The sequence below is a fragment of the Emydura macquarii genome, unplaced genomic scaffold (genome assembly GCF_026122565.2).
Source record: "Emydura macquarii macquarii isolate MOO-44397 ecotype Brisbane River unplaced genomic scaffold, CSIRO-AGI_Emac_v2 contig_1483, whole genome shotgun sequence".
Lineage (NCBI taxonomy): Eukaryota > Metazoa > Chordata > Testudines > Chelidae > Emydura > Emydura macquarii.
In genome coordinates, this window is record NW_027131620.1 from 11,841,883 (window position 1) to 11,952,596 (window position 110,714).

Sequence of the window (110,714 nt, forward strand, 5' to 3'; positions counted from 1 at the left end):
AGAATGTTCACAGGTCAAAATTATAGGAGGTCTTTGTTAATAAAAATGTCATTATAGGCAGTCATCATAGTAAAATGGTATCTCCCATACACATTCCAGCCATCTTTTTCACCCACTTCTATTTCTCACTGTATTTCTTGTTGTTTTCATAGCTTCTATGCTTTTGGAGGCAAGGACTGTATCTTCGTGAGCGTTTGTACAGCACCTACCATAGTGCAGCCTTCAGGCTTTGTGACTTTTGGGCATTATGGTATTCTAATATTAAACATCATAATAAAATGGATTCCCGAAAATAAAATTGTAGATAAATTGGGAGAAAATGGGTTAAATTCAAAAGACCATGCTTCCTTTTGAGTATTGTAAAAGGTAACAGTTTTCCTGGAATACACATGTAAGAGTGTTTCTGTGAAAAGGTTTTAATTTTACTTAACTAGAGACAGAGACACAGATGCCATGGTGATAAGGACTTTAGAAATTCCACAGGCATACAGAAAGAGAATCAAAACCATTTATCACACTTTTGGAATATGGGTAAACTGGGACTCAGATCTAAAACTACCCTGCTTTTGGTTTTGCAGAACCTAAACAGGACCAACAAATTTCTGCAAAGCCAGAATTACCCCTTCTATCTTGCCGATGTTGCACACACACAGACACAAACTGTGAACTTTGTGGGGTCGGTTGGCCAGGATCTGAACCTACCCTGGATTTGGATTTGGATTTGCAAAAACAACATCATCTCTAGTGCCAAAGGGAAGAGGCTCTTTATGTAAGTAATAAGTTTCAGAGAGACTAGCCTGGCTTCTGGCATTGTAAGCAGATTGATTGCTATTTCCCCTATGTGACTTTAGTTCTTCCAGTTTTAAAATTCAAAATCATCATACTACAGTTCTTTGAGTAAAAAAAAAATTGATTTTATAGATGCCACCATCTGACATTTCACTGATAGATCCCAGTAAAAAATGCTAATGCTTATTATAGGGAAATCTCACGTTCCTGCTGTTTCCAAGGGACTCAGGCATGTATGGGCTTATTGATAATCACTGCCTGAGGATGCAGGAATGGCTTCTAGACCCTAAACATTTTAGAATTGACTCTGTCTGGAGTTCAAGCTACACATATCCATCATCTGGAATAAATAAACCAGTTTTTGCCCTTTGCTCTTGCTCATTGACTTATTAGCAAAATGTATTAGCTATTTAACAGTCTGTAAGACTACACGCAGCTCTCTCATTTATAAAACATCAGAACAATCCATCTACAGGACTCCAATTCCCCATTTAATGTCCATAAACTGGCTACCCAGTCAGTGCAATATAAAACACACAAAACACAATTATTGCTTGAAAAGTTCTGTCCAAATTAAAATTCTAATATCATATCTGCAAATGTAGCATTTAAAGGAATACTGTCAAGTACAGTAGCTAAGACACAAAATATGACCTCTGCCACAAAATTATTTGGAACTCATGGAATAAATAGTTTGGAATTTACCATTCTGAGTCTCTACATTCATCATAAATCCTAAAGAATGGCAATTCTTAGGGGGGAGACCAAAACAACCCAGTTTCCCTTTGCTTACTCATTAGTGGCTGTTGCTTAACACTATTTTCTGAGCTGACTGCCCTGCTGATGCTGGCATTCACATGGTAAAGCACAACATTAGTGGGTAAAGAAGTTTTATTTTTAAACACCACAGAGTTGGAAATAAACATGGAAAAATTAAAGAAATGTGACTGTATCCTTTTAAAAGTCAGTCAGGTTTCAAGGAGACTTAGCACACAGGAAAAATAGATCCAGTCCTCTGGCCATCATTTCTAAAAGTGGTCAAGGATTAGTCTTAACAATATGTTAGCAACTAAAGGATAAGAGTTACAACAAACAAGAACCATGAGATTGCTGACATAGTTAACATCAACAAACACAATGCGGAAACAAACTAAGTGGCATCACAGTACCCCACATCATAGGACAAATTCATATATTTGCAACAGATATCTATCATATAAAAACATTCAGTAACATTTAGGGGCTGATTTCTTTCCCCTCCAGGTGTAAAATATTAAATAAACATTGTGATAACTGGTTTGGCATTTTTTTAAAATATCTACAGAACACATTTCTTTCTTGCCAAGTTAAAAATAATTGAATAATTGTTTTCAAGGACTTTTAAATCCAAGCTGAATTTTTCAGTATTTCCACCTTTGTTTGCTTGCAGTCATCATTACTATCCATTGGGCCAGGCTGTCACAAGACAGAGAGCATTTTCAGATCCTTTACAGTCTTTTATCAGTGCTCTGATCTGTAAGTGGGGAAAGTGTCTGTTCGATGAAGCTTCAGGGGGGTTGTAACATCTTCACCAAATCAGATGTAAGAAAAACAAGCATAGTTTTACTTCACAACATCATTTTATTACAGAAAGCGCTAAAGAATGAGACATGCATCAGAGCCACTTTAGTTACTTAAGGGAAAAATTGTCACTGTACAATCTTCTGCACTGCCCTAGGAGCTGACTAAGAAGGGAATGTAGAGAGTCACATTTCCCTTCTGGGCTCCTTTCTTTCTGCAGGTGGGAAGCAATCTGCTACTGGTCTGTACATATACATATGGGTAGACTGCTTCCCCTGCCATGCTGATTGAACTCTACTACATAATGTGCTGGGGAGAGGAGCTAAGGCTCAATCCAGTTTCCACCCTCTTGTGCCCCATGGAAGGTTGCTCTCCCTTCCTCGCTGTGACCCACAAGGTGGGCAGCCCATTCAGGACACACAAGGGCTTCTTTGTCGCCTCACTCTCCTGTGTGAGTGTGTAGGGCAAGCAGTCATTTTGCCCTAAATTAAATAAAAATATAAGTAGGGCCGAATTCAGCTGTATGCACTCATGCTGAGTGGTATCTTACTTCAACGGCCATCCCAGTATGATCAATGGGACCACTTGCTAGAGGTGGTTGGGAAATGGAAATTTCAAAATTAGCCAGTCAGTTTCCATTCCAAATCAGAACGGAAAGTCACAACAGGCAAACATTTCATAAAACAATAGCATGCAAAAAGTTTTGATTCAACAATTCAAAATGGGATCAGGTGATTTTGTTTCAAAATGTCAATTCAAAATGAAAATTTTCATATAGTTTAGAAAATTCAAAAACTTGTCGAAATATTTGGAAAATTCCTATGAAACTACATTTTCGGGGGGGGGGGGGGGGGGGGGGGGGGGGAGTCTTGAATGCAAAAAGTTTCAACCTTCTCCACTTTTCACTTAGTAAGATACTACTCAATGTGTGTAAGGTTATTGCAATCAGGCCCATACTAGGACAAAGTTTATTTTATACTATTTCCTTTCCTCTTCATTAACTTGGTGCGTTCTAAGATTTTGGTGAACTAAACTGATTACATACATTACAGGTACTGCATGAAAAGCAGTTCCAAATACTGAGTGATACAACAACTGTTTACTAATTGGAACACCATTCTCTGTGTGACTAATTCCAGGAAGTCCCAGGATTTATCAGAGAATTTCGATCCATTAGCCAGTCCTAGCTCTGGATTTTTTCAAGGATCCTTCTATTTAGCTTATTAAAAACTAAGCCATTTTTCTAGTATAAAAGTAACAGTTTGTACCAATACTGTTTCCCTATTTATCATGTCAAACAAAATGGCGTTGAATTATTATTTTAATAAGAGACTTTATCATAAGGCACAGTAAGACCACTATGCTGATTGTGTGTCAATTTTGCAAATAGTCTTTTCTCATTGTGTCACAGGCTGTCACCAGCAGGTCATCTTCACGTGCCCTAATTTATGGAGCAAATTTAAACAGGCATTTAAGCAAAATGTTGCTTTTACTCTTCATCCCTTTTGCAAAACATTTGCTGCTTTTACGTTCTGTCTGCGCCCCCTAGCGTTCAAATCTTCTTCCAAAACAGTAAGGAAAAATCTGCTTAATTTTGTTTATGAGTTGGTGATAACAGAGGCCCGGGAACAAGTATGGAACATGGACTATATCAAGGCTTGGCAGAATTGGAATTTGTTTTCAATAAATTTGATAGATAATATCAGTGTTTATTTTAAAATATTTTTATTCGATGTTTGAACACTGGGGGTTGACAAGTGACACCTGCACCTTGATATCAGAGCTGCAGTGTGCTGCCTAGACTGCCCCTAACCAGTTCTGTGCAACACACATTTACAACCTTGTTTTACTCTACAGTCATTTAGCTTCAAGTGCTATTATCTCAAAGTGTGTCCAGATGCTCCCTTCTTCACAGGGCTCAACTGCAATCAGGAGCAGGAAGGCTTTGACCTCTCCAATTATTTCTGTTTCTGGGCCAAATTGTTGCCAAACTTCCCATGCGTAAACTTTACAAGGTTGCCAGTAGCCTGTCCCTGTGCATCACCCTGGATGGGCACCAGGCACAATTGCTGTGCCTGAGCTGTCTGAATGGCGTGAAAGTTCCCTACTGGTGCTCTCTGCAGCGCAACCACCCCAAGATTACAAGATTAGCCTATTGTTCGACACACTAAACCAGTGATACGCTGACCTCAGTGGTGCAGGAGCTAAATTAGCGATCAACATTAACCAAAAGAGCACAGTCGTGTGAATTGTTTCATTTGCTATAGGGCTATGTATTCATATTTAAACAGTATAGCAGGGGAAATATTGAGTTTTTATCTATATTATTCTCACCGCAAAATGACTGACCCAGTATTATTATTTTATCAACTACAGTTGGTTAATAGCACAGTAAAAGCACCCTGCTTGGTTAATAACTTAGACTGGCTAATAATTAAAATCAACGATGCTTTAATATCACGTGCTGCAAAGAGCCACAAGAGACACCTTAAAGAGCCACTTGCGGCTCTGGAGGCTCAGTCTGAGTATCACTGCACTAACGCCTCCTCAGGGTTATGTGAAGCAGGTGTTTTCTCCCTGAAAGTCAGGGAGCTCAGGGAAACGTTTTACCTGCATGTTGTATGGCAGTGGTGCCTCCTACTGGGACAGCACAACTCTACCCTACTAAGGGCTGTGCCTGGATGACAGAGTCTAGGCCTCTCTCCATTGCCTCTCCAGTATTGACATCTAGCAAAGATATTTTGATCCCACTTCATGAACTAAATGAAAGAAACTGTTCAAGTTTTATTCCATGGTGCTCTAGAGAGAAAATCAGGCCGGGGGGTTGTGACAGTTTTTGGTTCTTGCCATCCGATAACCCACTATTGCCTTGTTCCTGTTAAATATTTGGTTAATCCAGTCTGTTTCTCAGAACTCCTCTGCTGACCACTCAGAACAGATCCCCTACCCTTAATAGCCTTAATAGCCTTGATTCATAATCAAATACTGTACCAACCCTCAAACAGCCTATCAGCGTCATTCTAGTAGATTTTAAATAATAAACTGAACAATGTAAAATGTAGATGGGAAAAGGTTTCAATTTTAAACTACGGATAGGTGCACAAACTAGAAGGTACTGATTATGGGCCGGATCCTGAAAGGTGCTGAGCACCCACAACTCCCACTGAAGCCAATGGCAACAAACAAGACAGTTCAGACATGTCCTGGAACTTAACGGATGGAGCTACACCATGGATATATTTGGACCAAAGGATCTACAATGTATTGGAGATGTTCCAGTATAGTATCCTGGAATCAGCTCGTACACTGTAAGAGGGGGATTCTCAAAATGCTCTGGACTGGCATATCTCTGCTCCTATTGATTTCAATGGGAAGTTTACCAGTAGAGTTAGGTCAACACTGATCATTTTTGAAGATCACATCCCAAACAGTAAGTGTGGGACCATGTCTTCCTCCGTGTTTGTACAGTGTCTAAGGCACACTCGCCACTCAACTTTTCTACCTGATAAATTAGAGCATTGAACTGGCCACCAGGATAAAGAATCTTACTAACCACTAGATGTCTCCCAGTTATCATGATAGAGGCACTAATGGGCTGTATAGAGCTTCCGAATTACTGATTCCACAGAGAATCTGACTTTACTGAAAACTGCCCAGGCTGTCATGAAAAATCTCGCAGAATAGTGTTATCCCTTAGGCTGGCAACAGGAAACATATTTGAAATAAGATAGCCAAAGGAACTGCAGTTCCTCAGAGTATGGGATTACAAGGAAGCAGATACCCTGCTGCTGAATACTAGATGAATTATTCACAGCAAGGCCACTGTGAGCTTTACTAAGCCTCATTTCCCTGTTTCTTATTGGAGGGACTGGAGTAGCAAAGTCAAAAGGGTTGGTCAAGGAGAAGGGGCATGGCTGTTAATGGAGCGATAGCATGATTGAACGGTGTGGATTTAAAAAAAAAAAACCCAAGCAAATCATTTAAAATCATTTTGATCATTTCAAATCACTTGATCTTTTCAAATAATTTTTATAAGAATTTGAATTTGCTGTAATCAACTGATCTTCCTGTTAGTGAAGTGTTCCACTGGACCATAAGCATGTGCAAATTTAAATTTTTCAAAGGCTTGTAAATTGGCCAAATTTGGGCAAATTTTCACAGGGACAGCAAACACCACAGCTCTGACACAAAGACCGCCTGCTGACAAATTCAAGTCCCTTCTCCAAAGCGCGGAGGTGCTAGAGAAAGAGTCGCTAGAATTTTATGACATGGGCAAAGCATTGCATTTTGTGCAGCTTTGTTCTTGGCAATGGCTAAAGCATTTTGGCTGAAGTTTTCCAAAATAATTCAGCCTTAGGCAGACACATGACATAGTAAATTTCAGCCTGAGTGGTTAAAGTATGGCAAATTATAAGCAACTAATAACAGGATCTTATAATGGGAAGTGCTGGGCAACCATAAATAGGTGTTGCTACCACCCCTGCCCATAACACCACCACAATAATTGTTTCCAGCACAACAGGTGCTCAAACCACTCTTTGGGCCTGTGTGTGGCAGTTTGATCCTCCCTGCACCATCTCTTCCTTACCTTGTAGGTCATAGAGCTGTCCCGTACTGTGTTGCCGTGTAATGTGCTGCCAGTAGGCACTCCGAGGCAAGGGTACTATGGTGCTGAGGGAGACGGCTCGCTCACTCATTTTCATTTGAAGCTGTAAGAAAGCAAAGTGACCTGAGGAGAGCACTACAGCGGTGTTTCTAATAACCAGAGCTTGTTAACTGCTCAGGAAATATTTGCACACAAAAATAACCTGTTGGAGTGCTGGGTGAAAATGCCAAACACTCGGGTCCAAAACACACAGGTTTATTAATTCAAATGTTTATTGGAACCAGAAGCACGCCTTGTGATTACAAGTAAGAAATGACAGACACACTGAAAAAGAAAAGGGCCTATTACCTTGTCCTGGGGTGTAGACGGGTCATGATGTACCTCTCTTATGAAGCTCTGACTACCCCTTACGCTCTATCACATTTTATACACCTCCAAATTACATATTTCATTAGTTCTCTTCCAGTCACCACTAAGTATTATGAATATTCTGTGTCTGGTGCAACCTATACAATATGCATGTGTAAACTTCTCTTGGCATGACTTGTGCTGTCTTTGCTATTTTCATGTTATTATTTCTCTTTTCTAATTGGTTTATTAGCACTGATCAGGCATTGATAAGGCATGATTGACCAGGCCACTTTTACGCTTTACCTGATATTAGGGACTCGTTTTTCTCCCATTAGCTTTTGGCAGCACATTATGGTTATTCATTATCCTCCAATTTAAGTACATCCTACGGTGAAAACATCACCATTGTCCCACACCGAAGCAGCTGTAACCAAGTTTACTTAATAACAAGGTCTCTAAGACAACACTCATATCAAAACTAGACTGAAGCCAGCCAAATTAGTACAAATATCATCCAAATTTATTCATTTAAAAATGACCCTTATGTCAATTCCCAGTAGGAGCTTCTAATGGAATAATAGCTTTCTCCCACTACCCCAGCTCTCGCCAAAAGTGGTATAGTTTTATATTTTGCACTGGTAGCAGTGACACAGGAAATTAGGAGCCAGATTCCACACAGCAAGGTTAGAAGAGGGGTGTGCAAAGACAGCTTGAAGCTCATGTTTCTGCTTCCCTGGTCCTGGGCCAGCACTAGCTCCTCTAAAGGCTGCTCTAGGCCCCAGATGGTTGAAACAGAAACAGAAGATCAGTGGAACACGTGGAATTCACTGTCCATTCCCCTTTGTCAGCAACAAAACCTCTTTGCCATCAGAGAATCTCTCTACACTGGAGGTCAGCCTCCCTTCGACAAATGCAGTCATAACCAACCCTCAGAATCTGACTGTAGGTCTTCTTCAGCCAAAATGGGGTAAGAAAAGGGAAACTGTTCTTGTTCTTTGTGCATAGGGTTTTTTTTTCTTATCATTGTTATTATTCTCTGTCTCCTCTCTCATCTTGCAGGGGCAAACATCTTTCTCTGACATGCTGTACTGAGGATGACACAGAAGTTCATTGACTCCTCAACACAATAGACCAAATTCATCCCTTGTGCACCTTCATTGAGTGAAATATCTGGGCTTTTCTACACTTACAGCGCAGCACCGGTGCAGAAGTGCTGCTATAACACTTAGTGAAGATTCCCCATGCACCGATGGGATGGGAGGTATTCCACCTCTTCAAGAGGTGGTAGATATGATGGTGGGAGAAGCCCTCCCATCAACACAGAGTGGTCTACACCGGAAGGTTGGTCAGTAGAACTGCAGATTTTCCACACTCCTGATTCACATAGTTATACTGACATATGTTTGTAGTGTAGGCTGGGGCTCAGTACACCAGATGATCAGATTTCGACAGTGAGGAGGGCCACAGAAATACCTAGATAGGGAGTTAGCATGAACTGGGTTCATTCAAACTCCACTGGCCTGAGGAGAAAGTTTGATAAGATCATGGTGATTAAATGCTGCACATTACACAGAAGCATGTTAAGCAGAACGACTGTGGGTGTTAATACTATTTTGAGGCAGGTTGTGTGGAGTGGCTAATCCAGTTCTCAGCAGAGAAGCCTTTCCAGTGACCTAACAGAATTCAAAAATGGGCAGAGGTCTGACAGAGATAAACTGTTCTAATTAGCAACAGAGTCAAATCAGCACACAATCTAAAAATTAGAATGTGAAGCCTAAACTATGGATGCGAGCAGGGCTATGGGTACAGCATTTCACACAAAGACTTAGAACATCTGGCATGGACTAAGCTGCCAACTAAGTCCACTGAAGCAGGAGTTTAAGAGACAGGCAGTTTCATGAAAGAAGGACCCTGTGGCATTGCAGAGGCAGTGCTGGGCTAAAACAGAAGGGATCACGCTAAATGTATTACCCAGGTATAGAGTTATGTGAATCTTTCAAAAACAATTCATTTGGTTTAGGGTTTCATTATGAACCTGACCTTGGTTCACCAAGATAAACTCAGGACAAGTTTTGGGTGGATATAGTCTGAGTTACTGATGACCTCTATATACGTTATAGTTTTCATCCCAAGCCAGGTGAATGTGGCAGGTTTGGGCTCCATTGTACTTTAATTAGGGGATTCATTCAAGCCTCAGCCTCAAAATGAAATAAGATTTGCTTAACATCTTGCAAAAAGACACTGCTGCACTTTGCATGGATCTATTCAGGTAGCCTTTCCTGCCCACTTGTTCTGTATGGCTACTACCACCAATGTATTAATACCATTCATCGATAGTTAAGGATTTTCAAGTTGTGTTGGTATAGTTGCAGGACGGCATTATTTATAACTTCCCACACATTCATCTCAACAGACAAACACGTAGGACTGAAAAAAACCAAGAGTTATGGTAGTATTATTTTGCCACAGCCTACAGATTTTTATGGTTTGTTCCCCTGGAAACATGAGCGCTAACAAACTACTGTAATTTCAAATTGTTAGTCAACTCATTAAAGCCCTCTGCGATACAATACTTTTTCTATGATATGGGCAGTTTCTAAAAGGAGAGATATCAAATTTAAAATGCCATAATTTGTTGACTCTCCTCAAATTGTGCACCGACTAATTGCACCTGCAAGAAGTGGTTATGTAGCCATTTTGCATATGCAAATAAACAATGAATGCACAAATCACTGAGCCGCCTTTTACTCTCACTCTATAGATAAGGAAACTGAGACACAGAGAACAAGTGACTTAGCTCAGGTCAGAAAAGAAGCATGTGTAGCAGAAAGGGAAGAGAAACAGATCCTGTTCCTTAACCAATAGACAATCTCTTCCCCTCAATTTGCTCCAAACCTGAACCAAACCATTTAAAAATAATGCTGTTTGTATTTGTGTTTGTATTTTGTTGTGTGTGAGACTAAAAGTGGAAATATGGAGATATTGAGTAGTAGACTATTCTTGGGAGATTTTCAATCCAGCCCAACCTGACATCTTGTTATAATGTTATTTCCATTCTGATTTTCAGGCCAAGAAAGTTTTGGATGGTCAGAACACGTTCTAAACTTCTAGATGCTTATATGAACCCCATTGAAACTCTCTCAGCTTTCCCAGTTTCTAGTATAAATAGATCAAACAATTTCTGGTGCCTTTCAATTAACAGATGAGCACCAAATTCACAAAGCTTAACAACTTGTGAAACTCAAAAACATGAAATAAAATTTGCACAGGAAAATGACAACCAAAACTACTAAATATCTTACCACTTGATAGTCAGCAACACAACACAAAGATTCTCTCCCTCATGTAGACCTAAACTCTGTCAAACCCCTTCATCTGCAAAAGTCTTAGCATATAGACATACCTTGCAGCTTGCTCTGAAGGTCAACAGACCCCACATATTTCAGATCAGGGTAGAAAGCCATTCCCAGAGCTTAGGGACCTTCAAGGAGGATGTCCTACCTCCTGACCCTTTTTTCAGCATCAGTGTCTCCTCTGTTTTAGTGCAGCATCAGGAAAGACGTGGAGTCTTCAATGGGGAAGTCCCAAGCCATTTAGGATTTAGGACTTCCTGGGAGATTGTCTGTCTCCTGGTACCATATTGCTGAAAATGAGATCAGCAAATGTACTTGAGCTAAAACTATCCCATGGAAAAACCCAACCTCAGGCCTCTTCCCTCATATGTAACTCCCTCAACTATATTCCCTAATTCTTTATTTTAAAGTACAAGCATTGTCAATTACACTATGCTTAGAGATACTTAAAAATGCATGAGACCTGTGCTATACCTGGTAAAGATATTCTGAATTTTGACTTTTTGATGCAATTCTTCATCCATTCAATTTTAAATAAACGTGTTTCCTCCAGCCAGCAGTAAGCTACACATCTCCAACTTCAACTCTGTGGCACTGCCAAAGGTTTTCTCCAGAAAGTCAGACTAAGGGATCTAAAAGCCAAAGTTTAAAAAAAATAAATAAATCTGGAGCATGTAAGCTCTGAGGGGAAGTGAGAGTCTTTCTGTTCTGTGTTTCTGCAGAGCCTAACACAATAGGGTCCTGCTCTATGATAGGGGCTCCTGGGTGCTACAGTAACACAAATAATAATATTTTTATAAGCATGTGAGATGCCAACATATATAATAGTCTAGGCCTGGATCATCCCCTTTCTCTTAAAATCTCCGTTTGTTATATTGGGAGCAAAAAGCATAGCAATATATCCATGCTATGCTGTGTTCTTGCAGAATATGGGGTATATGTTTTATTTTCCTATTTTTTTAAATCTATATCTAGAAACGGAGAAAAATAACCTTTTACAAAATTAGTGTATTTCATAGCGAAGAAGGAAGGGTCAAGCAAGCACACAGAAGAGGCAGAGATAAGGGGTGGCTGTCTTAGAGGAGAAGGAGTAAAGGTTTGAAACACAAAGTGGCTGAGGTAATATTTTTTATTGGACCAACTTCTGTTGGAGACACCAGCTTTTAAGCTTACACAGAGCTCTTCTTGAGGTTAGGTTTGAAGTTGTTTAGAGGAAGCCATTCATCCGCAACCTCCTCTTGGTATGGTGTGGACATTGTGGTTGGGATCTGAAAGAAAAAGCAAACATCAAGTCAGCTACTGATCTTTAAAACACCCACATCTAAGTTACGAATACTGAATCCCTCTAAACAATACATACTTCCACCTACATGGTATTTATTAAAAATACAATCACTTCAATAAAATATCAGCCAGAACTGCAGTGTTAGCATACATTTCAGCACCATGGAAACAAACAATCAGGGATCTATTCCAGAAAATGTAAAACCAGAACACTGTGATTTTGACATTTCCCCAACTGCACAAAATCTTTTAGCAGTCTGAATTCCATTTAACAGTGCGTCTTTAAGTTAGGTTGGGTGAGAAGGGAGTTTGAGTGACAGTACAATGTTCCTGAGGGAAGCGGAGTTAATAATGGGACAGCCTTGGAGGATGGGAAGTAGGCTTGGAGGAGGAAGATTTAATGAAGAGAAAGCAAGAGGCTTGAAGGAAAGCCTGCTGTCAGTTTTGACCCAAAAAGAAGGGGAAAAGGCCCGGAGAGATAAGGAGAAGCAATTCTATGTCCCGAACACACAGACTGTGTCAACACAGCTCAGATTTCATGCAAACACTGTCTTGACCATGAATGATTTGATTCCTGTAATTAATTCAATGGTATCTCTGCAGTAACAGAAGAAGCCGGAATGACATGGTAATGGGCTATTTTTATTCCACATAAGCACTGAGTGCTGAGAAGTGGTCTGAAAGCTGGAGGAAATTAAATGCTAGTGTGCACATGCACAATGGTTATGAGTTGGCCAGGAGCAGAGAAGTGTGAATCCGTCTTGCATTAACATGATGAGTTAATGATTTGGCAACTAAAGAACGTCAAACCCAAAACATACCGTGCAAGGACTATTGCTTAGATATTTCCACTCATGTTATTGGTTAAAGGCTATTGTGGCCCATGCAGTCACATCCCATCCAAAGGATACTGCCATTCTCCCTGTTGGGACACCATCTTTGCAGAGAATACACTGTAGCACTTGTGACTGCTTGCTTGTGACCTCTGCACTAGAACAAAAATACTGCATGCTCATGCATCTCTTCTATCAAGACAAACATTTATGCTCAGCCCTACTTAGATGCACTTTTTTGTGGTGGATTCTTTATTTTTCTTATACCTTAATTATGGTGAAATCTCCTCTTCAGGGCAATGAAAAGGACTGGAATTTTTCTGACCTTTGTAAAAGATGACTGCATAATGGTGTGTGGAGGCACTCTCGCAAAGTCTGATATTTCACTGGCTGTTAGGATGGATGACCAAAGTATCATGATCTTTAGCAGTATTTTTGCGGTATACTAAGGTTCATTGGCAACCTGGATGTTGTAGTCTGTTGATAATGTTCTTCTGCTTGCATATACATAACAGGAAAAGCAATTCAGAGGGACTCGGGGTCAGTGAGCCATGAAGTGTACCATTTCACCATCAGAGGCGAGCCAACTGTATTATCGCACAAGCATTGCATTTTGTGAAACAATGCAGTTTGATGGGATGTTATTGTGTGATGTTTTAGTCAGCCGTGGAATTCTGTGCCATGTTAGTGACTCCATTTCTACATTCAAAGACAAGTAAAAACACCATGATGAAAAGCAGGTTAATATTTTAGCTCATATTTCATTACATTAATTAAACAGTAGAGATGTAATATATAGTGTTTTACCTGGCTCTGCCTGAAATTTTTCCAGATGAATGTCTCCATGAATTCTTCTCCTAAACAAGGAAAGCATCCTTGAGCCCTTCTTCAGTAGGGATGCACTGGTTTAACTGAGAACAAAACTTGGACTAATACCTGCAATGCTTTTCCAATATTATCTGTATCCACTCTTATCTGGCCCATTGCAAATAAAACATGATTTCCACAGGGGTTTGCAATGCTTTTTAGATGTTTCTTGTGGAATTCAGACAAAAGGCCAAATCATGGCTCTTACTTTGGCCCCTTGTGCCACTCCTGCAAAATATGTGTAAAGCGACCCCAGCTGTGCACTTGAGAATTCCCCTGGCACAGAGCATTGTATTAGAGGCCTATGCAGAGGACAATTACCAGGATGTAACCTAGTCCTGGGGACTGGCTCCCAGCAGTCCAGCAGTTTGAGGGAGCCGCCTTTGCCCCCTGTCTTGGGTCCTACATTAAGCACAGCTCAGCCAGGACTAAAGGTTTGGGTCAAAAGTATTTCCTTAAAACACTCACCCTCGACTCTCTGGCAAATTACAATTGCATGTATTCTCTCAAAAACCTATGCAATTTAGGTAAAACATTTGATTATAGTATATGATCTGTTCACTTAGTCTAGTGAGTATACATTTCAGAGATTTATCAAACACTCTAATCATAAAGTACCTGCATATGCATAGATAAATCTTAGTCCTGGGATTATAATACTGAGATGATTACAGTCATCATATTCTTTAAGGCTTTTTTCTGCCTGATGAAGTAGGTTCATGTAATCAATACAAAACAGCTTAAAACAATCATTGCTTAGGTGAGGCAGTTACCTAATCTATTGCAAGAGATATGCAAATACTGTAGAACAGGAAACAATTCTATTTTAACAATTTCAGACAGACAGTGATATGTTAATGCTCTTCTTTAACATTTCTGATGGGTTTACTTATATTGTCCATTTTTTACCCTTGCATCGTCCTTTCTATAGTGATTAGCAAGGTACACTCCTCCTCTCTAGTCCCAAAGATAGGAAGTACCATTTCTGGCACTAATTTCCACTTCTAATGATCACAAGTGCACATGGAAATTACCGTAATTAGCAATTTGTCATTCAATGCTCCGGTTGCACTTGTATTATCATATGCATCAGATGTACACAACTCTGCACCTTGCTTGTCTGAAAATCTGCCCCAGAGTATCCAGGCTGCCCTTTGAATTGGCCAATAAGATCATTCTAGGCACTATTGCTTTCAGTTGCCAGAAGCAGGGAGCTTATTCTCATTAGGTCTTGATCTTCCATCATGAGAAGTAATGAGGTCCCTTCGTAAACTACCTGGACTGAGCCCTGGCATAAACGACAACAGTCGAGAACTAGAATTCTGTCGGTCAGTTATTATGACAGCTAGATCATCTTTCATGGTTTTTGAAAAACGTGTTTATGCTCTAAATAAATATTACATTTGTACTGGATGAGTGGGTGTCGGCCAGATATGCAGCATGCTAGCAAATAATCAGAAAGAGCAAAATTCACCCAAGCAGCGGGTCAGCACTGTTTCTTCTCTTTCCAAAAAGGACACACCTTTTAATTCACTTTGCTGACAAGAAAATTGAACCCTCTGGTGTGTGTGTGTGTGTTACAAGACTGCTTTGCTCTAATGGTGCACAGGAGCTATAAAATTGCCATATCCTATGCCACTCCCATCTGAGACTTGACACGTGTCAGGCCACAGATCATGTGGTCAGAGCAATTTATCTGAAATGATCCCTTGACCGCTCTAAATTGCAGTGAGGGCTAGCATGATTCCTTTGCAAGTGCCAGAATTGGGAGAGCATGTGGGTGGCTTAATGTCACCTTTGCCAACCACTAATCTTGTGCTAAGCACAGCCGAGCCAGGTTGGAGTATCTGAGCCAATGATTAGATATGGACCATAGAGATGAGTGAATAGTGGACAAAATTTTCTGTAAATATTTGAATTTGAAAATGAATTTTTATATATATATATTCTACCCTTCCAGATACACATTCTATAAATAAAGATTAGAATTTCAGAAAGTAGTTGAAAATGTTTTGAGTTCAGCAAAAGAGGTGAAATTCAACAAATAGATTATCGGTTATGAATTATTCACTCAGATCTAAGAAGACTGAGTCTTGAACTTTAATCTGAACATCCCTGAACTCTAGGTCCTGAACCTAGATCCAGAGCCAGACTTCCGAGTTGAACACCACCGAAAACCCCAAATTTGAATTTCAGGTTGGTGTCTGTATCCCGAGGTAGATGAGCTAATCTTTATATGCTGCTACTAAATTACATGGCTTTAAATTAAAAAACAAAGTAAATGGTTATCCTCAGATTAGCATTCTAGGATTGAAAGCATTTGTTTTAAAGGTTATAGTTGGACCTGGTTTTAGTAAAATGGTGTTTAGATCTGTGGCAGCTGCTCCCCACTGATATTTATGGCAACTGTATCTCTGGGAAGTGTTTTGATGCTTTGAGCTGATGCTTTTACAGTGCAGTTGAGTATTTTAAGAATCAATTGAAGTGACTCTTCAAATACAATATTGCACAATAAATAAGGCTGCCACATTTCTGTAAAAACAGCAAATATGAAGTGCCCCGTAAATGCTTTTCACTTCAATAGAAAGAAGTTACCATAACTTCAGACTGTCTTTGAAAATAGTTCTGACTGCTTACAGAAGACAACACTAGTAGCTAGTCCCTGCTTCCAAGGTATGTATGACTCATGCCAGGCTATTTTTAATCTATTTAGTTGAGAGGCTTTTTTATGTCAGTAAAATAGCTGCTAATTTAGGATACATTCAATAATTATCACCATTTTATTCCCCCTTTGATAAAAGACTGACATTGCTGCTGAAGACTTGAAAATAACCCACTGTTTCAACCACCAGAAAGTCATCAACACACCTCTAAGAAATATATCAGTAGAGGGTACTGCGTTGAGAGCAAGAATTACATAAAACGTAATTTGCCACCAATTTGGCACCTCAGGTCAATGCATTTGTGGAGGCAGAAAAGCAAAGTGTGTCCCCCTACCCAAACATAGCCTAATTGAAGGCTGCATTGGAAAGTGCTAAAATCCAAATGCCTGCACTTGGGATTCAATTTCAATTTCATCCAGCCCTGACTCACTGACACAATATATTACTTAGACCAAGAGTTTAGAAGGATTCTGAAAAGGATTAGACATTAATATGAACAACAACAGCATTCGTGTTTACATTAGGAAGGATAAGTATTTATAAGGGTACAATCCCTCATGTTTTAGGGTGTAAACCAATCACTGTCTGTCTGGAATGAGAAGGAAATTTCCTGTATGGTCAGGTTATCCCACAGTTGTCTATTAAGGGGATTTTATACCTTCTGAAATATCAGTTACTGGCTAGGGTGGTAGTCTGGGACTCAGGATACTAGTGTTCAGTTTCCTGTTCTGCCACAGACTTCCTACATTATCTTGGGCAGGGTACTTAGGGCATGTCTTCACTACCACGCTAAATCGGTGCCGCTGCCATCGATTTAGCAGGTCTGGTGAAGAGATTCTGTCGATAGGCGAGTGCTCTTCTGTCAATGGCTGTAATCCATCTCAATGAGAGGCAGAAGCTATGGCAACGGGACATAGCATAGTGTGGACAACGCTGCAAGTTGATCTCAGGTACATCGACTTAAGTTACATTACCTATGCAACTTAACTAGCATAACTGAGATTGACTTTCAGCGTTCCAGGTCTAAGTGTCTCTGCACCTCAATTTCCCAGCTGCAAAACGGAGATAGGGAAATATAATTTCTCTCTCAAGGGTGTTGTGAGGATAAATACCCTCAAGACTGTGAGGTGTTTGGATGCTACAATGGTGGGAGCCATGCAAGTACTTCAGACAGAACACTGTAGGAGACAGGACAATAGACAAGATATACCACTGGTCTGATCCAGTGTGCCAGTTACTGGATCTCTATATACCTACTTTCTCTAGCTTTGTGAATGTCAGAAAACAAGTCTGAAGACATGATTAAAGCATTTACAGCCCTAGGAAGCAGAGATCCTTTGAGACTCCAGGCTAATATTTGTTTCTCTCTAACAAATCAAGCCCTTTAGTTTTAAACATATGACACTTTCTAAATTATTCTTGAAGGGTAGACATCAATTATTAAATGGAAAACCGTGAGTCAGCCACAATATTTTGCAATTAAATTGATGAGAAACACTTCCAAGTAAACTACTCAAGTTGCTGATTAATTCTGAGAAGCTAATGAGAATGGAAAACATGTGCCTACAGGACCCAGCCATCTTTCCTGTAACAATTTACACCTATTGATGATTTTACAAATAAGGAAACCAAGGACTATAATGCAGAAACTTCTCTCATATACTTTCAGTTACATTAAAAAATAATCATAATTATATACTGCTTTAGTAAGCCCAAGTGCTAAATTCAGTCAGAACTGAACACATTAACATGTTAACTAATAAGAGAAGAAAATCATCATGCACTCAAATGATTTAATATCTGTAAATCAAAAGTTCAGACCATGCTCAAGAAAGTGCTCTATGGATTGTTGCTTATTACTGCTGAATGTTAGATGACAAGCACAACTAACAGCCATACCACTGAATTTTTCACACTCTGTAATAAGCGCTCATGTTGTTCTGCTATGGCCAAAGCAGCTGAGTGAACCTTCTGATAGATCGCCTCCCCATCTCTTGTCTGAAAGATGAATAGTCCTTCCCCAGTGTCACACATCCTGCCAAAATGAGAACAGAAATGATCCAGATGTGAGGTTTTCATTTGTTCAGGGTGATTTGTAAAGCATATTTTTGGCAGTACTGCTGTAAAAAAAAATGTGATATCAAAGCAAAAAGTAATAAAAATAACAAATGATTGTTTGCAATACAGCACACAGATTTTGATTCAACTTCATAAGCATATATACAAACCACTAGAACAGGATATGAGGATTATTCGTCATTATCAATATCATATGGACCAGATTCTGCAACCTGAATTTATGGAGTAGCATTTACTTACTCACATAATTGCTTCTGTAAATATTACAGAATCAGGTCCTTGGTGTATTTCAGTCTCAAACTATGTATGATGTAAAAGTGTAATATAAAATTATGGCCGGGGCTTTACTTAGGGGTTGAATCTGCTTGTCCTTGTAGCTCTGGTTCTTGACTGCCGGAATTCAATCCTATGATTCTAACCTGTATCACTACTCTTTTATTTTCTAGAAGTGGATCCAGACTAGAACTATGGATGTCACCAACTCCTAAAACTTGAAAGGATCTGGATTCAGCTGTGAGACTCAGGCTCCTGTCTAGAATCAACATTACTGAACTGAATTAAATTACTATGTATCTATTTAGATTTATTAAAGATTGTGTTAGAAATAGGGAAGAGTCTCTTAGAGGAAGCTATATGCCTGCTTCCTATCAAAAGAGTTACTAAGGAGAGAAAATGTTACCCCCACATGCACTGGTGGATGTGAATTTTATTTAACTGAGGAGACCAATATATAAGGTTGCTGAGAAAGTAGGTAATTAGGCTTATATTGATTTGCAACATTAGGAGAGCACAAAATTTCCTCTGGGACCTGTGTGAAGCCACCATATCATTTCTCTTCGCATTTTTGCTCTTTCAGGTCTACAGTGAAACATCCATCTCGGCATAAAACATAAGGCTCTAATAGGAACTAAAATAGCATTTTAACACTAATGCCAGGGCTTTAAAACAAAATTCCACTCTTGCATCTGCATGGCAGATTCTGACTCCATTATTCAGCTCTCCCTAATTGCACAGAATTCCAGTAAAGTTTTGAGAGCAGAGTTTGCCTTCAACTTAAACATGTGTACATATAGATAGTAGATCCATTAGCAGCTCCTAATTGCATCTTAATGTCATTATGGCTAAGGAAGGTGCTATCAGCTTAATAACAAATATATCCTCTTTATCAGGGTCTGTATTCTGCACTAATAGGGGAGATGGAATTTTATACTTTAATATGTCTATTCCATTTCTAATTTCTATGTTTTATTATGCTACTTCTCTTTTAACCTTACAATTTTCCTTACTTAGCTAAGTTGCTGTATCAGTGCCACTTACAAATCACTAAACAATTTAGTTTGGTAAAAAAAAGTCTATGAGTTAGTCTCAAAAGAACTCGAGCTCAGTAAAACGTAGGTGATAGGTATAATTCCTCTAAAACACAGAGAACTGCAACTAAATTCCTTATGAATCCATTCATCAAAAACATGGCAAACTAGATTACACATGCCTTTGCCATTCGTTTTAGTGCGCTCTAGGGAATGACTTGACATTCAAATGCTCTGAATTTTAAGCTTCACTTCTTCTTGGGATACAATCACTTAGAACTCTTAATTCTTCATTGTGCCCAAGGGTCAATCTTTGTGTTGTACAAATTACTGGCAGAGTATGGTATTTTTTCCCTTTCTTTGAAATCTGTCCAGCCAATACTCTGGGATCATGTACAACTTTTATGAAAAATAAACTACACAGTAAAAAGCAGAATCAGTGTGCAAAATGTGTGCTCTTTAAGCTGCAACTTAAAACTATCCATATCAAAAGGATGAACTAAGAGCTTTTTCCCCACAAGGTATGGAACACCATCTGTAAGTTCTGAACAATCTCTACTGTCAATCACTTAATATGAGATGGGGAAGCTCATTAGTACCATCTAGGAGTGGTCCCCCTGCCCTCCCCTCTATGAAAATAGCTTACAGTAGTGTAGCAAAACGCACTCACCTCCCTGCTTCAAACGTAAACCAAGTTGGGTCTCGTCCATACCGTCGGAGGGCACTTAATGGCCAAGAGATGAGTTTTACTCTGGGATTCTGGATATCCCAAAGACAGATATGCTCAAATGTTATCTGCAAGGTACATTCCCCATGCATATCTAAATTAGGGGATGGCATCAAATACACATTGAATCTCTCTGGGAGAAAAACAAAAGGTTAGTCTAAAATCTCTGTAAGTTACATGTTGAAGACATTATAGGATTTTCCTATTTTTCCTTTATTTATAATTACTAAGACTTATATCCACTTTTAGCAATTACTTCAACAATAAGAACCTTTTAAAACAACAATTGAGATTTGAAGTTCTTTGGGGCAAGGGCCTATTTTATTACACATCTCTAACGGCCTAATAGAGTCATGGATTGCAAGGTTAAACAGGACCATTGGGATCATCTTGTCTGATCTCTTGTGTGATACAGGCCATAGAATTTCCCCAAAATAATTCCTAGAACAGATCTTTTAGAAAAAAATCCCATCTTGATTTAAAAATAGTCAGTGATGGAAAATCCACCATGAGCCTTGGTAAGTTATTCCAGTGATTAATTACTGTCACCATTTAAAAAAGTACGTTTTATCTCCAGTGTGAATTTGTCTAGCTTCAGTTTCCAAACACCAAGGGAGAAAGGTCAAGGTTCAACCATATGGGGCTGAGATGGCCGGAGACCATTGAGAAGCCACATAGGGGAATTTAACAGTTCTCAGGATGCTGCAAAAGTAAACTCTCCAGTGGCCTGTTCTGCAGGAGTCTGGAAGGGAGGTGAGGTCTGGTGAGGCCTGAGGAATGACTAGGACATCGCTAATGGATCCAAACCTACACAGATTTACCAACAACATCTCATACAGAAGATTGCTGTATGCTACCTATGGCCTTCAGTAGGAGCTGTGAAACTCTCCAGTGCCATGGTTCCAGGCTTGGATTGCACAGAAGATTCAGCCTTCTCTGTTCAGTACTGATTCCCAGGCAAAGCCTGTTTACTCAGGCTTTACATACAGGACATGTGTGTTATTGTGAAGAACTATAGCAATGAAGTTCTTGTCTAATAATTATGGATGTATATAAAAAAAAGAGTGTCACAGGAATAGTTTAACTTCAGTGCAAGTTTGTGCATTTAAATAAGTCTCTAGTCTGTGTTAACGATTGCTTAAGATTTTATATGAACTCAATTTTGCAAAGAGGATTCCCTCAGTCTACTTCTCACAGACATGGAATTATCTAAAGCCACTTAGCAACTTGTCAAACTGGTTGCTTCTCATTCATCACCATTTTTTTTCTTAGACTTGGTACACATATTTTGGATTGAATGGGTAACAATCAGAATCAACAGAGGAAAGTAGCAAGTAGATCTGAAAATTAATGTATTCTTTAATTTCAAGCAGGGATATTAGAGGTATCTTAGAAGTTTAAATCTGATTCTCCACTCTGTTACATTAGTTCTGGGATGGTATAACTCTGTTTAAACCAGTGGAATTGCACCAAAACAATGGAATGGAACAAAGAGTCAGATTTTTAACTCTGAAATCTGGTTTTAAAACACCTGGGAGAAATGCTGCTAAAGGAATTCTGGATTTTCTTCAGGTGAAAAGCCAACCTAAGCTTGCAAAATTAACTCCTTTAGTTCAATGGATGGTTAAAAATTGAGCTAATATGCATTCTCAGTTACATTTTCAATGCAAGTCCCTGTGCTCAGCATGCAACAGAAATGGAATAAGGACAAATCATAAATTCTAAGATGTTAACCATGCATGGGTGTCTGAGAATGACTGTTTGGCTAGTAATGAAAGCCACTTTTGGATACAGATATGAGGGAAAATAAGCTAATAATTAGGGCTGCTTGAAACTTTTTTTCTCAAAACTGTTGATTAAAGGAAAATTGGATTTTCAGCGTAATAACAGTTTTTTACAAAAAGTCTGTTTTCCGAGGAAAAAATTTTGACTTTTCAACACAAAAGCAATTTTCCAAAAACTGAAAGGTTTTCAGCCAAGAAATAACCCAAAACTTTAAAATCATGATTGGAATGTCTCTTAGATTCAGAGACTTTAAGGTAAGACGGGGCCATGATAATCAACTAATCTGACCTCTTGCACATTGCAGGCCACCCAACCTCACCCACCCACTCCTGTAATAGGACCATGACATGTCCCTCAGTTACTGAAGTCCTCAAATCATGATTTAAAGACTTCAAGTTACAGAGAATCCACCATTTACTCTTGTTCAAATCAGCTAGTGATCCGATCCAAACTGCAGAGAAAGGCAATAAAAACTCCCATTTTCTGCCATTCTGACATGAGGAAAAATTCTTTCCTGACCGCAAATATGGTGATCAATTGGACTCTGAGCATGTGGGTGAGAAACACGAGCCAGACACTTGGAAAAGAATTCTCTGCAATAATTCAGAGCCACCCCCATCTAGTGACCGATCTCTGGCCATCAGAGATATTTGTTAATACCAGTCACAGATGGGCCATATGCCATTGTAGGCAGTCTCATAATACCATCCTCTCTAAAAATTTATCAAGCTCACAGCTCCACTTGGAAGCATGTTCCAGAACTTCGTGATCGCTAGAAATGTTCATCTTATTTCAAGCCTAAACTTATTGATGGCCAGTTAATACCCACTTATTCTTGTGCCACCATTGGCCCTTAACTTAAATAACTCCTCTTCCTCCTGTTTATCCCTCTGATGCATTTATGAAGAGCAATCATATCTCACCTCAGCCTTCCTTTTATTAGGTTAAACAAACCAAGCTTCTTAAATCTCCTGTCATAAAGTAGGTTTCTCCATTCCTCTGATCATCCTAGTAGCCCTTCTCTGCACCTGTTCCAGTTTCAATCCACGTTTCTTAAAAATGGGAGACCAGAAATGCACACAGTATTGCAGATCAGGTCTCACCAGTGCCTTGTATAATGGTAATAGCACTTCCCTATCTCTGCTAGAAATACATCGTCTAATGAATCCTAGGATTGCATTAGCCTTTTTCAGAGCCACATCACATTGGTGGCCCATAGTCTATGATCATGGGAGATGTAGTCTGGCTGCCAAACTTGGAAGTTCAGGGGAAAAAAAATCAAAATTTTCCCAGGGGTGAGGTGGAAAGGAAAAGAGGAGAAATTCCAGCCCGGGCTTCTCAAAGAGGAGTGTATTTAGGTGTATGCATGTGAGCTTACAAAAGATATTCAACAATTGTAACCCTGAATTTTGCATGAAGTTAATAAAACTGTGTGCACTAATTAAATAATTGAAAGCCCATTTGTGCATACAATTAGCTGATTTCCATATGCAAGTGAAGTAATTGAAATCCGATTATGTATGCAATTATCATTTATTATATGTATTGCAATAGTGCCTAGGAGGCACAGTCATGGACTGGGACCTTATTTGGCTAGGTACTTTCCAAATGCAGAACCAAAACATATTCCCTGCCCCATAGGGTTTACAATGCACCTAATTTATCTGAAAATCTAACTTGAATGTTTCTAAAATCCTGAGTCAGAGTGCCAGTTTAGGAGAACAGGTTAATGCTGATAACAATCAAGAATAGTGTTTTGTTTGGGGTTTGTTTGTTTTGATAGCAGGTAGTAAAAGCTTCTGTATATTTCTGGTTTCTATGTGCACAGTCCAAACATTTCAGTAACTGAGCCATGCACGCAGGTAGGAATTATGCTCTAAAACTTTCTAAACACTAAAAAGTTCAATATTTAAATACATACCATTCTGCTCTCTTTCGACACCAGAGGCCAACAAGTCAGGTTCTCCCAGACTTATGTCATTAATTCGAGTTCCTAGACATTCCATCTGCAGCACTTTGCACCACTCATCTGCCTCGAGTTCTGTATAAATGCACAGAAAATCGGCATGTAGGTACAATATGTTTGTAACTTCACAATTAACATTCCTGTGTTTTCTAATGTACTGTGCCAGTTTACCCACCTGATTCACAAGCAAAGGTTTTGGACGTGTCATCATTAAAATAAATGCCTATAGCATGTTTCTTTGTGCTTTTTGGCAGTCTTAATATATTCTTCACGTTATTGAGTTCTGTGACCTGAAAAAGAGCAATTTGGAGTTCTAATTAGGATCCTGGAATTAGGACTATTGAAGGGAGAAGGAGAGAAGAGAAAAGCATTAAGTCAAGCTGCAAAAAAACCCAAAAGAAAAAAGCCCATTCGCACACTGAAGGAAAAGCCATCTTGACATGAATCAGGCTCTCAAATAGATTCTGAATGATAAAGTAGCCACAATGACACTTCCACTGCGTCATATTTTATCTGTGTGCAAGCTCCAGTGAAACCCAATAAAAACAGGATTTAAACCACAAGGATGGTGGAATCATGTCTTCAGGAAGCATCATTCAGGCCCGTGCAGGAAACACATATACGAAGAATATGGGAAAGAGAAAAAAGGTAGCAACAGGGCTAAGAGAAAAGGTTTCACTTGATCCATTCACTGAGAGGGTGAACCGGATTCTGTTATGACTTGGTCTGTGGAACAGTAAACATTAAAGCGGATGACATTTTCTATCTAAAACTATTTCTGATGGAAAATTAGTTTTTCAAAGGAAATGTCTGTTTTCCTTGTAAGCCTGTGATAGCAGGGGTTGAACACAATGACCCAGAAGCTCCCAGCCAGCCCAGTGTCTTACGTTCTTTGAAAATTTTTGATTTTTTGGTCAAAAATCCCAAAACCTAAAAACTGAAAATTTAAATCCAACCCCACTTGCCCTCCCCCCCAAAATTGATTTTAAATAATTTTTAATCCAGGGATTTCCAGGATTTGGTTGACAAAAGCTGAAAACATTTTGATTTTCTGGTTTTCATTTTTTCAATGAACAGTTGATTTTTTTTCCTGAGGAAACATCTCCCATTTTCTGTCTAGCTCTAGTAAACAGCTTCAGCAGGCAAAGGTGATTTTTAACATTGCTACATAAAGAACCCAATTTTCCAGCCTGGTCTAGGACTTTGCTCTAAGATTTTCACAAATAGGAGCCTAAAATTAGGCTCAGTCGTAAGCTGTTGGTTGCTTTGCACTATTAACACTCAGGCAAGTAGCTAACTATGGAATTAGGAGACTACATTTTTGGCTTCTGTTTTGGAAAATCTTGGCCTTACATCTCAAATTTTTCATTGCAAAAGTAGCCATCTGAACATGCACTTCAGCCACTCCTTCCATTGGTGCATTTTTTTTGGCGCAATTTCATCAGCAAGAGGAAGGACGATGCTACTAGACCTGTTTGCTCAAAAGACAGCTTACACCATCGTCCAGGTTTTACTAGTCCTGCGAATATACTGGAAAGGTCCTGTAACACTGAGCAATATTATATCCCAGTGGAAAAATGCATTTGTTTTGACCATTGTGGGCTGGCTATCTACAGTACTGAAAGACTAAAGGCATTACAATCTATTTATAACGAAGTGAGAGACAAATATCCTAATAAGCCTTAGGCTCCCACTGATCCTCTCTGACCCAGTTCCTTCTCAAAGCAGTTCTGTTGCATGTTCCCTTCTGGTGAGAGATTGAGAGAACAGACCTAGAGGAGGAAAATCCTTGTAAAGCTAACCTCTCTTGAAGGAGAATGGGGCAAAGGAGCAAACAAAGTGATGGATGCATTGTGAGCAGCCTCCAAGATAAAAAAAGCGATGCATCCTGTGTGAACTCTCATGTCACTGAGAAGCAGCAGAAAAAAAGTCAGGAGAAGGCTATCCCACAAACACTAAACTGACCGCTAAATCTCACCTCTAGGTGGCTGAATTCAGAACTCAGACTTCCTTGCCTATGAATTTTAGATTCAATCTTAACATTGCTTTAAACAGGATAACCTAATTGTGCTTAATTTGCATGATCTCTTCCTACTTTTACCACCTGCTACCAAAAAACAAAAACAAAAAAACACTATTCTTGATTGTTATCAGCATTAACCTGTTCTAAACTGGCACTCTGACTCAGGATTTTAGAAACATTCAAATTAGTTTTTCAGACAAATTAGATACATTGTAAGCCCTATAGGGCAGGGAATACGTTTTGGTTCTGCATTTGGAAGGTACCTAGCCAAATAAGGTCCCAGTCCATGATTGTAGCTCCTAGGCACTATCGCAATACATATAATAAATGATAATTGCATACATAATTTGATCTCAGTTACTTCACTGGCATATGGAAATCAGCTAAATGTATGCACAAATGGGCTTTCAATTATTTAATTAGTGCACACAATTTTATTAACTTCATGCAAAATTCAGGGTTACAATTGTTGAATATCTTTTGTAAGCTCACATGCATACACCTAAATACACTCCTCTTTGAGAAGCCCAGGCTTGAATTTCTCCTCCTTTCCCTTCCACCTCACCCCTGGGAAAATTTTGATTTTTTCCCTGAACTTCCAAGTTTCACAGCCAGACTATATGTTAGAAAGTTTATTTTGACAGCTTAAGTGGGACTCAGATGGACCTTCTGCTGGTTTTACATCAGGTGAATTTCACCCTTTAGACAAATCTTGGAAATATTGAAATAAGTAGGAACTTTGCCATAGATTTAAATGAGACTATGACTCATCAGATATTATACTGAAGAAAAACCTATAGTTATAACTGAAGTTAAATTGTAAAGAAAAATGTAGAAAGATTGTCACCATAGTAAAATTAATCAAGAGCTATCAAACTTTAGTGCAAACTGCATTGAAAACTTAGTTCTTGTGTGGTGGCATTTCACACAGTGTGGTCTTTCTGAAATCCTTTACTTGTAGCTATGAACATTTTCGGATGAAATTTAGTTTTGTAAAACTGAGCAGGCTGCAGTCAAACCATTACCCTGTGTGGTGTGATAGATGAGTAATCCACGATTTTGACCCCGGGTCCTGATCCAAGTATCTGTGCTAATGTGCACATGATTCCTTCTCTTCCCAACTGGCTTCAATTCAAGACCCTCTATGGCGCAAGACAACATAAACACCATGAGAGGAATAACTTGAAGAAACCAAGCAATATGGATGTCATTTGGACCGTGAATTACACGAGTGATTTGATGTAAAGTAGTAACCAGCAACATCCCTGTACTGACCAACTCTTTAATTCTCTACTTCCACATTCTACAGCTGCACTTGTGTATCTAAGGGGGAAACTATTTAAAGATCTCTTGATAACTGAGCCGCTGTGTCCCTCAACAAACCATTTCATCATCATCCCCACGTGTCCAGGCAGTCTTCCTTCTGCTTACATGGTAGATGGTGCAAATGGCCTTGCACATACATGCTGAATCCATGTTGAAAAGTGACAGACTACTAACATCTTTTTGTATTGTGCTTTTGGCAAGAATGGCTGATGAGGGAATCTGAAAATACCTGGAAATATTTGTGATTGACTTTTTCCTGGCTTCTTTGAGTATGACTCATGTCACAATCTTACCTGGTGTTTATTATCATTATTACTACTATTCTTTTTTCTGCATCTTACTAGTTCTCCTTGACTCAGAGTCTTTCACAATTTTCATATGCATGATTTGTCCTGTACTCACATTAATTAATTAGTCCTCAACAGCTCTGTGAGATAATGAAAATTACTGTACCTATTCCCATTTTTAGAAATAGAAAAATGGGAACACAAAAAAATTAAGGCCAACATTTTCAAAAGTGGCCTCTAATTCTGGATGTTCACCAGTTTCAGGATAACTGCATGTGTGACCACCTCCATGGTCTGCTCAAAGAATGCCCTCTTAGGTCTCTAACCATCACCTCTCCCTGGAGAGGGACCCATGTTCTACTCCCTCCTGACCAGGGCTTTATGCTTGCAGCCTCCTTGTACTCCCTGAACTGTGATTCTCCTCAGCAAGTCTGACCAAGAATCAAGGCCCCACGCTTTGCTTTCTCTCCAAGGGCCATGACCCACATATTCCAGTGATTACAAGTCATCACGGATTCTAGTGAGTACTGCCAAGACCTGCTGTTAGGGGCATCCAAGCTTCTGTGTTTTACAGGGTGGCCACTGATGCAGCCTCAGAACACTGGACATTGCAGTACTTCTGGAGTGGCATGGAGCACCATGCATGCAAAGTCACGCCAGAGGAGGCGGAACAGCACACACTGCAAAATGGCCTCCAACACAGTGATATCAGACAAAACTATGTCCGGTACCAGACAGGAACTGTCTGGCTTAAAATCAGATGAACGGCTTACCTAGTGCTCTGGATCTCCTGTGGTGCATTACACTTCTAGAGCTGCAGCGCTGGTTCCTCCCTTTGCCTCTCTGACATGTTTCTGGGAACTGACTCTCAGCGTGCTACCCACTCAGTCTCCTGCCCTAGCCCTAGGACCAGCATTGACTCCCGAGATACCCCGGTTAATTAAACACACCCCTTTCCCTTAACTCCACCCAAAAGATATCAAGGTCCTAGTTTGCAGTTTAACTATCTCAGGGGTATAATGTAGTTGTCGAGCAGTCAGCGCACACACAATCCAAAACCTTTATGCTCCTTTATATGCAATCACATAAAAAACAGGAGAGTACAGATCGTACAGAACAACAAACATGTGAAACCAATGGCCCTCGCTTTCTAGCTCACAAGTCTCTTGTGAGCCCTTGGAGAGCCATCTGGGTCCAGGAAGGCAAGCAGACAAGGTAATCCCTCCTCACATAGGTTGTTGTATACTAACTTGTCTTGCTCACTCCTGGAGCCTCTCATCAGCTTGTGACCTGGTGCTCTCCTAATCCATGCTACCTCTCCTGTCTCACCCCCTGCCTCTGTGTGTTTCTTTATTTAAACCCTTCCTGGTCAGCTGGCCTCTTTTGTTCTACTGCTGGTAAGTTTCCACTGTTAAGTAACATTGTTAACGTTAAGTATTTCCCATTGTATCTGCCTGCTGTATACATGCTACAGGACTTGTATTATGAAAAACTGCTGTATTATGAATCTCTGTATGTATGTGGGTTCACAGTAGCATACAACTTCACAGAATCAGAATTCATCAGTTGTACAGACGTAGCCCCACTTTGTCACAGAATCGGACACACATCTCTTTCAAAACCGTGTACATTTATGTAAGGACAAAAAACATACCAAGAATATATAGTACAAGAAAGGTCCAAACACGTACTAAACATACCAAAGTCATCCAATATCCACATGGGGGAGTCTGGCAAATCAAAGTCCTTCCAGTCCTTCAGCAGGGTTTGGACAAAAGGTTGTGTCCATTTGTTTAATCAAAATGAAGGCATCTTTGACAGGTTAAACTTCAGTCTTTTAGACCAAAAGGTCTTTCTTTGTCTCCCTGGGCCTCTAGTGCATATCTAAACCAGTACATGCAAACAACCCCATGGGATGGTACTTCTTAGGAGTGGTTTACAGTCTCGAGACTGCATTAATTACCCCCATTGTTTCTAGTTCCCGGAGGAACTGTGGTAATCCTTGCTCCTGGAGTAGGATACAATCCCTAGTACACAATGATCCATGTAACATTCATAAAGTTAATACGATAGTCTCCAAAAATACTGCATGTGATTGTAAAATCTGACACGGCTTCTGGTTGTAAACGTCCTGCTTAAACAGTGGGTGAAATCCACTGATTTGCTATTGCCGTTGACTTCAGTGGGGTCAGGATTTCAACCCCAGGGCCTAATGTTTTAAAAATGCTGCCAGTCTTCAGCTACTGAAGTTATAGGAATTTGGCTTTTTTTGAAAATCAGGCCTATGTGTCCAAAATTTGTCGTTTAAAAACAAGGGACTCAAAATTAAGTCCAAATTTTTAAAAATACATTCACTCCCAAATTGCACAGCACACTGTCCAGTGCATATGCATAGACCGAGGATTTGTGTGCATGCGCTCACTATACTCTGCTTTGAGGCCCACTGAGTTAGATTTAATATTCCTGAGTCTGTTTTTATTTTATATTTTATTCCTTCACACAGCCTTGTGAGGGACTGGGACAGAGAACTTCTTCCTATAAAACAAACCCCAAAATCCTCCAAAGTCCCATTCATGCATATGAATAGCAGTACAGAACAACATGAACTGTTTTAATTGCTTCAAAATGTCCTTCTGGTGCTGAACCATATATTTGTAGATGGGTATTAAAAGAGCCAGTATTCTAATGGAAAATTAGGAGGAGTACATTTGCATCTGGAACTCTATCCCAGCCGCCATGTATGGGTGCAAAAAAATTATATGTATGCTTACTGGCACCTGCCTTTGCAGTCACAAACAACTGCTAACAATCCTAACTCCAGTGGGCAGAAACCATTTTTAAAGGGCTAAATGTATCACACCTTTCTTAAAGGAGAAATTATCAACCTCTGCATGTGCAAAACTGCACACACCCAAAGATACGAGCGTGTTAGGGTTTGATATCTGATAAAAATATTATTTACATTTCATAAGGCTTCCAATTCTGGCTTGTAAAAGAATTATGGCTAAAATTACCTATTGAATTTTGAGATTTACTAGTAATATCTCACTAACTATATTCCCCCCAGCACTAGTGCCTTATCTCACATGTTCATTTGAGCTATGCTTGAGATCCATAATCCCTGCCTACCAGCTTTTTACTATTTGTCATTTCACAGTAAGGAATGGCACACATACATACCACAATACACCTGATAAAACTTGACATGCCAATAAAGATGCCAAAAATGCCCTGCCAATTTTTTTTAAAGTCTCAGACCAGACATTTTATTCATAATAAGTAATAGTATTCATTAAAATAAATGTTTAACAGCCAGTGATTAGCAGAGTGGTCATACTTTAAATGTCTCATTTGCTACCGATATAGTTTTGCATTAGTGAGCTTGGAAAACAATTACAAATTACACAATTCAATTTTCCAAATGGATTATTTTATAACTAGACAGAAAGACTGCTTAAATTACTTCTGCTGTTTTGGGGGAAGATTAATACAACCGGATTAAAAATCAGATCCCCTTGAGGAATCGGTATATTCCTGTCAGCATTATGCAATTAATTGGCATAGTACTGGAATATTAAGACCGTTTCTGGCACATTGCAAAGTCAAAAGCCATTTAGAGAAACAAGAATTTGAATTCCAACATTCCCCTCCCCCGTTCTTTGCACATTGTAATTTGGGGTGATGATTTATTTATATTTACCAAATGAAAACTAGACAGCTACCTAAAAGGCAATTTTCTGCCCAGCTTTTGTAGTTTGTATCCTAATTATTTTTTCTCCCTTGTGGGACTGAATGAATTAAGTGGCTGATTCGCTTTGTGTATGCAAATTTGCAGTGCACTTCTTAAGCTTCAGATAACTTTGTTCTCATATAAATCTCCAATCTATATCCTTGTCCTGAATAAATCACATCCATAGAGCCCTTTAACCTTTATAAGTTGTAAAAATAATAGAAGATCCCAAAATTAAACTGATATTATTTATAGGCCAATATTTTACAAAAGGTATTTATTTCAAAAAGATATTTTGTTCTTTTACCTTAATGAAGCATTGATTTTATCTATTAAGTACAGGACTCTTCCATGGAACCCAGATAGGTAATGGAAGTATTGAGCCTTCCCCTATGCACTCAAAAAAGGGATAGCTAAAATCTGACCTAATAATTAGTAGATAGCATGTACACATCTACTGAAATTATTATACCTTGCCCATCACCATGGAATCTCAGCACCTATCTTATAGAGGATGCTAATGCAACACATGTATACATAATACACAAAGAAAGTCCACATACCATTAATCTTTAGAGTTAAGCCAAAAGAGTAACCTATTTTTCCTATCTTTAATGCTCCTTTGCTGTAGGTATTTTAAGCCACATGCCGGGCTGGCAAACTTTCAGTCCTGTCTTGTCATCAAAATTTTGCACACAGCTGATTGTCTTCAGAAGCTGACAAACACCCCTAACTCTGCACATGAAAAACCAGCATCTGCATAATTTACATATTCAAAAATGGACATGCAAAACTGGAAGGCAACATATTGCTGTGAAAAGCTTTTATGGAAGACCCTCCAATTTTTCAGACAACTTTTAGGCCTAACTCTGTGCTGACCTACACGCGATGCACCACCACTGAAATCCTGACTAGGAATATTTACATGGGGGACTTATGCATGTTTAAAAAAAAGAAAGAAAAAGAAATCTAAAGAGCCTTTTAAAAGTAATTTGAAAATGCTGTGAAGATTTTCAGTTTTTCAGGGTTTGCCATTAGCCATAGCCTCACGCTACATGTTTTTCCTTGATCATGGGGGAACGTTATTCATTTTAAAACATCTAGTTCCCCACCAAAAATTCATATTTTTCAGGATATTCGTTAACCAAAATAAACATAGCATTATATATATATAGAGAGAGAGAGAGCGAGAGAGAGAGAGAGAGAGAGAGAGGCCTTATTCATGCAAGATAGGTGTGCATAATCACTGTGATTGCATATGTAAATGCCCCTGGTTGTCTGGTTGTGCATTTGCACTGATTAGGGAAGTCAGTCTTGAAGCTGAAATTCATGCTGGCTTCTGTACTGTCATTCTGAAATTAATCACGAGTTACGTCAATAAGTCGTACATGGTCTCCATTTATTTGTATTTGATTTACCAGCATATTTTTCACATTTAAGGAAGTGGCCTGATGCATACTTAAAAAAATAAGAGTCCAGATCTGTGTTGCATCAGAGACACAGCACAGAAGTACACAACACAGAAGTAAAAAGCACAGAGAGAGAGTGGGAGGAAAGGTGGTTTTACACCACCAAGTTTGCAAGCTGGCCAAAACAGCATTGCGCATAAATTAGAGCATCCCCCAGGATGCCTATGGGCTGCATTGCATCTCAGTATCCAAGTAGCACTATGGGTAGGCCTCCTCCCACCCTCATTCCAAACCCTGCCTTGAATCTTATGCTGGGGCTTAGTGTAAGGGAGCTCATATCATCCCTATGCCACTTCTACATTAGAGGATATCACCCAGCCCTCTGTAGTTCCTTTACAGCCCCTTTACACCACTGGAGTGGTGTATAGAGGCCAGAGTCGACCCCAAAATTCCAATCTGGTTTAAGCCTGGGTGAACAATTCAAAAAAAACAAAAGAAACATCTGAACTGACTGCTCAGATATGCGAAACAGAATACAAATATCTTCGATCCATGGTCAGCAATCTTTATGACACCATTCTAGAGCCCACAGACCACAACCCCAAGTGGTGGCAGAGTAAAGCAACCAGCCAAGAAGAACTCAAGAGTTCTCCACCCATAGAAATTCAGACTCCAACCCCAGATCCGGGACTACTGCTATCACAATGCCATGACAGCAAATGCTCATGCTCAACACCTGCAGTTAAATCTATCACAAAAAAGTCTCAGAAGAAAAGATTGAATACTTCAGTGAAGAGGCACGTGTTACTGAAACACTGGCAGCTTTCACCATTTTTCTTTTCTCCCGCTTTCATGTTTTTGTGATGGCAAAACCCTTTTCTTGTAGAATGATAAGGTGAGCAGAGGCACCTGCTGTTGATAGATTTGATGCTGCCTTCATTAAGATTTGAGAGTCATTTTTCAGGGCCCAGGAGGGAGGTTAATAACCCATATTTCTTAAACATCATTAATCCAAAAGTAGGTTTTCCTCTTACATGATCATTTGTTGAGCTGGAACTCATTCTTCTTTGGATTCATTAGCACAATCTCTTGTCATGACGACACTGGGCATGCTAAAGGGATGGGGCTGCTTTCTCGTTTGTTGTAACATTGCTGCCTTTGCCATAGCTATGCAAAAGCAACCTTCTTCCCCACAGTTATTTAATAAGAATATTAGCAGAAAAGAACACAAAGCTATTACTGTACACTTGGACTCATTCCTGCTGACCAGTTTGACTGTATATCCTTAAAGGCAGAATGCCACAATTCCATGTTGTTATCATACATCAAACCAACAGAGCATGAAGATGATGCTTTAGTACAATACATCACCAAACCCATGTTACTCTAATGATATATGCAGGGGTCCTCCAGGGGGTACATCAGCTCAGCTCAATGCTACATAAAAAGAACTACCGAAGTCAGTACAAACTCTAATCTCATATAGAGAATGACTTGTTTATACAGCTCTGTATGCCATACACTGAAATGTAAGTAAAATATTAATAGTCCAATCGATTTATTTTACAATTATATGGTAAAAATGAGAAAGTAAGCAATTTTTCAATAATAGTGTTCTGTGACTCTTTTGTATTTTTATCTCTAATTTTTATAAGCAAGTAGTTTTTGAGAGGTGAAACTTGGGACTGTGCAAGACAAATCAGACCCCTGAAAGAGGTACAGTAGTCTGGGAAGGTTGAGAACTGCTGCTATGAAATATACTCATATTGTAAAAGTGGCAATTGAATGCATGTTACTCAATATTCATATCAATAATTTGAAAACCTCAGTAGAAAGAGTTAAAGGTAGATCCCACAACCAGTCAGGTCCAAATGACCATTCAAGCTACTCTGTTGGTTAGGCAATCTTTTTTACTTGGATGGAGACAAGCACAGAATTCAGCTCCAGTGTATATTGATTATGGTCACACGTGACTGAGGAATTCCTTTGTATTGTAGAGTATCTGGATTAAATGAGGTAGAACTGGTGGAAAATTTTCAGATTTCTGGTGAAAACAGTAAAAAAAAAAAAAAATGGTGATACATTTTTGCTGTTTTGACCAACTTATAGAGTGGTTGAAATTTTTTCAAAATTTGGCCAAAAAGTTTTCAATCACCTGTAAGATATAGGTAAACATAGACCATAGACTTTAAGGTCATAAGGGATCATTATGATCATCTAGTGTGATCCCCTGCACAATGCAGGCCACAGAACCTCACCCACAGATTCCTGTAATAGACCCCTAACCTATGACTGAGTTCTTGAAGTCCTCAAATCATGCTTTAAATACTTCAAAGTACAGAGAATCCACCAGCAAGTGACCCATGCCCCATGCTCCAGAGGAAGGCCATTAGTCTGTGCTGGACATTGTGCAATTGAAGCTTCATGCAAACATAGGGTAGTGATTTGAGGACTAGGGATTTTCCAGGTAAAAGTAGATGGGTTGTGTGGGATATTGCAACAGAATTTGCTGGGAGTAAAAGGCAAAATAAAGGAACTGCTATTATTTTGGCTACAGGCTGGACATACTGGGGCTAGATCCTCAGCTGATGCAAATCAGTGGCATAGCTCCACTGCCGATAATGGAATTATGTCAGTTTACACAATTTACACTAGTTAAGGATTTGGCTTATTTGCTGGGGCTTTGGGAAGTAGAACTGCCCACTTGCAACTTTATCACTGACTTTGCCATCTCTACAAGACAAATAGTAGAGCTGAGTGGGAAACAGTTTTTCTATCCCATGAAATTTTTTGAGATACCAAAGAATTTCCCATCCTGAGTTCAGACAAAAAGTTTAAAAAATTTGAAAATTTTCACAGAAAAAGAAATTTGACTGGGTCAATCAAAACATTTTGTTTTAGTAATTTTGAGATGTTTCATTTTCATGGCAATGATTAATTAATTAATTACTATTACTGTAACTAGCTTAGATTTCAAAAGAAAAGTAATTTCAACCTGGCAAACTGGAATTTGTTGTTTGAAAAATGTTAAAAAAAAAAAAAACATTGGCAATTCTGATACTTTTTTCCTCCAATTTTAACGTGGTTTTACATTGAAAAAATTATCAAAACTGATCCTTTCCCACCAAGAGTTTTGGTCTTCTGGAAAATTGGTACTTTCCAACAAAAATTTTTGTCAATTTAATAAACAGGACTTGTGGACATTTTTAAAATTAATAACTTATGCTATAGCTAGAAAACACCCTGTATCTCCATTTCCAATTTCTCTGCCAATGAAATGTTTGAATACTGCTACTACAGCAAAAGGGGGAAACACTACACAGGCAAATGACAGCTCATCCTAGTACATAATTAAATTTAAACAATGCTGTCTGATAAGCATTGCTTATTTTTCATTTTTGGGTGTGAACAGAAGAATGATAAATGTGAGGAAGCAGTAATTATAATGATGACACTCACTGTTCAGTGAGGAGTGTGGAGAGAATACACTTTCAGATTCATTGTTGGAATATTTAATGAAATCACTAATTAAAATAAGATTGACTCTAGACTCCAAATGGTTTCTGATGAAAATGTATTTACTGCAGCAGAAACATTCCGGATATAGAACATTATTATTGTGACTAATTGGCTCAGGAGTAGTGGGCTCTGAAGTTTGAAAAGTTTTGATAGGAATAACCTGGATTTTCCATAGCAGAATCTCATTGGAAAAGCATGGCTTGTGCACAGTAGAGTTGCTTAAATTCTCATGGATTGGCCAGGACTAGAAGTGGGACTATTAGCCTGCCACAGCATGAGTTGGCCCTTTAAGAGGGTTGAGGTCTCAGCGGAACCTGTATCAGATTTGGTCTGGTGGTGGTCTCCCCAGGTGGAAGCAGTGAGTGAAGTCACCTGACAAAGCATCAGATGACTAGGAATTGGGCTCTCTGGAGGAATAAAAGGACATTCCTGGCTGCTTGGCTTGTGGGTGAGAATCCACTGGCTTATATAGCTATATTGGAATATACCATTTAACTTGAGTGGTGCGACACATTTGGGGTTGAACTCAAAATGCAGCACCAACAACAGTACAAAATGTTTGTGATTACCTAAAAAGAGCAAGAAACGTTTGCAAAAATCTTCACTGGAAAGTGCATGTACACAGAGGTTTGAAAGGATGATTGCTGATCGAGGAATGTGGGTCAAACTCAAACCTAGACAGATTTTAAGTGTGTTCAGTGTCTGAGTCTAACCTTTCACTCAACTTCAAAAAATACTATAAAATGTAGTTCTAGATAGAACTAATGTCTCTTTCAGAAGTATATGTTGCACATACATTTTTTAGTTTTAAAATTACATGAATATGTTTTATTTCCTTCAAAACTTTTTGTTTTGGCAGGAAAAAAAATTGCTGGGTTTGGTTTTAGGGATTTTTTAAAACCAAAACATTTCTAAACAACCCAAAATATTTTCTATTAACACTTTGCTATTTTTATTCAAAAACTTTTTTTTAACAAAATCTTTTAACCCAGTCTAGTGTTTCATTTTCTGCCTGCAATTATTTCTAGATATGATTTTCTTAAGTACTCAGAATTGGCTGAATACTGCTCCTATTGAAATCAATGGGAGTTTTACCATTTATGTGACTGGAAACAGAGTTCAACCAATACTGAGAGTATTGTATATGCCACCCTGGCTGTCTGAGCTTCTGATTACTTCCATAAATCAATTACCTGATATTAGACCATATCTTGCAATTTGATTTATATGGCTGGATCCCTAGGCCTTCATAAAATCCCTCTGAAGTTAGTGGAAGCCCTGTGGTATAGAGGTCCACTTGTGCAGATCCAGTTGCAGGAACTGACTTCTGGACTGCATATGTAACAAACTTGCCAATGCAAAGATGGCCATCCTCTTAAAGAGAAGAAAATTTGGCCTTAAATATTTCAGTTCTTCTTGGATCTCAAATCCACTCTTAAATACAAATTCTTCCAGACAGTGGTGCGTGTACTGCTGATGTTCTACATTAATATTAGAAGAGATTAAATTTGCATCAGTAATTGTCAGAACTACACCATCATAGATGCTACACATCACACAGAGCTGAAATTTATCAACTCTAAAAATATACACTGTGCAATCACCACAGAGATCAAATGGAAAAAAATTATTCACTTTTCATTGCTTTTTTAAATTGCTTCATATAAATTTGAATGAACTTCTTTTTCTGGGCACAGCATACTACAAATAGCCCCAGGGTTTTATGACCAATCCCTTATAAATTATGTAGAGCATAGATACAGATGGAGACAAATAGGAGAGAATTCAGATCCAGTATTCCCTCATGATTTCCTCCTATATGCCTCACAAACTGGGTAAGAATGGACCAGTCTCAGAAGCTCATCTGCACTCACAGGCACCTAGGAGGTTATGCACGTAATTCCTAATTTTCTAATGTATTAAGCTTTTGCTAGCAAAGATTATAAATTAGAAAGTATTATTTTCAACTCCATGCCCAAGGGAATTACTCATGTAAATTCTCAGATGAACTGAGCTGAGCAGAGGGCCCTAGAGACAAGTGATTAGAAAAATTAAGAAAGTTCATTGGTCTGAAAGGCATCTAGCAAGGACTTTCATATTAACATTGAGCCAAATTCTCTAACTTCAGTGGAGTTACACTAAGGATGAATGTGTCCCTTTATGTTTCCAAGTGTTTGCTCAAATAGCCAACGTCTTCCCTGCTAATGCAGAACATTACAAATTTAGTTGAAACTTGTGTCTAAAAAACCTGGCATTAGGGCCCTTAAAGACATGGTTATGGCAACTATGATTTAGACGAACCTTTCCAAGGCAAGCACTCTGGACCTGATTCTTGTTTACATTAAGGCCATTTTACATGGATTTAGCAGTGCAGATGGGTCTTAAAGTAGGTGTAAATATTAACTTACTCCCATTTACATCATTTGACAGTGTAAAGGGACCTTCAGGTGGTGTTAGTGTAAATGAGACTCAGGCCCTCTCTTTTTATACATGTCTGAACTGTAATTGGCCCACTATTCTTGCCATGCTAATAATAAACTATGGCGTTCATTAATAAAGATATTTAATCACATGTTTTCAATTATGAAGACTTTCAAGAATTTTTTTCCAACTTTTCAACCAGCTTTAAGGCTTGTAAATGCAACAGACCAAAAAGCGAGCCTACTATTTTGAGCATCTTGCTTATATAAATAGTAGATGAGTTGTCAAAATATTCAGGTTATAAAAACTGTAAATTTCACTGGAGAGTTTGTCTTTGAAGTAGCAACAAAGCTAAGAATTCTTGGCCTCTAAGAATCTGTGAGAACAGTGTAGAATTATGAACTCAATGGAAACTTGGGTAAATTTACATACGGCCAAATCTTACCTTGTGATAGCACCTAAAGTAGGCAGCACGCTCATCTGAAAATTTTTCCAGTCGTTTTGGCCCTTTGCTTGAAGCTTTCTTGAATACTAACCAGCATCTCTGATAAATCTGGAAGCACAAAAGAGTAAACTTGGCATCTCTAGTGACTTGAATATCATGGACATTTCCATAACATGTTTTCTTTTTGATGCTTTCGGTTGTAAATTATTCACTAGTCACAAACTAGTTGCTTACAATAAAAATACAACATTGTATCCACAACGGATCTTAGATAGACTTACTGAAATCAGAAGAAAGAAAATGAGTGTTTTAAAGACAGATACAGGGGGGAAAATCATCACTGGCCTAATTTCAGAATACAATGGCATGAAGAAAAAGTTTCTGAACAAAATACTTGTCTGATCATTTTTCTTAATGCTAGCCACTAGAGGGAAAAGATGCAAATCATGGACTTGCTAGTGCAAGATAATTTCTGATCCCAAGGGATCAATACTAAAGAGAGAACAGCTGAATGATTTTTATTTAGACATTTTGCATTATTGTAATGGGAAAAATTAAAATAGACATAGGATTCAGTCTTGCTACACGCACTTCAGATAGTGACTTGATAAAATCTTGATCAGAGTAGACAGGGAAAGATCTGTACTGGCCTAACAAGGACAGGAGATGACACTGTGTGTTTCTGAAGGGACTGGAAAAGTTACTGGGTAATACAAAGGCAAAATCATTCCTTTGTCCTGGAATCTAGGACCAAAGCTTGGTCCCAATGAAGTCAATGAGAATTTTAGCAAGATTTAATCATTAATCATTCCCATATGCTCACTGTATTCATCTGAACCTCAGGTTTTTTTTGGAAGGAGCTTCTCTTCTGCTTAACGGAACACCAGAGAAGTTGAAGGAGTATTTCAAAAAGCCCCCATAAATCCAGCTTCGACCCACCTGCCTCTCTAACTACTACTCTATTTCCCTTACTCTGTTCACCTCCAAATTCAATTGTGCCACTTACTTATTACCAATACTTGTACTATGGTAGCATCTGGGGGCCAACCAATATTGCTACACTTTCAGAAAGGTGTGCTTATACTGGAAAGAGTCCACAGAAGAGCAACAAAGTGATAAAAGGTTTAGAAAACTTGACCTATGAGAAAAGGTAAAAAACTGGACATGTTTACTCTTGAGAAAAGAAGATAAGGAATGTTGACATTAAAGAATCATTATGTTTTCCATAACTAAGACCCTCACCCCTTTCTAGTAGATTAAGCATAGCACAGAACAACATATACTTACTTATAACATTGAAATAGAAAATGAATAATTGTTAATGGCAAGATTAAGAACTTTCATAGCTACATTTTTAATGAAGTACCACTCAGGCCATGGTTTTGGTAAGCATAAACATGGTTTTGGCAATTCTTTTACATAGAATTGCTAATCTTCTTAAAATGTTATTGCTGACAGAATAAAGATAATATGTTTTTTTTGAAGTTGTAAGTGAAATGATACAGAAACGTGCAATGACAAATAAAAAGACCCTTTTTTCTGGGACAACCCAGGGCATGGTGACACAAAAACAACATGATCCAGAAGATGCAAACCCAGCAGGAAAAATAGGAAGATGGGTAACTGAAGGTTGCATGTGCACAATGTATGGTTTAATTAAAATCCAAAGGGTTAATGTGCTAAAAGCCAACTGAGTAAAGATGAAATAATCTGTAATATAGAAATATATAAAAGACCGAAGTGAGCATGAGTCCAAACTGGAGAAACACCAGACCAGAAACCGAAGAATGAGACTGAAGGACCAGGGCAATGCATCAGAAGAGACGATGATTATTATGAAAGGTGAAAGAACTTCCTGGTGCCTCCGGAATGTGGTAATTTGGGCCCATTTATCAATTCTGTCTTGGCTGTTATTATTTCTCTGGAATAAATGTATGTCCAGACATTTTCAGTGAGAATAATTCCATCTAAAATTGTACAAATAAAGGCAAAAATCGATTAAACCTAAATTGGGTGGATTTGTGACTCAGGTTCTCAACTTTTACCCTCAGCAGCTGTTATAAAGAGGACTATGATCAATTGTTCTTTAAGTCCACTGAAGATTGAGGAAGTAGTAATGAACTTAACTGTAGCAAGAGAGATTTAGTTAGATATTAGGAAAACCTTTCTAACTATAAGGGTAGTTAAATTCTGGAATAGGATTCCCAGGGAGGCTGTGGTGGAATCCTCATCACTGGTGGTTTTTAAAAACAGGTCAGACAACCCCATGTCAGGGATGGCCTAGGTTTACTTGGTCCTTGGTACTAGGTTCCTGACCTGACAGCCTTTTGAGATCCCTTCCAGCTCCACATTTCTATGATTCTAAAGCACTGTGGCCCCATTGTATGAAGTACTGTACAAACACAGACCAGTAAATAATCCCTGTCCCAAAGAGTTTATAATCTAAAGAGACAAGATGGACAAAGAGTACGAAAGGGGATATAACACTAGCAGAGTGGAAAATGTGGTGGGCTGAAAGCATCATTTTAGCGCTATAGGCAGGTGCATGATCAATTTTTTTTATCAAATTGACAGACCTTATGAGTTTGTATTGTTCTGACTGAACAGAACGAGATCGTACATTTCTGGGGTGCAAGGCTAGGATCAGGGATATTGGGTGTCACCCAATATGTAATTCACGTGTGGCTGGGCATAGCACTTTGGTATGTGTCTGGGAGTAACTTGCATGCTAGAGGCTGGGGTAAGTGGTAGTGTGGCAGCTCACACAGCAAAGCAGGGCATGACTGCAGAATTAAGGGGGCACAATGATCCAACAGTCCAGATTGTACCCTGGGGGATATCACAATAGTGTATCTGATTATGGAAACTCCCAAACAATACTAGAGCATGTGAATCAGATTTAAGCATTAAAAATAGTGCATTGAGAAAATAAGCATGTTTTAGAAATCTTTTGGGTTCATTAATTCTTACTCAGTTCTTAACTTCCACTATATAAATTAGGCAGATATGTAATGGATCATCAGGAAAATGAAAACATTTAAAGGCAACCATCACATTCTCATGATGATTCCAAGCAAATAGCCTGAGGCTATGTCTACACTGCCGGAGGCACTGGCCATGCAGGATCGATTTTGCAGGTTCGACTGAGCAGCAGTAAAGACTCATTCAGTCAAACCCGGAAATCGACTCTGTAAATCCACCTCAGCAAGAAGCGTAGCGCTGCGTCGACGGAAGGGCATTTCCTGTCTGCGCAGCGCAGTGAAGATGCCGTGGTAAGTAGATGTTAGGAAGTTGATGGGAGATACGCAAGTTACTGTACGTAGTTTGCGTATCTCCTGTCAACTGCCTCCGAAATCCACGGCCAGTGTAGACCAGGCCACAGAGAAAATGGTCTTGTGCTTAAGGTGCTGGTATGAGAATCAGGATATTTCGGGTTTCTTGTCAACTCTGCCACAAGTCTCCCATGTGATCTGGGTCAAATCATCCAGCCTATGTATACTTTAGTTTCTTCATCTGTAAAACTAAATGATAAAACACTCCTATCTCGCGGAAGTGTTTTGAGGATAAATTTGTTAGTATTCATGAGGTGATCAGACAGTAAGGTGATGAGCACCACTACATCTTTAAATGAAATATCTGTGTGTATTAGTTACGCACTAGTAACAAAATGATCCATTTACTGTACAATTATACAAACTCCAAAACTATAGCAAAGTACTTCTAAGCAGTCTTCAGAGCCTATCAGGCTTCACCCTAAGTCTAACTAAGGGCAGGTCTACACTGCTGCCAAAATTCGGCGGCAGTCGACTCTGTGTAGCTTATGTAACTCCTGTCAACTTCATAACTTCCCTTTAGCGTGCCATCTCCACTGCACTGCGCTGACGGGAAATGTGTTTATTTGATCGACTTCTGGATCGATTGAGCATATCTACACTGCCGCTCAATCGAACCAGAAAAATTGATCTGATGGTGGCAAATTTGCCGCTGTCAGTGTATACATAGCCTAAGAAAACAAAGGATACAGCTCAAACTCAATAAGAATTAACAGGCCAAATCACCACTGTTATTAGCAAGCCAGACTTGCTTAACATCAATGGTGCCCATATTCACAAGCAGAGAATCTGACCCATGGATCAGATCTTGCTTTTGACTTTTATGCTTATACAGCAGGATGTTGATTGCAAAGAACAATAGTAGGAAAAAGCCTAGAGTTATTATTTTATCACTCTTACCAGAGTATCATGGACTTTACTAGTATTTTTCAAAGCAAACACAAGAATAGTTACTTACTGCCTACGTGTGATGTCACATTGCAATGAGAACACTCAAGCAGAAAGCTGCACAAAGTAAAAGAGTCTCAGACGTTGATTATACTTCACACCTGGGAATGTTTGAGAACGTTTCTGAATGAGAGCAGGAGGTTAGTAAGTAACATTCGATAGTACTTACTTTGAAATACTATCTTGACAGTTTATGGGACACATACTAAGCAAGTCATTAAGCTGTCAATTTACTTAGGATAACCTTCCAAATACCAAACTAAGCAGGTATCTTTATGGTACTTTATAAATGTTAGGAGGAAATATAGAAGTACTACTGAAGATAATGTCTTCTAGTTTCCTTTGATCTAAATTTGGATGAAAGACTAGTGATTGAATACACACACTAATACAATTTAAAGCCTGAATTCATGGTAGTAAAATGTTGAATGGCTTAGTTTAGAAAAATTCATAAATGGATCCATATGTATTTTATAGAAAACTAATGTCTACACAGATTAAACCCAACAAAATATAAATGCAGTTAATGAAGACAAAGACTAGAGGTCATGTTATGAAACTAAGAACATACAGAAAACTCAGAACTACTTCATGAAGAGGATTAGGATTTAGATTATAAACCCTTTGAAGCAGGGACTGTCCTTTTTACTCTTTATGCAGTGTCTAGCAAAACAGGGTCCTGGTCCCTGGCTGGGATCCTAGGCACTACAGTAATACAAATAATTAGAAAACATTGCTGGAGAACATCACCAAATCAAATAATTTTATATTTATTTAAAAAACAAGGGGCATGCAAGGTCTCCCCACTTATGCACTCTGCCTGAGTGAATTATCTTCCACATCTCTGATGGAAACACTAATTTAAGGCCTGATCCAGAGCCCACTGAAGGCAATGAGAACTTTTCCACGGATTTTAATGGGCTTTGGATCAGGCCTTTGGAAACCAATCAGTAGTGTTCATTCTGGCTAATTCCCATGGAAAATCAATGAGAATTTGGCTGGAATAAAGAGTTCAGAATAAGGCCTTTCATTGGATTGAAACAAATTGGCTTTGGCTGTGGGGAGAGGAATATCACATAATCTGGATTTACATAAAGAAAACACAGTACATACTTAGAGCCAGTTATTTTGAAAGTTGTGTGTGAGTGTCACTGATTAATATGCATTTCCCATTGGATGTTCACACACACATACCTCTCTCATTTGTCATATCCATGTGTAAACCCACAAACCCTCTGCCTCTTCTAGAGAGGCCATAGTCTGCCTATGCGCCTGCTCCAAGACTAATAGACATAACTATGCAGTTCTATTGCATTAAGGGCCTTGTGCAGACTGGAGGCCACATTAAGAATAGCAATCAAAAGCAGCATTACCAGCTTCCCTTACCAGCTCAGACAACAGTATGTCTACAGAGATTTCATTAAAAAAGTGTCACCAGCTATCCCCATCGTACAATTTGGATGTTACCAGAAATTTCTGTTAAATAATTATTTATACCTCTGCACTGTTGTTGTAAACCAAATAATGTTAAAGGAAAGCAGATAACCTGTGTCACGTAATGACTTAAAAAATAGTGTGGCTGAGTTTATAAAGGTGCCCAAGGGAGTTAGGCATCTAACTCCCATTGTAAATATTGGGCATGGGGTGCCTACCTCCCTTAGGCTCCTATGAAAATCTCAGTCTATGACTAATTCAGCAAGCATTTGCCTGACTAGTTGAAGTAGAAGATTAACCTCATTAAGTTCAGTGAAGTTACTCATATGCTTAATTTTAAGTACATACTTAAGTACTTTGCTTAATCAGGGCCTATGTCCCACACCAGATACAAAGGTTGGCTTATGAGAAGTAGCCTCAGATTCTCAGTTTTACTCCCAACAGTGACTATTTTGTTGACTAATTGTATTTATTTCCCCTACTTTTCAATCTTCCACCACAAGTTGTCCTACTTTCCATTTTATCCTTTTTCATTCTGATTATTGCTCTATTCTGCTAATGACTTTTATGGTCTCCTCCCCCACCCCCCATGAAGAGCAGTTTGGCACATTTACAACCTATTGAGAATTCTCTCAGATTTTCCGGTATATTGGCAATTCAGAAACATATTCTGTTGAACACTAGAGTTACTAGAGTTTGTGAATTGCATTGTTCAAGGATTTCTAAAGAGTGACCAAGATGAAAACCCTCTATTTAATCTAGCAGAAATAAGTCCTACTTCAAGACTTAAAAAAAAATTAAAAAAAAAAAAAAAAAAGACAAAAAAACCCCTTCTTCATTTACCTGGCTCAGCAATTAGGACATGCGTTACAACTGTTTTTTTCTGAGTGTCTTTTTTATTTGTTATGGGGAAGATTTTCATAGGAACAGTGAGGAGTAAAGTACCTGACTCCTGTTTCTGTGTCAGAAAAATTTCCTCCTATTTGTATTATCATGGCAACCTAGTGGCTCTGGCCAACAATAGGCCCCTTTGTGCCTTGCTATAGAATACAAGAGAGAGACCCTGCCACGAAAAGCTTAGTCTATTTTAACCATATAAACCCTACAATTTGAGGCAATATTCTCCTCAAACCCTTCTCCCATTGAGAGAAGAGGCTGGAGAATCACACTGGCCCCCACGTAGGGAAAAAATAGTTAGAGATTTTTATTATATGCCATTTGAGTATTGATCCCGATTTTTTGCCTCACTTACAAAGGAAACTACCATTTCAATTCAGAAACTTTATAGCTCAATAAATTGGAAAATAAAAGTCCCATCATCCCTCTTTTATGAAAGTATTAAGGTCTTGATGAGAACCATTATACTGGGCTAGTGATGTTACCTTTGTATATAAAATTGATTAGTGGTCTGGTCTTAGCCGGTTACAATAAAATAGAGAGAGAGACACAAGGTAGTCAAACTTCATTGCCTTTATTACTAAAAGTTGTCTTTTTATCTGAGAATAGTGCATAACAAAGAGAAGCAATCCTTATGGAACCAAAGCTTGCAGCTGAAGACAGTCTCATCCCAGTCCTGCCCAGTTCAATCAATAACTCAAACTTACATTCTTTTATAGATAGACTGTCGACAGATCTATAACTTCCTTTTTTTACATTCATGACCATTATGCATATTTGCTTTTGTCGGGTACATGGAAATTTCCAAGTACATTTTGCAATATATAAATTTTCCATACTAATGCAGTTAGTACATCTTAAAGCTAGAACACTTGTTTTGATAAACAGGATATTATGCATTAAGCAGTTAAACTTTCCACTCTTAAAAAAGTTTACACAACGTTATTATTACAAATTATTCTTCAATCTTGGAAGAGGTTTGATTCACTTGACAGTAGGGCTTTATGTAGCAAGAGGCCCTTTGAGCTAACGGTCAATAGTAGATAGAGCTGAGCACAGAGTATGGAGTACGAATCTGTTTCAGATTCCAACCCTGGTCCTACATTCTGGCTTTAAGGTTTTACTATAAATACTGTCAAGTGTGATTTCATCCTCAAAGTTTATGTTTCCTATGCTGACTAGAATGATTACAGCTGCACCTTTCAGATTGTTTGGTATATACCTATGTGTCTTCCCTATTCTAGGTGCACTTGCCTTACCCAGCTCTACTTCCATTAAACAATTCTATGACCTGATACTTAGGGTTTTTTCAGTGAAATAAGTTGAAGGGCCTGCTATTACAACAGAAGATGGTCTTTATTAGGTATCTTTCCATCCAATAAAACATGTAATTCCTACCTAAAGTATTTGAGATGGAGAAAGTAAATTAATTTTAAAATGTCCAGCTATACTAACAAGAATACATACATGGAAAGAACATGGATTGAATTAATAGGAAGATTCACATGGATACTGTTTGTCAATGGAAGTGGTTACATGATTTGTAGTTCTACTAAATAGGATGGGCTTCCCTATAAAACTTTACCTCCCTCCTATAGTCTTTTGACTCTGATATTCAGCAATTTACAAAAGACATCAGGAGGATAACTCCAAGTAGACAAAATATATTGTTCCTATAGAGCTTGGTATATCCTCTGTGACATGAGGAGTGTTTAGGTCCACATGGCACTATAATCTCCCATCCAAAAGCAGTAGGTATTTTCATATTTTGCACTGACACTTGCTGACTTCACTCTTGCTACCAGAACACTTAATATGGGTTCTAAACTCATGGGAATGAATTAGTAGATTGTAGCAATTCTGGCAGGTGACACCAACATTTGATCATCAAAGGACATGGTAGAGGAAAATGTAAGTAATATTTACTTGGCACAAGACAAGACATGTTTGCTCTCTGGAAATCCTCAATATGCAGCAAAGTACAAAGTTATGAGAAATGTGGCTAGATCAAAAGATTTGGAAGACAAATAATTTAGAAAGATGATGTTTTGGGAATTCAAGTACCACAGCAACAAGTAAGTTACAAATACCATGACAGACAGATCAATAAATCCATGCTCACCACTTCACCTTCTCTGCATCCAAATAAACAGGAAGAAGGAAAAGAAATGAGGACAAGGAAAACTAACAGTGTTCTGATGGCTCCCTAAGTGCAGATTCAGAGAAATAATTAACCTAATGCGTAAATTAAAATGGAACAACAGTAATACTTCTATATTGATTCAGACACATGGCAGCTACTACAGCAAAAAGCTTTACACAGCTAAGAAGAAATCTTGAAGTCAAATGGCAGGAATTAGTTACGGGTGAAAAGATACAAACAACGCCTAAACAGATACCACTGGGACTTCTGAGGCACCTGGAATTCCTCCCAGCTCAATGTTTGACTAGACTAGCCAACTACCAAGAACCAGAGAAAAAAACAGGTGACACTGAAGAGGTCAGTCAAAAAGGAATTTGACGAGATAGTAGCAAAATCACTAGAGACTTCATGAGCAGAGCTCTGAAGAAGAATTAGAGCAGGACAAACAAAGGAAAAAAATTAAAGTCAGTCAGTTATTTACTGGATATATTGAATGTTTTAATCCTTCTTTGGTATTGTTGCATTATTTTCATGAAGGATATGAATCAAACAAACTCAAAGATAGCATATGCATTAGAACAGTCAGTTCATCCAGATTAAAGCTATTTTTAAAAACATCATCATATGATTCTTAATGTCAGCAAGTAAATGCTACATATTGTCAGGTTTATGGGTATGATCCAGTAAAATGCTAAGCTGTCTGTCCTCAACCTAACAAAGCACTTCAGCAAATTGCAATTACAGATAGAGACCCAGGCCTCAATCACACTTATAAACCCTATCATGTGTTCTACAAGATGCAGTTCACACCTTCATGGTCATACATGGAAAACCAGATTAGCCTATTACAATACTGCGGTCAATGACAAGCAGAGCTGGGTGGGAAACTGGTTTCCTGTTCTACAAAAATCTTTGCTATGGCTTGGTCTACACTTACCCCAGCGATTCAGCGGCAGTCGACAGGAGTTACACAAACTATGCAGAAAACTTGCGTAACTCCCGTTAACTGCTGTGCTTCTCTTCTGTGCACCGTCTTCACTGCACTGCGCCGATGGGACAGTTCCTGTAGACACAGCGCTACGCCATTTGCAGAGGTGGATTAATAGCGTCGACTTCTGGATCGACTGAGCGGGTCGTCACTGACTGCTCGGTCGATCCAGATAAATCGATCTGGTGGCGACATTGCCGCTGTCAATGTAGACATAGCCTAATTTGATTTTTTTTCCTCAGTTTGAATTGGCATTAACAAGAGACCTTTGAAATTTTTCAAGGCCTCCGGGATCCATCCATGCCAGAATAGCCAATAACCCAGCGGTTAGGCCATTCAAGTGAGATGTTGGAAACCCAAGTTCAAGTACTCACTCTACTTAACTCAGAACAAGGACTTGAACTTGGATTTCCCTCATCCCAGGTGAGTACCCTAACCACCTGGCTATTCGGGGAAAACGGGAAGGGAGAAGGAAGTCTCTCTCCCTCCCTCCCAAATTTCAGCCTGGACCTGAAAAAGCCTTCCTAATGAAAATCTGCTTAAACATATGAGCTTTAATTCAGCTCTTTCCAATGCAAAGCCATTTTTTCACACACACACACACACACACACACACACACACACACACACACACACACACACTTCCCAGCCAGTTTTTGTGACAGGACTTGATCAAATGAGCAGACTTGATCGAGGAAAGTGCAAATTTTAAAATAGATAATTTAAATGTTTTCTTTGGGGTATCATTGCCACAGGCTAAGAACTAACAAAAATAGCTGTTGCAGGGCAGTTAGCTATATACATAACTAGATTAACAGGTTAATTTGCAGTTAGCAAGGTTCTATCACTTCACTAACCCAGTAGTAATATTGTTAATCAGTACTTTGCTGGAATTTATACTTCTTAAACTAGGAATAATAAATAACATGGTCACATGGAGTGATAGTGAGTGAGCAACTGGCTGGATCCCTTAATTGTTTATTTACAGACTAACACTTCTGTGTTTTGTTGCATAATATAATCTGCAGCCCATTCTGTGATTGGTTAATCCAGGCCAGGATTCAAACAGGCCTTGTTCCCCAGTCTGTGAGCTGAGAGTGTCAATTTTCTAGCATCCCTATCTCCATAGCAGACTCAGTATAAAAACCTTTTGTTTGCTACACTAGAGTCTGGCACAAGAGAAACTACATACAAAAGCATTCTTAACACTCCTACATTGGTGTGTATTAATATGTATCTAAATAGCCAAAGTTTTAATTTCTATTAACATGCTGTGAAAATGTTGGCTCCCGCTAGCACTAATTCATTAATGTAGAGAGCCACCAAACAGAATGGGACTGCCATGTTGTGACCCTAAGAGCATCCCAATGCCAGAAAGAAGGGGCTCCCTGATATCAGGTAATGAGTTTCAGCTGGCCTGACCAGCTCAGTGTACCTCAATTCATTAATGTCAGTCTGTATCTAATAGATGTCATGTAAGGCATCATTAGAAAACCAACAACACACTGATTATTAATATGCTTGTGGGGTGTATGTACAATACTGTACAAAGGACTGTACAAATATGAAAGAAATATGGGACTAAAATGTGTTTGAACCAGACAAGTCTGGGGAATGGATAAACAGGTGTTTTCCAGACAAAACAAAGACTAATGCCTCCATTCAGGTGTAATCACAGACAACTGGCAATCACAGTCAAGTGGCCATTCATTGGCATATCGGAGGCTACAGGAACAAATCAATTTGCATTGTAAAAAGCACAAATTGGGAAGAAACCAGTATGGAACCTTCTCCATCAGACCCCATGGCTATTTTCCTCAGAGTAGCGGCACTGGACTTAGAGAAGAATACATTTCAAAAGTTCACTGGACTATAAAAACTTGGAGTTCTTTGTCCATCTTTATCTTTCACCTAAGAACGAAGGAACTGAGAACTTTGGACTGTGACAGAGATTCTGATCAAGGAGGTGGTAAGCCATTTTGTTAGAAGAAAGTGTGATAAGAATCTTACCTTGAACCAAGAACCTAGTTTTGTTATGTCTTAGTCCCTAGAAATCATTTTTAAACTTATATTTGCTTGTCACGATCTCGGACTTTGTCCACTATACTTGAACTCACATAAAATCCTCTCTTTTTGTTAATAAACTTGTTTTACTTTCAATCTAAAGCAACCCAGTGCTGTGTTTGAACTGAAGTGATTGTTAACTCCAGTTAACACAACAAACTGCTGTGTTTGTCTCTTTAAAGAAGCAACAGACCTCATTACTTCCCTATGTGTTCCAGAAAAAGGCTGGTAGATATTTCAAGGTAAATGGTTTGGGGGAAACTCAGGACTAAGGGTTTATTGGAGTCACTTGGCAAGTAGAAACCAAGACCAGAGTGTGGCTGTGGTGTATAAAACAGGCTGCTGGAGTCAGAGTTGCTTAACCAGGGCTGCTTGTTATACCGACACTCAGTCATGCTTGTATGCTGGCTGGGAGCATCCAGACAGGGAGCTGAAGCAACAGAGTATTCTAAGGCACTCAGGGTTACAAGACAAGTGATGACACAATCTTTCACTGCTCTGGGATGCACCCCAAGAAAAAGTTACACGTGTATGTAAGACTCACCACTTATGCCCAATAAGAGTGCCAGGACAGCCTGGTTCCTCTTCCCATAGATAGAGAGGGGACGTGTGTTTTCCAACACACTCCCATAGCCTATGTGTGAGAGGATGGAGGAGACAATGTATTTGTCTCTTTATGTAACTTAGTGCTCAAAGACAATCAACATAATAGACTATGTATCCTATGTATGTCTCCTTAGGAGATAGATACGTTGTCTTTACAACTCTCACACTGTTGTCATGTTGGACTTTTGGACCATACGAGTAAAACAATGTAGTCTTACTACAGAATTGAGTAAGATGTGCAGAAAGGTGATCTCTCCCTCTTTAGTATCACTGCACCCTAATGTAATCTCATTGACCTTGTAGACCCTAAAATAAAGGTGCTAAATAGAACATTATATAGCTATTACCCTTTACATGTGTTTTCCAGCACCTGTTACTACTGAAAGGCAAAACAATTGCACTTTGTACATAGATTGTCAAGTCTAGGCTGCTTCTTAAAACATATTTTCAAAGTTCTTGGTTGCCTTTATTTCCATTTTATCAAAAGGTAAGAATTCATCAGTTCAGTGAGACCAAACACTGAAACAAGTGGACACCGAATTAATTCCTCTCTTATGTTACTCATGTTATTGATGATAGCTACTCTACCAACTCCTTAAATCACTTTGTATATGGAGAATTAGTACAAAGGAATATGCTCTAACTGGCAGATATTACGCAAAATTCAAAACATTCCATTTAAAAAAAGTCAGTATCTACCTGTCTTAACTCTGGAAAAGATAATTGGCATAAAAGGGTAAATCCTGCCTCCTACCATCATTTGTGGGTATGCAGTGCAACTGCAGATTCTCACAGGATAAATTAATTCAAATTAACTAAAGGCATGACTTGAAAGTGGATTTAGTTAAACCACATTAAACCTCTTTCTGGATGCTTTCATTAAAAATTACAGTGGCCTTAATTCAGTTTAGCTTAATTCACATTGGAAGTAAGGCCCTTTTAATTCTGAATAAAGGTGTCTACACAGAGATTTAATTCATTTTAATTAATCCACTTTAAATATTAATCCAGATTAATTTTTGAGAGAGTTCATAGGAATACAAGCCCTAAGAAAAACGTGCCCCCTGCCATGCACAAACATTACAAATGTTACTGAGTCCATGGTCTGGAGTCACAGTTGTGAAGCAATTCCATTGCTGCTTCATGACTGTAGGGACGAGAATATTATCTGCTCCCCAATCTCTGATATCCCGCTGCATTCAGGCTGTGTGCAGAGAATGTGATTTGATCCTATGAACACTAACATACTCAGTTCATGCAAAAACTCCCGGCATCCAAAACCATTTGCAAAGCCATCTGTGTAACCCAAATAGAATACAAAGGAAAATGGAAAATGCTAATTTTACTGGGTTCCAATGTAGAGTTTGCTTGAGTATATTCCATCAAACAATACAGCTGCGGAATTTGTTTTTTGGATTCAAATTCAGATAGGAATGCCACACAAACAGATGGTTACAAAGAACCTACTGTGGAATTGCTTCTTGGAGACATTAAATAAGTCGTCACTTTCAGTCAACTGTAGTAAAACTGAGTATGGAAGCCTTTTTATACTTCTACAGTTTAAACCTGCACACAATTCCTGGTTCCACCACAGGTGTACTGGATGAGCTTGGGTAAGTTACTTCCTTCTCTGTGCCTCAGTTTCACCATCTGTAAAATGAGGATAATTATACTTACCTCCTTTGTAAAGTGCTTTGAGACCTACTGATGAAAAGCACTGTAAGAGCTAGTTATGTTAGTGGAAGTGCAGAACCTAAATGTTTTGTAGCTGCTTCAAATTACACACACACACACACACACACACACACATACACACACATACACACACATGGAAGATCCAGCTGCCAACTACAGAGTCAAATCAAAACATGGATAGAGAGAGATGGTAGGTTGGAAATGCCACTGGCCATTCTAATTTATGAACTGGAATCCAACAAAGTGACCCAGATTGAGGTTTTTTTTAGTAGTTATTTCATAAACAGTATACTGATAGACATTTCCAAAATGGCCTCAATCAGACTTCTAACATGGAAAGTCCATGGGCACTTTTGCCATTGATTTCAGTTGGTGTAAATTTGTGGAACTCCATAGGCTAGTTCCTCACCTACCCTGATTTACACTATCTGACAATCTGTCTCCATGTGTTTCTCCCCATTAATGTTTTTCACCATAAAATCCCAAACACAAAAGAATTACAACACCTCTAATTAGACAGGTTGCTCAAATTATTTATGGCAGTGGCTACATTGCATTTTTTTAAACTAGAAGGACAAGTAATTTTATTCTGATCAAAAGCTATGAATTTCTCTTTTGAATATACAGTAGATAGAATTCCAGTTAATGCTGGTGCTTTGATTTTTATTTTTGTCTTTTAGTGCTCATTCACATAGCAGTGATACCTCTTCCCTTAAAGCATTCTGAGCATCTTTTAATGTGTAACAAATTGTGATAGGAGAACTGGTGGAGCTGTCACCATGGAATGCTGATAATGTCAAATATGAAGATTGGTTCATAGGTAACGTAAGACTCAGCTATTTTAGAGGAAATGTCCCCTAGATTGAGAATGTAACATGGTCTCCTTTTAGCTCGCAGTCATTCTCTTTTTTACATTACAAACTGCTACGAATATTTTTTGTTCATCACTGCACTTTTGCATAAATAGATGAATTACATGCAGGTAGATATTGGAGGAATTTATTCTTTCATTGCTGGGCACAAGAGCCATAGATTTGTTATTTTAAAGATATGTATATAGTTTGTGAAGTATTATGTGGTCCTTTATGGTGAAAAACACTATATAGAAGGTAAAATACAATTATTACTAAGCAGAAAAGTAGCAGGTATTAAACAGCTGCAAACAAATTTCAATTGCGATTTGCGTTGTTTAGTATGACACTATTATTGCCCTCCCATTGGAAGAAAAAATATACTGTTATTGCATAATAAAAAAAAGACTGTTATAGACCTAACAAACAATGCCTGCAAATGCAGATTGGTTCATTGATTTGGCAAACAAAGTGTTGACACTGTACTTTATTTATAAAATGTAACTGCACTTGGCAGTACAAAGGACTTTATTTTCCTATAATACCTATAATGCTACTGTGTGAGGAGCATAAATGATATATTACATTATTCATAGTGATCAGGCTGTAATGACCATATAAATCAAAGTTGTTTTACATCAGACAATGTACATTTCTCCTCCTTTCCTTGGTAAACAAATGTATATAGAGAGAAATAAAACTCATGAGATGCTCACTGAATATGCATCTTCAGAACAAAACCATTAGGATAAATTAGTCTAATCTGATGTTTGCTCATAAAGAAAGAAGAACAATCCCACATAGATGTAATTCTCTGTAGATTTCAGCTAGCATAAATGAAAATTACTCAGTACTACACGATTTCCAGAGGGAATCTAAGGCCCGATCTTTCAACAGACATGTCAGTAAGAATTCAGATCAATAAAGCAGAAATGTACGTCTCCAATAGACTATAAATGGAAGTATTTAGAATTGTACCGTTAGATATCTCTGCATTGTCTTCTTTGATCACATTGAGAGTCCTGTAGCACCTTAAAGATTAACAAATTTCTGCAGGCATAAGCTTTCGTGGGCTGCAACCCACTTCATCAGATGGGGAAATTTTCATCATTTTTGTATTCAGCATTTTATATTCTCTCTCCCCAACCTCCTGGAAAAGGTGGAAAAATTGAAAATGAGAATTTTTCCCTTTACTTTCTCTCTCCCATACCTTTTTTCCAGTAGAAATTAGGGGAAGCAGTACAAATAAGACTGTGGGATTTGTCTTAACAAAATGAAATAAAAATTGTAAGTGACATTATTTAAAGAAAAAATCATATCAAAATGACTTCATTTTGATGGGGGAGGGGTTGGAACCCATTTTAAAATTTTTCACTAAAACCAAAAATGATGCATGTGTTTTTTAAGGGGGAAAAACCATTTTTTTAAAATCAACTCTATTTAGCACCCTTCATCAAAAGAACCCAAAAAGATATGATCAAAACTCCAAATTTCCATTTTCAGGAAATTGTTTGTTCCAAACTGGAATATCAAAAACAATTTTCTAAATTTCTACTGAAATGGAAATCCTGGAATTTCAGTTTTAGAATTTCAAAGTTTTGTTTTGAATTTTATTTGATATTTTTATATCTTTATTATTTTACATTACTTCATGAAATTAATAGTAGACCTTTTTATGACATGTCAATCCCATATTTTAAAAAAATAGGCTATAAAATATAATATAACTAAGGGAAGCTGCTACTTCAGATGTTGCAATTAATACTAACTAGCAGCTGCCATTAGTGATTTTAAAAACAGAACATTTCAGCTGTTATGTCAGAATGACATGTCAGTAGTAGTAGAGCAATATTAGAAATGTAAGGCTGGAAGAGATCTCAAGAGGGCATCAGATCCAGCCCCCTACAAAGACCAAGTAAACCTGGACCATCCCTGAAAGTGTTTGTCCAACATAGTCTTAAAATCCCTCCAGTGATGGGGATTCCACAGACTCCCTTGGAAGTCTCTTCCAATACTTAACTATCCTTAGAGTTAGAAAAGTTTTCCAAATATCTAACATAAATCTCCCTTGCTGTAGATTAAGCCCATTATTTCTTGTCCTACCTTCAGTGGACACAGAAAACAATTGATCCATGTCTTCTTTATAACAGATAAACATATTCTCTTAACATATTTGAAGACTTACCAGGTGTCCCCTCAGTCTTCTTTCCTCAAGACAAATCATGCCCAGTTTTTTAAACCTGGAGGTGAGATTCTCTAAACCTTTAATCATTTGTGTTGCTCTTTTCTGAATACTTTCCAATTTGTCCACATCTTTCCTAATACGTGGGGCCCAGAACTGGACACCAGTCTCCAACTGATGCCTAACTATTGCCTCCTAGAGCTGGACAATAACAGCCTATGCCTTACACACGACACTCCTGTTAAATACACCCCAGAATTATATTAACCTTTTTTGCAGCTGCATCACATTGTTAACTCATTCAATTTGTGATCCACTATACCCCCAGATCCTTTAGAACTACCACTTAGCCAATTATTCCCCATTTCCTAGTTGTTCATTTGATTTTTCCTTCCTATGTGTAGTACTTCGCACTTGTCTTCACTGAATTTCATCTTGTTGATCTCAGATCAATTCTCTGATTTGTCAACATTGTTTTGAATTCTAACCCTGTCTTTCGAAGTGCTTACAACCCCTTCCCAGCTTGATGCCATCCTCAGATTTTATAAACATACTCTGCACTCCATTACCCAAGTCATTAATGAATTAACTGACTAGTACTGGACCCAGGACTGACTTCTGCAGGATCCCACTAGATACACCCTCCTTCCAGTTCGATAGTAAACCACTGAAAATTACTCTGAGTACAGTCTTTCAACCAGTTGTGCACATACCTTATAATAATTTTTTCTAGATTATATTTCCCCATTATTTTTACATCATTTTCCAATATGTCTTTAAACATTAAAATGAGTACCCACAAAATTTGGGAACAAAATTTTGAAGTTTTCCAAATTGATTTTTTTCTTAAATCAAACTTTGTCAACATTGAAACACTTCCCCTCCCCTCCCCAAGTTGTTTGGGTAAAAATATTGGGATGAAAAAGCTCCAACTAATTTTCCCCAATTTACTAGCATCAGTTGAAATTGAAATCCAATGAGTGAGATTCTATAGCCAAGTGTTCACTCAGAGAAATTAGACATGTCACCAGAAATTCTGACGGTAGTGTGATATAATGGTTAGATATTGGGACAGAGTCAAGACACACATGTTTTAGTAATTGTTCGGCTATTCACTGACTGTATTGCCCTGGACTGTCTGTGGTTCACTTTATACATATGTAAAAAAAGGTTAACGTAGCTCATAGGAGTGACGCAGTGGGTTTTTTTAATATATAGATTTTATATCTTTATATCTCAAAGTGCTTCACAAAGGAGGTAAGCATGATTATTCCCATTTTACAGAGGGGAAAACTAAGGTGCACAAAGGTGAAGTAACTCACCCAAGGACACTAGGTAGTCCCATAGCAGAGCTGGGGATAGAACACAAAGCTTCTGAGTCCCAGTCCAAGGCTTTTATTAATGTTCGCCAAATCCTTTGAGATGCTTGGATGAAGTGTTTGTGTGGAGGAAAGGGAAGCATGAGTAAAATTCTGTAGGAAGATCAAGATGTATCTGACATTTGGTGTAGTCTCATGCATTCTAAAAGGTTTTTTAAAAAAGTTGCTCATCAAAAACATTTTTTGAGATCCAAGAATAAATCGTCTCTGGCAGGACTGGCATGGCAGGATCCAAAATGAAGTGAACTCATTCAAAAGGCAGGAAAATGATTCCCACCTTCCCTTCAGTTTGAAGACAAATTTTAAAAGGGCACCTGGGAGCTCCCAAGAGCCCCTTGCAGCACATCACTTCAAATGTTAATAAGACCATTTAAAAGCAAAATATCTGCTTGAAATTGCTGTTAATGCACAAAAAACAGTTGGAAGATATTTTATTTTAAAGACGCCTCAATTAATGCTTCCAAACAGTCACTGGAGGGCACCTTCATTTGGTTATAACTGATCTCTTATTATCCAGGCTGAAGGGGGCCGGCAAAAAGAAAGATGGTCTTAATTAAGGCAATGAAATGCAGGAAATCTGGATTCTGTTTCTTCCTCTGCTAGAGACTCCTCGTGTGGCCCTGGGTAAGACACTAAGCCAGGATCCTGCACTGAGCTCTGTGACAGGACTGAGGCCATAATCTCTTTGCACTTTAGCTTCCCTATCTGTAAAACAGAGAAAGTAAATACTTCCTTACCTCACAGGGGTATTGAATTTAGTAGGGCCAGTGAGATGCTCAGACTCTACGAGTGTCATAGGAGGTCCTGTAAATCAATCAATCAATCAATCAATCTACTGTCCAGGATACACACTAAAGAGAGGAGCAATGCTTTTGATTGGCATGGTGGGGAGCAGTCACTACCCAAGGCTTTATTCTACTATTCCAATTTCTGTAGCACTTCTCCAGAATTGAACATAGAAAAATCTAGAGACTTTTAACAATACTTTAATCAAGCTTCCAATTACAATTTCCCCCAGTAACAGACTCTCTCATAAAAACCTAAAGGCCACTGGACCCAACTAGTTTGTAACAGATATCCACCTCCTAAATCATCTATGAACTTGCAACCGCCCTGGGGAAAGATGACCGACTTTTCAGCATACCCAGAAAAGTTTAACAATTCCGGCCTTTGGTGGGCCACAGAGAGACGTGTATTCCAGGGCTAAGGACCATTTACAGCAAAAGCCCTGTCAGAAGCTCCATCTTGTTAGTTACTGTGGGAGCTCCAGTTGGAGTACCTCTCTGCTAATCTAAACTGCGCCAGGATCTGAAGACAGTCCCAGGCATTAAACTGGGTGAACAGTCACACTATAGGGCCCGAGTCAAAGAAAAATCTAGGCTTCTGTCTAAAGCCACAAATAGATTTAGCCTGACTGTAGTTTCCACCAGAAGACGAGACAGAGATGTTGTTTTACTGAATCAGGTCATTAATATAGGCTGCCTGCTGGCAAGGTACAAAAATTCAAAGACTAACCCAAAAATAGAATGGCATGCAATTTATGTATGAATGGACTAGTTAATTGTGAATAAGGCTGTGACCATCTATTACTGCAAATATCTGACAGCTTGTTTGATTAGGGGGAAGCTAGGAGAAAGAGAGCTGTGTCCATGCCATTGATAATAATTCACAGAGTGCACTAATTAACACATGGGACGCAGGCCACAAATATTTTAGCACCTAATAATTATCCAAGTGATCAAAAGGATGCAGAAGAATCATAGGGAGTGCAAAAAGCTTTTCTCCTTAAAGCAATGGGACAACAACTTTATGTCAATCTCCCAAATCTAGGTGCTTATAAAATGCAAATATAAGTTCAGGCCATAACATTTGGATCTGGAATTCAACATCCTGAAGTTCAGGTGTGTTTGGATCAGAGGTTTTGTTTCAGTCAACATGGCCCAGAGCCATTTGCAAAACTCACTCAGACCTGGATTTGCATTGCTATATTGATTAAAAGGTATAGTCAAATAACTGACTGTACTTGCAGTTCAATATTAAGAATGTTCAAGAGATCAAATAACCATGCTCTGCCAAAGACAAAGCAATACATTCAGGAAAGACAGAGTTGATACATCACCAATCCTCCCCAGGAAGCGAAGTCTCGCAGAGTGTTCAGTTCAGTTCACTTCATTTCACACAGAAGATGTTCTTCCCAAATGACCTTTTAAATTAGGGGTCTTTTATCGCACAGCTGTTTATAATTTACCCAGCACTGTTCACATCAGTAAGATTAACTAGCTAACTTGTGCCAGCTTTGACTTCGGTGGTCCCCGGCTCTCATTTTGAATATTAAATTCCAAACATTAAGGGGCAGTAAGTTGATTTCTAATAAAAAGCATTCATACATCTTATTTTATTTCCATGTACCACACTGTACCTTTGTTTCATAATGCTTGTTCATCTAGCTTTTGACAGTTTCGGTATTTTCCTAGGCCAAGTACTGAGCTATACTTGTCCCGAGGGTATCGTGCCTCAGCAAAGGTGATCAAGAATAAGCACAGTACAAGTTAGCATGGTTACCCGACACGTGAATATTTATTAATACCACGTGCATAATACCTATTAATGTGGTGTGTGTACATAACATATAGGCATTGACTAACACCTAACACTATCAGCATTCAGGGATGTTGATTGGTGTGAAAGGGGCCTAGATTCATTTTAGGCCTTTAACTAAAGTTAGTACTAATATTTTCCTTATTGCAGTGTATTTTCTTAGACAATATGGTGCCCTGGACATGACATTGAACTGAAAGTCAATACATTAGTGCTCTTTTCTCTTCTCTGCCAATCCCCTGGTACACGACCTTGGGCAAGTCATTTCACCCGTCTCCACCTTCCAATCTGATAAATTCTAACAATATTTATGCTCATTGAAAGTTGCTTTGAGATCCATAGATGACAAATGCTGTATGAAACCTAAGAATTATTAACATATGATGAGTATAATGGTCCATTTTAGGGTCCAATCCTGTTTCAACTGAAATCAACGGATGGTTGACTATTAACTTCAATGGGAGCAGGAGCAAATCTTCCAAACCTAACACCCTGCCAACTACTTCCTTTCACTTTTCTATTCTTTTCCAATTCAGACTTATCACAGCAGTGCAGTGAGTCATGGTCCCCCGCTCCCCCTTGTATTTATGACTGACTTAAATCAAAAGAAGATATTTGCTATTTCATGAAAATAAATAACACCATCAAATGAGTCACAGCAAGCTGACCCCAGATAACAACATTTTGCTTTTTTAAAAAGTGACAGAATTATAGCCCATTAAATCATACTAACAAGCACTTTAGCTTTGCCTTATAGCAAATAAAATCAGAATGCTAATTGAGATCATTTGGCAAACTGGATGCACTAATGGATTGTCGCACAGCTCTGTCGCCAAGCAGAGCCCACAACTATCAAAATGTATTTCCTTTCTCAAGCACTTTGATGTAATGACATAAGAGTTACAGCCCCATATGGACTCTAAATTACCAAAGTAATCAAAGAGCTGTTCGAGTGGATCCAAGACGCACAGTAGAGCCTGTGTGTGATTAAAGTGGGCTTGAGTCTGCATTCCATGCATATCTAAAACTCCCATGGAAGTCAATGAGCCAGTGGCATTCTGGGTGCACAAGGAATACAGGAGAACATACTTATTAGCTCACTGTCCTAGTATAAGGCACATGTATGCTATAAACTTTAGTTGATGCAAGTTACATTGGAATAAAGCCGCCTCAGTTAGTACACTGCTTGTGTGCGTGCATACTTGAGCTTCTTGCATCAGCACTGTGTGTACTCACCACAACTGCTTGTGTCACAGGATAGTGGACCGTGGACAGATGCCCCCAGTGTGCAACCATCCAGCACAATGTCTTTTGGGAAGTTTTGGCAACGCATGGTGGGTAGAAAAAAATATCAAGGGGGTGACTAGAAGCAAGGGGTCAACTTCCCAGCATGCAACTGTCTCTGTCACATATCATCTATAGCCCATAATTTTTGCGCCTTTTTTAAAAATGTCACGAACCCACACAGCCCTCTTCACTGTCTGAAGAAGCATGAAGCCTGCACAGTTCTGCACTATTGTCATGATCATTACAAGCACAGGTTGCACAATCCTTCTGTATTTGCAGAGCTGCAAGAACATCTGGATCAGCAGGAGATAGGTTGATTTCTTGGAGGACAGATTGCTGGATCTATTCAAGGTTATTGGTGGCATTTATGGACCAGCTGCAGATGGTGGAATGCTGCTTCTGGGCCTGACAAATGAGCACAGACTATGGGATCGTATTGTAATGTAGGTTTGAGATGACGAGCGGTGGCTGCAGAACTTTCGGATGCACAAGGCCACTTCCCTGGATCACATGTTGAGCTCATCCCAATCCTCCAGCACAGGAGCACCAAAATGAGAGCTGCACTGACAGAAGCAAATGGTGACTGCACTGTGGAAATGTACAATGCTGGATTGCTACCGGTCAGGGGGAAACCATTTCAGAGATGGAAAATGCACTGAGGGAGCGATTGTCATGTAAGTGTGCAGGAATTGTGCGGTGCTCAGTGAATGTAACACTCCTCGGAGTTATCCATGGCAGTGTGGGATGATGGTGGGGTCTCCACTGAGGATGGCATGCAGCTCTCTGTAAAAGCAGCGGACCCGTGGCTCAACACCACATCAACTGGTGGCCTCCCAGGCCTTCTGATATGCCTGAAGCAGTTCCATCGCTTTCATGCGGCACTGCCGCTTATCCCTGTCAGACCCCTTCTCCTGCATCCCCCGTGCGATCTGCTTGTAGATGGTCCACATTTCTATGACTGGTCTGTACCTGTGCCTGCACAGCCTTTTCTCCCCACCAGCCCAGGAGATCCAATATTTCTTATCTACACCAAGCTGGAATGTGTCTGAAGCTTGTAGCTGGCATGGTCTGCTAGGCAGTTGCATACAACAGTGAAGAGTTGCTGCTAGGTGGACAATTTGGAAAAGACATTTCAAAAAATTTGTGGGGCTTTAAAGGAGAGGAAGGAGGCCTTGCGGTCTCCATGACTCCTGGGCAGTGGAGTCCACAGCTGTGGTCAGTGTGCGGCACTGAGAGACATCTGCTGTGGGACTGTTTGGATCGACATAAGTAACGCACTGTCTACACTCACACTGTGCCAACGTCAGTACAGCGTCCATGGCTCAATGCCACTTAGGGAGGTGGTGTCACTGCACTGCCGTAATGGACACTTACATCAGTGGGAGACAAATTTACGTATTGATACATGCACAACTAGGTTGATGCAAGGCAGCTTACACTGACCTAACTTTGTATTGCAGACCAGGGCTAACATCAGCATCACTAGTGGTGTGGCCCACGCTGTTCTGAACAGGAAGTTGTAGAGTTGATCTATTGCATGAATCCGCTGCTACGTGTTTAAAACACAGAAGTGTGACAGTAATGGCAAGAAGATCTCAGATTTCAGAGACTCTCTCAAGAAGCACCAGTTTGTCATTATACACATGCTTCCAACCCACATCATAAATCAGTTTATGCTCTACAAAAGACTAAAAAGGCTTTTGCAATATTGCCACCCACAAACATCCAAAAGTCGTGAATACAGCCCCCCAAAATCTTGTGGCTTAAAAATAATCCACAATTTAGAATGTATGCACAAAATTCACCATCAGAAATAGATTAAATTGTATTTTATTAGTTGACTCTAATCTGACACTAAATGTCCTATGTCATATTTGACCCCTTCCTCCATGGGATTTTTGCGTGGCAAGTCAGATGCTGTATGAAAATCCCAAAGATGGAAGTAACACAAAGATCTAGTCATGCATGTCCATTTTCTACCATTGGCATCACAATTGTAAGGAGATAATTCAGTGCTGCCGTAGTATCCATTCCATACTGAGCTGTGACACCACCCCTGAGAGCTGGGGACACCTTCTTGGAAGCCATATGCCCTGTACATATTCTATCCAAGTGGGTGTGGTGCGCTGCTTCCATACATACAAGTAGTGAGGACATACTGTATTTATATAGCACCTCCTACCCTAAATGTCCCCAGTGCATTTTGGCTGGCATTTTCAAAGATGTCTTACTTCCTTAGACTCCAAGATCACACCGAAATGGGAGTTGGGTACCTACCTCCCTTACTCGACTCTGAAATCCAGCCACTTCTGGAACAAGAGAGGCAGCAGCCGGTCAGACCTTGAGAGGGAGAAATTTTGGCCAAAGAGGCAGAGGCCAATTTACAAACAATGCTTGGGAGTCTTTAATGTGCAGGCCGATTAAACAAGGTGCGACTGATGCAATGCTGTGAAAACATGGAATATTCAAAGGCTACTGCGTTATTATTTATACATTATATATAACGCTCTCTCTCTCTCTCTCTGTCTGTGCCTCCCACCCCTCCCCCCCAGTGATTATATTCCTGGCTAACTGGGTCAGAAAAGGGATGCTTCCTGCAGAAACAAACACAGGGACAAGGGGTGGGTTATTAATGTAAATCACCAATTCTGAAACAGTGCAGGTAACAAGTCTTTGAAGTCATCTCCCCTCCACTCACCACACCACTGAGGAAACCTAGACAGGTTTGACCAGGGTTAGGAGGCCCAAGACGACAAAAGTACTTGAAACTGTCTAAGTGATAGCGCTGAGCGAGGTAGGTGGTCATTCAGACTCAGTCCAAGAATAGACATGACACTGGCCATGAAACACAAGCCCTGCAGTATTTCAAGGGTACGTCTACATTGCAATTAAACACTCACAGCTGGACTGTGTTAGCTTACTCAGGCTGTGGGACTGAAGAATTACAGTGCAGACATTCAGACGGGCTGGAGCCAGGGTTCGGGACCCTTCCCCTCACCGGGTCCCAGAACACCTACAGCACAATTTTATAGCCCACCGCCCGAGTCCCACAAACCTGAGTCAGCTGACACGGGACAGCCGCACGGGTTTAATTGCAATGTAGATATATCTTAAATCTACCAGAGTCTCCCTGTGGAAGATGAGTGACCATTTGTTAGCTAGACGTGTGTATAAACTTTTTATTTCTTTTAAGCTGTGTTTTGTGTTTTCCTTCTGTCATACTTTTGATTTGGATAACTTCACTATGGTTTACAAAAACTCACTGGTCACTGAATAACCTGCCATTGCACCCAAGACACAGAACTGCAGGTGCTAAACTGAACTCCGGCCTACTGCAGCAATGTCAGGGAATTGCAGGCATCCATTGCCTAGGAGTGTAATTGGGAGGGAGAAGAATGTAGGATTCCACCATGAGAAAGATGATTGCTTTAAACTTAAGTGGGGTGCCCACATGGAGACCACGAGGGGGTTAGAGGTGCAGCTAATTTGGGAACTATTACACAAAGGTTCAGTTTTTAGGGCTCATCTCAGATATTCAGACAGTGTAAACTGCATGCATCTCAATCTAGGAGAATGAGTTTGCCCTACCAGTACATAAACAAGGTAGTTCCAGGGAGTCTAGGTATTTCAGGACTAGATGCCAGGGTCTGAGTCCAATTTCATTTAGATGGAGTTACACCAGTATAAAACCAGTTGACTTCAGTGGAATTACTCCCAATTTATAAGGTATGAGATTAGAATCAGACCACAGAGTATGAAACGTATGCACACTTACTTCCTTGTCTTCACATAACACAAAACAAATTGCATTATTTGGCTAAGCGGAGAGGAAAATAATTGCCATATGAACACAGTGTGGCAAGAAGTGTCTTTGGTTGCTATTGTACCGTAGAAGCAGTTCAGTAGCACACAAAATACTGAAATTAATTATTTCAGTACAATCAATGTGCAGCTCACTTTATCCTTTGGTTCTTGCAGATGCTTTACCCAAGTAAGTGAGAGCACTAAAGCTAATTTTTCCTTTGCTGAGAGTGGAGCTCTTATTGTTCCCCAGATAAACATAACAGGCTAGTTAAAGGGACAATTTAATCTGCTGCAGTAAGGTTACAAGGGGAGAAATGCTGCAGTCATTCCACTCATCAACATTTTTTGTAATTAAAACAATATATGTTATTTCCAGTAAAGGAAATAAAGTCAGATTCATTGATAACCTGGGACTGCAGTGATATTTCTCACAGCACTTGATGAACTAAGTCAAGAAAATTACAATATTAGTCCATCAACTCTCATAATGTATCTAAAACTATAGAAAAATAAAATCAAAATGTCGATCTTAGTTACCACACTACCTCCATCTGTTATTTCCTCAAAATGTTTCACTGATGCTGAAAGACACTTATAGCTGGCAGGTCTGTGGTACCTAGAGACATAGTTCCATTGACTTCAGTGGAGATATGCCAATTTACACCAGCTGAGGACCTGGTCTCAGACTACACAAAGGTTAGTTACACTGGCTGATGGCTTTCCATGAAAGCGAAGAATCAACTTTGCTCACAACAGAGAGTGATTTTCTTTGGCCATATTTCTACTATTTTGCATTTACTATCTCATCTGTACAAAAACTACAGAAATCTGTGCAAGAGAAAGGAGGATTTTCATCCATTCCATTATTCTCTATCAATATTGTCCTTTTTAAACATATTCACTGCTTTACAGGACATCATTACTTTCAGTTCCTAAGATTAAAAGCACCTTAATCAAGTGTTCTGTATTTGGGATCTTTAAAGTCAGAAAGCCTCTCCCCAACTTTCCTAACTCTCTTTCCACTCCTTTGAGACTCTTTTTAATTTACTGGGGGGAAGAGGAGCCAATATTTGGAATCACTGACAATTTTACATCAAAACAGTGAAAACCCAGAGACACCGGGACTCAACTCAGCCTGAAACACATGCTGAAAAATACACTGAAAATGAGTAATTCCTATTCTCAGAAAGGTACTAAAAATGTCTGCTTCATTGTCGGCTTTTTACATGCATCATAGCATAAAAGTCTACACAATTCTCCATCTTTAGACACTCATGGAGAAGGTATGTCTAGAAGTTCTTCAGTTCAGATTTCCTACATTTTAGCAGGCAAACATAGAGCTTTTTTAGAATCCTTTGCTTATGATGTTATCACAAGATCTTTTATCTTTCTTTACAATCAGCATTTCAGATGCTACTGAAGGTAACCGCCGCCTTACAAACTAACAGCATACTCATGCATGTCACTAGGAGGCTAGAAACTAGTGATCTGGAGCTATGAAACTTTTAACAGAACTGGGAACAAAGTGATTAAGATTTCATTACACTCCCAAAACTCCTGAACTATGCAAACCTCAAGTGTACCCAGGTCAAATTTTGAGTGGACTTGGCCACATCCATTTAGACTACTAATGATTTCGAGAGGAAGCTATGTGAAATTTTAAAATAATTTTAGTTTGGGGTAATAATTTAAAATCGCAAACTGAAAAACCATGGGGTGAAAACCATGTGAAAAGAAACAGGTTCCCCTGAACGCCTGCAAACAAAAACCCTGGACAACTCGCAAGGCCAGTGCAAAGGGTTGTAAACAAAATGCCATCCTACTAATTTAGGTCATGAAATGTAATTTAATCATCAGTTTGTAACTGTAACCCATTGGTCAGGGTGTTATATGTACTGCTCTGTCCCCAGTCCACAGATGATATGAGACTGTTACAGCTCTCACATAGCAAGTCTAGCTCTTCATCTCGTGGTTTTAGTCTGAAGGCCCCCTGTTCAGTTTCTCATGTTGGCCAAAATGGTGGCAATCACACAATTATTGTCCTGTTAATCTCCAAGTAAGTCACCTTAATGCGCTAGAGCACTAATGGAATGAACTGGCTAGCATGCATGTTGACTTACTGCCCTTTACCCAATGAAATCTCCACAGGTGAGCCTGGCTGATTCCTTCAGTTTAACCTTCATCCATGGTCAAGAAAAAATTTACATGAACTGTGTCATGAGGGAAGTTTGTACCCCAAATGCATTCAGAAAATATTTTAAAAAATAGTTCTAAGCAAAAAATGTAACTTAACTACCAATTTGAAAGAACTAGCAGGAGTCTCAGTTGGTGTGAGCCTAGATGCAATTTTTACACATTCTTGGAGCATCTTCTAGCTTGCATGGCAATGCTACATCATCAATAAGCACATGCAGTGTCCTAAAACAGCACAGTTGGATGGCCACTAGTTCATGAGTTATCGCAACATTTGCACTCATGGGTTGCAACATTGATCCTACATTTGTGAGGTAATCAGCATGTGCAAATTACATTTATGTAAAAACAACAAAGCAAACAGTTTGCTTAGTTAGAGATTACATAGTTACCGCTATTACAACACAAGATATTCTCACAAGAAGCAAACATGTATACACAGAGCTACTAAAAATACAGGATAACAATTCAACATGTTCGGGGTACATTTGTATCCCATATGCTTTTTTGATACAGAAAAAATATTTTTCAAGTTTTTTCTTTTTTGGATAAATTGTATACATGTGCCTAGGTGACAATGTCCTAAAACAAGATAGCTGGATGGCCACCAGTTCATGAGTTATCGCAAAATATATACACTCACAGGGTACAACATTATCTTATGAATATGGATGAGGGTTAAATGGTAGGAGCCTTGTGATTTCAGAGCAGGAAGTTCTGAGTTCTATCCCTGCTGTCACTGAGATGTACTGAGTAGCATGAAATCCATGACAGCTGTAGATTTGTTCCAACACTTAAATTTTTACAATTTGCTAAAAATATGATCATCCAACAAGCTTAACATATTACAGGTTGAGGATAGTGGGGGGAAAAGTCTGCTTCCTTTTCCCCTTCATGTGACCCAAGAGTACATACATTTTTGTTCCTGTTCTCAAAAGAGAACATTAAAGTTTAATGACCACAGTAGATTTAGATGCAAATGTAGGTTGATTATTAACAGTCATTTGTTTTTTTTACCTTTTCTATCACTCATCTCCTTTGACTCAGTCTTGACATCTTAAAGTTTAAGTCATAAACATCTGGTATGGCTGTGAGAACACCAATTTTCTTAAACTATGACCCTAAACTTGCAGTTTGTTCCTCATTATACAGGAATCTACTCATATAGAACAACTTGCAGGATTAGGGCCTCCTTTTTGTAAGATGCCATGGACACAAAGTGCACCACACTGAACCAGTCAAAATATTTCATTTGAAATGTTTTTCCCCCCAAGTGTTCCCTTCTCAGCATCAAAAAGGAAAGATCTATCTGATAAATTTTAAAGGTGCCAAAAAACGTAAACCCCCAAATTTCAGTTTGATAACTGAAAAATTTCAGTTTAAAAGTCTGTTTCCCCCACCCTCAGCCCCACCTATTTTCAGGATTTTGGATTTTTGACAAAAACCCCAAGACTTCTGATACAAAATATGGAGATCCATCAATTTTTTTTAATTGGAACAAAAATGTTTCCTGGTTAGTTCTGGTGCACTCTAAGAACTAAATAGCAACAACAACAACAATTTATTTTCTAAGAGGCCCGTAGTAAAATGAAATTGTTGTACAGCCCACATGTTTTAAATCTAGCTTTTAGCCTCTGTAGCTGAGATTTGTTGATAAATTCCAGATTCAACATGGTCAATCAGCATATAACAAAAATACGCATCTGTGTGGTTTTAGGTGACATTTTTGTGTTGCTTTTTAAGATATTATCCTCACAGTACCATGCAAGTCTGATAAAAGAAGAATCTGTAATCCTGTGGGTAATACATCAATCTAGTTAAACAGTCCAGAAGCCTGGGGAACTCCTCTTCCTTTTGAATCTTTAATCAATCCAGAAACATCTGGCATTCAGAGCATCTTATGTTACTCCACTAATTATACAAATGCTTCCTAGAAACTAGCTATCAGTAAGTGATAGACAGTTAAGGAAATCAGCTTTCAAGTGAGATGAGGGTAGGTGGAGTGAAAACCAAATTTCCAGAATGGAATTTAAGTGCAGATCCACAGTTCTTTAAACCTAGGCTGCAGTCGTAACAATACTGATGAAAAGGATGGCTGCAGGTTTCTGGGAGAGGAATATGGTCTACCCCTTTTGACAAAGGGAAGGTACAATTACACACAGATCCAATTTAGCTCTCAGTGATCTTGTCTGCACTAGGGGCAAAAAAAATTCCCATTGCTGCATCTCTACCGGTGGCTGTAGTGGTGGGAGATGTGATGTAGACAAAAAGCTATTGCAGCCACCAGCATTTTTAACCCTGGGGCATCACTGGGGTCGGGATTTCACTCAATGTTTGTTTAGCTTAACTCTGATCCAGATTAGGGGACATGATGGTTAAGATCACTGCAGCCATAAGAGCCTTTTTTACTCTAGTGTTATCACTGTTAGAGCTGGATCAGTGGTAACAGTGGGCAGTTTTTGCCCATCTCTCTCCCCCACAAAAATAAAACAAGATGGCTCTGTAGAAAATCTAGCACTAAGTAACTAACAGCTCTCACCTAGGCACCCAAGTAAAAGTGTTCACCATCTGCCAGTCCCCTTTGTTCTCACTGAGAGCAGCTGGGCACTCAGTCTTTTGAAGATCTGGCCTCTTCATTAATGAGCAAGCTTTTTAAAAGTGGGGGGCACCCACACTTGGGCTTGGATTTTTCAAAAGCTCAGCTCCCCCTTAGGCACTCAAATGAAGTGGGGCCAGATTTTCCAAGAGCATTCCAACACCCAGCAGCTCCTACTGGCAAGAATGGGAGTTGCAGGGTGTTGACCTTTGAAGGGTCTAGCCCCTTGTTTGTTTAGGTGCCTACCTGAGGGCTGTGATCAGGGTGTCAGCACAAGGCCGGTCATGTAATTAGTACCGCATGTAATTAATTTGAAAGAAATTTACCTAAAACTGCAAATTCTAGTTTGGAAGTTAAATTTTGGATCTGAAGCACAAACTATACAACTGATATTTAAAAACTTGAATAAAAATTGGGGCTGTTTCTTCTACAGCAGCAGCTGTCAGAACTCATCTCTTCAAACCAGTCTCTAGACATCACAGTGAGTGAGTCAGTCACAGATGAAGCCAGCTATTTGCTTATTACTGGAGTTTGTAGGGCAATCCCACCTCTAAACTGATTACCTCAATACTCCAGTTCAGGGAGGCAGTGACATGGGAGGAGACCTATGGGTGTTAGACACCTCCATACTTCTGAGGACCTTGGACAGACTCCTAAGAAGGATCCACTTTCTGATAGATATAGAAGGGGGATCATTCTTCACAAGGCAAGGGTGTCCTTTCAGGAGATGGGATTACAGCTGTGAGATGCAGGCAGAATGTGGTGACTGTTGATTTAACAATTAGAAATACTGATAGACAGGTACGTTGTAACTGTGAGAACCGCTCAGTGACTGGCCTAGCAAGTGCAGAGATGGTGGATTTCACAAGACTTTCAGAACAAAACCTTCCAATGAGTATTCAGGACAAAGGTAAAAGGCACTGGTACCAAGACAGAGCTACTAGAAGCAGATTGTCTTCCTATTGCCTAACAAACCCCTCATTAATAGAATAAGCAGCTGGTTTTCTTATCTCCCATACCTTTGCATATCACAGGATGAAATTAAAAACAGAAGTGCACCAGTACACAGGTTTCTAGGTGCAAATCTCAGTTGGTGTAAATTGGTCATAGCTCCATTGAATCACTTGCAGTTGTAAATGCTTTGGTCATCTTTGCCATTCAGGCTAATGTATTTGCCCTGTAATCTCTATATACCCCTTTGATTCAATGCAAAAAATAATTTTATAGAACCAGATCATATATTACATATATTGTGGTAGCAGTTTTCTTCATAGTTATCCATTAAAGTTTTAAAAGTGCTCCACATTTACACATTATCTTCAATTACAGGATGTTCTTTGATTTGCAATCATACCATGTAGCTAATTAGTGAGCTATATATTTTCCAGCAAAAAAAAAAAAAAAAAAGCCCCAAAAAACTCTTTTCTTGTAGACATTAAAGAAACATTACAAAGCAAATACATTAGGCTGAATAGCAAAGTTGACCAAAGCATTTAGAACTGCAAGTGACTCAGACAACTGTGTGTGTATATACTGCTATAGAATTGAATTAATATATGTTTAGCCTCAAGATATACTAGACAGTCAAAGCCGATTTTAATAACTAGGCTTTTTCTCAGAATCAAATTTCATCACTAATACATCCTCATCTAACATAGGGGCCTTCTTATCTTGCGTATGAAAGTGCTTTACAGTATTTCCCATGATATTTTAAGATTAGGAAAAATTAAAAAAATATTAAATCTCTAGTGACAACTAACATTTAAGCTGTGCAAATTTTCCTTCATGATGATATTTTAAATCAAGCGAGTCTAGAGTTGTCACAGAATCCAGTCAATTTAAAAATCTCACAAAGTTCAGAGACATACACAGTCTGAATTTACATCCACCCACCAGCAGCCAACATGAGTAATCTCTAAAGCAGCTCTTAAAAGTAGAATGTATATAGGGTATCTCCATTATTGGACATAGTCTTTAATCACTGGAAAAGACAAAGGGAAACCAACGACAACAGCCAGAGTAAACATTCAACCCATCAACCGAATATATATAAATGCTAATGTTTTATGATGTTGACATGGATCTTGAACAAAGGAGTCTTTGGGCTCGTTTCTCAAGCAGCAGCAAAGGAGCTGGGAGAGATGCCCTAATAAGGCAGAAGGGAATGCCCCCAGTACATAAAACTGGCATAGCTGGCTGTATACCACCCACTCCCTGTCCCCCTGAAACATAGAGGGCATGACCAGAGTGCCTTGTATGCCAGCAATCCTTAGAGAAGTGCTCCTGCCACCTTAAATCAGGTGCTCTGGACCCCAGCCAGCATTTGCAAAGCAAAAAAGTGGTTTTCAGGCACTTCTCCCACCTGACTCCCTCCACTGAGCATATTACGATACTAATATTTTAGAGGATTATACTGCTGTCTATCACTGCTGTATCTGAGCACCTTGCATGTTAAAAGAAAAAAAAAGTAAACAGCCATAGTCAAGTCCCAATCATTATTAACATTTAAAAGATTACTTTTAATATTAAAAGGAAACGGAGCCATTGGACAGCTCTATAGCTGGTCCAAAAAATTGAAAAGTTTTCACTGAAATTTTTATGGTTTGACTTATTTGGTGGCCAAGACAGGAATAATTTTTTTTCTAGGAGGATAAATATTGAGAAGGCAAGATCAGTTTAAGTGTAACCTGACTGGCAGCTGCTTGGATTTCTCATGTGGCCCAAGTAAAAGAGGATTCTTCTTATTTCAGCAAAGATCTGCTGTTGTCATGATCAATATTTATATTAAATACCGGACTCAACCCAGATGGGGGAGCCCTTGGTTCTAATCCCTCATCTGAATCAGTGTCCTAACCATCAGGACATTGGCAGGGGTTAGAGGTTCTCCTTAAACCAGAGAAAGAAAGGTCTCAGTTTTGGCTGTTAAAGCATGGGCTATCTGACCTGGTTTAGGCATCTGACTCCAAGAGAGAATCCTGCACAAAGAAAAGCACCAGTCGCTGGCCCAATCTGGTGCCTAAGCCTCTTTCCTCAACATTTCAGTGACTAACTGTAATGGCTCCCCACTCAAGTTGCTGGCTCCCGAGGATCCCTTCTTTAGGTGCTTAACTCTTCCCCTGCACTGTATGGGAAGCCTGGGCAGCAACATGGAGCTGTGCATTTCACTAGACAGCAAGCTGCCTAGGCGTTAGGAGTTGCACTGCAGAGCAGAGTAACACCTAAGTACCTTTGAGGATTTGGACCTTAGCATCTCTGAACCTCAGTTCCCCATCTGTAAGATGGTATCATCTCAGTATAAAATAGCACTTCCTCCCCCAAATGGGTGTTGTGAAGACAAAAACATCATAGATTGTGAGGTGTTCAGATACTACAGCAATGGGGGTGTCAGAGGTATGTAAAATAGACAGATCCAGGAGTCAATACAACCCACTGAAAGGTTTGGCTGAAGCAGAGTTGTTAGTACTTTTGTACTAGTTCAGATCTAAAAGGGGGTGGGGTACTGATCTGTAGTCTGCTGCAGCACTCTCCACGCAAGCTGGTCTTACATTTAAGTACTTAAGTTAATTATAATTACTGTAAGTAATACTAGAATGAAGTGCAATCTGAAATCTTGGCACCGGAGAGCTGTGACATTTACAGCACATGCAAGTTATGTGAAAAAGCTGAAGCCATGTTATTTCTAGCCTATTTCTGAAAAACTAGTAGAGAGAATAATACACATGGCAAAATTAGTCATTGCATGTGTATACGGCATGAAGTTGGGACCTCAGCTCCTCAGCACAGACTGCTGACACTTGAGCTAAAGGAGTAACCATCTTATAACTGGAAGCTGTAGTAAACCTACTGCCCCGCCCCATTGGGTTGGAAAGTCAGTGGCATAGCAAGGGTATAATTGAGGCCCACATGAGAGCACTTGACTTCAAGTCTTGGTCATTGTCCAAATTTTGGTCCTGTTCCGCTTTTGACTGTATGAAGGCTTCAAGCTATAAAAGCACTCTCCACACCATGTTTGTACTGTCTTTAATTGTATCAGCTGGTGACAGTAGACTGCAAAGTTCTTTACCTTGGTTAATTATAAATTAACACTTGGAACAAAAGGGAATCAGATTAAGTAAAGGAGAGAATCTTTTAAAAAGAGATTAATTCCAGTTCTATGAATCTTAACTAAATGAACAAACAGTGACAGAAAAGTGTCAGTCTACATACTATGGGAGATAGAAAATACTTTCTTCCCATAAAGAGTGAGCTGCAAGGTTTTCCTGTGATAAATGAAGTAGTTACCACTAACCACTGACTGGGCTTTCTTGCATGTCCATCCACCTTCTCTGGCACATCTTTTATAGTTATTTATCTGCTGGTTGGAAGTTTGGTCTGTTTATTTGTCTGCTGTGAACTGCATTGTATGCTCCTTGTTTGTTTCAATGGGAAACTATGTAGACTGTTTACTTTCATCCACTTTCCCTCCCCCGTATTGATAAATACAATAAAAGTTTTCCTTAATAAAAGATCTGGACTCCTGGCTGTCATGGAGTTCCACCTGGGATGTTCCATCTTGGCCCAATATGTCTATCTATGAACACCCAAAAGTAATTCCTTCTATTCCAAGAGAAATGCCTACTGAAATACATTACACATTTTCTTGGCAGAATTAGATGTTTTTTAAATAAACATGGGTATTATCCATGGAAATTATTGTGAAGCTTTTTTTCTGTTATTGATTTAAATTTTCTGCAGTTGGGGGAAATTATGAGAGTGGGAAGGTATCAGAATTTTTTAATGACTGTAGACATTAGGATTCAAAAAGTTATTTCTTTATAACTATTAAAACACAAATTGATATCACATGTCAAAATACACAAAGTAACTAACCTGAAATCAAACTAATAAGTTCTTAAACAGCATTTTTCTTACTTTGTCTACCTGTAAATTTCAATTATTGATAGAAATATTTTTCATCCATTTGTGTATAGAGTGAAATCAATGTTTACTAACATTTCCTGATAAAAATCTAATCTTCCAAGCCTAATTACATAGAATTTTCAGATTCCATCAACATGAGGAAATTACAAGCAGTATCATATCTTAGCTGTCAGAAGACAGCACTGTACAAACGCCATGCAACACCTATGGAATGTTCTCCTTTTATACTTCCTTGAGCATCTGTTTTTCTACAAAATTATGTAAATACCAAGTAAATATAGATCAAAAGGATCAAAACTGTAATAAGCCAAAAAAAAAAAAAAAAAAACACCTTTTAGATATCCACAAAATCTTTCAAATAAATCCCATTGTGATAACCTTGGTGTAAAGCTTCAAACTATGAATGATTCAGAGTCGCTGAATTAATAATGCAAGGGCTGTTCATATTGGCATATACCAAAAACCAGAAGTGCAAAACTTCTCATAACGAAAGGGTAAGTACATCCAAAAGAAAAATCTATTATAAGAACCCTCCCACTCCCCATCTTGAATCACCTTCTAACTAGGCTGCATATTTTATACAGTAAGACTATGCTTTGCAGCCTGGAAGGCTGATGAACTGTAGCTTTTAGGTAGCTTGCCATGCTTTGATACTCAGGAGAAAGAAAGCAGCACCCTAATCTCAATAATGCTAATGGGAATTAAACAGAGGAGAAGAGAATAAAAGCCAAAAGAGGTTCTGTAAGAAATTGACCTACTTATATTACATGTATGATACCCACATTTAAATCCATAAACATTTCATAATAGTAACCAAATGAAGATTTGCAAAAGAAATGGAAGTAGCAGACAGAAGGAAAAAAATCAGAAAGTATACATCTATGGCACACCCTCAAAACTCAGTGAAAAGAGTTTTAGAGTGTTTTAAGAACAGTACAAATCTCCCTCCCCACAACACATGAGATTTTAAATCACAAATGCAAACTTTTAACGGGGAAATGGCCAGTCAGAAGGAATACATAGTATACACTGGAGCAGCTGCAATTGCAAAACCAGGTGAGATGAATGATTTTGACAGCCACAAGCTTTACTGGGTCCAAATGGCAGGAGTTTACATTGCAGGAAGTAAGGTCTTGTCTATAGGAGGACATTCAGGAAAATTAATCTGTATTAACTAAACATGTGAATTTGAAGTGGATTAGTTAATTTGCATTAAACCCTTGTGTGGATGCTCTCTCTCAGAATTAAAGTAGCCTTACTAATCATTAAGAAGCATCCACACAAGGGTTTAATGCAAATTAACTAATCCACTTCAAATTCACACTTTAGTTAATTCAGATTAATTTCCCTGAGTTTCTCTATGTACAAAAGCCCTAAGAATCACTCTCACAAGCTTCCTATATCACCCTTGAGAAAGTTTGATTAACACCCCTCCACATATGCCATTACTCCCTGCCCCCCAGCGATTCTGAACAGCTCCCGAACACACACCGCTGTTTTAAAGAGTAACTAAAACCCCAATCCCCCCACACACTATGTTTCAGAAACTGAGCTTCCCCGTTCAGAGTCTTTTACATGTTAGTGTCAGACTCTGATCTACCATCCCTGCTATCAAAAGGCTTGCATCGCAAGTGCAAAGTTATTGGCACTAAGTGAACTAGAGCCCTTTTGGCATTGAAGATCTTGCTTATTTTCCTAAGCAGAACAGAATCCAAGTCCTGATCTGCCCTTTCCAAAACAAAAAACCGAAGTGCATCTGTTTAGAGAGCTTCGAATGCTCTGCGCTTCCAGCTATTTGTTCATTTGTTGTAGTGTAAATGACACGGAAGAGCTCTGAATTGGGGGCTTAAGGGAACAGAGATTTCAGTAGCGTCCAAAATCACTCTTTACACAGAGAAAAAATAATATTTGTTTTCTGAGACCGCCATCGAGCAGTTGTCAGAAGAAATCACAATCAGAAAACCCTTGGGCAAGCTGTCTCCAGCCCGGGCAACCAGGAACGCGAAGGCATTTAACACTCAACAACCAAGAGAGACTAAACAAACACCAAAAAAGGAAAACACAAATACTTACACCTAAACGTCTGCTCCTAATCTTTACATACCCTTGCTTCACTATGTCATTAAAATTGGAAGCCATCCTTTTTTGGGGGGGAGGAGCCGCTCGCCAAAGTTGAAGCCAGTCTGGGGCTGAAATTATTCACCGAGCCCACATCACTTTGAATAATCCTCCTGACCCAGAAACTCAGCGGCAACAATTTTAATCCATTTGGGAGAGAGCCTAGCAGACCCCCGTGCATCAGCTGACCGTGCTGCCGCTGCAGCTGACTGGGGAGTGGAATGAGCTCAGAGCTTAGCAGCCCGGCGCCTAGCCTCCCCTTGCAGCCAGCGGGATCCGCCCTCTCTCTTACTCCCTACCGGAGCAAAAAGCCCCCAGCCCAGCCCACCTAGCAGAGGCGGTACCTGGAGAAGCAGCAGTCCTGGCTGTACACGGGGCGCAATCACAGCGGAAAGCCGAGGGGATCCAAGGGAGAATGATGTTCAGTGCAAGAGAGACCATGACCGCCGGGGTGAGAGAGGCTAGCGGTTGGTATAGGGCTGGCTTAAGAATTTTGCTGCTCTTTGTGAGTTTCTCTCCTTCTCCCATTCCCTATGTGCTTTCCCCAGCCCCTTTAAACACACACACACACACACACACACACTTTGGAGTTGTTTAGCTTTCCTTGTAGTTCTTTTTAGTGGTCCTTTTTATTTCCTTCCCTCTTTTCTAGCTATCTTCTCTAGCATTTTTAAGTCTATTGTTCTATGCTCTGATAGTTGTCCCTGTTCCTTCTTTCTCTTCCCCCTGTCACCCTTGTCTTGGTTGTGTTCTTCCCTCTGGCACTGCTCATGTTTCAATCTCTCTTCTCCCCTGATACAGGGCGAGGCAGGAGCCAGATTTTCCATTTTGTGGAAAATTCCATGATTTCAAAGTTTTCTCCGTCCAAACACAGAATGAAAATGCGTTTTTAATTATAAAAAAAAAAAAAAAAATCCCCAAAACAAAATGAATAATAATAATACTGGATCAATGGAACCTTTGTTCTGATTAAAATTTAACATTTTGTTCTGATTGGCCTCTTTCAAGTACTTAAAGGACAATATTTTAAGTCATTTTGAAAAGAAAGGTTGACACATTCCATTATGAAAATGGAAAAAAATGGGACTTTTATTATTATCAAAATGCTCCATTCAATCCCCCAAACATCCCCCCACTAACATCCCACACGGCCTCTTGCCCCACCCTCCCTCTCTGTGCCTGCCTATACTGTCCGTGCACGGCAAGCCAGGGTGTAAATCCACAGCATTCTGACCATCTGCACCAAGCTGCTTGCGCTAGAAGTTCTGTGTCACGCTTTGACAGACTGCTGTTTGAAACATGTCCGTGTGTGCGACAGAACCTTTAGTGCACAGCATCAGGATCCACAGGTCAGTGTGGTACACAGCAAGCTAGGGCACTGTACGGTCACACCCTGATTGCCACACATTAAGTCACTGTGCGGACAAGCCCACCCACAGACACTTCAATAATAAAGTTATGGTAAGTCATTGAATGGGAGCAAAAACTTTACACATCACCCTAATAACCAATGAAAGTGATGCTCTCCAACAATCTTTCAACATGTACATATAATTTCTGATATTAAACTGACTTGCTGTTTTGGGGCCCAATGGAGACAACAGAAAAACTCCAACGGGCATTGGTTTAGGCTCTTACTCTCAGCTTTTTGTGCTGTGCCACGTTTAAGATCCAAGCACAGGAAGAACCAATGCTCAGTAATAGAGGCTGTCCTGCAATTCTCAGGATAGGTAGTGATGACCTGTGGTTTTCTGCAGGAAGGTGCATTTCCCAGACAGTCTCCTGGATGCCTCAACAAGGGCCAATTGGCACCTGCTCCAAACTCTGGCTGAAAGGAACCTGATCCTTGGCCCTGGGGAAGTGGTAGAAATGTCACACAGACATATGCCACTTTTACTCCAGCAATGTGTGGTGCCCTGATGAAAGAAACTTGGCTGGCACTCAAGCTGCACCCGTAGGATAGTCATTGTTTTCAGATGTGTGCAAGCACTGATGAACATAACAATGAAACCAGGAGTTGGGGGGGGGGACACCAGGCATTCCCAGTTGCACTGTTGAAATGACCGGTTTATACACCCCGCTACTGTGGAAGGAATTGCTCACCTTGTAAAGCTGGACTTTTTTAAAAAAATGCATCTTTTAATACCTGTTAATGGTTCCAATTAAAACACTGGCTCCCGTTCCCTGGGTAGGAGGATACTCAGATACCTATCCTTTTTTGACAGAGATTGCCAGATTATTGCAGTTACATCCTTCTAATAAAGAGAGGAGCTAGGCAGGTGACTACAAGTCAGAGTAGGAAAAGCCAGTGAATCACAGAAAGATGGATCTCAATAGTAAATGTGGAATGTACCTTCTAGGTATGTAACTAAATTCTTCAGGCAGGGATTGCTTTTTTATGTCTATTGTAGAGACCCAAGCACACTGTTGGCACCATACCGGCACTAAATTGACCAATCACATAAACTTTTGTAGCTTCACTGAGAGCCATGGGACCAGAGACAGGGTAGGCCTGTGGTCTGCCATCTTAGCCTATAACCCTGTAACTATGAGTTGCTTCTAAGGGCAGGCATCTTCATTTAATGCAGCTGTAGGGACCAGGGACAGAAGGCAAGTATATTTTAAGGAGTCAACCCCTGGTTTACATACTATCTACCACACAAGCAGTTTTTTATTGGGGAATGCAGATCCTAGGGTCATGCTATTTTCTTAATGCTACTGTTATACTTTTCTACCCCATACCATAAATGGACTAGTTCACAGACCCACCTTCCAAGATAGGAAAAAAATTCTTCAGATGAGAGAGAGCTCTCTAATTTTCCCTTCCATTTTGTATGGTTGTATGAAAGTAGAAGACAGTAATGGTAATGGTCATATCAAGGCGTTATTACCTACATAAACCACTGATCTGTCTTTGATGATCCAAGATATTTTTTTCCCCACTGAGATTCATAAGGCCAGAAGGAGCTGTTATGATCATCTAGAGTGGCCTCTTGCAGAACACATGGCATAAATAAATTTCATCCAGGAATTCCTGCAAAATCCCACAACTTTTAGTTGCTATAGCGCACATCGTATAGAAAGACATCCTGTCTTAATGTGAGAGGAACGGTAGAGAAGATATAACACACACTGTAGAGAATTTGGCTTTGGAAGTGTCCTTTTTCGTGACTGGCTGTTTCTTATATGATATATGGAACTAAGCTGAGAACAAAGCTCGTGTGTATAAACAATTAGTAACCCAACAGTCTATTTAATTATTGTAAGTAATTTGACTGGTGAAAACCTGTCCCTAATAAGCATTCTTTTCAATACACAGGGTTTGTGGTCTTCAAGAGATTGGAAAGTTAATATCAGCTTTCTTGACTTGACATAGAAATAACCAGGTTGCAAAGCTTTATCCTCGCTATTTACAACATCCTTTTACATAGAGACAAAACCCAGGGGGAGCCTTCTTCCACCTAATCACTCTGTCTGATTGAACAGGGCCATTGTTTCTTGGCTGTAGGAACATTTTGGGAACTTCCCAAATTATGCAGCTATCCAGTTAGATAATCTGATTTGAGCAACCAGATGGAGCAACATTAACTTTGGACACAAAAGACTTAAGTCCAGGAGGATTTCTTGGGAAAATGTCAGTGTTCACTCCAAAAATGTTTATTGTCACCATCTTGACATTATCAGTGTGGACCACTTTCTGCAGAGGATGACTGTAGAACTTGGAAGATCTAGGGAAGGCAGGAGTCCTTACTCAGGCCTGGAATTGTGCCTATGTGAGACCAGCGGGTGGGGTTAGTATGGTGATTGCTGTTGAAAAAGAATTAGGCCTGGCAAGTTCATATATGTGAACACAGAGGAGCAGTCAAGGCTAAACGTGATCACAAGTGCTCAAAGACTGTGGACCCCTAAGTCAACTTGTATGTATTTGTGGGCAGAGGAATGGTATGTTATCAATACAAAATTTGGGAGATTCTTTGAAGCCTCCATTTCTTCCTTCTATTTGGAAAGCTGTGGAGTGTTATTGCTAGAAGCCATTCAACATCCTAATTTATTACCAGCTTTTCAAGAGTTTTAGGTATCACATTAAACAAGTAAATATGCACCTAATTTTGAATAAAATTATTATGATTGCACCTGCAAATGAGGTGAGAGCAAGCACAAATTCAGCTGCTGCCCACCTAACTTTCAAAAACAAATATATGGTCAATAATGAATAGAAGTATTTATCCATTGCACAACAACTGGGAAAGAAATTCTCACTGAAAACACGTTGTAATGTAATGATTGATGAAAATAAATAATCTATTGACCAGTCTGATATGCCATTTTATGGAGTAACACAGGTTGTGCAGTCCTAGGTTACTGTAATTACCTTGCCTCTGTCCCATTCAAATAAATATATTTTATTCACTCCTAAGTGATGAGAGACAGAATATTTTTAAAACAAAAACAAAAAACAAAACAGCAACAAATGCTATGTGTCCTTTTACTGGAAGCTGTGCTTCTGATTTTAATATGGTATTCCTAACAAAATTAGTGTCAAGATGGTGAATGTTAAGATAAAAATAAATATATGCTGACTAAAGCTGCAAGCAAAGTGAATGCATTTGAATCCTGGGTAACATAACCTACCAAGAAATCAAACATTTATTTTGTTTGCTTTGTGTTTCTGTGACAGTTACAAGTATTCAAACAACTTTGTCATCTTCAGTCTCCTGCGGACATATGCCAAGGGACCTTCCTCCAGCCACACAACAGTGACTCAGGAATTAAGTAGGACCGAATGTCAGGTCACAAGGTCATCATCATTCATTCTTCCTTTTCCAGTATGCAATTCATCAGAGTCTAGAGCAGACTAGAGCATAGCTTCAGGACTGACGGCTCTTTGAATTGGCTGCTAGGGGAGAACTCTGACTGATACAGGCTGCACAATCCTAGCTTCTCTGGGTGGCTGGGATCATTGTCTATGTAAATTTCCCAGCCTGAGTCAGAACAAGGAGCAGTAGTCCCAGGATTGGTCCTAAATCTGTTGTTATAGCTATCAGTGAAAACAAACTACATGCAGCGAAGAAGCAGTGTGTCTTTCCTGGAGATACAGGTGCCAACAATGGTAAAATGCAAATTCTGATCTCTTAAGAGATTTTAAATTCTGGGTGAGTGTGACACGCTGTGTCTCAAAGCACTCCCTGGAACCGCCATGTTCACCACTGTCATATAATTATATGTTTTGTGCAAATGATGCCTTGTGAGGAATCATTTTTTAAAATTCTTAATCTGTTAAACATTAATATGCTGTTAAATTGTATGTGCTACCCTGGCATGTGATGTTATGAAGTTTTGCTATGCATGTGCTACTGAAATACATTGTGGGGTTAGAAAAGTCAGATAGCTCATTGTGGAAGCTGCGAAGAAAAGCAGCAGAGTTGCGTGAGTTGTAGTGAGACCCCCTCCTATGCAGCTAATAAAGCTGAAATCATAGCTGGTTTAGATAGCGGAGCCTCAGCACTTCAAGGACCTTGAGACAGACTTGCCCAAGTGTACATCAGGACACTGGAACTACACTACCCACTTTTGCCAAACCATGACCAAGGTTTCATGGATGAAGGGGAATTGATGTGGTAAAAGGATATTTGCCTATTGAACATTGAGTGGCAGGTGGGGTGTCCAAGTTAATGGGCTACTGCCAGAATTACTGGGGAGGAGTCTTTTCTTTAGATAGATAAGAAACACAGCAACATTCACCCAGTAAAGTTTTCCTTGTTTAATTCATAGACACAATGGCTTGCAAACTGGGATGTATTGCCTATTAAGGGCACACAGGGAAGGTATTTAGTGATCCATGAAATTCTGGGTGGGGGCTCTAGCAGGTGTTGTTTGTTAGTTTTAAGTGGGACCATAGCTATTTGAACCTGGCAATTATGTGTCTGATGTGGCAAAGAAACACTCCCATTTCATTTTAAATAAAGCATAAATGTAATAAAATCATTAGAAAACACCACTTCTCATGGAAGCTTCTTACATTCTATCATATAATTCTAAACATATAGAAATAATTCATTTATGAATTAAACTTCCACATTTATCTTCATAGGTCTCCAAATGTTGACTGATTCCAGTGAAGTTTGTTTTGCCCTAAATACTCATTACTGAATCAATGTCATGCTAATTTGATTTCTGTGTTAACAATGTCTCCAAGGCAAATTCTTATCTTGAATCAATGCATATTTAAGCATTTATTGCTGCATGTCTGTTGAAAAATTATGCCTGAAAGTGTATGATATTTTATTGATGTAAATTGTTAGAAGGAAAATATATTGTCTAATTATAGTATTTGCAGATTGCATTTTGAAAAGATACCAGTGGTGTCATTTCACAGCATAGACTGGTTTTATGTACTGCCTTTAAAATCAATAAATGTTGAGCTAGATTTTCAGGGTTTGGGTTTGCAATTGCAAGTTTAGTTTCCATAATTGTGCACCCAAATTTGGTTGGTTTCATGTTCAAGTGAGCAGAACTGCCCATTTGCTCATTTAGGACTGGTCCAATCTTTTGCTCAGGGGAGAATGGGGGTGTGAGACAACCCCGAACCCCTATACACCCACATAGTGCTTTGGCAATGTGGCTGGGGCTGTAGGTGGGAAAAGGAGGGTTTGTGCACCAGAACTGTCCCTACTTGAGCAAGTGAATGTGGAAGGGGCAGAGTATGGACAGTCTTAGCTCCCAATCTGTTGTTCTTCCAGTAAAAAGAGGAAAGGATTCTCAGAGGCCGGTTACCTTTTCCAGCTGTTCCAAAAGACTTAGCAGTCTGGAGAGAATTTCCCCAGGACCCTATAGCTACACCTTCCACGTATTGTTGACATTATTCCTTCCCACCCACATACCTGGGGAGTGATAATTTAAAGCATGAATTCCAACACAGGCAATAGATTGCTTAGATCAAGAGCTGTTTGCCAGATCCACAGTTAACTGAAAAATATTGGGACGCTCAAAGGGTGTTTTGATTCTAGAATGTCTTAATACAAATATTTGCTCATTACCACAAAGTTATAAAAGTTATGTAGCCAGTTTGGCAGAATTTGAATACCTAGTTCTATTAGGAGAATGTGGGAACCTGTCTCATAAGGTGATCTGCCTAAGACAGTCACAAGAATGACTTAACTCTCATTATGCTTGATTTCCATGCAATTTACATGAAAAATATTGTCAATTCCATCTCATGTACATTATCCCAAATCAGTACTCATTAACACAGTGACTTTGCTTGCTACGGGCTCAGCTGGCCTAGGGATTCATCAGTTGTGTTCTAAGGGGGATGCACATTGATTAGGGGGAAGAAACTGGGAGGAAAATAAAGACAAAGTATACTGACTCATAAACAACCACAGCTCAGAAAAGTGAGGTGCACAAAGTTAAAAAACACTTTATCAGTGAGATCTGTATTTCCCATCTCACACTTATTAGCTTACCTCTGTTGCCTGACCTATGACTTGTGTTTTAATTGTTTTGATTACTTAATTCCCAGTTAACACTGAGGTTTAATAGGTTCTTGTCCCAAAACCAGACACAGTATTCAAATTATTGTTCATCTGAGAACCCCAATGTGCATGGCTGCACTCACTCACTCTTAGGGAAATCTTTCTATACTTGTAATAGTGTATTAGTACAGTTAGCAAAATCATCAACACTCTAAACCAGCAAGACAGACAGAGATAACACAGAATGTACATTTGAACATATGTACTCACATCATCCCTTGCAGAACAACCTGAAATGTTAGCCATCTCCTTCCTCATTGCCATCACCGTCCTCATCACCATCACCAGTGGTCATCATCCTGGCACTTCCCAAAGGCTACATATCTCCCTTCCCAAAAACACAGACTGGGATACAACTCTTATAGTGCGTTATGCTGACACTGTTATATCTAATGAATATTGAAGAGGGGAGAAACCTCTACTACTTATTTGTATTTCCTCACCCTACACTGTTGGGGTGCCCTTATCTATTAACTCTTCATGACATTGATAAAGGGAACTATAATGTAAAGTGTGACCAATTCATTCTTTAAGTTTGATTTCTTATAGTCTCCATACAATGTCCCATACTAATTCTTTCACATCACACATGGCTCACTTCCTTTTCATCAACCTTTTCTTGGGCAAACATTTGCTTTGGCAGATGGAATAAATATTCCACTTGCCATTTTTGGTCCCAACAAAACCCTATTGGAGGACAGACTATCTGCACAGGAATGATTTTCACCCTTAATGCACATATAGTGCCCTCCTAATTGGTAACTGTGTACAAAAACAGCTAATTTGACCCATTTGCACATACCATTATCTGAAAGCGTGCAGCCATGGTAATTGTGAGAGAATACTCAAAATGGGCATAAAGGCTTTAGGAGCACAAATCTCCTTTTGAAAGTCTCCCCCTGTATGCACAAGTTAGGCGCACTGTTCGGCACCTAAACTGTCTCCACATCTGGACCTACATTTTTTCCTGCTTCTGTGATTTTAATTCTGTATTCAGCTAAATTAACCATACCTCCAGCTGCATAGTTCATGCATTTATGCTTTGGCATGTAGAAGACTGACAAAAATTAGAATACATTGGTGGCTTTAACTGATTACTGCAAAATATATTGTCACATTAGAACTGCAGAATCAAATTCTTCCCTCCATTATGCCTGTATCACTTCTTTTCCATTCTCTTCAGTTTAATTTCATGGGATGTAAGGGTCTGATCTTGAAAGGCAATGAGCACCTTTATCTCTCATTGAAGTCACTAGGACTTGCAGGTGCTCAAACCTCACTGGATTGGACTCTAAGGGCTAGATCCACAAAGGGATTTAGGCACCTACTTACCATTTTAGGCATGTAAGCCCAAAATTTAGCTCCTCAAAACCCCCACTCAGTTACTCCCTGACCCTGCAGACACCTAAAATTCCACTGGTCTAAATGGATAAGTTTCTGCCATTGGGCATGCTACCTCTTGCCTGAGCCCCAGTGGGATCTTCACACTAGGTACTGTCCCAGCTACCTTGCCTGTGATTCCAGGCTGGTAGACGTGCTCAGAGTATGCCTACTGGATCAGGCCTCCCACAAAACAAAGGAGGCTTAAAACCTTTATCCTAGTGGTTAGAGCACAAACCCAGGGTATGCAAGACCCAGATTCAAATCCTCACTCTACCTGATATTGAATAGGTAAACCTGGTTGCAAATACCCTCTCCCTGAAGAGTGCTCTAAACTTGGGCTTTGGGGTATTCGAGGGTGGATCTTTCCCATTAAAGCTGTTCCTCTTTGTATAGAGTATTTAACAGTCACTCTTTCTTTCACCCAATGACTATAGCCCAGTGCTGAGAGCATACATCTGGGATGATAGAGACCTAAGTTCAATGACTGTTCCAATGACTACTTAATTATTTATACAAAGTGGAACAGCTTCAGAAGGAGAGATTGAGAAAGGTCCACCCAGAATACCCCATTACTCCATGGTTAGGGTATTCACCTAAGAGGGGGGAGACCTAGGTTCAAATCTCTGTTCTGCTCCTAATCAGGCAGAGGGGGGAAATAAACTTGGACTCCTGTCCTAAATCAGGGAAGGTTTCACAGCTGTGAATCCCAAGTAGAGGGAGGTGCCTCCAATTTTGTCTCAATCCCTTTGAGAGGCAGGATTGAGGAAATGCTGAAGAGAGGGGTATGGGCTTCTGGCAAGTTTAGATGGTTTTCTGCTCAGCATGCTGGCCTTTGGAAGTCCCATTCTTAGAGGCCTGACTCTTAGGGGTCCCGGCATGGTATAGGGAGCTGGGGCACCTAACTTAGAGCTGTGCATTTTGCTAGGTGGCAGACCATCTAAGAGTTAGGTGCTGCCACACTGAGCACACATCTACAATGGGCAGCTCCGTGAAAACATGCTCAATCGATTGCCGAGTGCTTCTCCCATCAAATCTGTTACTCCACCAGAATGAGAAGCATAAGCTATGTTGATGGGAAAGCATCTCCCGGCAACATAGCGTAGTTAAGACAGTGAGGCTACTCAATACAAAGCATTACTTGTCTAATGTAATTTGCGTTCCTTGCATGGACAGAGCTGCACAGTGTAGATCAGACTTCGGTCTAAAGGCTTGCCTACACTGCAGCACAGTGCGGTGCGGTCTATGGACATGCAAACTGCAAAGCGCACCAGAGTGGTGTGTTCTAACTGCCCATGTGGATGCTGCTGGCACAAACTAAAAAGGTACTTACTCTGCACATAATCCTAAATCCTCTTTTAGGATCTAGCCCCAAGGCTGATTATTGTACACAGTATCCTATGTGCGTGAACTTATGTTTAGTTAACATGCAATAGATGCACAAACACATGGGTATAATGTTTTGCTGCAGACTGTCCCGATTGCCTTCTTCTTAGCTGAGCTTGCTTTAGGGGAATAAGGGGAATTCTTACGGTGTTTGGATAGTGTTGGAGGGATGCAGATCATGTCTCAGACTATGTGCTCGGGCCGGTGTACTGTGCTCCTGATAAATATGATTCAACTCCATATTGATTCATCTTCATTTACTATGCTAGACAAGGAGTTTTTATACTAGTACTGAAAGAAAGTAAGACTGTAGAACTCCCACTATGGAGCTTCTGTTAACTAATCAATATTCTCTTTTTGTCTTAATCTATTGAAATTGAAGTTGTGGTCATTCAAAGAGCAGCCCTTATGAAATATATCATCTAGCTCACAGATCTTCTTTGAAAACAAAGTATTGGTGAGGTGTTAGAATATATAGAGATTGTCTTTAAAAAACCCAGAAAGTACAGTCAGTTTAAATAGTACCTATTCTTCCTGCTGCAGCATTATCTGTCCTTTGGCACCGTCTGAAGGTTTGACTCAGGGATGAAAAATTGGCTGGATGCTCTCTTATTGCCATTTAACCACATCACAATAGCCTTGTATCCAGACAGCTTTAGACATTCATCTATTTGAAATAATTCACATGGACTGGAATTTTCAGGGAGTCTATGTGAGTTAGAAGCCCAACCCATTGAACCTGCAATAGGATTTGGATGTCAAACTCCATTAAGTTCCTTTTATTGCACCTTCAAAGAGGTTTTCTAATTCCTGGAACTAGGATTCAAAGTTGCTGAGCTCTACCATTGACATGCTGTGACCTTGGGCAAGTGACTCAGGGCTATCACGTAGTTCTTAAGCCACAGCTTGCCTGGGAGAAGGCAAAGGCATTCTAGACAAGCAGGAATTTGGGGGGACAGGCAGCTATGGGAACACATGATAGATGAGCTTTTCAAGCAGATTTTCCTCTGTCCCTCAGGCCTTTCCACAGAAGGTTGTAAAGCCCTGATTCAACCATTTCGAGCACGTGACTAATCCCAGCACCATTAATGGGGATATTCATGTAATATAGTTAGGCACATGCTTATTATGTACTTTTGTTGATCCATGGCCTTAATTCTTGAATATCAGTGGAGCCTTTTAATTAGTAAATATGCAGGCTCTGTGTCAATAGCAATGGCTTTGATTGTGTTGCTGACCAAGTGATGTCTGCTGCTTCTATTTAGTATGAGTTTCTGGTCTAGATTCGCAGCTGGTATAAGTTGCAATAGTTCTGCTGATTTCAAAGGAGCAATGTCAAGTTACACTGTTAGAAAGTCTGGCCCTTCAAAGCTTGTCCTCTGACCCCGTGCATGCCATACAGTTAAAATACCAGATATTAGCCACAAATAATCCTTTAGCTTCCCATGTTCAATTAAGATCTGATTTTGTTCCCACTAGTCACTGGGACAACTCTAATTGAATCCAGTGGGAGCAGGATTGAATACCTAAAAGGGAGATAGTGTTCACTGAAAGAAAAAACTCTAGTCATGGTTAAACTCATGGCTGCAAAAACTCTTATGTAGCTGTGGAAATTAATAATGTATAAGTGTTGCTATGCCATTTAGCAACACTTTACAGTCTGAAAGTACAGACATTCCTTCTCAGTCTGTACAACTCCTGACAGTCCATTTCCCTAACATGAAACTTTAATTCAAACATTGCTTCTTTTTTTTAAATTTCCCTATATTAAATCAGTGATTCTAATGGGACTTGCCTGAGGTACAAACTTCTTTAAAAGTTCATTATATTTGTGCAATATTTAGTGTAAGCCCCAGAGGCATTCATTGGACTTTTCTCGGTTCGTTTCAAATTGCATTAGCGGAATTTTTAGTTACGTAAGATGTGCAATTGCATACATTTATTAGAATTGTCCTTGCAAATTGGTTAACTGCATGTGCAAATGCACCTAATTAACCACATATGTACAATTACCTGTTTTCAAAATTCAGCTGCAAGCTTTACAAGCAAGATTTCCAATTCTGAAAAATCAGGTCCTTTTTGCTTTATTAGTGTAGAATTCTTCAATTAACTAATTTGATTTTACTATTTCTTTCTATACCAGGTATCCATCTGAAACTAAGATACACTTTTTAATTCTGATTGATCTTTCCAAACAACTGTGAATAATCTAAGGAATAAATCTAAGGGAATTGATGTGTTTTATACACATTTGGGGGCTGTTGCCAGCCCATGATTTTATTTTGAGTCTTGCAATATTTGGTGTTTTTCTTAAAGCCCCAGCTCCTGGAGTCATGCAGTTACTCAGAAACTCAGATTTCATTTTGAAAAAAGTAAGTGTCTAGACCTCATGGTTGCAGAGAAAAGCTGAAAAGTATGAACCTGAAAGACTCACAAACCAAAAGGCAAAATAGAAGATAACATTTTTTAAAATCTCATTGTTTTAACTGTGTGAGCTCACATGTTAACATGCCATTACATGTTGCACCAACTTTGTCATCTCTGACTGGATCAGGTGATGTAAGATTGAAGTTTTGATTTAGGTTTACACGTACCTCTAATGGACTTCTCAGCATCAGCAATCTCAATGTCCATATTCTGAAGTTGATTGTCTAATTTATAGACACTTCTGATTTGCACTGGTTTTCTAGACAAAAAAAAGAGTCATTACTGGAAACTCTATGCACTGTAAGGTAGTAGAAATAGTTAATTCAGTTTACTTAGTGCACAGGAATTTCTTAGTAGGTTCATATTAGCTCCACCAGTGATCAGATAGGGATATTGGTCTAGCATGGGGACAGGAACAGTGGACTTTAACAGAAGTTCCATGCTCAGCAAAGTAAATCATTGCTATGCACACAAATCAGATGATTAGTTTGTCTAAAAGCTCCAAATAAATTCAGAAGCTGTAGCATCTTCTCATTCAACAAGTTTCAGGGGAGGAAGGAGAAAGCAAACAACAAGAGACTCTGGAGGCTTTTCAACCGTCCTTTTAAAGCAGGCAATCAAGGCAGTGAGGTTGACTAGCTTTTAATCACTGAAATTATTCTAATGTGTTCCACAATACACAGTTTTGTTTTGTTTTGTTTTGTTTTTAAAGCCTCCCTCCCCCCCCCCCCCGTCGTTTCTTCTCTAGACTAAAGAAATTCAGTTTTTTCAGTCTTCCTTCATAGTCATGTTTTCTAGACCTTTAATCATTTTTGTTGCTCTTCTCTAGACTTTCTCCAATTTGTCCACATCTTTCCTGAAATGTGGTGCCCAGAACTCGACACAATATTCCTGCTGAGGCCTAATCAGCGCAGAGTAGAGCGGAAGAATTACTTCTCATGTCTTGCTTACACCACTCTCAGAGTGATGTTTGCTTTTTAGCAATAGTGTTACACTGTTGACTTATATTTAGCTTGTGATCCACTATGACCCCTGATCTCTTTCTGCAGTACTTTTTCCTAAGGAGTCATTTCCCCTTTTGTATGTGTGCAACTGATTGTTCCTTCCTAAGTGGAGTACTTTGCATTTGTTCTTATTGAATTTCATCCTATTTACTTCAGACCATTTCTCCAGTTTGTCCAGATCATTTTGAATTTTAATTCTATCCTCCAAAGCACTTCCAACCCCTCCCAGCTTGGTATTGTCCGCCAACTTTGTAAGTGTATTCTCTATGCCATTATCTAAATCATTGATGAAGATATTGAACAGAACTGGCTTATGTTCACAGCATACACAGAGAAACGAGATAAAAACAAATACTCTTGCTGGAAGACTGCAACATTACACTGCTTTCTTTTGTAGAAGTTAGAGTGATATACATACACAAGAACCCAGGAAGAGAGAGAGAAAACAGACTGCTCCCTAAGGCAGTGAGGTACTACTTACTACACCTTTATTTAAGCAGGATCTTTTCTGATTGACTCTGATCATATGCTTTGCCACAGAGTCAGGAAACCCTCCCACCTTTATCATGATAGTTTGTAGTTCCAAAAATCCTCAATACACCACAACAACTTTGACCTACCCCACTTTGAAATGGGCATTCAGAAAGTGCACTAATGAACTGTTTGTGGACTTTGCTGAAGTGCAGACAGCCAATTAGGGTACCTCTACACAGCCTGTAAAAAATGAGCCTTCGAGCCCAGGTCAAAAGACTCAGGATCATGCTACCTTGCGAACAATAGTTGTGTCGATGTGGCAGCTGGGACTGGAACTTGGGCTCTGAAGCCTAGGGAGAGGGGTGGGCATCAGAGCCCCAGCCACAACTTAGAAAGTGCTATTTTTAGCATGGTAATGCAAGCCCCACAAGCCCCAGTCTGTCGACCCAGGTTCAGAGGCTCACAGTTACAGGCTGCGTAGGCATACCCATAGGGCACAGTAGGCTAACATGGAGTAGAGTCACACCAGAAACTAAGCATTCATGTAGATAAGCCCTAAATTGAATATAGTGGGTGAAGTACTGTTCTGTTGATGGGATTTGGGGAAGTAGATTGTAATTACTTACATAGCAATTTGTCCAGGACACATGAATTAATATCTTGTTCTTCAGAGAAGTGTACTGAGATCATTAATAACACAAGTAATTAGGAAAAAACTTGGGTTTTACATATCACCGGGAAGGTGACAGCTTGAGCGGTCACTGTCACATTTCTCCAAAGACTGACCAGGATAGAAGAGCGCACCTAAGTAAGTCAGTTCACATACAAAAGCAAATCTTCCAGGACTGACTTTTCTCTGAACCTCACAACAATTAAAGTAAATGGAAAAACCTGTTTGATTTGCTTTAAGGGCTTGTTGAAACTGACCAAGCTGTTTTCAACTAAACTAATTTTTGAAGAAACCAGTAATTAAAAAAAAAAAAAGAGTTTCAGCTCAACTCTGTTACCGGGTCTTTGGTTTTTTGACAGTCAAAAAATGTTGCTGATAATTTCAAACCCTTGTTTTATTGGAGTTTTCTGTCGAAAAAATATTTTAAACCAGCTCTACTGAGCAGCTCTTTTCCACAAAGCATTTAATACACCAGTTTCATTTTAGCCATAGCCTATTTTTGATCTGAACCTGCCTGTTCAGATACATACAAGGAGCTATTCGGATGTCAACAGAGGTTCAGATTATTTTGTACGGACCAAAAGAGCCTCTCTATCGAGCAGCCCTCTCCATTCTTCATCATTAAAGAAAGAGTTAAAAGAGCATTCTGTGTCAGATGCTGAGCCCCTTGACGCTATCTGGGAGTCTCAGAATATTTGAGATGTCCAAGGATTCTACATCTTATTTGGAAGAGGGAAAGACAGCTTCAGATTCCTTGGGCCAAACAAAGACTTATGGGTGCAGTAAGCATTGCTGTTCAGAAGATCTTCCTACCTTAGACAAACACCTGACTCTCCAACTTTCAGAAAGAGTCTACAGCAGGCTTGTGTGTGTTTGTGTGTGTTTAGACCTGCTATGATTGAGCAAAGTCAGTCTATTTTCTATTATTTTAAAGGCAAATTACTGCCTTCCTCTATTTCATGCAAAACAAACAAAATCAAGTAGGGCACATCTCCAGCTTCCTGTAATTTTGAATGGAAAATGTTTTCAGATGCTTGCTGAAGCGTCACCCAATGGAGCAATTAGGAGAAACTTAATGAACTGGCATGCTAATGAGTGTCTGTGGCAATAGGACATCAGAAGAGCTATTGTGTAAAGACACATTGCATTACTGATTTCTAACTGACACTTTGCTACCAGAAAGCATAAATATGTCCTCATAAATATGTCCTCCTTTTGTATTTTATTTCATTTCTAGGATTATTCCCCATTTGGAGGTATGACTGCACTAAAGAGATCAATCTGTGGTAGAGCAGGTGGTTATTCTAACCAATTTAGTGCATCCATCCTGTCCCTGAATCAGTGTAAAGCTTGCCCCTGAACACACACTAGGGCTTCCTTATATTATTCAGGTGGCTATTCTGGCTGTCATCAGTAGGTGGTATCTGTGCTGCTCGGAATGAGTGAAGCTGGTAGCAGCACCCCCACAACTGCTAAGTCCTCTCTCCTGTTAAGTTTGGAGGGACCAGCGCACATGCAGGAGGAGCTAGTAGCCAAGGATATGTCAGGGGTGTAATTACCAGCTCCAGTCCTCCGCTATAGCCAAGCAGGACCTGAAAGCAGTGAACCAATCAGTGATTCCATTTTATTTTCTTGCTGGAAAATGTCCAACATCTTTCTGTCAAATGTACTCACCCCGACACACTTATTGTTATTTGTATTACAGTAGCAGCTAGGAGCTCCAATCATTTACCAGGACTTTATTGTGCTCAGTACTGTCCCTGCACCGAAGTACTTGTTCTCCTCTTTCATTTTTGTTTGGTATCATGTTTGAAAATCAGGGCTGCACCAAATGGATTTTGTAGCTATACAGCAAGAATCTTGCAAAACAAGTCCAGAATGGTCCAGAATGTGAAAAGCAAAGGAAAAAAAGGATGCACAGAGGGGGGAAAAATGCACTGCAGTACACAATGGGGCCCCAGCAATAATTCTTCATGGTTGAGACATGCACATTTCATGCCTCAGAGCATACTTGATTGCCAGAAATATCTTGGAAGAATGATTTGATGTGAGAAATGTATGATGTCAGAATAAAGAGCACAGGATAGCTTAAAAGTGGCTCTCTCGCTCGCTCTCTCGTGTGTGTGGGGGTATAGAAATATTGGGAAATAGATAAGGAAATTAAGAAAAAAAGGTTGTCACTTATCCAATGTGATCAAATATAGATAATAGCAAAGTTCTGCAAAGCAGTGCTGTCCAGTTGTTAAGGATGGAAGGGCAAGGGGTTGAGATTCAAGACTGCTGACTTCTATCCCAGTTCTGCCACTAACTTGTTGTGTGACTTTGGGCAAACCAGTTAGGTAAACTGAGGCACAGAAATGTTAGTTGTAAAATGAGAATAATACACACTTTACACTGGTGTAGTGCAGCTTATTCAACTAATATTTGATAGCACACCTTGGCTTGAGTTGTCATTTTTGTGCTCAAGATCTCAGCCTAAGACCAAATGTGGTTATCTTACAAACCTATATACAGCTATGAAATCACAACCTATTATTTCATAATTGGTGGAAGAGTTTTGTAACAGGAAATATTAGGGCCTGATGCAAAGCATACTGGAAGTCGGTGGCAAGACTCCAGTGGGTATGGGATCAGGCCTATGATCTGCAAATTAATCTATAAAAGGAAAGAGCTACTTTCGTATACGTGTAGCTTAGTCAAAAAAGGATTGAAGAGGTTTTTCCATGTGAGAATAAACAAAAACCCAGTGATTTAAATTCAAAGTGTACAAGATTTTCACTTGAATTATAGATGAAAGGGGTCTAATGTCAATATCAAATAAGATAAAAGAATTTTAAATATGGAGAGAAATGCCTAGATGACCATTTCAAAGATGGACTTGTTTTGTTCGGATAAGCGAATATTTGCATTTTCCTCGATGGAAGATAGAGCTGAACATTTCAACCCATGATTTTCTGGATTAAACAGAAGTAAACACACAAACATATGCATCAGGAAAACAAATATGGCTCATCAGCTAGACTCCTTTCCTGTCTTCATTCATTTGAAGCATTGAGAAAACATTGACATCAATAAACAAAACAAATCTCTTCTTTTTGTGCTGGCTTTTCATCTATAGCTTCACAGACAACATCTCTTTGACCATCTTGTGAATGTGATTATGTTTGTGTCTGTCTAAAAATCAAAGGTAATACCAAACCCTCTGATTTATCAAAAACATTACAAGGTAACCTCCACTCTCTCCTTCCATTTTTATTCAGCATTTTCTATTGGAAACATAGGATGCCACTGTGAGGATGGATGATATACAATGGGATGATTTAACTCTGAAAGCTACATTTTCCTATAGAGGTATAAAAATGGTGCTATTAGGGCACTCTGTCACAAAATGATTAATACTGCAAGGTGGCTATCATTTCTTTTAGTCTTCATAGCAGGATAGCCCATTAATCTGCAATCTGTACAGTCACAGCAAGTGTCATTTGCTTCTATGTTTATCCGCAGGGACAAAGATATCTTCTTCATAAGGAAACTGATATTGAATATGCTTTGGGCTTAGTTTCTAACTAATCAAAAGAGTGGCTACCTAAAGGCGGGTTTCCACGTGTAGGTCAGGAGAAGGGAGCGGGCTAGGGAAGAGGAGAAAGGGTCTGTTAATGTTAACGAGTTGTCGGTGTGGTATGTGCTGTTTGACTAATGACACCCTGCCAAGGGTCCTGTGCTTAAAAATAACTCATTACATTTTCCCCTGGAGTTATGATTTATATAATTGGTTCATTTATTGGTCTACTCTATCTCAGGGTTTATTTCATTTCAGCACCTTCCACATAAAATCAATAGCAATAGCAGAGTCCCTAAAAAGCTGATGGCCGGCACTTTTTGAAAATCAGTGCTTCAGAATGGACAACCCAAAAACTGAGACACCTCAAAACAATGTCACTAGTTACTTGAAAGTGTAGGCCCATGGATATAAGGGACATGGCTTCCTCCGCCTGTGCGCAGGCACACACATTCACAGCCTTGGAAGACTATTCCACATGCAGGCAAAGCTCATTTCCTGAGATTAATTTATACCCCACTGCATTTTTTCAAGGTCCTTTAGCATATTTTAATATTCATGTAGCAGTATTGATTGCTTAGTATCTTTGACTCCCCCTCCTCCCAACTACATATGTAGTATTAAGGTTCCTGGAGATGGTATTTTTGTAGTGATCTGACTTGTATTATTTTGAATCCTTGATGCAATGCTAAACTCTTAGCACAAAGCTGTGCCTAGCCCTAAGCAGAGAGGTGTAGATGGGAATGTGAGGAGAGGAGCAAAGAACTGTTTTTTAATGCCCCTATATTATGGCCAAGTATGATCTCCCAGTGAGTTGTCAGTGTATAAAGACTAGATGACTCTGGCAAACAGGGACACTAGAAACCCCACAGGAGCAAGAAAGACCAAGGCAAAAGTGGGGTTGTGCCCCACTCCCCATTTCACCCTGGTCAGCAGGTAGGGCCGGAGAGGAGATGGGAGGGCATGCTTCACCTTGTTAAAAAAAAAAAAAAAAAAATAGTATGAGAAGCTGCCACTATGTATGCTCCACAGGTGAGCCCAGTGGCCTTCCACCCTCCTCTTGGAGCATTCCTCTTGAGGGATGATCATCATACAGCTCTGCTGCACCAGAAACCCTAACCCAGACAGCAACTCCATGCCACAATCCAAACCAACATGTAGGCACATCAAAGAAGAGCTAGTAAATAGGGCTGCCAATTAATCAGTTAACTCAAGCGATTAATGAAAAACAAATTAACTAGATTAAAAAAAATCAATCACCATTAGTTGCAGTTTTCATTGCATGGATAAACAATAAAAGAATACCAATTTAAATTGATTATAAATATTTTGGATGTTTTTTTACATTTTCAAATATATTGATTTTAATTACAACACAGCATACAAAGCGTACAATGCTCACTTTATATTATTTTTATTACAGATATTTGCAGTGTAAAAAAAAGAAAAAATAGTATATTTTATTTCACCTCCTACAAGTACTGAAGTGCAATCTTTGTCGTGAAAGTGCAGCTTACAGATGTAGAATTATTTTTTACGTGACTGCACTCAAAACAATGTAAAACTTTACAGTCTACAAGTCCACTCAGTCCTACTTCTTGATCAGCCAATCTCTTAGACAAACAAGTTTGTTTACATTTATGGAAGATAATGCTGCCCGCTTCTTATTTACAATATCACCTGAAAGTGAGAGCAGGCGTTTGCATGTCACTGTTGTAGACAGCATTGCAAGATATTTATATGTTATATGTTAAACATTCATATGCTAAACAGTGGCATGCCCCTTCGTGCTTCAACTTGTAGATTGCACTCTCTTTTCTACAGGGCAAATGTTTGGAATAAAAATAATAATTGGAGCTGTCAATCACAATTAATGGATGTGATTAACTCAAAATATTTTTTTAAATGAGCATTAATCACACAGCAGGGCATTTTGCTCAGGGCGTGCCACTGTGTCCCTCAAGACGGTGGTGCCCATTCTCCTGCTGCCCTGCTCCATTGCTGCTCCTGCCTCCTCCCCCCACCTCCATGCAGCTTCCCCTGGCCAAGCTGCTCCTGACTGGGAGTCTGCCTCCTCTGCAGAATGGAGGGCACTGATGTCAAGGTAACCTCCTTCCCCCACCCATGTACCCAGTCGCTGCTGAGCGGGGGCTAAGGAACAGGGTGAGCCTGTCTACTGCCTCTGGCCGACAAAACATTTTCCTGCTGGCTGAAAAAACATTCACGCTTCTGAATACGCTGCTTAAAGAGACAGCACACCCCCAACACACACACACACACACACACACACACACACACACCAAAAATATTTAAAAATAAATGGTGTTCTATTACCAACAGTGCAATTAAACAGTCGATTAATTTTGACTATTTTTTAATCTCATGATTAATTTTTGTAATCGTTCGATAGCCCAGCCAATCAATGAACACCAGCCATCGTGCTGCTTGGAATGTCAGAGAATGGTAAGATGTTATAATTAACAGGCTCTTTCCAGCACCCTATGAACACCTGAGCAGCTTGTAAGCCAGAGATCACTGGATAGACGGGGGAGGGAAGAGACTCATTCTGATCATTAAAAAAGTGAGCTGGCTCTGAAGTGCCCAATGGAACTCTGCTGTCTTAGTAACACAGTCAGGGTATTAAAGCATTTCTGTGAGCTCTTATCCAGTAACCACAGTACCTGTGTAGAGATCCTGGCTGGGGAGTTGTGTAAGTAGCCAGGCTTTCGGTCCTTCAGAGCTGGGTCACGTTGGCATAACTGTTTTAGAATTTGGCTCAAGCCAATGAAGGCAAACAATTCAAGTTTGGTGACGTTTTCATTTACTGAGTGCCAGGGGCTTAGAGAAGACATGGCTGATCGATCCCTTTACGGATGTGCTTTGTTCACGTTTTCCTGTCTATAGGAACAGCAGCATTTTGGACCACAAAGCCTGAAAAAATCAACTATGCTGTCAGGGTTGTGAAGGCCCCCAAGCTACAGACTAAGTGCTTTCTAAAACAGCAGAATTGGGAAAGGTGAACCAGGGGCATGGTCAGGGAGTTGTCTAATCAAAATCCATGCTGGCAAGGGAGTGAAGCAGGGGCCAATGTATAGCACTGACAAAATTACTGGGCTGGTGTTCTCTCTATATATAACCATAACTGTGAAGCAAGGAAGTGGTAGTGGCAGAATAGGGAACTAAGCTCAAGTCTTCTATAGCTAGGGCTGGTGCCTTAACCACTGGATCATCCTTCCACTTTGTAACACCTCTGTGTTGAGTGTATTTGTTCCTCCACTAGGTACCATGTGTAATATCTCGTTATTCCATCAATATACAGGGGATCAGGACTTTTTTGGTATCCTCTCCTTACAGTGGCATGGAAGTATTACCAAAAAAGTTATATATTTAAAAAGAAAAAAGTTCAACGGAAAAGATTCTTCCTTTATAGAGAAGTATTTTGCAGTTAGAATTTATTGAAAAATATATACTCCACTCCAAGCTAGAGCATCTGCAGTCATTTGACTTCCTTGGCATATATTTACAACACAAAATAAACAGAGGTCTGAAATGACTTTGCAGCAGTAAAATTATAGTTTTTAAAAGCCTATTGCTATTGTAGCAGAGCAATTAACGTACCAAGCACGAAGACAATCTAACCTGCTTGTTTAGAATGATCTCTGATGAGCAATCTTTCATAGACATGCCAATATTTTATTTGGCTGCTTTGCAAATACCAGAAAGCTCTGAAAGTGATTGTACAACAAATTTTTGCTGTACGACTTTGTTTTTACAATAGTCTGAAGTAGTGTTCTAACAGCCAGCTAATGAATTTTAGATTGATTGATAGCATACCTTGCTGCAATTTAAAGTGCATTCTTAAATAGAGAGAATGTTGCTCCTGAGTCTTAAGTTCAAATGGTTTAGTGCATTAAAGAATAGTTAGTCATAAAAATGGTACATTATGAGCATGGCTCCCCAATTTATATTCAGATAGGACTTCTCTTATGAAACAGAAGGCAAAGCAATTAGCCAGCAAAGGAGTTAACTGCTGGGGTTGTTTAACATATGATGAGCAAATGGATCCACCCACCACTTTACTTTGTAATGCCTTTTTTCATTTACTCTTAATGCAGTCATAATATTAGGCTTTGTTAATCATTATGATAATTAACAATAGAGAGATTCCAGATCATTCTGCTTTGAGTTGCACCAGTTTAATATCGGTGTAACTCCAGTGAGGCCAGCAGTCACTCTGGTGCAACTTAGAGCAGAATGTGGCCCATTGAATATTCTGAATTAATAACCCAGGCATTTTAGCAAAAATGGTTGTAAAATAATGTATGTTCCATTATGCTGCATGAAATGATTACTGATGGGGTTGATCTTGGGTTGGCTCCATCTCATCTGTAATAAATTGGTTTGGGTGCAAAAATACAATATGTGGCAAAGCTCTGACCATCAAACCCTGAGGACCAAATCCTTACTCAAGGAAAACTCAACGGGCCCAATCCTGTAGCACCTAGGACTCAGTGGTAACTGAGCATGCTCAGCAGTGCACCTTCTAATATCAGTTTCTTGTTGGATTGGATCACTGAATTTCTGCTGAAACTGACTGGTTGTTGAGAACAACTCTCAGAATGGGTTATGACATTTGCAGGGCAAGCAGTGTTTGGAGTTTTCCCCTGAGAAAAGACTGCAGGATTTAGCCATCAGGGATAAAACTTGGAAATCTATTTAGAAAGTTTGGACATACACAAGTCCATGGGGCTAGATGCAAGGCACCCGAGGGTGCTGAGGGAGTTGGCTAATATGATTTCAGAGCCATTGGCTATTATCTTTGAAAGCTCGTGGCATCAGGGGGAGGTCCCTGATGCCTGGAAAAAAGCAAATATAGTGCCCATCTTCAAGAAAGGGAGGAAAGAGGATTCAGGGAACTACAGACCGGTCAGCCTCACCTCAATCCCTGGAAAAATCATGGAGCAGGTCCTTAAGGAATTCATTTTAAGGCACTTGGAAGAGAGGAAGGTGATCAGGAACAGTCAACATGGATTTACCAAGGGAAAGTCATGCCTGACCAGCCTGATTGCTTTCTATGAAGAGGTGACTGGCCCTGTGGATGTGGAGAAAGCAGTGGATGTGATATACCTTGACCTTAGCAAAGCTTTTGATATGGTCTCTCACAGTATTCTTATCAGCAAGTTAAAGAAGTATGGGTTGGATGAATGGACTATAAAATGGGTGGAGAACTGGCTAGAGTATAGGGCTCAACGAGTAGTGATCAATGGCTTCATGTCTAGCTGGCAGCCAGTCACAAGCGGAGTGCCCCAGGGGTCGGTGCTGGGGCCGGTTTTGTTCAACATCTTCATTAATGATCTGGAGGATGGGGTAGCTTGCACCTTCAGCAAGTTTGCAGATGACACTAAGCTGGGGGGAGTGGTAAATACCCTGGAAGGTAGGGATAGGATATAGAAGGACCTAAACAAACTGGAGGATTGGGCCAAAAGAAATCTGATGAGGTTCAACAAGGACAAGTGCAGAGTCTTCCACTTAGGACGAAAGAATCCCATTCACAGATACAGACTGGGGATCGACGAGCTAGGCAGCAGTTCTGCAGAAAATGACCTGGAGGTAACAGTGGATAAGAAGCTGGATATGAGTCAGCAGTGTGCCCTGGTTGCCAAGAAGGCTAATAGAATATTGGGCTGCATTAATAGGAGCATTGCCAGCAGATCGCGGGAAGTGATTATTCCCCTCTATTCGGCATTGGTGAGGCCGCATTTGGAGTAGTGTGTCCAGTTTTGGGCCCCCCACTACAAAAAGAATGTGGACAAGTTGGAGAGAGTCCAGCGGAGGGCAACAAAAATGATTAGGGGGCTGGAGCACAAGACTTATGAGGAGAGGCTGAGGGAACTAGGCTTGTTTAGTCTGCAGAAGAGAAGAATGAGGGGGGATTTGATAGCAGCCTTTAACTACCTGAAAGGGGGTTCCAGGGAGGATGGAGCTAGGCTGTTCTCAGTGGTGGCAGATGACAGAACAAGGAGCAACGGTCTCAAGTTGCAGTGGGGGAGGTCTAGGTTGGACATTAGGAAAAAGTTTTTCACTAGGAGGGTGGTGAAGCACTGGAATGGGTTACCTAGGGAGGTGGTGGAATCTCCATCTTTAGAGGTTTTTAAGATGCGGCTTGACAAAGTACTGGCTGGGATGATTTAGCTGGGGTTGGACTAGATGACCTCCTGAGGTCCCTTCCAACTCTAATATTCTATGATTCTAAATAGGAATAGTTAGTTTTTCTCCTCTATGTATTATTTGAACAAAGAGTGAAAATAACCCACAAGAAAGTAACAGCCACACTGGATCAGATCAATGATCAGTCTACCACAGTATCCTGTCTCTGACAGCGGCCAGTGACAGATGCTTCAGAGGGAATGAACAGAACAGGGAAATTCTGAGTGATCCATCCCCCGTTGTCCAATCCCAGTTTCCGGTCATCAAAGGTTTAGGGACACCCAGACTATGAGGTTGCATCCCTGACCATCTTTGTTAATATGCATAGAAGGCCCTATCCTCTCTAAACTTAAATTCTTTTTCTTTTTTTTAAACTCATTTATAATTTTGACCTCACAACATCCCCTGGCAACAAGTTCCACAGTTGACTGTCACATGAAATCCTTTCTTATGTTTGTTTTCACCCTGCTGCCTATTAACTTCATCAGGTGACCCCTCGTTCTTCTGTTATGTGAATGGGGTAAACACTTCCCTATTCACTTTCTCCACACCAGTCATAATTTTATAGACCTCTATCATATCTCCCTTAGTTGTCTCTTTTCTAAGCTGACCAGTCCCTGTCTTTTTAATCTCTTCTTATATAGAAGCTGCTCCATAACCCTAAGTAATTTGTTGCCCTTCTCTGTGTCTTTTCAGTTCTAATACATTTTCTTTGAGATGGGGTTACCAGAACTGCATGCAGTATTCAAGGTATGGGCATCGCCTGGATTTATGTAGTGGCACTATAATGTTTTCTGGTTGATCATCTCTCATTTTTCTAAGGGTTCCTAACAAACATTATGATCTTTCCTGACTGCTAGTGCAGATGGAGTGAATGTTTTCAGAGCACTATCCCCACTGACTCAGAGATCTTTCTTGGGTTGTAACAGCTAATTTAGAACCCATCATTTTGCACGTGTGATTGGAACTCTCTTTTCCAGTCTTCATTACTTTGCATGTAATATTTTATTTCAGCTGCCATTGTGTCACCCAGTTTAGTGAGATCCCACTGAATTGGAGCTGCAGTGACAGGGCTGAGTTTACTTTCTATTTTCAACATGTCCCCTAGATAGCTCTTTTCATCCTTCACACACATGCTACCTCCTAGGCGTTTTCCTTCCCTCCCTAAATTTAAATTTACTTAATATTGCAAGGAAAGAAAGCTACTTTTGTCAAATAAGATGTAAAACAAGACATCCTGAGTAAAGTTCTGTGAAATTCACATTCATGAACTCAGTGATCTGAATCATGCAACTTAGGCTTCAGAATTTGGTCCTTCATTTGCTGAAATGGCTTTAGAAAAATGTTTGTTGTTTCATGTTGTTGGACTTCAGGTTCCTTCACATAACATCTCATTTATATCAGTGGATCTCAACTTTTCCAGACAACTGTACCCCTTTCAGAGTCTGATTTGTCTTGCATACCCCCAAGTTTCATCTCACTTAAAAACTACTTGTTTACGAAATCAGACATAAAAATACAGAAGTGTCACAGTACACTATTACTGAAAAATTGCTTACTTTCTCATTTTTACCCTATAATTATAAAATAAATCAATCGAAATATAAATATTATACTTAAATGTCAGTGTATAGTATTTTGAGCAGTATAAACAAGTCATTGCCTGTATGAAATTCTTGTCTCTGCTGACTTCACTAGTGCTTCTTTGTAGCCAGTTGTAAAACTAGGCAAATATCTAGATAAGTTGATGTACCCCCAGAAGACCTCTCCTGCAGTTTCAATGGGATACAATGTTCTTCCACACTTCCTTTTCCAAGCCATTCTGTCATCTTGTGCATTATGAAATGGCTGTTGCACCCCACTCTAGAGCTGGCAGTATATAGTGTTGGATGAAGTGATCTCTATGGATTACTACTGAACAAGTGTGTTGAACTTGTAAAAAAAAATGATTAGTTTATATCTGCAGAGCACTGTGAGATTGTCTAATGAAAAGGTCTATACGAATGCATTGTTGGAAACAATGCACTCATATAGAGGTGAAATATGAAGGCATCTTTAAAGCCTGGAGAAACTTTCTCATGCCTTGAAGTTTTCATACAAGAAAAAGTGTTCTTTCATGGGATCTGTAAAGAGTTGTCACCCCAAAAGAGAATGTGCACCCTGCCTATTTTAATTCTCCTGGCTTTCTGTAAAAACAATTTATGGAGCACACTTCCTACTTGAGTTTGCAAACCTACACTAATAAGCCAAAAAGGCTTGATGCAAATGGTTGTAAGATGGCTGAGAGGTTGCTGAGAACACTCAGCCTCCACTGATGTGAATGAGCATTGAGGATGCTCCCCCTTGGGCGGACTCAGTCCTAAAATAGACAAAAAGCACCTGAAAAAATAGGCTGTTATTTACAGAGAGTTACCCTGCAAATGGCCATCTGTGAAAGCAAGTTAGGAAAAGTGGTGCAGCAAGTATTCCCACTGCTCAGAAGCAGAATGACTAATTCATAAATAAAGTCACCTGGTTTTCCTGCCACAGCACTGGAAAAAACCAGTAGAATCAAATATTTGTCAAAGAGAGAGGGAGGAGAGGAAACAATGGGAGGAGGGGTTTATAGTCAAGATTCCATGGAAAAATTACATATAGCAGGGAGTTAAAATTAAAATAAATGAATACTATAAGCAAACATCTTTGGCAGTGTCCCTTACAGTGTTTAAACTGTGAAATATCAGAACTTCCTGTGCCAAAAATATAAAGACATTTTAGATAGTTTTCATGTGTCATCTGCACAGCACTGCCATTCCCTGAAATTATATATCATTTAAGAATTTGCCAGCCGTACAGAAGAAGATCTCACACCAAGGGCAGGAACAAACATGGACAATTTATGAGTCTTTCCAGTGGCTAGCCTAATTGTGTTCTGTGTGTTTCCCTAATGAGTAATTTACATGCTAATAAATTAGATGAATTTATAATTTCACTTGTGTAAAGTCAATTATTATTATTAAAATAGTTTGTGGAGAGAAGGCCTACCTCTTTCCAGCTCCAAACATCCAAGGATTTTAAACGCCAGTATATTAATACCTTTTGTCTCTTATCTAAAGCCACTTCCTCTTTTAAAAAAATCCCTGCATCCATTTTTCCTCAAATTTGCATGCAAATTAAAGTTTTTAGTGGTGCATGGTTTTGTTTTGTTTTCTCTTCTAGTTTACTTGTGTGCTAATATGTGGGCACAATTTGTTTCAAAGATCAGTTCATAGGAAAATTTCTATGAATGTCATGGTTTTGCTGCAGATATGTAGAAATGTAAGACTTTTAAAAGAGATTATTTTCACAGATTCATGATTCCCACTTAACACTGGCTGTTCTGAAGCATTTTATAAAGGTAAAGTTACAACAAAACATTAACATAGTACATTATTAGGAATCAGATTAATATTCAAAAAACCTGGCCAAAGATTCTGTCTTGCTGGCTGGGGAACCCTCCTCTGCGTATGCTAAAAAGATGAACAAATTTCTAAACGCAAATTTAAAAAAAAAAAAAATTACATTATCCATAGTTAAGGATATGGAGAAAATCACCACACACTTTTCAAGGTTTTACAAGGGAATCTTCTCTCTTACACTACTTGGTCATTTTTTCCACTTGGATACTGAATGTTTCCCAGTTGGTTTAAAGGTTTATTATACAAATGCGTACCCTATGTGTCTTTATCTCTATCTGCCTATTTCTATGTGTATGCTATATCACAGGAGCATCCTTTTATTCTGAAAGCATTCCAAGATATTCTACTATCAGTATAGGATCAGTACATCTGGCACCCATTGTAGAGAAAGCTTATTGGTCCAGAATGTAATTCTGAATTGGACATTGCCAGGAAACTTGGACTGACACCTCTTACTTGGTCATGAGACCTTCACTTTCCACAAGTGGTCAGCAGGTCCTCAGCTTTATATCTCATTTAACCTTCCTTAAATAAAAGTCTCTTGTTTTGGATGATTGTTCCTATACACTTTCCTATTAAGACTTTGACGTGTAGTGGATAACTTGTAATTACACTCTCTTTCTCCTTGTTTCTCTATTTCAAGTTGATAGCCTTTTCTAGCTAGATTCACTTCTGTCCACAGTGGGTCATGAACTGTGTCAGACTTTGAAAGGAAAGGTAAAACTCTAATGTGACATTCTAATGACAGCGACACACTGGGATGACATGTGCAGGACATTATTACAGAGGGAATTACAGCCACACTGGAAGGAGATAACGCACCAAAATGGGAGTGCAAGCAAGGGGAGGCAACCAACATGCACCTATGCTCAGCAAAATGGTGCTACAATACCCCTGCACTTTATTTTGGACTCATACTCTCCAAGAGGCGAAGTCTCATGGAGAGGGAATTGGAGGAATGTATTCTGCTCAGCAGAGCCATTTGTAGAGAATAATTTACTCAGGGTCAGATTGAGAAGCACCTCACTCACTCACTGCCCTCGATGGTTAAGATGAGCAAAATTCATCCCAACAAAGAAGTGACCGAGGATTTTCTATCTTCATGGACAATTATCCTTAGTTGTCTATGATCCCTTATAGATCTTTATACAGTAACAGGCTTTATACAGCATGGGCTTAATTATGGCAGGAGAATTTTAACTAAATCTACCAGTCAAATGTCTCAAATAAGCAAAGGTCAGTGAAAGATTTTGCTTTTACTATAATGATAGAGGACTTAAGATGAGTTTGAGCAGTTGCTTTTTCCACATGAAAACCAGCCTGAGAACCAGACTTTTTTTTTTTTTTTTTTTTGGGGGGGGGGGGGGGGAGGAAGAGAGGAATTCATTTCCTTTACCTGTTACAGGAAATTCACATCAAGTACTATCTGTATGGATGGCAGACATCCAATCTCAAGGAAATCCATATGTCAGTGTTACATTTGCCATGTTGGTAATGCCCTTAAAGTAGGTGATATTTAAAACAGGCATTTCACAAGACAACTGTTAGCATTTGGTTCTTTTTTTAAAATATATATGGTTGAAATCATGGATTACTGAAGATTTAGCAGATAATTATCTGAACATTCTAGTTAGCACTAAACAAAATAATGGGAATACCTTCAGAATACTGAAGATTCTAAGGATGAATTATTTTCTGCAACTTGTTTCTTATTCTAGTAAATTGAAAGATTATGCTTTCAAATGTGTACTGTATACTGCACTCAGAGCTGATCAACAGTATCTACTGCATATGCACAGGGGGATGGATGATTCAAAGAGCCTGGGAATTGTATACAGAGCCTTTCACTTGTCAATCACCAAAGGTGTCTCCAATGGCCCCATGCAGACATGTACATGAATTAAGGCATTTATGTAGCCCACGTTTTCAGTAAGTCTTCAGTAACCCACCAATAAAAACCTGCAAGTGCATGTATCAATGCATGTGAAATATCTGCTTGCAGGAGTTAGAAAGTTATATGCTCAGCTAACAGGTTTGCAACATGTAAATTTATACGTGCATGCAACTGCACATTGTGCATGCAAGTAGTTTCAAATTTAGCAGATGCGTTTGTGAAGGCCAGCTGAAAATGTGGGCCTTATTAAAGTCTTCAATATATATAGCTAGGCCCCTGAGATGTTAAATTTGCTGTCTTTTAGAATGAAAAAATTTCTCAACAGCTAAAACTAAAGGAATGTGTGGAAAGAAAATATTAATTTTCCTCTGAGGGAACGCACAAACAATAGCTGATGACAGATACTGAAAAGCAAATAACTTCCCAGCCTAGGGCATTCATGTCAGCTGGCAAGACAGAAACCTTTCAATTAAAAAGGAGCACTTATTGGCTTGCCTGTTATTTCTATAGACAAAAAAGTCGCATGGCAATGTCTAAATAGCCCACCTGTGACAGCCATCATTTTAGATCCATTTGGACAATAAATGTGAAAAAAATTACCTTAAACTCCCAAGATATTCAAATGAAAGATTTATAAATCCTAATTCAAGTGACTACCTAATTCGGATTGCATTGCTTCCCCCTCCCCACCTATGAATATTAAATCAGACAGCTAGGTCTCCCATCAGTCAAATGAAAGGTATGCCTGTTAGCTAACACTTACATGTCAGTCTTGTCAGGCTCGGAGATCAAATTAAAAAACTATCATACTATGAATTTTAAACGAAACTTGGTATCATATCCAATACTCTACAATTAAATACATTTAGGAGACGCTCAGCTCAGAACCTTTCCCTGTGGCTGGAACAAGGGCTCATCAAACTGCAATGCATTAATCAGTTAATTACACTGAGGAGATTGCGGCTGGTGTGGTATAATCAAATGTTTCCAGTCCAGCAAGAGCTACTCTCTCTTCTGGACCCAAATTTTTCTCCCCAGTTCCGTTGGGGTGGAATGAAAGTAACGTGAGGCCACTGAGTGGGGAGGAGTAGAAGCATAGAGCAGTATGGCTAAGGAGATGCTTTATCATCCTCTGCAGGGGATTTGGTATGGCCACCCATTGAGGAGGGTGCAGGAGAGATTCTGTCCCCCTGATCTTTTTTTCTTTGAGAGGGGGTTTGCACTAGAGCCTGCGAACTGTGGTGGGGGCTTCCCTGTCTGGTAGTTAGCTCCAAATGTCTACTCCACTGTGTCCTTGCAGCTGCAACGTGTGCTCTGTCCAGATGCCTATAGTCAGAGCAAAGTTGGCAGCACACAAAAAGGGGTGGGATTTCCTGCCAGACCCCTAACCAACCAGGGCTCTGGAGGGAGAGGGTTGGACCTTTCACATTATTGAAATATGGAGTGGGAGCTTAGGCTAGAGTTGTGGCTGCAGACCCACTCTGCTCCCACTCCTCAGCCTGAGTTGGGGACGGTACCTCCCCAAGTGTCTGAGTGGGTTTCTCCAGTATCCCTCTCACCTACTCAGGCTGGGTGCTGGAGAGATGATCTGAGGCAGTCACTGGGAGCTCAGTTTGCCTCAGGGACAAGAAATAATTCAGGAAAAAACAACATCAGACAATGAATGCAGTTCTACTGACTAATTGAAGAAGACTAGAGAAACCCAAGGCTCATGTGCGTTTACACATCTAAAGGCCAGGACAAAAATAAAGCAGAGTGGCCTGCACTACTGTTTTATCTTGAAAATACTGTACATCAGTGGTTTATAAGCATCTGTTGGCCATGGCTCACTTGATTTGGCAGGTGGAAAGGTCAATGTTTTCCTCTCTTTGAATAGCACAGACGCTGTCCCTGTAGTATTAAATAGTTATTGTTTGTAGAGTGTTTTGAAAAGAGAATATTCTACAATAGCTATGCTAATAGATACATTATTTTCAGTGGTATCAGTTAGAAGCCAGAGATTTACCAAGCTCGAGATAGAAGAGAAAATTCAGATCTGTTTTAAATAAGTTAAATTCTTTCAAAGAAAATGTACTTACACTGTTAGAACATTCACTCAGAACTGTTCACCTTCCCCCAATAGAAAATTGGGTTTTCAACAAGCGGAAAATTTTCACAGAAAATACCTTGAGACTTTTGATGTTTGGTCAGACAGCCAAAATATTTTGCCAGAAAACTTTGGGTTTTTGGCAGCGTGCAGTCAAAAAGATTTCGGGCCCAGCTGCAGCTGAATTGCTTACATAAGAGGGTACATGTGGTCAGGAGGGGGCAATTTCAGTCAACATATTTGCTCTGTACTACAGGAAAAGTGAAGATGATTTCTAATTGGCTCTATTTATTATGCAGTGGTCATTATGATGCAACATGTGGACTAATCAGCTGTAAGAAGATATTGGTTTGGAATATAACATTATAGGGGAGAACAGGGGAAGTATTGGGTATGTGACCGATCCTCCCCTTTCCCAAGGATAGTTCCATCTGGCATTTAAAGTGAGAGGGTGGAATAAAGAATTATCTTTTTAAAGGAATTTGGAGATATCTTCTATCTCCTGGGGAAATATTTGGAAAACACATGCCATTTAGTTTGATTCAAAGATAAAAAATTGCTCACAGATGTATCATAATGGACAAGGAATAGTTTAGCAACATCCAGAGAGGAAACCAAAATCTAGTACAGAGCTTGTACCATTATTCTCTTTAAATTGGAATATTGCCTACATGGCTATCGTGTTAGACAAATGCAAACACCATCCAAATCCACACCAGCACCTATGCATTTGGTATGTTTGTTTCTTATAAGTTTCTTTCATCTACTCCATCAGAATCAGAGAGTGATTTTCCTTACAGCCTCATAAAAAGAATGTGCTTTCCAAAGTTCTCCCAGAAAATTTGTATTTTATATGCTACAAAAGAAATCACACCCAGGTTTCTGTTTTTCTTAGCTTTTTAAAAAAGCTCTTTGGATGGTTTTGGAGCTCAGAAAGCAGGCCAGAAATGGAGCAATACAATAGCAGCTGTTAATTTTATGCTCAAAACTATTTGTTTTGAAATGTTTCCGTGTGGATTTTTTTCTGGAGGCAAAAGGATACAGCCTCCAAGCATGCTTCTGCCAACCCAATTTCAGTGCAAAGCTTTGTCAGCAGCCAGCATAGAGGAATGAGGGAGTTTTGAACTGAAGTTAGCTTATTAGTAGAAATTTCTATTTTTATTACTGGCTTTTGACCAAATGAGGAAGTGTTTTCTAACAGTCAAACGGTACTGTACAATTTATTCATTTACAAATAATTTAAGAGAAGTAGAGGGAACAGAGAATTATACTCTGTTTTTCATTAATTCA

General features: G+C 39.4%; 1 protein-coding gene across 1 annotated transcript; it reads right to left on the reverse strand.

The window, feature by feature from the left end:
• Positions 1 to 415: 415 nt before the first annotated feature.
• On the reverse strand, positions 416 to 77,554 carry DOK5 (docking protein 5). Its single transcript, XM_067554205.1, has 8 exons — positions 77,321 to 77,554; positions 39,331 to 39,438; positions 24,346 to 24,460; positions 24,126 to 24,245; positions 20,363 to 20,552; positions 18,206 to 18,341; positions 6,938 to 7,058; positions 416 to 2,354 (listed from the first exon to the last, which is right to left on the reverse strand). Exons 1-8 carry the CDS (start codon positions 77,384 to 77,386, stop codon positions 2,290 to 2,292), a joined length of 921 nt encoding a protein of 306 aa, XP_067410306.1. The 5' UTR covers positions 77,387 to 77,554; the 3' UTR covers positions 416 to 2,289.
• Positions 77,555 to 110,714: the final 33,160 nt, after the last annotated feature.

Coding starts and splice junctions, on each gene's coding strand:
- DOK5 (XM_067554205.1), bottom strand. CDS start 77,386: ATGGCTTCCAATTTTAATGACATAGTGAAGCAAGGGTATGTAAAGATT. Junction 24,461..39,330: donor ACTTTAGGTGCTATCACAAG/GTAAGATTTGGC, acceptor GCTCTTTTTCAG/GTCACAGAACTCAATAACGT. Junction 24,246..24,345: donor AACCTTTGCTTGTGAATCAG/GTGGGTAAACTG, acceptor GCATTTATACAG/AACTCGAGGCAGATGAGTGG.